The 127,187-nt window shown below is 38.6% G+C and overlaps 6 protein-coding genes and 1 long non-coding RNA gene across 10 annotated transcripts; 3 read left to right on the top strand and 4 right to left on the bottom strand.

Annotated features, from left to right (window-relative positions):
- Nucleotides 1-37,830: 37,830 nt before the first annotated feature.
- Nucleotides 37,831-40,896, top strand: LOC141586444 (uncharacterized). The gene is made up of 4 exons (XM_074407657.1): nucleotides 37,831-38,185; nucleotides 39,244-39,346; nucleotides 40,220-40,381; nucleotides 40,537-40,896. The coding sequence occupies exons 1-4, from the start codon at nucleotides 37,890-37,892 to the stop codon at nucleotides 40,690-40,692; spliced, it is 717 nt and encodes a 238-aa protein (XP_074263758.1). The 5' UTR covers nucleotides 37,831-37,889; the 3' UTR covers nucleotides 40,693-40,896.
- A 971-nt stretch (nucleotides 40,897-41,867) lies between these two features.
- Nucleotides 41,868-46,336, top strand: LOC141586442 (uncharacterized). 3 transcript variants are annotated; one of them, XM_074407656.1, is made up of 9 exons: nucleotides 41,868-41,993; nucleotides 42,103-42,237; nucleotides 43,684-43,764; nucleotides 43,858-43,946; nucleotides 44,086-44,160; nucleotides 44,768-44,829; nucleotides 44,916-45,005; nucleotides 45,239-45,529; nucleotides 45,903-46,336. In XM_074407656.1, exons 2-9 carry the CDS (start codon nucleotides 42,115-42,117, stop codon nucleotides 45,989-45,991), a joined length of 900 nt encoding a protein of 299 aa, XP_074263757.1. In that variant the 5' UTR covers nucleotides 41,868-41,993; nucleotides 42,103-42,114; the 3' UTR covers nucleotides 45,992-46,336. The 3 variants fall into 3 exon arrangements, with proteins under 3 accessions (XP_074263757.1, XP_074263755.1, XP_074263756.1); XM_074407654.1 differs by having other exon boundaries at nucleotides 44,913-45,005; XM_074407655.1 differs by having other exon boundaries at nucleotides 41,901-41,993; nucleotides 42,107-42,237; nucleotides 44,913-45,005.
- A 1,325-nt stretch (nucleotides 46,337-47,661) lies between these two features.
- LOC141586441 (putative 26S proteasome non-ATPase regulatory subunit 3) lies at nucleotides 47,662-53,426 on the top strand. The gene is made up of 9 exons (XM_074407653.1): nucleotides 47,662-47,834; nucleotides 47,956-48,055; nucleotides 48,156-48,346; nucleotides 49,815-49,952; nucleotides 50,571-50,707; nucleotides 50,812-50,866; nucleotides 51,174-51,284; nucleotides 52,135-52,374; nucleotides 52,703-53,426. The coding sequence occupies exons 2-9, from the start codon at nucleotides 47,980-47,982 to the stop codon at nucleotides 53,213-53,215; spliced, it is 1,461 nt and encodes a 486-aa protein (XP_074263754.1). The 5' UTR covers nucleotides 47,662-47,834; nucleotides 47,956-47,979; the 3' UTR covers nucleotides 53,216-53,426.
- Nucleotides 53,427-54,825: 1,399 nt separating this feature from the next.
- On the bottom strand, nucleotides 54,826-56,160 carry LOC141658623 (expansin-A11-like). The gene is made up of 3 exons (XM_074465536.1): nucleotides 55,979-56,160; nucleotides 55,563-55,884; nucleotides 54,826-55,474 (listed from the first exon to the last, which is right to left on the bottom strand). Exons 1-3 carry the CDS (start codon nucleotides 56,118-56,120, stop codon nucleotides 55,165-55,167), a joined length of 774 nt encoding a protein of 257 aa, XP_074321637.1. The 5' UTR covers nucleotides 56,121-56,160; the 3' UTR covers nucleotides 54,826-55,164.
- Nucleotides 56,161-60,239: 4,079 nt separating this feature from the next.
- LOC141658622 (UPF0496 protein At1g20180-like) lies at nucleotides 60,240-62,378 on the bottom strand. Its single transcript, XM_074465535.1, has 2 exons — nucleotides 62,135-62,378; nucleotides 60,240-61,649 (listed from the first exon to the last, which is right to left on the bottom strand). The coding sequence occupies exons 1-2, from the start codon at nucleotides 62,265-62,267 to the stop codon at nucleotides 60,562-60,564; spliced, it is 1,221 nt and encodes a 406-aa protein (XP_074321636.1). The 5' UTR covers nucleotides 62,268-62,378; the 3' UTR covers nucleotides 60,240-60,561.
- A 5,936-nt stretch (nucleotides 62,379-68,314) lies between these two features.
- Nucleotides 68,315-122,036, bottom strand: LOC141586440 (putative cinnamyl alcohol dehydrogenase 6). Of its 2 annotated transcripts, none has more exons than XM_074407652.1 (7): nucleotides 121,823-122,036; nucleotides 121,563-121,676; nucleotides 121,225-121,452; nucleotides 120,858-121,152; nucleotides 120,518-120,671; nucleotides 119,639-119,821; nucleotides 68,315-68,500 (listed from the first exon to the last, which is right to left on the bottom strand). In XM_074407652.1, exons 1-7 carry the CDS (start codon nucleotides 121,915-121,917, stop codon nucleotides 68,409-68,411), a joined length of 1,161 nt encoding a protein of 386 aa, XP_074263753.1. In that variant the 5' UTR covers nucleotides 121,918-122,036; the 3' UTR covers nucleotides 68,315-68,408. The 2 variants fall into 2 exon arrangements, with proteins under 2 accessions (XP_074263753.1, XP_074263752.1); XM_074407651.1 differs by lacking the exons at nucleotides 119,639-119,821; nucleotides 120,518-120,671; nucleotides 120,858-121,152; ... (1 more) ...; nucleotides 121,563-121,676; nucleotides 121,823-122,036 and adding exons at nucleotides 68,601-68,783; nucleotides 69,059-69,212; nucleotides 70,067-70,361; ... (1 more) ...; nucleotides 72,319-72,432; nucleotides 72,757-72,929.
- Nucleotides 113,706-115,988, bottom strand: LOC141586439 (uncharacterized). Its single transcript, XR_012519532.1, has 2 exons — nucleotides 115,541-115,988; nucleotides 113,706-114,071 (listed from the first exon to the last, which is right to left on the bottom strand). It is a non-coding gene; the product is annotated as an uncharacterized LOC141586439 (long non-coding RNA).
- Nucleotides 122,037-127,187: the final 5,151 nt, after the last annotated feature.

Raw genomic sequence — 127,187 nt, 5'->3', positions numbered from 1 at the left:
TGTCAAAAAAAAAAAAAAGAAGAAGAAGAGTTTTAAAATTAGGAAAAGTATTTAAATTACAAAAAAATCCTAAAGAATAAAAGATGAAAGCGCCGCTATTAAGTATTAACAGATAACTCGGTCTTTCATTATTATCATCAACTCTTAATGCTTCATCCTACTCATCAAACATACTCTATCTTCAAAATTACCTGTATTTCAATTTCTTCTAATGTAAATAAATTTTAATATTGATTCACCGAAAATGATAATTATAATCAAAGTTATAATATTTGGCCAAGTTATATGATCATATTTGCACATGACTTTAGGGATTTTAGGAAAAATTCTTTTTTTGATTTATAGGTAATATATGATAATGAGTTTAAAAAGATAGAATTTCGAAAAGATACTCTTCTTGTTTTGGAAAATCTTTTAAAAATCTTTCAAATATGGAAATTATGCTGATTATACGGAAATGGAATACTTAATTTGCAAATGACACGTGGCAGAAGCCATCTGCCGATGACACGTGACAGATGGTTTCTGCTTTAATATAATATATGATATATGATAGGCTTTGTTGGATGTGTTACAATTAAGCTGGGTTGGACATATCAAAATTATTCACTTAACTTTTCTCTAACCTCCTTCTACACAGATTAAATTTAAAATTAAAAAGATCATGACGAAAATAGTTTTGTTTTCATCATCATCATATACTTCTCTAATGCAGCCACATCCGCTGATGTGGCATCATAATTTACAAGCATTATCCTACGTGACAGTTTATGAGCATCAGTTAAAAAAAAAAAAAAAAAAAATTTGCTGGTAATAATTGTCAACGTGATTATTGTGGAAATTCCATATCTTTATATGATTATATGATGGGAAGGGATAATTGGATATTCCATATTCCATATCTTTATATCCTATATTTTTATATTTGTTTCCTAATTTAACTCAAACAAAGCAATTTCCATTGATAATTGATTATAAGTCCAAGTCAACGTGATTTCCCAAACAAAGCAACATGATTTCAAAAAACGATATTTAGGGAAATCAATCATCAATTAATATCCTCCCCAAAATAAAACTAAAATTATAAAATTTGAGAACTGATTGTCCATATTTTAGGGAAGAGAGTGAGTGAATTAAAAAAAGAAAAAAAAAGAAAGATACGGAATGAAATCAATTAATATCCTCCTCAAAATATTGCTAATCAGTTCAACCCTACTACCTAAATCACTATAAAATTCAGTATCAACCCAGACGTTTTCATCTATCACCATCGTTCATCGTTCATAAATTTCAAAAAAAAAGAGAAAAAAATTTACAACTCCGCTATGGCCTTCAACTGCACTCCCGTCGGCATTCATCACTTAAAAGAAGGTATGCTCACCGCAGAAATTGTCGTGCGCGTTTTGCACATATGGGAAAGAAAAAATTTCTACAACAAAGACGAAACTTTGGCGTTAGAGGTGCTATTGTTAGATGCAGAGGTATTACATATTTTAACATTAATTGACACATTTTTCCTGTGAAACAATCATGTACCGTTAAATAACATACCATAATGACTTCTGTATAATTTACAGGACAATCTAATTCAAGCAACTATCCGCAAAAGCATCATTTTCAAATTCAGGAATAGAATCAACTAGGGACATTTATACAAACTGTCAAGATTCACCGTGAATGCAAATAAGGGGGCTGAAATTGCAACTTCTGGGGAAGTTCGCATCTATTTTGCATATCCTACAATTGTTAGAGAAGTGCACAATCTACCCATCCCTCAATATGTATTCAGGTTTGTGGACTTTGGTGATATTCTATCTGAGAGGATATCTGATGAACATTTCATAGGTACTTTATTCAGGTTTGTGCACAATCTACCCATCCCTCAAAATTGCTTGCCAATTTGAACTTCCACCTCGAAGACAAATTGCTTCTATTCTTGAGTTTGTTAATATGCATGAGTTTAGCAGACGTACCTATGCAATGTTCATCAGATATTCTCTCAGATAGAATATCACCAAAGTCCACAATCCTGAATCCATATTGAGGGATGGGTAGATTGTGCACTTTTCTAACAATTGTAGGATATGCAAAATAGATGCGAACTTCCTCAGAAGTTGCAATTTAAGCCCCCTTATTTGCATTCACGGTGAATTTTGACAGTTTGTATAAATGTCCCTAGTTGATTCTATTCCTTAATTTTAAAATAATGCTTTTGCGGATAGTTGTTTGAATTAGATTGTCCTGTAAATTATAATCATTATGGTATGTTATTTAACGGTACATGATTGTTTCACAGGAAAAATATGTCAATTAATGTTAAAACATGTAATACCTCTGCATCTAACAATAGCACCTCTAACGCCAAAGTTTCGTCTTTGTTGTAGAAACTTTTTCTTTCCCATACCAACGCGCACGACAATTTATGCGGTGAGCATACCTTCTTTCAAGTGATGAATGGCGACGGGAGTGCGGTTGAAGGCCATAGCGGAGTTGTAAATTTTTTTCTCTTTTTATTTTTAAAAAATTTATGAACGATGAACGATGGTGCACTACAAAGAAAAGGTTCCATAGCGACGGATAAATCCGTCGCAAATAACGAATTTCCGTCGCAAATATAGTATTTGCGACGGAATTAGCCCGTCGCGCACAATCGTCGCAAAATAAAACTCTGCGACGGAAATTCCGTAGCAAATGAATTCCTGCGACGGATAAAAGCGTCGCAGGAATCCGTCACAAAAGTTGGCCCTGCAACGGAAATTCCGTCGCAATTCACTGTTCATGCAGGCCACGTAGCCTTTAAGATCAATAAGAAAGTCAAGATATGCGACGGAAATTCCGTCGCAATTCACTGTTCATGCAGGCCACGTGGCTGTAAAGTCAACAAGGAAGTCAAGATCTGCGACGGAATTTCCGTCGCAAATCACTGTTCCTTCAGCCACGTGTCCCCTTTAGTCAAGCCAATAGTCAACATCTGCGACGGAAATTCCGTCGCAGGAGAAAAAGTTCCAGCAGGTTTACAGCATTCCCAGCTCCCCCAAATTGCTTAGAAAGCAATGTGGGAAATAAATCTGTATACTTCCCTTAAACTAGAAGGATTATAACGATTTAATAAAGATGATCTAAGGTCATAAAATAAAATACATAAACATAAGTAAAAAGATTTAGAATTAACCTTCGGTCCTAGCAAATATGGCCTAAGAACAATATCAAAATTGATATTCGCCTATTAGTTGCACCCAAGACGATCTGAGATATGCCCTTTGATTATGCTAGAAATCAATCTAAAATTTTCTGTAAAATTTTATTGTCTTTGTGTTCTGTGATGAGAAAAGGAGGCAAGGTCAGAAAAAGTATTAGGTCAGAAATAATTCTCTACCTTTCTTTTTATATAGACCGAAATCCGAAATCAATTAGGAAAGAAATAACCTTCTAATTTTCGGCCAAATAGACCGAAAATAAGGAGTGTATTTTCCTTATTTTGGTCTTTCCAAAAATATATAAAGTGTGTTAAATTGTCATCTAGTGAGGATCGAACCCATGACCTCTTGGCTTATGTACCCTCACTATTACCACTATGACACATTCAACTTGTTGATATTAAAAACAACTGATTATATTTAACTACGAATTAACAGATTAATTCGTCCAAACTAACCTTATATATATTTATTTAAATATAACTTATTATATTTAATTTACGAATTGACAGTTAATTCGTCTCAACTTAATATTATTTAATTTTCATTAAATAATTATCTCATCAACACATTGACTAACTTTTTAGTCATTTTGGGCATCAATATAATTATATTTCTATAACCACATTTCTCAAATACGTCTTATAGGTGTGACCTTTAGGGACCAGTTGATCACCGCCATCTGTATGATAATAACATCAAACTTTCTAGCAAGCCAACCGTTATTAGGTAAACGTTAATCAACTGATTAAATATACGAAGTATACCCTTGTGAACCTGTAAGAGATTTACAAATGTTATCACACTAATTTGTGGAGGACACCAGCTCCAACAAACCCCCACTTGTCCTCACAAGTGTATGTGCGATAACCGATTCTCATATCCTTTAAAATTTCTCCCACTCAATGTAAAACAATTTGCAAATCCGAATTCACAAAGGTCGTATTTTACAAGTGATCGATATCAAGAGTGGTTTTCCCGACTAGAGAGTAACTTAACTGATAAACGAATCAACATTCGAGCATGGCCATGCATTTCGATTACAACTCCTCGAGTGGCCCCGAGAAATAACTATACCGATAAGGGATGGATATTTTCCTCAACTCGAATCTGCAGCGTAAGCACGTATGAAATGACCCGAAAAAATCTACTTAACCCCATTCACGGTGAGACCGTGAGAAAGAAACCAAAGTCACCCAAAGACTGCCTTAATCTCAAGAGACAGTTGATAGTCAAAAGAATCGACTCTAGGTACACAATGGATGTCCTATCCACGACCTGGCACCTAATGTTATAAAACTTTTAGGACTCCGTTACGTTGTCACAAAAAGTTGTCCTACGAGGTATCGTCATAATCTCGTATCTGTGATCGATTAGTCAACCGTTTAAGTTATGGCTCGTTGAACCCACCATCAATCGACTGCACAATATAATAGCCGGAGTTATCAGCTCACATTGGCGATTACGGACCAAAACAAATATAATGTAATTCAGTTCACTTTGTGGCGTTCAATGTTGTCGATAAATCCACATGAAAAACAAAATATTATATATATAAAACGATGAAGTTATAAATAATATATGAAAAAGATAATGTATCAAATCCATAATCAAGTACTACAACTTAGGAACATGTTTAATTCCCATGGAATTAACATGCCCTACATGCTTATCATAATTTAACGGTTTGGTGAGAGGATCTGCGATGTTATCATCCGTCGCAATCTTGTCAATCACTATCTCTTCTTGCTCCACGTAATCACGGATCAGGTGAGCCTTCCGAAGTACATGTCTAGATTTGTTGTTAGACTTTGGCTCCTTAGCCTGAAAGATGGCACCTCTATTGTCACAATAGATGGTGATCGGGTCATTCGAACTAGGAACTACCGAAAGCCCTTGTAAGAATTGACGCACCCATATCGTTTCCTTTGCTTTGCCTCCCGAGCGGCATAGTACTCGGATTCAGTAGTAGAATCTGCTACAACACTCTGTTTGGAACTCTTCCAGCTGACCGCAGCACCATTAAGAGTGAAGACGAAACCGGACTGAGATTTTGAATCATCTCGATCCGTTTGGAAGCTAGCATCTGCGTAACCGGTTGCGCATAGCTTAGTATCGCCTCCATAAGTCAATACCCAATCCTTAGTCCTCCGTAGGTACTTGAGGATATTTTTGACTTGCTATCCGGTGTGTTTCACCGAGTCTTTTGGTACCGACTCGTCATACTCAATGCATATGCCACGTCTGGACGTGTGCATATCATGGCATACATGATCGATCCTATTGCAGAAGCACAAGGAACACGACTCATGCGCTCAATACCTTCAGGCGTCGTGGGTGACTGAGACTTGCTCAACTGCATCCCAGTCGTCATAGGAAGGTTTCCCTTCTTGGAGTTTGTCATGCTGAACCTCTCAAGAACCTTATCCAAATAAGACTCCTGACTAAGTGATAACGTCCGTTGTGATCTATCTCTGTAGATACGGATTCCCAAAATGCGCTGTGCCTCACCCATATCTTTCATCTGGAAATGGTTCTTCAACCATTATTTAACCGAAGAAAGGAGAGGAATGTCATTCCCAATCAAGAGTATGTCATCGACATACAATATCAAAAATACAATCTTGCTCCCACTCGACTTGATATATAAGCATGGTTCCTCGACCGATCAAGTGAAACCATACTCCTTTATCGCTTGGTTGAAACGATGATTCCAACTCCGAGAAGCTTGCTTAAGTCCATAAATGGAACTCTTAAGCTTGCATACTTTCTTAGGATGTTTAGAATCTATGAAACCTTCGGGTTGCACCATGTACAACTCTTCCTCCAAATAACCGTTTAAGAAGGCGGTTTTCACATCCATTTGCCAAATTTCATAATCATGAAATGCGGTAATCGCTAAGATTATCCGAATGGAACGTAGCATGACTACAGGTGCAAAAATCTCATCATAATGCAATCCTTGCACTTGAGTGAAACCTTTTGCCACAAGTCGTGCCTTATAGATATCTGGTTGTGCGTCTACAGAACGCTTTATTTTGTAAAGCCATTTGCACTGTAGAGGTTTTACCTTATTAGGTAAATCAACTAGATCCCATACGTTATTCTCATACATGGAGTCCATCTCGGATTGCGGGGCTTGAGCCATAGCTTTGAGTCGGAATGTGCCATAACACCTTTATAGGTTGCGGGTTCATTACTTTCTAGAAGTAAACGTCATTCTCCTCGACCATACCAATGTATCTGTCCGGAGGATGAGAGTCTCTACCCGACCTCCTAGGTTCCTCGGAATATAAACCGTATCATCGGTTGGAGGTACGCTTCCTCCATCTCATTGCTCGGTTGTTAGTTCTGAATCTCCGAAACGACTCGAAGGTTCTATTACTCGTTTTGTTCTCGAGAAATTCTTTCTCTAAGAACGTCGCACTAGCCGCAACAAAAACTCGATGTTCGGTAGGCGAGTAGAAGTAATGACCAAATGTTACTTTTGGATAACCTATAAAGTATGTCTTGACCGATCGCGGGCCGAGCTTATCCTCGTGTCTCCACTTGACATAAGCCTCCCAGCCCCAAACCCGAATAAAGGACAAGTTAGGTACCGTTCCCTTCCACATTTCATATGGAGTCTTGTCGACAGCTTTAGACGGACTTCGGTTAAGTATAAGAGAAGCTGGCAAAAGAGCATAACCCCATAATGAATCAGGCACTACGGTGTGACTCATCATGGATCGAACCATATCAAGTAAGGTTCGATTTCTCCGTTCGGACACACCATTCAATTGAGGTGTTCCAGGTGGAGTTAACTGCAAAATGATTCCACAGTCTTTCAGGTGTTGATCAAACTTATTTGAAAGATACTCGCCACCCCGATCTGAACGGAGTGCTTTAATCTTTCTACCCAGTTGGTTCTGTACCCTATTCTGGTATTCCTTGAATTTCTCAAAGAACTCACTTTTATGCTTCATTAAGTAGACATATCTGTATCTACTCAAATCGTCCGTGAAAGTGATAAAATATCTATAGCCATCTCTAGCGGTAATTGACATAGGTCCACATACGTCCGTATGTATGAGTCCTAATAGGTCACTAGCGCGCATTCCAACACCTTTGAAGGAAATTCGAGTCATCTTACCAATGAGACATGATTCACACGTGCCCTATGCAAAAAATCCGAATGAGAGAATAGTCCCATTATCGACGAGTTTCTTTACGCGTTTCTTATTTATGTGTCCTATTCGACAATGCCATAGATAGGTTTGATCTTTGTCACCAACTTTTAATTTCTTATTATTCATGTGTAATATTTCCGTGGTTTGATCTAAGATATAAATTCCATTCATGGAAACTGCTTTGCCATAAATCATTTCATTAAAATAGAAAATACAACTATTATCCTTTATTGAAAATGCAAAACCGTCTTTAGCTAGTACGGAAACAGAAATAATGTTCTTAGATAAACTGGGTACATAGTAACAGTTATTTAAAGATAACTCAAAACCACTAGGGAGTTGGATTACATATGTTCCCTTCGAGGCAGCAGCTACTCGTGCTCCATTCCCGACTCGCAGGTCCACATCACCTTTTTCGAGAGGTATGATGTTCTTTAGGCCCTGCAAATAATTACACAGATGAGAATCACAACCAGTATCTAGTACCCAAGTTCCGAAACTTGCATGGTTAATCTCAATCATATGAATATAAGATGACATACCAACAGGAACGACGCGGCCTGCCTTGATGTCCTCACGGTAGACGGAACAGTTCCTCCTCCAATGTCCAGTCTTGTGACAATGGTGGCACTCTATGTCATCGCCCTTGCTCTTTGTCTTGCCCTGTGAGCCACTAGTCTCACCAGGCGCACTCTTATCGTTTCCTGGCTTCTTAAACTTTGGCTTACCTACAGCTAGGTCGCCATGAGCCTTGCCCTTACCTTTACTCTTGTTGTGAATCGTGAGAACATCCTGCTTCATGCTCCCACTCAATTTCATATCCTTCTCGGTCTGTACGAGAAGGGAGTGTAGCTCATGAGGACTCCTTTTCAAGTCATTCATGTAGTAGTTCGCCCTGAAAAGGGCAAAACCATCGTGAAGAGAATGAGCATTCGGGCAATGACAATGCTCTCACTGATTCTACAATTCAGTGACTCCAGTTTCTCGACATTCTCAATCATGTGAAGAATGTGTGGGCTAACCGGTTGGCCCTTCTGGAGTTTCGCATCAAAGAAGCGACAGGTATGCTCATATGTAACTATTCTCGGTGCCTTTGAGAACTTGTTAGTGAGCGTGGTGAAAATCTTGTTTGCACCTTGGGCAATGAAGCGTCTCTGCAAATTGGTTTCCATTGCAAAGATGAGTACGTTCTTTATCGCACCCGCTTCCATAACGAAATCACTATAAGCGAGTGACTCGTTGATTCCTGCATTTGGGCCTGGGTTGACCGGTATTGGCTCGATTAAATACCCGAGCTTACCGTCGGAAAGATGGCGACATTCCGTAGTGCCGCCTCCCGGTCCGCAAAATTGGACCCATCATTCTTCGATCGAGTGGACCGATTCATTTGGTCCATGAACATTTTAAGCCAGGACGAACGATCTAGTGTGGCACTAGGCATTGGGATTGCGTTATTTCCACCATTTGTTGTAACAAAGATTATTGATAATAAGCGTGTTCTACACTGCGAAAGAAGAATAAAATAATAAGCATGCATCGTTTTTATTTTAAGTCTAATGAACTAATGTCATAACGCGAAGACTCAAAAACATTTATACAATTGACCTCCCTCAAGAATTATATAAATGACCCCAAGACTCAATTCTCTGTAAATTGATAAGCTAACCTGTTAGCTAATTCTACCGTTAAAATTCCTGGTCCATAAATTTCTGTAAATTCTATCTTTAGTCCATCATAATCACGAGAAACTCTTCGGACTATGATGTTGAGGTAAACTAAGTCAACACAACTATTTTCCCAACGTAGAAGGGGTCATATTAGGCCTACCGACGAAGAAGGGACTCATAGATGTTTGCCCTTATAAAGATTAAATACGTAAATAAAATTCATTCATTCGATTCATTCAACAAATTAAAAGCATCAACTAAAATAAATTAAACATACATAATACAATACATTAATTATGTTGATTAATTTATCCAAACCACCTATTTAAATTAAATTAAGTGACAATTCCGCAATTTAATCACATTAATTTCATACTTAATCCATATTAAACTTGTAATATGAATTCTATCCGTCAAAATTTTAAACTGCTTTAAAATAACTTGGTATCATTAAATTGTGAACCGATTCACAATAACTAATTGGCCAAAATAAAAAAAAAAAATCCATTTTTTTTAAATTGGTCTCGGCTGGGAAGAAAAAAAAAACAATTGTTTTTATTTATTTATTTATCAGCTGTCACGGTTGATTTTAAAAAAAAAACAGCCCCTTTCCTATTTTAATTCGGTAAATTGGAAAAACAAGGAAAAACTTTCCAAAATTTTTTTTCTCTTTCTTTTTCGGCAAAAAGGCAAATAAAAAAAACTTTCCTATTTTTTTTTCTCCTCTCGGTTTACCAAAAAACAAAATTAAAATAAAGTTTTTTTTTTTTCGGTAAACCCTAAAAAAAAACGGCCTCCTATTTTTTTTTTTCTTTTTGCGGCAATATGCCCTAAAACAAGATTTGATGACTAAATTATTTACCTTTGTTATTAGAACATGATTAGCATATGAAATAATAAACATGATCAATTTATATGCCAAAAACTATATAACAAAAATAATGTTTTTATCATAAACATGACGATTCCATTTAATTTTAACTTAATCTGCATTAAATCAAAAACTACCAATTCTTCATATGATAATTTTAACTGATTATAAACTATAATATGAAAAATAGAATGGAAAAATATCATCAAACAGAAAGAAAAAACGGCACAAAAAAATTTTCGAACCACAAAAAAATCGAAACCCTAATTTTTTTTTTTCGAAAATCCTATTGTTCACATACAAATTTTATGAAAATCATCAAAATTAAAATCGTAGCCTATTGCTCTGATACCACTTGTAGGAAATAAATATGTATACTTCCCTTAAACTAGAAGGATTATAACGATTTAATAAAGATGATCTAAGGTCATAAAATAAAATACATAAACATAAGTAAAAAGATTTAGAATTAACCTTCGGTCCTAGCAAATATGGCCTAAGAACAATATCAAAATTGATATTCGCCTATTAGTTGCACCCAAGACGATCTGAGATATGCCCTTTGATTATGCTAGAAATCAATCTAAAATTTTCTGTAAAATTTTATTGTCTTTGTGTTCTGTGATGAGAAAAGGAGGCAAGGTCAGAAAAAGTATTAGGTCAGAAATAATTATCTACCTTTCTTTTTATATAGACCGAAATCCGAAATCAATTAGGAAAGAAATAACCTTCTAATTTTCGGCCAAATAGACCGAAAATAAGGAGTGTATTTTCCTTATTTTGGTGAATTTGGTCTTTCCAAAAATATATAAAGTGTGTTAAATTGTCATCTAGTGAGGATCGAACCCATGACCTCTTGGCTTATGTACCCTCACTATTACCACTATGACACATTCAACTTGTTGATATTAAATACAACTGATTATATTTAACTACGAATTAACAGATTAATTCGTCCAAACTAACCTTATATATATTTATTTAAATATAACTTATTATATTTAATTTACGAATTGACAGTTAATTCGTCTCAACTTAATATTATTTAATTTTCATTAAATAATTATCTCATCAACACATTGACTAACTTTTTAGTCATTTTGGGCATCAATATAATTATATTTCTATAACGACATTTCTCAAATACGTCTTATAGGTGTGACCTTTAGGGACCAGTTGATCACCGCCATCTGTATGATAATAACATCAAACTTTCTAGCAAGCCAACCGTTATTAGGTAAACGTTAATCAACTGATTAAATATACGAAGTATACCCTTGTGAACCTGTAAGAGATTTACAAATGTTATCACACTAATTTGTGGAGGACACCAGCTCCAACAAACTCCCACTTGGCCTGACAAGTGTATGTGCGATAACCGATTCTCATATCCTTTAAAATTTCTCCCACTCAATGTAAAACAATTTGCAAATCCGAATTCACAAAGGTCGTATTTTACAAGCGATCAGTATCAAGAGTGGTTTTCCCGACTAGAGAGTAACTTAACTGATAAACGAATCAACATTCGAGCATGGCCATGCATTTCAGTTACAACTCCTCGAGTGGCCCTGAGAAATAACTATACCTGATAAGGGATGGATATTTTCCTCAACTCGAATCCTGCAGACGTAAGCACAGTATGAAATGACCTAGAAAAAATCTACTTAACCCCAGTTACGGTAGACCGTGAGAAAGAAACCAAAGTCACCCAAAGACTGCCTTAATCTCAAGAGACAGTTGATAGTCAAAAGAATCGACTCTAGGTACACAATGGATGTCCTATCCACGACCTGGCACCTAATGTTATAAAACTTTTAGGACTCCGTTACGTTGTCACAAAAAGTTGTCCTACGAGGTATCGTCATAATCTCGTATCTGTGATCGATTAGTCAACCGTTTAACTTATGGCTCGTTGAACCCACCATCAATCGACTGCACAATATAATAGCCGGAGTTATCAGCTCACATTGGCGATTACGGACCAAAACAAATATAATGTAATTCAGTTCACTTTGTGGCGTTCAATGTTGTCAGTACAATCCACATGAAAAACAAAATATTATATATATAAAACGATGAAGTTATAAATAATATATGAAAAAGATAATGTATCAAATCCATAATCAAGTACTACAACTTAGGAACATGTTTAATTCCCATGGAATTAACATGCCCTACATGCTTATCATAATTTAACGGTTTGGTGAGAGGATCTGCGATGTTATCATCCGTCGCAATCTTGTCAATCACTATCTCTTTTTGCTCCACGTAATCACGGATCAGGTGAGCCTTCCGAAGTACATGTCTAGATTTGTTGCTAGACTTTGGCTCCTTAGCCTGGAAGATGGCACCTCTATTGTCACAATAGATGGTGATCGGGTCATTCGAACTAGGAACTACCGAAAGCCCTTGTAAGAATTGACGCATCCATATCGCTTCCTTTGCTGCCTCCGAAGCGGCATAGTACTCGGATTCAGTAGTAGAATCTGCTACAACACTCTGTTTGGAACTCTTCCAGCTGACCGCAGCACCATTAAGAGTGAAGACGAACCCGGACTGAGATTTTGAATCATCTCGATCCGTTTGGAAGCTAGCATCTGCGTAACCGGTTGCGCATAGCTTAGTATCGCCTCCATAAGTCAATACCCAATCCTTAGTCCTCCGTAGGTACTTGAGGATATTTTTGACTGCTATCCAGTGTGTTTCACCTGGAGTCTTTTGGTACCGACTCGTCATACTCAATGCATATGCCACCTGGAGTCTTTTGGTACCGAGTCTACATATATCATTAACCTTTCTTTCACATTCTCAACTTCTACTTCAAACATCCAACAATTACACACACTTCATCACATTCTTACACAAGCTAACCAAACAACACATATGACCTTGACATACATCCCCCCATGTGACCGGTTCAAAATTGTAGGGCAAGTTCGCGACTTTAGGACGTCTCCCAAGCCTTTGCATTAGCTCCTACAACTTTTACCCCGGGTTCATTTTAATTGACTCCCTATGTTCATTAGGTTCATTGGTTACAGGTTTCAGGATCGTCGCTCTGATACCATTTGTAACACCCCCATACTCCAAGTGCCTTACCAGGACCACTCAGGTATGAAGACATTACCATCTCGGTTACCCGAGGCAATGATAATCAAATAAACAATGAAGAAACAACGTTTAAATATAAATACTTAGCGAAGAGTTACAATTCTCAAAACCAAACCAAATGTGTAATACATGTCTTCAAACTGACTGTTCTAACTGAAATGTAAATAACTAATAAGCTACAGCGGAAAACTCCTATCATCATGTCGTGGCAATCCCAGCTATCCCAGTACTCATCTCATTACCTGCTCAATATCTGCTCACCATCCCCGAATGGATCACCGCAGGTTTACAAAACAACACCGGGGTCAGTACTAATCACACAATTCAATATATATTAACAATAAGATAAACAGACAGCTTAACTGTCACACACACACAATCACGCCAAATCCAACCATCTCAATCACTGACTGTCCACTGGACCAGCCCTGCCAGTGGGGGACCGCAGCCGTACCGACCAAATCCCCGCTCCACATAGTGAGCGACAACCCTGTCCATTAATGTGCACATCCCTTCTGTGGCGGGTTCCACAGAAGGCGAAACTAGGGCGTGAATCCACTCCCGCAAGTGACCCCACTCAGCCGAGGCCACGCCTCGCGAACCATAGACAACGATCACAACCACAATCACAATACAATTACTATATCAAACAACCAAACACAACACATCAACCAATATCCCATTATGGGACTAATACTGAGTAGGAAATCCTACCCGGTAAGCACACAATCAGACGGTCTCTACTGCTGAGTCAAAAAGCTTCCTCTATGAAACCTCCTCCTATCATACGACATATAAATGCTACCGAATCATATACTATACAAAAATCCCCAAATCCCTTAATTAGGGTTTAACCAAAATAAAGGAAATACAACAAAAAGGGTACATAGATCTTACCCTCGACGCAAGAAACTCAACGGTATAACCAACGACGAGAACTGGCCTCCCAAACTCCGGGGATTGCTAATTATGCGATTAGGATGAAGAACTTGCTTGCTTTCTCTCTTAAACAGTAATTTAGGTTTTGCAAAAGTGATTTAGAATAATGACGACAAAGCTTATATACCTTAATCGCATAATTAACAAAACCCGAGAAAACTCCCCGTAAAACCGGACACTCGATCGAGTACCCAAGGTACTCGATCGAGTACCCCCTTACTCGATCGAGTATCCTAGTTACTCGATCGAGTACCCAACAGGTCAGAAACTTTTCTAAAACGCCACTTACCCTTACTCGACAGAGTAAGGTCTACTCGATAGAGTACCCCAATGTAACACCCCCTCATACCAAGGTACCTTACCAAGGACTACCCTAGCATGAAAGGCTGTTACCATCTCGGTTTCCCGAGGTTAGTATATCAAAGTTACAAATTCCAAACCACATTTATTAAAGTATAAAAGTTAAAGATTACATTATCTCAAACCAACTCAAAATAAACGTACAAGGTCTCAATACAGATGAAATCCAAGACATCTAAACTCATAACAACGGAAGCTAGACTTGACGTGATGACTCCCCATGACTGTCCCATAGCTAAACATCTGCATTACCTGTCACAATCTGCTCACCATCCCCGAATGGATCACCGCAGGTTTTACAAAACAACAACACGGGGTCGATTACTCAATCAATATAAGACAACAACAATACAACCAGTGATCATCGATCTCACACGATGAATCGACTACACACCGAAGTGTGTAGCCCCGCGGATTACCCATCGCAACGGTAATCCTCGCGCGCCAGGGGTGACCGCAGCCCATCCCCACCTAGTCCAGCTCATCAACGAGCGACTAACAATCCCTGTCCCTTAATGTGCACATCCCCTCCCGTGACGGGTTCCACGGAGGGCGAACTAGGGTGTGAAGCCACTCCCGCAAGTGACTCCACCACAATCACACACACAAAGATCATCACGGTGTCACAACACCACAATCGTCACAAAGACAACCACACCAATACCGTCACCACAACACCCAACCTCCGATGATCAGCAGATAACAACAATTATAAAACATATGCAATCTCAATCAATTAACAGTACTGAGTAGGAGAAACCCTACCTTTTCGCAATCCGCTACGCTGCAATCAATCATACAAATGCACAACTAGTAACACATCATCACTACGGCGATTGACACGGAATGAGATGCTAGAACCCACAATCGACAACCTTTGACTTGGAATTGATGAAGATGATTAGAGGATAATGAACGTAGTTTATGTTTTTGGGGAGAAATGATTTTAGAAACTGACGAACGATAATATATAACCTCTAATCATTATAACCAAAATCGCGGAAATAATACCCGTCAGGCCGGATACTCGGTCGAGTAAGGTGTATACTCGGCCGATCCTATCCTCTCTCGTCGAGTATTCACCATACTCGGCCGAGTATTCCTCAATGAACTCAAACAAACTACACTCCAGACACTACTCGGCCGAGTAGGCTCTACTCGGTCGAGTACTTAGCTTATAAAAATCCGTAGTGTTGCAATCTTCCCCCCTTAAAAAGAACTTCGTCCCCGAAGTTCCAACCCAACCTATAAAACATGGACACCTAACACCAGCTCCACTAACCACGCTTACTAGATAACATATCCTCTCGATAATGACTTCATAACATTATCGAAAAACCACAAAATAATGTTTCCAATCTTGTCTCACTTCCATAACACTCAATAGCACTCAATACCAAAACAATCCACAAAAGGAGATCAACCATCAAAACGGAATGTTACATTCTACCACTCTTAAAAGGAACTTCGTCCTCGAAGTTTACTCACACTCATCAACATCATCATCCAGCTGCCAAAACTCTCGAACTCATAAATATCATCATCCACTTTTATCAACACTATCGAAAAAATTCTCACACTCATCGAACTACTACAAGCACAACCATGGACTTTTAACACTATCAACCACTATATGTACAACCACTATATGTACCCATCCATTCCTTATGCTACACCAACACTCTACGTCCAATAATATTACGACATGCACCACCCTCAAACGCTCTTTGCCGCATCCTACTCCTCTTAAGACACATGTTACGTCCTCGTAACTCACTAATACTAGATCCTTAGCTATACCTCTCATTATCTGCATCACCACCACATGTGAAAGATACTCGCCTATAATCTAAACACTTACTATATCCAAGGCTCTCTTACTTAAACAGTTCTCATACCTCAACTCATTCTGCACTCCATCTAACCAATACCACACAATCCTGATCATAACAAATACTCTAACTATTCCACATTACCGCAACACGACATACCTCTCTATATAACTATATAAAACTCTTATCGCCAAAAGCATAATTCACGATCCATACTTGTTACGTACACTCACACTAGATCCTCAAGTTCCTTTCTTTCATTACCGCAAGACTCATACATAACTTAACACGACACTAAATACCCAACACCCTACACTCACTGTCTCAACAAAGGATTATGAACCATCTGCATATATCAGATCATTACTAAACAGTTCTACGAATCACTTGCATATATCAGATCATTACCATGTCTACTAAAGCCTCATCTAGAACAAGATCAAAATTACAGTAAAACCTATCACAACTGTGTCCCATCAACAGAATATCACTATACCATGATAACAACGAAAACATATACAACTCTCTTTCATATCATCCTCTACCCTCATTCCCAAACCGAAACGGTAATAAACATCAACAAACAAAACAACGGTCTTTATGTTCAACCAAAACTCACAAGGAACAGCAGCAAACAAAATAACAATCCATGTTTAACTGGTATGCACTTTCAAAACTCGTATCATAGTCATCTCACCTACTCCACACAACCGGTGACGGCATCGCAACACCGCCACCAACAGCCGCACCGCAGTGCGAAAATACCCGCATCACAAGAGTAAGTACCGTGCCCGGATCACCACCCGAGGCACAACAACCACATCGATAAACATCATGCCCACATATAATTCCCACAAACACTGACTCAGTATAACTCTCCGGACAAGAGACCTTACTCAAAACTGCTTTACTCGACCATAACACAACTTTTTATACGGAATAAACATACAAGAATCTCATGCATATCATCCATACCTTTTCACGGAATATACATGTATCATCAATACACCTACGATTTTAACTATCCATGCCAGATCAATCAAATTATTACCTTTTGGACCTCATTCCATTAGTATACCGTACCCAACATAAATTACAAAACATTCATATAACAACTTTATAATTATCACACCATACCACTTCTTGTGAGGTCAGAACCTCACACAAACATTTACACATATCATAGACCCGTAATCACATCCAACTAGTCAATCCTGATCACGTAAGTTACCACCTGTTAAAAGTTACCTCTCACCCGAGCTTAACTCGTACACCCCTCATAACATATTCTCCCATCCGCATAACCATCACCCCCTGCCAAATGTAACCATACCATTAATACTCAACTACTAACAACCGCCTCATATAACCACATCTTATACTCTCTCACAACCATACATATCTATCTGGTCTCTACAAAATCAACCTCATTAGATCAACTAGCTTCCCTAAAGTAACATCATCCTCAACCACTAGTGACAATACTATGGCACCAACATCCTTCATGTGACTACTCTCTTACTATCACTTCTTAATATCACAATCCGTTTTCTCTCTTTGGTTATCATCCCAAATAACGAACATCTAATCCATCAACAAGATTTACCTCAACACTATTCCCAATTCTATCCTTTATCATATCGTTACCTCACTCTCCACCAAAATCTCAGATCGTGTAACCACTCTACAAGCTCCTTATTCCCTTAATACCTCGAAACTCACGGCTAACACGTCGTCCTGCTCTCCTATATAACCATTAACTCACACCCTCTAGTGGGGATATCGTACATTTCCATAATTTCTTACCTTCATGCTCCTTAACTCCGGTCAACATTCTCCCAACTTACTTCCATCCTTATTTCCCCCTTTTTACTCAATAATACTAATTAATAATTCATCGCCTTCCTCTCTCTACCTAACTCTTTAGTAATTTGTTTATTTCTCCATAGCTCCACAACTCTAATTCCATTAATTCATATAAATATCTTATCATTCTTCTTATCATTTATCATCTCTAATCTTACTTCACACTCACCCTTGTCACCATCAAGTCCACGCACTAACAGTTACTCTTCAATTAGTCGTATCTCCCTTTCGCATCTCTAGAAACCAAAATTCACTTCATACCGTTTGTCCAAAGAATTACACACTAGGCTCACCCCTTGATATTCCAACTTCCCAAACTTAGCCACTATCTACAAATCCACATCGCGACATAACTTCCTTTAAGTTCACTATATACCTCTCTTTCCTATCTTCTTACAACAACCTTCCATTACATATATCCTTAAGCAACTCTATCATAGCTTTCTTCCTCAATAAATCCTTACACATCCAAATATGCCACTATTCGTATCCCTTATCTCAATCTTTCATTCTCATACTTCTTTACACTTACATCACCCTTGCCCATATAGACTTACTTTTATACTACCCAACACACAACTATATCACTCATCATATCTCACAAAACATGCTCTTTACCTCGATTAGCTCATCATTCTTCCCTTTTGTTTTTTCACTATCCTTCACAACCACATTAACACATGTCTTCCTTACCCAACACATGTCCCTCATAAGCCATCATTCTCCATGTCATAACTTCCGGTAACTTACGTATCAAGACCGTCTCACATATAAAAGAATGCGTTAAGACTCAAAACATACATGTGTGTATACCCTACGACTCAAAACAATGTAAAAACATATCCACCGGCTCAAAACAAAAGTAAGAACATAGCCACCGACTCAAAACAAAAGTAAGAACATAGCCATCGACTCAAAGTGGCCGCCCAATGAGGTACTCGGTCGAGTACATAACATACTAGGTCGAGTACAAGGTACTCGGTCGAGTAACTATATTACTCGGTCGAGTTTTCGACTCCAGAAGCAAACTCAATTGTCGCAGAAGGATTACTCGGTCGAGTATTGGGAATACTCGGCCGAGTAGACCTTACTCGGTCGAGTATGAGACTACTCGGCCGAGTTCACGACTCCAGACGCTAAACAGTATTATCACAGAGAGATTACTCGGCCGAATATGGAATACTCGGTCGAGTATAAAAGATACTCGGCCGAGTAGGGACTACTCGGTCGAGTATCAACAGCTTCTCGGCACTGTCCGATTTTTAAGTAAAACAGTCATATCTCACTCGTTACTTGGTCATTTTGGGTGTGTGACCTATCGTTAGAATCGTAAGAGGACAAGCTATCACCTCAACCTAGAATCACAGCAATATCATTTCCAGAACTCGACTTATGACAGTTTTAAGATAACCCTTCCAAAATCGGTTTGTATACTAATCAAAATTACTTATCAAAACAACTTTAACATGCATAAAACAAACAATAACGACTCAAAACTCCAAGAAACCAGTACACAAGTGAACTCTTATCATACTCACATGAAAATTAAACACGACATTCACATATATAGACGCATGACCTTAATCACATGCTTCTACCAACAATCAAGCATTAAAATCATCATGTTCATAAGCACATGTACCACTACCATACTTCATGTTCAACATTGTATTAAACAGGTAACATGATCACATTCTTCATGCTCAATATCAACCAGATATAATTTCACAATTCACTTTTCATATTTTACCATGTTCCAACACTTAACATGCCAACATATTCATGCGCAAAGTTTAACATCAACAATCCTCGATGCATCTTTCAACAACTATTACATTCCACTTCTTGCATTATTTCATCCAACCATGCACAAGATTCAACTATAAATATCAAACTCACATGACTCAAACATACAACAGTTTCCCCCCATGTGACCGGCTTGAGATCGTAAGGGCCTTAATGCGACTTCGGGACGTCTCCCAAGTCTTTGCGGCGACTCTCAAAACAACTCTCCCCGGGTTCATTTTATTTAGACACCCTAAGTTCATTGGGTTCATTTGTTTTAGGTGCCGGAATCGTCGGCTCTGATACCACTTTGTAACACCCCCTCATACCAAGGTACCTTACCAAGGACTACCCTAGCATGAAAGGCTGTTACCATCTCGGTTTCCCGAGGTTAGTATATCAAAGTTACAAATTCCAAACCACATTTATTAAAGTATAAAAGTTAAAGATTACATTATCTCAAACCAACTCAAAATAAACGTACAAGGTCTCAATACAGATGAAATCCAAGACATCTAAACTCATAACAACGGAAGCTAGACTTGACGTGATGACTCCCCATGACTGTCCCATAGCTAAACATCTCATTACACATGTCACAATCCGCTCACCATCCCCGAATGGATCACCGCAGGTTTTACAAAACAACAACACGGGGTCCGTACTACTCAATCAATATAAGACAACAACAATACAACCAAATGATCATCGATCTCACACAATGTAGACTACACACCGAAGTGTGTAGCCCTGCCAGATTACCCATCGCAACGGGTAATCCTCGCCGCCGATGGGTGACCGCACCATCCCCACCTAGTCCAGCTCATCAACGAGCGACTAACAATCCCCGTCCCTTAATGTGCACATCCCCTCCCGTGACGGGTTCCACGGAGGGCGAACTAGGGTGTGAAGCCACTCCCGCAAGTGACTCCACCACAATCACACACACGACATCACAAATGTCACAACACCACAATCGTCACAAAGACAACCACACCAATACCGTCACCACAACACCCAACCTCCGATGATCAGCAGATAACAACAATTATAAAACATATGCAATCTCAATCAATTAACAGTACTGAGTAGGAGAAACCCTACCTTTTCGCAATCCGCTACGCTGCAATCAATCATACAAATGCACAACTAGTAACACATCATCACTACGGCGATTGACACGGAATGAGATGCTAGAACCCACAATCGACAACCTTTGACTTGGAATTGATGAAGATGATTAGAGGATAATGAACGTAGTTTATGTTTTTGGGGAGAAATGATTTTAGAAACTGACGAACGATAATATATAACCTCTAATCATTATAACCAAAATCACGGAAATAATACCCGTCAGGCCGGATACTCGGTCGAGTAAGGTGTATACTCGGCCGAGTATCCTCTACTCGGTCGAGTATTCACCATACTCGGCCGAGTATTCCTCAGCAGAACTCAAACAAACTACACTCCTGACACTACTCGGCCGAGTAGGCTCTACTCGGTCGAGTACTTAGCTTATAAAAATCCGTAGTGTTGCACCCAAGACTTATAAATACGGAATATTACAGTCTTCCCTCCTTAAAAGGAACTTCGTCCCCGAAGTTCAAACCACTACTAAACAAAGGTACTCCCATAACATTCCCGACTCAACAACCAAAACAAAATTCAACATAAAACGTGTTACTAACCCAACTCATCCCGACACACCTACCGACACAACATACAAAAAGGGTATGAAACTCTTAAAAACCGTTCGCGATCATCTCCTACCCCCCTAAAGAAACAAGGTTACGTCCCCGTAACCATACATACCTGATCAAAAAGGAAAGGGTAACGCTCTTTCATAGCCTCCTCTGGCTCCCATGTAGCTTCCTCGGTCTCGTGGTTAGACCAAAGGATCTTGAGCAGAACTGTCTCACCACTCCTAGTCTTTCTAACCTTTCGGTCTAGAATCTGCTTAGGCACCTCAAGATATGATAAGGACTCATCTAGCTCTAAGTTCTCGGCCTCTAATACATGGGACGGATCACTCACATACTTCCGCAGTTGCGATACATGAAAGACATTATGCACTCTCTCTAATGCAGCTGGTAAAGTCAGACGATATGCAACTTCCCCAACTCGCTCTAATATCTCATAAGATCCGATAAAATTCTGACTTAACTTGCCTTTCTTCCCAAATCTCATAACCCCACGCATAGGAGACACTTTCAAAAGAACTTTGTCCCCCACTTGAAACTCTATGTCCCTGCGATGTAGATCTGCATAACTCTTTTGCCTATCCTGAGCTGCTCTCATCCGTTCCCTGATCATCTTAATCTGTTCCACCATCTCATGCACCAACTCTGGTCCTAAAACCACTGCCTCAGCACTATCGTCCCAACAAATTGGACTCCTACATCTCCTCCCATATAAAGCCTCAAACGGTGCCATGCCAATACTAGTGTGATAGCTGTTATTATAAGAAAATTCTATCAAGTCCAACCTCTTTTTCCCGACTACCACCAAAGTCCATCACGCAAGCTCGCAACATATCCTCAAGAGTCTTGATTGTTCTCTCGATCTGTCCATCCGTCGCGGGATGAAATCTTTGTACTCATCTTCAAAGTTGTTCCCAACGATTCCTGCAACTCCTTCCAAAACCTCGATATAAACCTCGCATCTCTGTCAGACACTATGTCCTTAGGGATTCCATGTAACTTAAGCACGTTCTTTCGATAGGCCATAGCCAGTTGTGCCTTAGTCCATGTATCTTTCATTGGAACAAAGTGAGCTGACTTGGTCAGTCGATCCACTATTACCCAAATCATGTCGTTACCTTGTTGACTCTTTGGCAAACCCACAATGAAATCCATGGAAATGGATTCCCACTTCCACTCAGGTACCTCTAAAGACTGAATCTTCCCTTGCGGTCGTCGCTGTTCCCCTTTAACTCTTTGGCATGTCAAACAACGAGACACAAACTCAGCTGTCTCTTTCTTCATCCCAGGCCACCAAAACGTTTTCTTCAAATCCTTGTACAGTTTGTCACCACCCGGATGTACTGAGTATGGTGTACAATGCGCCTCTGTCATGATAGTCTTTTTCAACTCCTCATTATTAGGAACACACCACTTACCATCGAACCTCAAACTACCATCAGTATAAATAGAAAATCGGGACACTGTCCCTTTCTCTACTCCAGCTCTCCACTCCACTATCTTAGGATCCAACGCCTGTTTACCTCGAATGTCATCATAAAACTCAAGATGTACTGTCATATCACCCATGGCGTCTCCTTTCTCGCATCATATGTATCCCAAACCTTGCTACCTCATCTCTCAGCCTCATCAAAGATAGAGCTGTATACAGAGAATGTACACTCTTCCTACTCAAAGCATCAGCAACAACATTGGCTTTCCCTTCATGGTAGATGATTTCCATGTCATAATCGCCAATCAACTCCATCCACCTCCTCTGTCTCATGTTCAACTCCTTTTGAGTGAAAATGTACTTGAGACTCTTGTGATCAGAAAATACCTTAAAGATTGCTCCATAAAGGTAATGTCTCCAAATCTTGAGAGCAAACACCACCGCACCCAACTCCAGATCATGAGTAGGGTAGTTCTCCTCATAAGGCTTCAATTGCCTAGAAGCATAGGCAATCACTTTACCGTTCTGCATCAACACACATCCCAATCCATTCTTTGAGGCATCTGTATAAACCTCAAAGTTCTCGGTCCCTTCAGGCAATGCTAAGACAGGAGCTGTGGTCAAACGCTCCTTTAATGTTTGGAACGCCGTCTCACAACTCTCATCCCAACGAAACCTGTTCTCTTTCCTCATCAACGCTGTCATAGGTCTAGCTATCTTGGAGAAATCTTTCACGAACCGTCTGTAGTATCCATCTAAACCCAAGAAACTCCTAACCTCAGCAACATTCTTCGGTGCTTCCCACTTTGTCACTGCTTCTATCTTCGCCGGATCCACAGCTACCCCATCTTTAGAGATCACATGCCCCAGAAAAGCAACTTTCTCTAACCAGAACTCACACTTGGATAGCTTAGCATACAACTCATGGTCCCTCAAAGTTTGCAACACGATCCTTAGATGCTCCTCATGCTCCTCCCTAGTCTTGGAGTAGATTAAGATATCGTCGATAAACACCACTACGAACTTATCCAAAAACTGTCTAAAGATCCTATTCATCAAATCCATAAACACTGCCGGTGCATTAGACAACCCAAACGGCATCACCACATACTCATAATGACCATACCTTGACGTGAAAGCCGTCTTTGGTATGTCCACCTCTCGAATCTTCACCTGATGGTACCCCGACCTCAAATCAATCTTAGAAAAGACTGATGCGCCACTCAACTGATCAAACAGGTCATCTATCCTTGGCAAAGGATACTTGTTCTTCACGGTCACTCGGTTCAGCTCTCTGTAGTCTATGCACATCCTCAGACTCCCATCTTTCTTCTTTACAAAAAGAACTGGTGCTCCCCACGGCGATACACTAGGTCTAATGTATCCCTTCTCTATCAGATCATCCAACTGCTTTCTAAGCTCCTCCATCTCCTTAGGACCCATGCGGTACGGTGCCTTAGAGATTGGCCCCGTCCCTGGTTTCAACTCTCTTAGTGAAATCTATCTCTCTTCCCGGCGGCAACCCCGGAATCTCCTCTGGAAAAACATCGGCAAACTCTCCCACCACTGGTATCTCCTCAACTGTCGGACTCTCTATCCGGTCATCTCTCACATGGCATAAGATCAAAGGACATCCCTTCCTCAGATAAGACTTCAAGGTAACAGCTGCAATCAACTTAACTTTGGGTTTGACTAGAAACCCACGATAAGACACACTAACGCCCTTAGGACCTCTTAAAGACACTTTCTTTTGATGACAGCCTATCTTAGCTTTATACTTTCCTAACCAATCCATCCCGACTATCATCTCAAAACCGTCAAAAGGAAACTCTAGCAAGTCTACAGGTAGATCAACTTGCCCAACTATCATAGATACATCTCTAAACAACCTCCCACATGATACAGACTCACCCGAAGGTATAAAAACTTGCTCACTAACAGACTCATATACCCTCAAACCCAACCGCTTAACATGTCTCGAAGATACAAACGACTGAGAAGCCCCCGAATCAAACAAAACAAAGGTATGAACACCATTAACAAGAAAAGTACCGGTGATAACGTGAGCATCCTCCTCAGCTGCTTCCTTCTCCATCATGAATAACTTTCCACTGGTCTTCTGTCCACCTCCCTGGACAGTACTGGCTGAGGTGGTCGGCTTAGCACCCGACCCTTGATTGTTGTTGTTGTTCGTCGGTGGTTTCTGATAAGAATTACCGCCGTTGCGGTTGCCTCCACTCTGGTAACTCTGACTTCCCCGGTTTGGCCATGATCCAGCCGGTCTGTTGCTCGCATAGCTCTGCGCAGGTCTCTGGAAAGATCCCGGTGCACTTGTGTACTCATGCCTCTTGTGGCCCACACCACCACAGCTATAGCAGGTCACTCCCCAACTACCACCAACACTTCCACGGCCACGCCCAAAGGAAGCCCCAGCACTAAACCCTGACCTAGAAGAAAACCCCTTAGACTGATTGTGGTTGCCTTTCTTGTGATTAGATTGGCCACCACCCTCGCTCTCAGACTTCCTCTTCTCACCACCTGACCTCTCCTGAGCCATCTCTATTAACCTCTCAGCTCTCCCAGCCCTCTCATAAGCTTCCTTAACATCAGTAAGGACTCCCACGGGTAACTTATCCATAATCTTAGGGGTCAACCCTCTCTCAAACCTCAATGCCAAATTCTCCTCACTCAAACCCATATCCTCAGCATACCTAGACTTATCATTGAACTGCCTATAGTACTCGGCCACGACACATCTCGGCGATCATCTTAAAACCATCAAACTCTTCTCTCAACTTACTCCTCACATGCTCCGGTACGAACTCCTTTCTCACAGCCCTACGAAACTCCTCCCAAGGTATAGCAGGTAAACCTTGGTTTGTATATATCTCCTTAGCACTCACTTTCACCGTATCCCACCACTTGCCACCGCCTCCCTCGGATAGAACGCACTGTTCCACTCTCATCTCATCGGACGATGAACCAAATCTAATATGTTCTCTATCTCTCTAAGCCAACTGTCGAGAAGGTTAGGCTCCCAACTCCCTTATACTCTTTCGGGTTAAACCTCGCTATATAGAGGCTGATTTTAGAATGATCAACCTCCTTCTCCTTATCCTTATCCTTATCTTTCCCCACGCCTTTAAAGCCTCGGTGAGAGCATCCTGATGCTCCAACATCTTAACGATGTCATCTATGTTCATAAGCTCAGCTCTCGCATACAAAGCAGTCTTCTTGGGCGGCATCTTGAAACTATATATAAGAAAGGGTAGATATAAACACACGTACTAAACCTCAAAACACGAAAACACGCTGCCCAGAACCTACTCGATCGAGTTCCCAAACACACTCGATCGAGTAACGGGCTACTCGATCGAGTGCCCCACGTACTCGATCGAGTACCCAAACATCAGACCCCAAACAGACCTTCTGATCTCTAACATACTCGACCGAGTAGCTAGGCTACTCGATCGAGTGACCCCCTACTCGATCGAGTACCCCTAGTTACTCGATCGAGTACCCAAAAACACGATTCTGGACTCAAAATCGTCAAAAACCCACCCGATCGAGTCAGTCCCACTCGATCGAGTCATGCTAACTCATAACCGCTACCCGCATGCTATATCATATGCTAACATGCTAAAAACTTTATAAAACCACATATTATATCATAACTAAGCATATAATGTTACGCATCCTTTCGTACGATCTACGAGATCATTATATCATGCTATTAAATGCCACCTTATAAACATCCAACATGTTATCACTCCAACAACGAGTCTACATATATCATTAACCTTTCTTTCACATTCTCAACTTCTACTTCAAACATCCAACAATTACACACACTTCATCACATTCTTACACAAGCTAACCAAACAACACATATGACCTTGACATACATCCCCCCATGTGACCGGTTCAAAATTGTAGGGCAAGTTCGCGACTTTAGGACGTCTCCCAAGCCTTTGCATTAGCTCCTACAACCTTTACCCCGGGTTCATTTTAATTGACTCCCTATGTTCATTAGGTTCATTGGTTACAGGTTTCAGGATCGTCGCTCTGATACCATTTGTAACACCCCCATACTCCAAGTGCCTTACCAGGACCACTCAGGTATGAAGACATTACCATCTCGGTTACCCGAGGCAATGATAATCAAATAAACAATGAAGAAACAACGTTTAAATATAAATACTTAGCGAAGAGTTACAATTCTCAAAACCAAACCAAATGTGTAATACATGTCCTCAAACTGACTGTTCTAACTGAAATGTAAATAACTAATAAGCTACAGCGGAAGACTCCTATCATCATGTCGTGGCAATCCCAGCTATCCCAAGTACTCATCTCATTACTCGCTCAATATCTCTGCTCACCATCCCCGAATGGATCACCGCAGTTTACAAAACAACACCGGGTCGCACTAATCACACAATTCAATATATATTAACAATAAGATAAACAGACCTTAACCGTCACACACACACAATCACGCCAAATCCAACAATCTCAATCATCGATCGTCCACTGGACCCATTACACGCCGATGGGGGACCGCAGCCGTAGCCACCAAATCCCCGCTCCACATAGTGAGCGACAACCCTGTCCATTAATGTGCACATCCCTTCCGTGGCGGGTTCCACGAAAGGCGAAACTAGGGCGTGAAGCCACTCCCGCAAGTGACCCCACTCGGTAGAGGCCACGCCTCGCGAACCATAGACAACGATCACAACCACAATCACAATACAATTACTATATCAAACAACCAAACACAACACATTAACCAATATCCCATTATGGGACTAATACGAGTAGAAATCCTACCTGTAAGCACACAATCGGACGGTCTCTACTGCTTTGAGTCAAAAGCTTCCTCTATGAAACCTCCTCCTATCATACGACATATAAATGCTACCGAATCATATACTATACAAAAACCCCCAAATCCCTTAATTAGGGTTTAACCAAAATAAAGGAAATACAACAAAAAGGGTACATAGATCTTACCCTCGACGCAAGGAACTCAACGGTATAACCAACGACGAGAACTGACCTCCCAAACTCCGGGGATTGCTAATTATGCGATTAGGATGAAGAACTTGCTTGCTTTCTCTCTTAAACAGTAATTTAGGTTTTGCAAAAGTGATTTAGAATAATGACGACAAAGCTTATATACCTTAATCGCATAATTAACAAAACCCGAGAAAACTCCCCGTAAAACCGGACACTCGATCGAGTACCCAAGGTACTCGATCGAGTACCCCCTTACTCGATCGAGTATCCTAGTTACTCGATCGAGTACCCAACAGGTCAGAAACTTTTCTAAAACGCCACTTACCCTTACTCGACAGAGTAAGGCCTACTCGATAGAGTACCCCAAGACTTATAAATACAGAGTATTACAATTATAGTAACTTACGAAGAGTTGACTGCCTTTTTTGGATAACCATCCTTTTGTGCTATGCTTCTTTGACTTCTCCAACAACTGTAAAGCGGACGGTATTTCTCCTTTCCCATCTTTATCAACCTACAATTTTGATACTTGTTAAATATAATTACTTACTTTAAATAAAGTTAAAGAAAAAAAAAGGTAATAAATTAAAAAAGCAAGTGAAGAAATTACCATTGAGTCCATATATTGCAATGTGTTTTTTCGACCCATTAGGTGAGTACCCAACGCCTTCCCATTCTCGTCACATCCCGACTTACGGTTAGTCGAATTCTGCTCCGATTTTTCCACGAAATTAGGTTCTTCAAGTGGTCTTTTCTTCAATTTACGGTGCAACTCAACACTAATTCAGTCCGGCTTTTTATGCTCTTCCTTATGATAAGCTCGATAAATCATTTGGCGTAAACGGGTCTTCATGGCATCTTCCCAAGCCTTCTTAACCCTTGCCTTGTCGCGAGGATCGTAACTAACACGCCACTGTTTTATAAACGATAAAGTTAGAAAATAAACTTTTAACTAAAGTAAACTACCTTAATAATCCTAAACATCCTAAATTGGATATTAATTAAACTAATTTATTTTAACAATTCTAAACTTAATTAAACTAAGCATCATAAAATTGATTTAAACATCCTAAATTGGCTTTCAACTAAACTAAACTATTCTAATAATACTAAACATCCTAAATTGGCTTTCAACTAAACTAAACTATCCTAATAAATACTAAACATTCTAAATTGGCTTTCAACTAAACTAAACTATCCTAATAATACTAAGCATCCTAAACTAATCATAATTAATCAAAATAATAAAATAAATTAAACAAACCTTATATTAAATTAAGTGAGACAAGGAGATAAGGGGGGAGGAGCACGGCAGGCGGCGGCAAAAAAGAGGAAAGGAGAAAGGAGAAGAAAGGGGAAAGGGGAAAGGGGAAAGAGGAGGAGAGATGTGCGGAGTAGGGTGGTAGTGGGAGTGGTGGTGGTGGAAGCGGTGGTGGTTAAGTGGTTGCCGTCGAAATTTTAGGAGTTTTTGGAAAAGATTTGGGTAAAAATAATTGAGGAGAGATAGGAGGGAGACGGGTGACAAACCCGTGTATAAAAAAAACATGCGACGGAATTTCCGTCGCAACAATAAAATAATAATAAAGCCTGCGACGGAAATTTCGTCGCAACATTAAAATAATATTAAAAAACCAGTGTTGTGAGCTGTATAAGGAGACATTAAAAAAAGCCTGCGACGGAATTTCCATCGCAGGAAAAATAATATTTTATTGTAGCGACGAAATTTCCGTCGCAGAATTTATTATTGCGGCGGAATTTCCGTCGCAGTGTTTCCCGCCAACTCAAAAAAATTGGCGGTCTAGGAGATTTGGCTGCTACGGAATTTTCGTCGCAAGTCCGTCGCAGAATGTGGGATCCGTCGCAAGGTCCGTCGCAGTATTTTATTTGTCACGGACTATGTGTCCGTCGCAATGTCTCCATCGCAATGAAACCTTTTTTTTGTAGTGGTGATAAATGGTAACGTCTGGGTTGATACTGAATTTTATAGTGATATAGGTAGTAGGGTTGAACTCATTAGCAATATTTTGGGGAGGATATTAATTGATTTCATTTGGTATTTTTTTTTTTTTTTTTTTTAATTTCACTCACTCTCTTTTCTAAAATATGGGCAATCAGTTCTCAAATTTTATAATTTTAGTTTTATTTTGGGGAGGATATTAATTGATTTCCCTAAATATCTTTTTTTGAAATCACGTTGCTTTGTTTGGAAAATCACATTGACCTGGACTTATCATCAATTATCAATGGAAATTGTTTTGTTTGAGTTAAATTAGGAAACAAATATAAAAATATACTCCATCCGTACCACATCAAAGGTAATACTTACTATAAACGGACATACCACACCAAAGGTAACATTCCTTATTTGGCCCACAACATTACCAACTTGTCCTTATAACCATTTGATATTTACACAAAATGCCATTATATACCCCACCTAGTCACTACCAACCCACAATTAAACACCCAATTACATATCCCACCTATTTATTCCCTCTTTACCGTTACTTTTTCCATTTTTTCTTAAATACTCTATTTTTCCCTACGTTACCTTTAGTGCGGTATGGAGGGAGTAGGATATAAAGATATGCAATAGGGAATATCCCATTATCCCAGCCCATCATATAATCATATAAAGATATGGATATAAAGATATGGAATTTCCACAATATTCATGTTGACAATTATTATCAACAGGATTTTTTTTTACTGATTCTCATAAACTGCCACGTAGGACAATGCTTGTAAAATATGATGCCACATCAGCGGATGTGGCTACTGCATTAGAGAAGTATATGATAGATTAGTGATCAAGGGTTTAGTAAGTAGACTTTTGGGGTTGAACGTTTAAACAATGGCCTTTGTTGGATGTGTTACAATTAAGCTGGGTTGGACGAATAAAATTATTTGGGTGATACCCCGTCACTATTCGTCATCGAGACATTACTCCGAATTATCGATAATATTTCATGAATTTCCCAAATTGCCCCTTTTACTCAAACATTTCAATTAAACTCTCGACAAATTATTTAATCGGCAAATCGAAACTAATACCTAAGATCAACTTAAAAACAATTGAAAAACCTTTGATGTGATCCACGAATCGAAAAATGTTAAACTAATCGATATAAAATGAATCGTTTTTTTCTAAAATCAAAACAACAAATTACTAGGTGACACAACCTTAAACTAATCGACGTGAAACGTATCGTTTTTTTGTGACCATTTATATAAGCCATGTTTAGGGATCCGTTGACTGACCCGTTGATTTTGGGGAGGCACACCGTAAGGAAGATACTCGACCTAGTAGGAGACACTCGGCTGAGTATCTAGGGTACTCAACCGAGTGCGGCGTACTCGGCCGAGTATGTCCATACTCGACCGAGTACCTCGTCTGACAGCGTGTTGTTATAAAACGCGACGACTGAAACATAATTCATTTCGACGGTTCATTTTATCATTTCTAAAACCTTAACTCTCTCTCTCTCTCTATCTCTCTCTCTCTCTCTCTCTATTTTTCTCTCTCTCATCTCACACTACACATCTTGGGTAGCCTTGGACACTAATTCGGGAAAGGAGACGGTCTAAGCATGAGGTCACCGAGTCGGGTTTGTCGCTGCCACTAGCATCGGTTGTTCTTCAAGGTGAGTTTGCGATTAATTGTCTATTTTGCAGTAGTTCTTGAATAGCTTAGTGATAGGGTACAAATGGTGTTGTAGGATACAATATGGAGTCTTGCTTAAGGTGGTGTGATGGATGCGTTCTGTGGAATTGCGAAAAGGTAGGGTTTTCCTACTAAGTTGACTGTGTACTTGATTTGAGATTGATTGTGATTGATTGTATAACATGTGATACTGTCGTTTTTGTACCAAAAATAAACCTAAATATACTAACGGAAGCTAGTGATAAATAGGGTCGATTCTCCACAAGGAGGCAAGATATCTGGTCCGTCTATTTGAGTCACAATATGGGGGTTTTGATTTTGATTTCTAAACTACTAAAAGATTGAGGGAAAGATAAATTTAGGAAGAGCAATAAAAGCGAGTAAATACGATAAAAGTGATCAATTAAAGAGAATATGCCAGGATTTCGGTTCACCATGGTAGTCTATCGACTCAGTTGCAAATAGCCTAGACAATCTACTCTGAGAAGGAGAAGGGAAAGGTCCTTCCGGTCCACTTTCTATCCTAGATTTCCGCTAACTTAACTTCCGTCCTTATTAGGGTAGTCTACTGTTCATAGCAGGTCTATTTATTCCAATCTTCCGATCCAGGAGTAAAGTTAACCAGATTAATGTAATTTAGAAGCGTGCACTCAACTAAACTGTTGTTATAGTTAAATTGCTATGGCGACAGATTCTCACATGTAAATTATCTAGTCTATTCGCTACATCATCCCCTAATCCTAACATATAAAGAATTAGCTACTCAAGTTATTAAGGGTGTCAACAACAATAATAATAAGTATACTAATGAAAGACATAATGAAATAATAACAAACAAGCATAAATAAAGCTAGGGCAAGAGTAATAAAGGGACAACAAGAATTAAAGCAGACAAGTATTAAGATTAAGAAGAGTAGAAGAATGATTACAATCGATACGAATCTGGCGTAGAGAACAATCCAAAAGCAAAGGAAAAGGTTGAAAGATTAAGCACTAAAGTAATTAAGAGATTCAGAAGTTTAAGTAGTATAAAGTATATGAAAAGATGATTAATGACCTAGTTACGACTTCCTTATATAGGGAAGCGTAATACTTAACAAAATAAAACATCACGGGCTTAGTAAACCCGCATAAGCTAATAAACCTCTCGATCGAGTGGATTCAGACCACTCGATCGAGGTCTTCTCCAGCATTTCCTCTCGATCGAGCAGATAAAGCTCTCGATCGAGCAACTCTCATAATCGAGCAACTCTCATAATCGCCAATTCGATCGAGCAGATAGAATCACTCGATCGAACCCTTGTCTCAGCCAAACCACTCGATCGACCAACAAATCTTCTCGATCGAGTGCTTTTACTCCAAATCAGCCTCTAACTCGTCATTGACAGCTCCCTTGACCTTCCTTCACGCATTCCAATGTACATCTCTTGCTCGAATATTCCCGTCTCCTCATAATGCATGCTAAATAGGACGAAAAGGGCGCGGTTTCACCACTTTCAGGTTCATTTCTGCAAATTAGACAAAACAAACCAAAGTAGCCAATTCGGGGCATTTTGCAATACATAACGATACAAAAAGGCATAGAAATGCGTGCAATAGAAGACTAAAAAGACTATATAAATTGCACGTATCAACATGTTTCATTGGATTGAAATTGGTTGAGATTATATTGTTGATTGGTATTGTTGTTATGAGACCATTTTCGGGAGATGGTTCGAACCCCATGTTCGCCCCTTGTGGCTCCCGTCACAAGGGGAATATGCACATTAATGATTTGGGTTCGCTCGTTGCGATGAGCGGGGATTAGGTGGACAAGGTTGCGGTCCCCTACTGGCGGTGACGGTTACCTGTTGCGATGGGTAACCTGGCAGGGCTACACACTTAGGTGTGTAGTCGGTTACTAGTTACTAATGGAGTTTGGAGGATGGTACTACAATTGGATTGGATTGTATTGGTTGTGTTTGTGATTTCTTATCTTGGTTATGTAGTTGACTGACCCCGTTTATCGTTTTCAAAACTGTGGTGATCTATTTGGGGATGGTGAGCAGTTGGTTTAGCAGGTATTGGATGTTGATGTTGCTTGCGGGATATGGATGGGATCGAGTCATCACACTGTCCAGCTAGCTGCTGCTGTCACTTATGCTTAGTTGTGCTTTTCAGTTGTTTCGGAGTTGTATCCCTTTTGACTATGTTTTGTATAAACAGTAAGAATACATTTAATAAACGTTCTGTTATGGTAATGCCCTTACTTATTGGGGATGATATTGTTAAGACTTCTTGGTAAGTGGGGGTGTTACACAAATGTTGTAACTAATGTTTGTTGTTTAGGTAACTTTTTTGTCGAAAAGTGGTTACATTTATCTGTAAATGGGTCATATATTGCTCATCTAAAAGTTTTAGACGAAAATAACGTTATGAAGGGAGATATTTCAAACCAAAAAATTTAGTTGTCTTTGTGATCAATCCAATTCGAATACAAATTTGGTCCAAATTACGCTTTTATTAGCAACAAGGCCCTTCGAAGCGGTCACACCTGCCACTACAACGATAGCATTAGTAACCGTAGTAGCATGGCCCATTTGAATGACCACTGCCTCATAATTGCCACTTATAAACAAATTTGCCACGCATAAGTGTTTATTTGTTCACAAATTATTAAAAGAGACGGTTTCTTACTAATGTTTAGTGAAAAATCTCTTTTCTAAGAGGTAGTTATCATTTTTATTTATTCTTTTTTTAGATGGTTTTTAGTGCAATTATTAATTGTCTCTCATTAATGTTAGTAAGAGACCATATCTCAGGTCAAAGTAATTAGGCTTAGTTCTTTTGGGCTTAATTTCGACGTATTTAGGCTCCGTTTGGCAAGGCATTTCAGGTACCTGATTTGGTCAAAGTAGCTTATTTGACCAAAATTTCAGGTATCTTATTTTTTTGTACGCGTTTAGCAAGTAGCTTATTTAACCAAATAAGCTACCTGAAATGAAATGCTACCTAGAGTAGCATTTGAGATTTCAGGTACCTGTTTTTATTTAATTTTCCGTTTTTACCCCTTAAATTTATACTCCCTCTTATTCACTATTTTCTTCCCTATTTCCTTAAACGGATTATTCAGGTTTTCTTCCCCTTTCCTTTTTTGGAAATTTTTTACTCTTATTTTATTCATTCCTCTCTTCTATCACCAAACCCCACTCAACTCACAATTTCTTATTTAATTCTTATTTATTCATTCCTCTCTCCTATTACTAAACCCACCCAACTCACAATTCCTTATTTAATTCCTATTTATTCATTCATCTCTCCTATCACTAAACCCACCCAACTCACACACAATTTATATTTTATTCCCCTCCTAAAATCTTGTGCCCACAACAAATGGGAACAAAATGGAGAATAGGAGGGAGTACTATTAAATAATTATCATATCTTTTACGTCATTTTATCAAAATCAGTTATCTTTTCAGTTAGTTTCCCAAACAATTTTTTATATAATCAGCTAACTTATCAGTTCCTATTTTTCAGCTACCTAATCAGTTACCTTTTCAGGTTTCAGCTACCTTTTCAGTTTTCAGTTACCTTTTCAGTTAGTTTTACCAAACAGAACCTTAGCATAAAATTGCGTCATAATAAAATTTAGGGGCTGTTCAACTTTGCTTATGCAAAAAAGATTTTTTTTCCCTTTTAAAATGAGCCTTTTCATGAACTACTACTCAAAAAAAAAATTGTGAGGGTTTGGCCTAATTTTTTAAAAAAATTGTTTTCATTAGTTTAATATGTTTGGCCAAAATTTTTGAACAAATTGTTTTTGGCATGTGATGAATTATCGTGTAAACAAAAGTAGAAGTAGAAGTAAAAACGCCAATTCGCTATTTCTATTTTTAGGGGTTATTATTTCTTAGTCTGTAGTTTTTAGTTTAAAACTAGTTTTAAAATCCCTAGAAAAATAGTGTTTGACGCAACTTCTACTTTTTAAGTTACAAAAACACTTGTAAAGCTTGACCAAACAGCTCTTTAAGTTAAGTTTAATTCAGCTTATCTTATTTTAGCTCTAGTCATCTCAGCAAATTTCAACTTAGTTCAGTTCCATTCAACACACTCCAATTCAGCTCTATTAAACTTAAAAAAACATGGCCTTACTTTTAAAGTTTTCACATAAATTGTTGAAAAAAATAGAATAACGCCATAATGATTTAATGCTGAGAAAAATCCACTAAATACCAGGCTATAAAAAAAATTAGGAACATTATATATTGTCACAAATTTTAGCCTTCAACTGTCTTTTAATTAAAGTTTGTTTCTCAATGGAACGCTTTATTTAATTTCAAACTATGTCAAAATTTACAAATAATTTTATGAAATGATGTTTCATAGGAAGGATTTTAATAACCTACAAGTATAATGGTAAAATATTATTGTTAAATTAAACAAAATTGAAATGATAAAAAATTTTATGACAAATTTTGGTCATTTTTTCTTAACTCTTTGTGAGGACGTTAAGACCGTCTCTTTGTGCGAGACTTTGTAGGAGACTTATGTAACTCAGATTTTTAAGTTCATAAGTCATACGAGTATTTATCTATTTTGAAAGTTATCATATGAAGAGAGACGCTCTTGTCCTAAAATTGCTAAATTAAATCGTCACTAAATTTTCTTCATTTATAAAAATGTTGATTGTTTGAACTTTGTAATTGACCTATTTTTCTTCAATAATAAGAAAACACAATATTTGATCTCATACAAAAAATCAGAAAAATTAAATTAAATTCTGATTCCAAAAAACAGAAACTCCTACTCCATTTTATGGAAATTGGAGAACTTGGTCAAATTATGACGCATGGTTAAACTACATGAATGTCGCTTTTAGGCTTTAGTATGCTTTTCCGTCAACATTCATCCATGTCCATCATCATTCCGTCTTAAATGAGAATTTGTGATCATAATTAGTCATAAGTCTTTAAATCATAAAGTAATCTTTTTTTTTGTATAATTAAAGTCCTAAATCATTATGAAGATTATCCCCTTAATTTTACACGATTTTTTTCCTATTATTTGACATTTTACCTTTTAATATAACCTTAACTATATTTGGAAAACAATTTATAAATTCGTCACAAAAAATAAGTTAAAAAGAGTAATAAACAAAATACTTTTTTAAAGTGTAAATAGGTGTCTTCACCGGTCCACCTTTGATATCACACCGAGTAATCCCTCTATCGCGAGTGCTCTCACAAAGAGATAACTACTAACTTAAAATCCCCTATTTACTAAATGAATATGTGATCTTTATCATTTTTCCGCCAAAATGCATATTCTTAAAAAAAAGGAAACTAATGATAATTATATTCATTCATTAAATAAGGAAACTAACAATTACAATTTAATTCATCTATATATTTTCATTAAAATTAATATTTTCATCAAATTATATTATTTTCACTAAATTTTAAGTTATAATATTTTAATTAAAATAAAATAAAATTGATATAAAATTATAAATTGCTAAATCTTTTAATGATGCTATTATTAGATGATGAGTTAACTCATATTTCATATAAAACCAAAACTAGAAATCTTTTCGTGACAAAAAAATTGAAAAAAAAAAATTGAAACTCATTAGCTTTATGCTATTAAATTTTTTTCATTAAAATACATTTTAACTCATTACTCAATTATCTTAACTAATTTTCAATTATAGCTTTTATTTATCAAAGCAAAATACAATCATAATGTAAACAACTACTCCCTCCGTCCCGATCATTTATTGTCCTTTGGTTTTGGCACAAAGACCAAGGAAAGGGGAGTGAGCCAATTACTAAATGACAAGTGGAATAAATTGAGTGTGAATGATCAAATTACTCATAAAATCCATTCCTAAAATAGAAAGAACAACAAATGATTGAGACACCCCAAAATGGAAAAGGACAACAAATGAGCGGGACAAATGAGCGGGACAGAGGGAGTATAAGATACCACTATTATATATGTACCAAAAAAAAAAGGTACCACTATTATATAAGTAATTTTATAAAAAAATATTAAACTTTAAGTATCGTGCATATAATGAACGGGGTCTAAACTAGTAAAATAATAATTATCTTTTATAAAGAGAAAAATGACTAATATAAAGATCTATAGAATTTAATCATGACCTCATGATTAAGGGATGAAGTTTCCGTCACACAAAACCGAGTGACGACCTATAAATACCCACATGTTCACCACACATCAACTCAATACAAACTGAACTTGGACACATTTGATACCACAAACACTACCAAAAATGAGCAGAAAAATGAACTTGTTCCATCTCCTCGTACCATCTCTTTTGTTATCACTTCTGATAAATCTCCCAACCGACCCGTCAGCAAAATGGGTAGTCCGAGCCCAATCGAGCTCTGCCCAATTTGATGGGTTTGTGTATGGGAAGAAGTCCGAATTCAACCCGGGTAAGATCCTAATTGAAGCATTTTTCGACCCGGTTTGCCCTGATTCAAGAGATGCTTGGCCTCCTTTGAAACAAGCACTAAACCATTATGATTCTCATGTTTCTCTCACTGTTCACCCTTTCCCTCTTCCGTAAGTCAATCCCTTTTTCTTTTGCTTCATTTTTTTCGAGTTATGGATGTCTCAGTCAATTCTTTACGTTTTTCTAATGTGTGGTTTCCTTGAAATGTGACGAAGCCCGATGACGTGATTATTAATGTAGAATCAGTATTGTTATGTTTATTGACTAAGTCTTGGTCTAGTAGTTAAAACGGAAATGCTAGGTTCCCGAGTTTTAAAATCGGGGATATAGCAAATTACCTCCATAACTTATATACTATGTGCAATTCAACCCATTAAATTTCACTTATAGCAAATTATCGATAAGTTTTCAAAATGTGCAATTAAGCCCAAATCAATTTTTTCACCATTTTTTTTAACTAAAATCTGTTATTTTCTATTATAAAAATCATTTTAAATATATCTATTAAAAATTAAATATAATATTTACATATTCAACAAAAAATTTGAACCAAATTTAAGATCAAAAAAAATTTGGACATGTAACTTTCATTGTAACTTCACTAAATTTTTTTGGCATATTATGAATATTTTTTCACTAAAAAAAAAAAAAAAAATATTTAAACATGCTTTCTAATAATTAGGAATATTAGGATTAATATTTGATCAATATTTTTGACTTTTAATAATAGTAAATATATTTAATTTAGTAAATTTCATTAATTTCACTACTAAAAATAAGATATGCGGTAAATTGCACATTAAGAGAAACTTATGGGGCCTATTTGCTACATTTATAAGTTAAGGGGCTTAATTGCACAGAGTATCAAACTTATGAGAGGGTGATTTGTTATATTTCCCGTTTTAAAATATTACTTTTTGTCTCCATTTATTTATTTAGTTTTGTTTTTGTCCTAAAGACTAATGAAATGAAAGATGATATGATTTGATCACTAGTAAAATCGGAATTATGTGTTACTACAATTGATGACTCGGAATGAAAATTGCGCCAAGAATTGCATTGAATGACTTGTCATCTCACAATAAAAAAAGCGCAACCAGTTTTGGTACATTTCTTCAAGAATAACTGTGTATTAGTGAAATGATGCTGTTTGGATTGTGTTTTACAGGTACCATGACAATGCATTTGTTACTTCTCGAGCGCTGCACATTGTTGACGGGTTAAACAGCTCTGCAACCTACCCCTTGTGGGAAACTTTCTTCAAGACTCAGGTCAAATTCATTTCTGTGTATTCTTTCGTCCTTGGGATATTACTAAATCAGCTGGCTAGTTTGAATTTCTTTTGTTGTACGAGTATGTTTTTATTGCATTCGTCAGTTGTCTGATCATTTAGCATGAGCCAGCTCAGATTGATGTGTGCACGAAACGTACATAGTACATACATGTGTAATTGCTTGAAAATGGACTTATGTTTCAGAATTTCTGATGTTCCTTTATCTTTACAACTGTTAGAAAGTAAAAATCTTCTCTTTATCAATGGCAATTGAACCTTGCTTTTGAATTTTAGTGGAATATCACGCATTCGTTTTAAAGCTAAATAAAGTTTAATTGGTAGTTGGTGCAAGGTGTGTAAATTATGATTATGATTGGTTCTACTTTTAACTTCAACCATAAGTTCCATTTGGAAAGTATACTATTCGACTGTACGATATAAAATTAAAGAGATTGATGCTTTGGTAGATTTCAGAAGCCGATAAACTACCAGTCAGTTTTGTTTCATTGATTATTTAATTGTATGTTCCTTTTCGCGACAATACGTAAATGAGTTTCCGCTGTACTGCATGTGTAGATGTTGGCTTGAAAGTTGACAGGCTTAACAAACACAAAGAATTGTACTTCGTACAGTACTTCAACTTTCGCAACCCTTTATGTAACAAAGTGTAAAACCTAAATATATTGGCTTACTGTGTTTTGTTCGATCATTGGCTTGAGATGTACTGCCATCTTGGTTTACAAAGATAATACAGAATGACGATTTTTTGTTGCACGTTGATTATCCTTTCTCCTGGATGCTTGGGTTTTGGGTATAGCCTTAGAGAGTATACTGTATACATTTGTTGTGAGCATTGCTGTTTGGTGTGCAGGAGAAGTTTTACAACTCAGAGACGGCGAACATTAGCAAGTCTGAGGTTGTAGACCGTGTTGCAAAAGTTGCTGCAAAGGTAGCAGGTCAATCCCACTATTCTGCTATCAAATCCGGCTTCAAAGATAGAAACTCTGATCTAAAAACCAGAGTTTCATTCAAGGTTAGATTACAAACTCCAACCTTCATTTCTCTCGTTGAACTGTTTTAGAGCTCTTCAGCTCTTCTCCAATTCGGTTTAGGAAGGAATCTCTTTATGTCAAGCACAACCAGTTTGTAATCCATATACTGATCTCTAACGTTGTTTTGTATACGCAGTATGGCTGCTCAAGAGGGGTCTTTGGAACACCGTTTTTCTATGTGAATGGCTTTTTGTTGCCTGACGGTGGGTCTCCCATTGATTACAATGGATGGAGGAAGATCATTGATCCGTTGATCAAAGCCAGGGGAGGCAGGATTTATCGGCCCATGTAGGACTTGGAATATGTCGAATGCTTGATCTTATGTTTTGCTGCGATATTTCAGCTTCAATAAGTGTATGATACCGATGTCAATACTCGATACCGGTGGATCATAAGTAATGTAATAACACGAAATCAAGTCAAATGACATCGAACCTTAGTAAAATGATGCTTTGTATTTCCGTATTTAATAAGCAAAATAAAATGGACTTCTACATGTTAGATGTATGGTTCGCAGTTTTGCGACCCCTTTGGCTTTGCTGCTTAGTGTGGACATATTACCTCGCGTCTTAGTCCTTACGACCTTACTGTGTACTTCTAAGAGTTAGATGTATGGTTCACAGTTTCGCAACCTCTTTGGCTTTGCTGCTTAGCGTGGACAAATTACCTCGCATCGTCAATACTTTTCACCCCTTTTCCAACTTTGCTCCTGGCTTCAACAACTCATTATATCCCTCTAAATTTCCACTCGTTAATCAAAATCAACACAACCATTATTGTAAAATCAAGTGATAGTTTACCTAAATAACCCTAGTAAAATAAATTCCGCGAACCACTGCTTTCTATAAGTAAGGCCATCAAGGTCTTTTGGCTTAAGCTGATGGTTGGAGTTCTAAGATCAATTTTATACTCTAACACGCCCCCTCACCAAGTGATAGTTTACCTTACTCCTCCAAACAGGCCCAATTGGAAACCTAGGTACCGAAGCACGGACACTCCTCCTAATTCGTAGTTCCGTGTCCAGCGCCGTGTCGGACACCCGGACACTCGACACTCGTCAGACACGTGCCAATACATTTTATAGTTTAGACGAGGAATAAAATGTTTAAAGAGATTGATTAGAAGATGTGTTTGGGTGGGAAATGAAAATTAGTTATCGTCAAGGTCAAATTTGACCTCCACTTATCTAAATTTAATATCAAATACATTACAAAACTAACATCATGCGTTATTTATAACCATCAAATATATATTTTATTAAATTTAAATAGCGTGTCCCGTGTTCTAAATTTTATGAGATGCCATATCAGTATATTAAGTGTCCGTGTCTGTTTTGGTGCTACCTAATCGAGAACACAAAGCCTGAACCCGAGAAAAGCAAGTAAGTAGATAAGATCGGATTGCACCAAAAACTGAAGCAGGTGGTTACAGAATTTTAGGGTAGTTTACAATTACAAAAAGCCCATCTTCTCATTATTATAAAAAATTCAGGACAACAAAAACCGTCTGCAGTTTTCAAGTCTTAGGGCGCAAATTAACAAACCTCACCACAATTTCTACATAGCCGAACGCCACTCTTCCTTCTTCTTCCAGGTTCTTCTTCTTCTTCATCCCCTTTCTCTCAATCGATTTCTGCGTTTTCTGCTTTTATTTATCGATTGATTAAAAACCCTAAAAGTGTTTTTATTTAATTGAATTGAAGATAGATAGATAAATGGAGCAATACGTGAAGGTAGAGAAGCCAAAGGTGGAGACACCGATTGATGAAAACGAGATTAGGATTACTAGTCAAGGTCGTATGCGTAGTTACATCACTTACGCCATGACTCTTCTTCAGGTTTCTTTCTAAACCCTATTAATTTTATTTTTAAATTATTTTTCAATTTTTTGTTTGTTACCTTTGATTATTATTTATGATTGATTTGTTTTGTTTTGTTATATTGCGGAATGTTTGTGAGTTTTGTATTTTCCGGTGTTGAAGAGGTGATTTTCGGAGGGTTAGGGTGTAGGCCGACTAATTTGTGTGGTAATAATTGGATACGTGGTAGCGGGTTTTGGGGTGGTTTGGTAGGTGCGCTGTGTAGGCCAATGTCATTACTATTGGATATGCGTTGTTATGATAGCGACCGCTTTTGGGTGTGGTTTTTGTTTGGGTTATTGTTATGGATTTATGGTATTGCAGTTTGTGAATACCGGCGATTGTGTGTTTTCCTGAGATAATGTGACTTGTAGTGTCCAAGGCCCTTCTGAGAGCGGCTTAGTAGTGTTGTGGTACTGAAATTTGAATTTACCGATTGTGCCTTGATTAGTTTTAGCGCTTTTAAGATAAAGGTATGGAAGTTGTGGTTATTTGGTTTGGAATATAGGAAATTGTTTACTGTTTGATGTTTTGAGCAATTTTTGTGATTTTGTGGTTGGTATGGTAGTGAGGCACCAAGGCTTGGATTACTATGGATTAATTAGGTGCAAATTGTAAATGCAATGGTGAGTTTGGGATGCCTTTGGCTATGAGAATATGGGGAGTTTTAGCCAATGGACCTTGGAGTGAAGGAGCATGTGGCGGAGGTAAAGTAAGATTCAAAATTACGGAAAAAGCTGCTTTTTAAAATGAGGGATGTTAATTTTCTGGGGTTTCCGTGTTATGGGATATGATTATGGTACTGTAGCTGCAATCTGCGTATATAGGGAGTATTGATTGGTAATGTGGTTTTTTGGTTACATCGTTTCCTTGTAACCCATTTCAATAGGGTACAAGCTGTCTCTAGCAGTCCAGAACTTATGGAATGTTATGAGTGTAGGATTTTAAAGTTAGTTCCTTTGTAGATTTGGTATAATAGACTATTTTAATTTTTTTGGAATTCTTGTCTGCATTTTATTTTGTATTATACTCAGGCGCAAGGTGTGTCTTAATATAAATGAAGTAAAAGAAAGGAAAAAGAAGGAAGAATTAGGTTAATCAAGCATTAAAAGCTGCCAGACTTCTTTAGTATCCAACATATAGCTCTATGTGTATTACTGAAATACCTTCCTTATGGCATCTTTGCTTGACTTTTCACTTTGATACGTTGCAAGCAACCTCGTACCACTTTGCAATGTTTGCATCACATCTTCCGCTATATCGATGTGTAATTTCGGACCTCTATGCTTTTGTTTCTGATTTTCTGTAAGTTTTATGATATCCCCAGTGTTGTCCCCTCTCAATTTTTGTTTCCTATCTTGCATACACTGTTATGTGATGCTCTTCTGCTAACATTTCTCTGTTTGTCCTATGTTTCCTGTGCAGGAGAAAAATGCCAATGAAATTGTGTTCAAGGCAATGGGTAGAGCAATCAATAAGACTGTGACAATCGTGGAATTGATTAAGGTACTCTTTGTTTTGGAAATTGTTCTCATAATACTTTGCTCTTTGGATCTTTGAAAGACCTTTCTCATCTTACTTTGGTGTTCACAAATGCAGCGACGAATTGTTGGTCTGCACCAGGTCACATCAATTGGCTCCACTGATATCACTGACACTTGGGAGCCACTTGAAGAAGGTCTTCTTCCGTAAGTTTCCCATAACTACCTTTTTTAGCATAGTGTTTCTTCAATGGTTTTGTTGCCTATGTTGATACGTGATACTGAAATATGCTTCGAAAGGCTGAATGTGTTCTGCAGCTCACTGATGTTTATGCAATTGTTGCAGCCTGGAAACTACTCGGCATGTTTCAATGATCACAATAATCCTCTCAAAGAATGATTTGGATACATCTGCTGTTGGGTGAGTTTGTATCTAAGTGTTTTCATCATCATAATGCTTAGTGGTTGTCTATTACGGAGTATATTGTAGCAATATTGTAATTATGTACACTTCTATGTTAAACTACCCTAGGTACTTGAGTTGTCCACCCATAATTATAGCATATTATATCATATAGAAGCCTTGGTTGCTCTGCTCCTGGAGTTTTGAGTTTGATATGCCTTTTTGCATTTTATTCTGTAGCTGGTTTTATCGTCCTCTGTATTCTATTGTTCTCTTCCCGGGTTTGTTATAGTTAGGGGTAGAAGTGCCAAATTTTGTATTATATGGACATTTCATGGTCTTAATATTTTTATCGAGGATCTTGTTAAGATGACCTTTTTAATCTCTCTCTTGTCCCAATGTTTTTCGTCATACTTGATCTTGAAAACTGGAAAGCTATTATGGAGAAGTTAATAGTTGAGGACTTGTTATTTATCATTTGACGCTCTCTTCTTACTTCCAATGGATATTTGTGTCTTTACATCTAATCAATTTTGGGACATTTTTGATGGATTGATTCATGCTCATAAAAAATGTTGCTTGTAAGGTTGCCTCGTAGTTATTATTTTGTTGCATTATCTTGTAGGTATCAGCCACCATTACCAGCCGATCAAGTGAAACCATCTAATGATTACGACTATGAAGGAGGTATAATATAATATAATTTAAATACTGCCTGACATATTCTTGCATTAGTTACTGACTTGGTGTGCTTTAATATCATTCAACAGCAGAAGGCTCTCCAAATGCTCGAGGTAGGGGTCGTGGTGGTAGAGGACGTGGTGGAAGGGGAAGGGGAAGGGGAAGGGGCCGAGGTCCAACAGGTTTGTATTGCTTTATGCTTATATCTGTCCGGCCCTTTCACTGTCTTCTGGGATGATTAATTTTTGCTTAGAAATTGTTTGTTATTTTTAAATGTTTTGCTTATTCATAGGGCTAAAGAGTTCCCCTGTGGAGTTGTTTCCGATCTTAATTAACAATGAAAGTAGTAGTAGTATTGTACACAATGACTTTGTTATGGAGTAATATTTGCTGACGTAGGACTGTTTGGTTTCAGGAAATGGATTTGCGTCTGTTGAGTACGAGGATGGGGGCTGGCCACAGAACAGGGGTTACCCCCGTGGTAGGGGGCGCGGTAGAGGTCGTAGCTTTCGCGGCCGTGGAAGGGGAGGGTATGGCTACAATGGTCCTATGGATGACAACCAACAATTTGATGGAGGCTACAACCGGGGCCCTCCCGGCCAAGGAGGCCGTGGGAGGGGAGTGTATGGCTACAATGGTCCTATGGATGACAACCAGCCTTTTGATGGAGGCTACAACCGAGACTTTCCCGGCCAAGGTGAGCGTGGTAAGTTTCCTGTGATATATTGCACTCTTTTTTATTTGTGATTTTATTTTGGAAGCCAGGCTCGTGAGAGGTGGTCTCATGCTATTTCAGTGCGAGATCAATCCATTTGACTAAAACACCAACTCGTTTACCCCCTTACGCAGAAAACTGAAATAATATAACCCATCATATGGATTGGTGTCATGATAATCATATCATGAGACCGTTTCATATGAGAATGTGTCAAATGTGACCAAGAAGCGAGGGGCTGCCAAGTAGCAGCATCAGAAGAAAATCAAAGTACCACAAAAATTTCCTGCATTTGTGCACATGAATTGAGCAACATGATCATCTTCATGTTAAAATACTTAATTGTTGTTCTTTCACTTGGTAGGTCGCGGCCGTGGTAGGGGTGGTCGTGGAAGAGGTGGCCGTGGTGGACGCTCAAATGGCCCTGTCCAGGCTATTGCTGGAGATGCTTAGGGATGTTTCCCAACAAAAATATTCGCAGGAGTTCCTGTTTTAAAAAGTTGAAATGCCTGCTCTGTCTCTATGTTTGACATTGGTTTTTGTTGGTTAACTGTATTTTGATTTTGTACCGTATTTATAGACTTAGTTTAGATAAAAGTTTTATTTGTAGCGTTTTAGGTGGTAGTTTGAGTTTGTTTTGGGTATTTGTAATTTTTTTTCATTTACGTGGCGAGCAGTGCATTCTTTTATTATTTATGTTTCACAAGTCTTGATTCTGTAACTTGACTGGCGATGTTTCGCTTTGTGGCTTGATATTTAAGCAAGATCAAAAGCATAAATAATGTTCCGACTAGTTTAGCTTATGTGTGTACTAGTTACTACTACCTCCATCTCAATTAAATTATCCCAAGTTCGATGGTCAATGATTAAAGAGGTAAGAGTACCTATTTTCTTAATCATCCTAAAAAGAAAAGTATGATAATAAAAATGGAATGTAGGGAGTATGAACCAATTTAAACTATTATTTGTATACTTTTGTCCTTGAAATACGGTGTACGTATTTAATTCATTGTAGTACATTGTTTTGCCATTCTACACTCTCATTTTCCTCTCCCACACACATTGCCTTTCACCACCGCCCTTCCCCGCTTCTTCCACTCCTATCTCAGCAGCCGCTCACAACTCCACATTGCCACCTACCCCCACCCATCGGGACGCACTCCCCTACCCCGGCCTCCCTCCATCAGCTCCGCCCCCTTCACCCCCCACCCTTTTCTCCCTATTGAACGATAAATTTCTAAAAATATGGAAAAAAACCATTAACTTGTTCAATAATTTGTCATAACAAATTTAAAAGTTCTCCATATCACAATTTTCAATCATAATCGTATATAGAGTTGACATAAAGGGCCGCGGGCTGGTGGGCGACACGGCTAGGCACGACACGACCCGACCCAGTGAGAAAATCAAGGAAGCACGGGCACGGCACGACAGGGCTTGAGACGGACTCCGACGCAATTTTCTTCAGAAATCCGTGCCTAGGCACGGCACGGCCCAAGCACGGTGGAGCCCGACACGCACAAGGCACGGCGAGCCTGGCCTGGCCCGAAGAATGGCCCATTGATCATCATTTATTAAACAAAAAGTACACTAATATTTAATAAAATATATATTTAAATCATTAATCATCATTTATTAAACAAAAAGTACATTAATATTTAATAAAATATATATTTAAACCATTAGTCATCATTTTATTAAACAAAAAGTACTAAAAATATATCAATTATATAACATTTTTTTTTAAAATAAAAAAAAAATATTAAAGCACATGGGCCGGCCCACGGACAAGGCACGAAAAGCCCATGGGCCAGGCACGGCTCGAGCACGAAAATGACCGTGCCTTGAGCCTGCCGCGACGTAGATTTGGATCAGTGAGCCTGACACGGCCCGACCCGAGAAGCCCAATATCCGTGCCTGGGCCGGACCAATTTTGAAGGAAGGCACGACGGGCCGGCACGCGGACCGGCTCAAAGCACGACCCATTGCCTACTCTAATCGTATAATGGTTAGGAATTGAGTGTAATTGATACTATAATAATTTCTTTAGGTGATACTCCATTTCAAATAAAAATTACTCCGAATTATAAATAAATTAAAAATACGTATGTATGTACTAAGCAAATAAAGTACTTGAAAAAGGAAAAAAAGAGCTTTAGACAATTCCAAGTCCGGGCTTCTTGTAGAGAAAGCAAAGCACAAAAGTACACTACTCGGACGACGACTACTAATAAACTTCAGTAAACAAAAAATCTTCCCCCAATTCTAAACCCTAATTTCCCCAATTTTTCTCCAGGTACACTAATTTCTTTTCCAATCTCCGATTTTTTTCATCAGAATTCATCAAATTTACAGTCTTTATTGATTTTAAATCGTTTTAATTTGCTTCAATTACTCGTGATTTGTTTCTGCAACAGCGCTAAGGAAGAAGACGAGTAACGATGACGCAAGATGTGGAGATGACGCAAGCAGTTCAATCTAATTCTCTCTCATCAGCTGATCCTCCTACTTTCAAGCGTATGATCTTGCTTTGTTCTTCCCCAATTTCTAGGGTTTTTGTCTGATTTTAGATTTTAGATTGTGAAGTTTGTGTTTTTATTGTTTTGATTTGGTTTAGATTTGAAGGAGATTGCGGCATTGTTGGAGACTGGATCGCACAACAAGGAATCTAGGCGAATCGCTCGTGCTATTCGACTCACTTTCACTGTTCGTCACAAACTAACGGCTCATGTGCTGTCGTTGTTCCTTGATCATGCTCTTGTTCAGGGTTCCGATGCGCTTGTAAAGCTTACTGGCTTTCTGCCAAAGGTATACCATTCGCCTTTCCCCGGCTTATTTTGTGATAATTTAGGACTTGAATTATGGGATTTGCTAGGGGGATGTTGCAAAGTTTATAGCTTTTTAGGTTCTCTATTGTTTTAATAATCCGTAGGAAGCGGTGCGCTTTTGCTGGTCAGTAAGAGGGACAATTGGAATTTTTGTTATGTCAACTAGTTAAGTGTGATTTGTATGAGGGGTGATGAGTGATAGCTAGTTAGTTGGTTTTGTTTTTATTACTTTGTGAGTGGATATGTGCGATAATTTTCTGATTAGTCAACAAACTATCCTGCTTCTTTATTTACGAAGGAAGATTCATGTTAGCCGACTCCAATTCATTTTGGGTTCTAGGCTCTGATGTTACATAAAGGACATAGTTGTATAATGTGGTTTGTTAAACATAGAGCTCCTTTGCTTGGATATTGATATTATTAGTTAATTTCTTATAGGTAGTGTAGGAAGTTGGTTTCGGATTTTTGGGGAACCTAGTGTTATGGGTTTGGATTTTGGAAGTAGGATGAGGAATGATGGGTCTCGCTCTGGTGTATTCATGAAAGTGTACATGACTCCTGAGTCATGACTGAACATGTGAGGAACTTTTGTATGGAATAGTTCTGCATTTCCCAAGGAGGTAAACTAGATATATCCGAAAGAAGTTGCATCTATTTGCGGTATTTAATTTGGAAGACAAACACAACGGATAAAATTGGTATTAAGCTGACAAGTGTGGAGTACGAGTCATTGCTTTGCTGTTTCATTATATATAGAGAGCAAAGTTGGCGGCAAAATTGAGGTCTATTACATATATATTCCAAGAAAAGGCTCTGGATTTTATGGTTTTGGTGGTAATGTGAAAGCTTGGGAAGTGGGTTTGTTGGTGCTCCAAGGTTATATCTCACATGGTGCGATGAAAAGCTGTGTAGGTAGGCAGGACAACGTGATTTAATTAAAAGAAAGGAAATTGATATAAACGGTGGCAAATTGTGTATAATTTAGTGAGATAGCTTGAACATAGAGGTACATTTTGCAAGAAGCATTATAGGAAATCTTGTCGGTATTTGCAATTAGATTCATTCTTTATTGCCAATTTTTGTTATTGTAGGCGTGTTGGAGGGTGGGGGTAGAGTCTGGAAATTGGAAGATGTAGGCCAATGCTTAAAGCACAAATGGATATGCGATGTCATTCTCTCGGTTTGTTGTGTTTATTTTATCTTGAGCCCTTCACTGAGGGTGGGAGTGGTGAATGGATGCTAATTATAATATCATGTTTTTTAGAACTATTGGTTGGAAGCCAATTTTTTAAAAAAAAAAATTAAGACCTGATTTTATTTATTGTTCGTTGATAGTTTGATGTCCTGTTTGGCCTCCATTTTTAGTTTCCATATGTACTTGCACTGCTGTTGTTGCTATTTTACCTTAAAACCTTCGAGTGATGACCTTATTTTTCCATTGAGCATAGGGAAGTGATCAGGAAATGGAAGTTGACAGTGCAACGTCTACCATTCAAATGTCAGGGAAGAGCTCTCTGCCGGAGTTGGAGATCTTCTGTTACTTGATAGTGTTGCTGTTTCTGATTGATCAGAAGATGTACAATGAGGTAAATTTTATTTATTTAGTTATTGGGTTCATGAGGTATTCTTATGTTCTTCCGAATTTTCTACAAAGCACCCCTCGTATTTTGAAAATCTGTAGAGTATCTCTATCTTGTTTTCAATTATACGTGGTACCCCTCGATGAGAATTTCTGTTATCTCCGTCTACTCCTCATTTTTCTGTCAGTTCCTCATATGAACACCTTCTTCATCAACTAAACATGTTTAGTTACCCTAGTTACCCAATTAGCACTCCTATTTCTCTACACCTACCATTTTCTTCACAGCAACCCTATGGCGGTCAACTGATTTGGTGGAGGAAGAAAGAATGTGGGTGGTATCGTATTGTAGCGTGGTTTTAACGTAGGGAGGTAGGAGGAAGGAGAAGATGACATTAAGCATGAAACAGGGGTAAATTAGTCACTTGTCTACTCAATTAAAAAAAACTCACGGATAAAATAGCTTTTTACATAGCTTGAGCTCACAGTTGGATTTAATAGTACAATTGGAAAAAACTGGAGGGTAACCCATATAAAAACCTTTTTTTGTTTGTGTTTGGCCCCCAGTTTCTTTTTCTTCCTTATGCTCTGTGATTTTCTCACTTGCTCCTTTTAAAAATTTCAGGCTAAAAATTGTGCATCCGCCAGCATTGCACGTGTGAAGTCAATGAAAAGACGTGTTGCAGATGTTTTGGCTTCGAAATTGTATTCCTATTATTCATTGAGTTATGAGCTTACGGGTGATCTTGCTGAAATTCGTGGGTAAGTTGGTGATTTTCTCAAAGAGAGTATTCTCTTTAGTAGTTTAGTATCACTTCAATGGCTGTTTCCTCTCCTGTCTCTAATGGCGTGCCTAATTTTTTCAGTGAACTCCTTGCCTTGCATCGTCTGGCAACCTTGCACCATGATGAACTTGGTCAGGTGTGTTCTCTTAATGAAAGGATGGGTTGGGGGTTTTTTAGGGGTGAACTGCTAAGCTTTAGAAATCCAAAGCTTTACACTGATCATTTACTTACAAGTTCCAGTTGGTCCACTTTGCATTGAATTTGAACTTGTGTATATTTAATTAAGGCCAACTATAATGCCACTGTCCAAATCTTCTCTGCCAGGGCTTGTGTTAGAGAGTGAATAGGACATCATTACTGTTTCTACCCTTATACGGAGTAAATTCCAGTGCCGTCATTCATAAGGTCCTTGGCGTTATGTTAACCCTTAGTTTATCCTGCAGGAAACACTGTTGAACCTGCTGCTTCGCAATTACTTGCACTACAATTTGTATGATCAGGCCGAGAAGCTGAGATCCAAGGCACCTAGTTTTGGGGCCCATTCCAATCAACAGGTAGACTTTATTGCCTATTATTCTTCTAGCCTCTTACAAATCACCTATGGGCCTTCTTTCTATTGAGCTGAACTTAAGCTATGCAAAGCGCGATCTCTAGCTGTTGTAATGAAAAGAAGATTCTGGTGAAACTAGTATTTGTACTTCGTTCTTATAAGCCGTAGAGTTAAATCTGGAAATGAGGTTCTTCCAACTCTAATGGAGCCTGTATGTCTGGCATTTCTCTTTCTGCATATATTTTCTTTCTATCCATTGGCAGAAGTCGTTGACAGTTATACAATGTGGTCAGTAATAGCTGTAAGTTAATGTTTTTGCATCAATGCTGGGAACAGTCAACTTTCAGTCTCTACGTATGATAGAAATAGCTTTACTAGCATTATCTTGTATTCAAGGCTCTCCTTTCTGTCCGCGGAGTGAAATACAGCATTCTTTGCAAAGAGAAATAGCAATATGGGGTTGGCTTTGGGCTGCTGTAGTTTCCGAACACCCAAGTTAGGCTGAGATACAAGTTGGAGTTTGTTACTTGGTTAAGTTAGAAATGTATGACGCAAGTGCATTTTCAAGTGTCTGTAAAACTTTTTATTGAAAAATCCTCCAAGTTTTCTGATGAAAAATAGCGTGTCCAGATATCATGCATTTATTCATTGCCCATTTGGCCATTTCTGAGTATTGATTGCTTCTCAAGGTAATACGAAGGAGCCTGACTAACATAGTCGGTAGTAATTTTGATATGGATATTGAGTACTCTTTACTTTAAATGCTTGCTTGATTTTCATTTTTTAAGTGTTCTTAAATTGGGTGGCTTTCTGATCTCTGTAATTTGACCTTGTCTTGTAATCTTTGTTCACAGCATTGTCGGTATCTCTTCTATGTTGGAAAGATCCAGACTATTCAGTTGGAATACACAGATGCCAAAGAGAGCTTGCTTCAAGCTGCTAGGAAAGCCCCTGTTTCAGCTTGTGGCTTCAGGATTCAGTGCAACAAATGGGCTGTTATTGTACGATTACTCTTGGGGGAGATTCCTGAGAGGACAATTTTTATGCAGAAAGGCATGGAGAATGCTTTGCGTCCATACTTTGAGCTTACTAACGTAAGTTTTACATGGGTTTGGTTGCTCTTTATGCTCTAACGTATACTGAAGTTTTACTCCTTGATACGCTTCCTGTATGAGAGTGGATCCTATATTCCTATGGACTCTCGTATCCCATCTCATTCTCCTTTTCACACATCAGCTTGAGACAAATTACAAATTCTCAAAAATGAACAACCTTCTTTATTTTAGATATGATGTCTTGGTGGGACACAATGGGACGTAGGATCTCGACAATGGATATTTTCTCTAGAAAATTTCAGTTTCTTTTTTTTTTGAGGATACCTGTCATTTTTAGCTGCTAAATTGAGGTGTTTTTGGTTTTCAGGCTGTCAGGATTGGTGATTTGGGGTTGTTCAAGCAAGTTACAGTGAAATTCTCTTCGACTTTTGAGAAAGACAGGACCCACAATTTGATTGTTCGATTGAGGCACAATGTTATTAGGACCGGGTTAAGAAACATCAGCATTTCATACTCTCGTATCTCTCTTGCTGATGTGGCAAAGAAACTGAGATTGGATACCCCCAATCCCATTGCTGATGCGGAGAGCATTGTGGCCAAGGCGATTCGTGATGGAGCCATTGATGCTGCTTTGGACCATGCAAACGGGTACATGCTATCAAAGGAGACTGGTGATATCTATTCTACGACTGAGCCTCAATCTGCCTTCGATTCCAGAATTGCTTTCTGCCTCAACATGCACAATGAAGCTGTCCGGGCCCTACGGTACCCACCCAACTCCCACAAAGAGAAGGAAAGCGCCGAGAAGAGGAGGGAAAGACAACAACAGGAGCAGGAATTGGCTAAGCACATTGCCGAGGAGGAGGATGACGATTTTTGATTGAACTACCATTTGTGCCTGTTGCTTCTGTTCTTTCTGGGGTTGTTTACTCTTTCAGGTCAACAATTTTCTCCTTAGAACATCGTGAATTCATTATGTACTGATTATGTACTAATGGTTACTTTTCAATTTATTATTGGTTGTAAGTTCTTGTGGATCGTCGTCTTAGTTAATTATATATCTGAATATCCATCAGGAATTTTTTCTTTTTCATGAATGATAGCAGAAATGTCGCTGGTTTAACGACTTTTAATGTTGGATACGTTAAAATTTGATATTTGTATCTTTCGCTTGTCGATATTTGTTATCGGTATTTAAATCTGGAGCTTCTTTGTGGAGTTAAGCCATTAATGGAGCTTGGATTGGCAATTAATCTTAGTGCTTGTGAAATTTATTTGCTGATTGGGATTACCTGTAATTGAGAACTGGTTTGTTTTACACGTGATTGTGAATCGGGATGTTGGTACATATAGTTTGTGGAAGTTGTTGCTGCTGAAGGTTATTCGTCATGAGTCATGACTCAGTTTACTGTACGTAGTAGGGCTGAGCAAAAAATCCGATTATCCAAACTGATCCGATATCCGATCCGAATCCGATCCGAATTTTTGGATATCCGATCTAAAAGTTAAGTTTGGTTTGGATATCTGATCCGAAATCTTTGGTTTTTGTTTGGATATGGATATTAGAATTAAAACATTTGGATATCTGATCTGATCCGAAACTATAGTTTTCAAGTATAATTTCGAGAAAATAAAATATTATTTGATACAACAACTTAATTAATGTTTAAAATATTAGAGAAATATCTAGGTGGTACTTAAATTTTATAGCGAGAACATTGGAATAAAAATACGAAAGAAAATACCATGTAAAACTATGAATATAATCGTGTTTCAAACTTAATTTTAAGGTAAATTCAAAAGTATGGATATCCGATGGATATCCACATCCGATCCGATTATTTTGGATACCCGAACATTGGATATCCGAGACATTTGGTTTGGATATTGGATATCTAACTTCAGGATTTCTAATATGGATATCCGATCCGAACTAGCACTTTGGATCAAATACCCGATCCGTACTCTGCCCTAGTACGTAGTAGCAGATGACAGGATTCCGAACCTGCAACATCTTAGCTTTGTTCTGTTTACTTGTTTTAGTTTATCGTACTGGACCATTCCCTTCTGCATTCTAGTTGACGGTAGTTCTGGCTTGCTGTTTGCTTGTAGTATAGAATTGGAAGGTTTATTGTTATCGTCAGTGGTCTTGCTTAGTTTAACCAAGTGGTTTCTTGTTCGTCTAAATCAATTTTGGGTTTGTGTTTACTCCTTGGTGTTCTGGTGGTGTACTGGTGTTGGTTGTTCCTCGTTGTGGTGTTATGTCCATGGCTTGGAGCGGGTTATCTTCTGATTTTGTTCACGTTTCTTCCCCTTTGCACTGTTTTTCGCTTTTTTTGGGCCTTCAATACAACCCAACATTCAGTCGAAATTGAGTACAAGACACTGTAAGCTACATTCTTGATGTTTAGTGCGTGTTAAACGTCTTTTTTTGCCCTTTCGAGGGAGAAACCTAAAAGAACAGGTTTATGTAATGTTAAAAATATATAATAGCAACAAACTGCGGTTATTTTATTTAATTTTAATACACGAAATTTTTTGCAACCTTAAATATATGTATACATTGTGTAATTAATCAGTAATGTGTTCGAAAATCAATTGCAGTGACCTTGAGTTTTCAGCTTTTGGCCTCCTTAGCTACCATACTTTGAACAGAAAATTGTTGACCCATCCAATTGATCTAAACTTGCTTGTATGAAACATAAATGATAGATTTGGCGGGCTGCTTCGACCCAGAAAAAAAAAATCGAGCTCGCCTCGGCCTATCAAAGGATGCCTTCAAACCAACAAACTCAAGACCTCTTGCTTTCATCTGATTCTTCATATGGTTTATGTGAATTGGACAGGACTAGAGAATGTTTGTCCAAATTGCCAGTTTGACGGAATAACGTCGTTGAAAATCCTGGTTTGTCCATCAGTTGTTGTGATTTTGAATGAAAGAGATTGTCCGTCGAGGTAAGCCAGAGACTGCCAATTAGCACCCCAGTTCCTAGACATAGCCAACCACCCGGTTTTTGACCCTTTGATTGAAGCCGATTGGATTGATCCAGCTGAAGCGACATTGCTAATCGTGACGAGCTCAAAGTAGTCTCTTCCACAGATGGTGAATCTCACCCCTCCATGTTTTTTGCACGGAACCCTGTTACATAATGATCCAAGATTAACGCGACAAGTACATCACAAGATAAAAATGTTGCGGCCTTGCAGGGTTAATTCTGAATGCTAACCTTTGGAAGAGAACAGGGATGATCCCGCCGCTGTAAATGCCAATCTTTTCCCAAGCAGGTTGAGCCATGTCGAAATGCTGAAGAGGTGGGTTACACCAACCTCCGGCATTGCTAGGCAAATCATAGTTTGGAGGACAGAAGTTTGTAGCGGTAATGGTGATCGAGGCTCCCTTCCTACACCACCTTGGATCCGAGTTGTAGTCGCAAATGATCTTGTAGCATTCCCCACACGAAGCACCTTTGTTGAACAATGCAGTGCTCAGAGCTGCAGTCCTAGTCCCATAGCCAGTCGAGTACAAGTTTCCGTACCCACATGCTCCCCCTGCATCGTAACCATATATTCAGCCCTATGTCTCTTCGATTCGTTTAACACAAAAATATCGTACTATCAACAATAGTATGAAAAAATGACATACCCATAGTTCCTGAAGCGTCACTACCGCCGTAGAAAGTGGCATGACCCTTCTGCCAGCCGGAAGCCGTGAAAGCGTGAACCTTATCGACGAAAACGAAACATAATCCTAGAAAGGTAGCTAAGATGAAGGCAGTTTTGTTCATTTTGTTTATAATAGAAAAGTAGGGATTGACAGTTCTGCAGATTACTGAGGAATAAATGTTGTGTAAGGCTTCCTTTTTATATACATGAAGTACTTGGCAATTTGTAACTACCTCACATGGAATCAAATAAAGGTGGAAAAAATTAATATAAAAAATAGAAAAATAATTTTTTTTAGTAATATAAAGTTGGAATTATCTCTGAAAATATGACTTCATTTCAATTATTTGCACGTTCTGTTTTCAACATTTTCCACATATTTCATCACATATTCACAACCCACATGGATTTCCGAGCAGAAAAGCCGCAAATAAAATCGAAATATTACACAACAAATTGTTGCTTTCTGTAGCATGTAGATTTGTTGAAGGATGGGGCTTTAAGGAAATCATACATTCGAATCGTAAATAACAAATTGTTGTTTAAGACGGTTATATCTGTCTCAGACTTAAAACATGTCAACTAGAAGATGAAATAAAGGCAGAAAATGCCTAGGGACTAGCAAAAAACTTACCCATATATACTTTAACTGGTTTTAAATTTAAGATGGATATATCCGTTTTAAAGAGAGCACTATAAATAGTTAGCGGAATGAAACATCACATCACATGGGTAGTAATTTTGACATTATATGATATTGTGATACTGTGATATGTTCCGTGTAACTATCATGTGCCTAATGCACATGGCCGGTGCTTGATCTCTGGCCGGTGCTTGATCTCTTGCGATTGAATAAGTGAGTAATACGAAGGACTTTACCGTCTTCAATGATATGCATTTGATTAGAGGTAAAAGAAGCAAGAGAGAAGAGGAAAGTCGTTAATGAATACATGAACTGTCAAGTGAAGCTTCCTATGTCGAGATTAAGTGATAAGATGAACACGGTATATATCACCGTCATGCAAAACAAGGAATACACAGTTTTCTTATGTTGTTGATCCGCTTCCTTAATTAATACTGTATTATTTCTCATAATTATAATTATAGCACCGTCATCGTGAGACAAGCTTTCCCATTACAGTTCATGGACTCATGAGGTTAAATATTCGGTTTTAATAAGGAGATGTTGCAATTAGCACATTTGACATGGTTGGTTGAATTGCCATTTTTTTTTTTTTTTTTGGGCAGCCGAACAGAAAGATTCTTAGGGCAATCTCAAAGCCCGTCTAGCTAGGCCATGAGCTCTTCCATTAAGGTTCCTACGCACATAACTAAAACATAGACAGTAAAACACAGATGTAAGATTATTAATATCCTCAAGAATTCCTCGAACTTGATGATGCTTGCAATCCTTTCCTGCCCATTGAGTCAGGAGCTGAAGACAATCAGAAGAGATTTCCAAATGGAGAATTGCTTTTTGTAATTAGTTAAAAATTAAAATTAAAGCTAACATCAACTAAGCCATTTTAACCAAATAAAGCAAATTAAAGAATAGTTTCCTTTAATTAATTACACGTCAATAAGTCATACAACATTGTAAATAAAATTCCGTAATAAAATTGTCGGAATAGACATCTAGAAAATCGAGCAAAATCATCTTTCTTGCACAAAAAATCTCTCTGGTCATGAATGTCATTAGCTCATTGCTAATGACTTAATTTACTAGAATAGTTGACATCTACTACGTATACCCTTTAGTTATAAATAATAAATTTTTACTTTTTATACTATAACCTTCCAGGAAATAAAGTTTACGAGTTTTAACACAATTTAGAAGTGAATTACTTTAAACTAACCTGGCCTGATAAGTCATATGCTTAGATATTAACAGATAATAGTTGATAAAGTCGTGAGATGTCTAACTTAATTATAACCTGAGTTCGATCCTTTTAACTCTTTTTACCCCTACAAAATTACATGATTACTTAACTTTCTCATTTGTATTAACGTTCATTTAAATCATTGAGTTGAATCTCATGATGCATGTTGTTAGGTGACTTAGGCCATTGAGGGCTGATTTTAATTGCAAGTTACGTTCTTATTATTGATTAAGTTCTGAAATCATATACGAGAAATTAAGCCGTAAAACTAGGATGATTTTGGTAGCTGCCTTTAATTTGCCAATAATAATATTTTTAAAAAAATTGTTTGTTTATTTCTGGTACGGTATGGTGTACAATTTTGAGAATGGTCCGAGATCAGAAGGCATTTATGAGCATGATGATAGGCTAGATAATTCAAATGGCGGCCTTCAAGTGTGACATGAGTCACATCACTCACATGACCTTCACTTGTTTGTACTCCTAGGTTCCGATTATTTGTTTAAGAGATATTTTAATTAGGATAAATAAATAATTCACAATATTTTTAGTTAGAATATTAATTAGAGGGAAATGAATTGTGAAATGAACACATTTATTTTCCTTTTTATAAGCAAAATTAAGAACTTTCTACCAATAAATATCAGTTGGAGCAATGGTATAGCTAGAAAAAATTGGTTTAATGGACCGTAAATGTTAAATTCACGAATCATCGTTATAAAATTTAGCAGGATCTAACATAGCCATTTTTGTAGAAAAGTTTACATATTCATATATACTCCATATACAATAAAATAACTGTAAATTTGTTGGGTTGATCTTGAGACCTGGCCCACATCCATTAGAACCCCTTGGCCACTTGTTCAAGACCCATAGTATGTTTCTAATTGCATTTTTTTGTCAATAAAGATGAAGTCTAGTGGTTAAAACTTAGTGAAATTTCTTAGGATCTTAGCTTTAAGTCTCGCTAAGAGCAGGTCCGTTCCTGAGTTTCTCGGAGCCCTGGGCAAAAGTGAAGATTGGGGGCCCTAAAAAATACAATGTATAATATTTTTTTTTTTTAAAGAAACATACTTATCAATTCTATTAATAATACGTTATACATGCTAGATTTGTGGTGAAGATTAAGGGGCAATGGGAAAGGGAATCTTTTTTCTTTTATGGTGGTCGAATTCGGCCACAACCCCTTAGGATAGTGTCCATAATTTGGAGTGGGTTTAATGCAATTCCCTAGTGTAGCGAAAGAGGCATTGTATGTGGGTTGTGGGTGGAGCCATGCCGGGTTTGAGGTGGGTTACTTTGTTTTCGCCCAAATATAAGACTTTCCTAAGGGGTTGTGGCCGAATTTTAGCGGTGATTAAAGGGTTGGTGGTCAATTTTAGTAGTGAGATGTTGCAATTGACTGAGAGGTTGATGGCCTATAATTTTGGTGGTGTTTTGATCGAAGGAATTGTGACAATAATATTACTAGTAGGTTTGCTGCAATTCTTGAGGTTCCAGAAGGTGGAGTAAGGGTGGTGGCTGCTGTTATCAGAAAAAGGACTTGCTCTTGAGGCGTCAAAAACTTTTATCAAGAGCACAAGGCTCTAATAACATATTAAAAAAACTATCTTAACTAAAACTTTAAGGTTATGACTTATGATTGAGGCTAATTCAATGGTCATATATTCATATACCTTAACACAACTTTGAAATTAAGATTCCGTTGTTTGGGAATTAGAAGATGTGATTCTAATTTCTAATTAAAGAAGAAAAGATTCGGGAATTTGGGTATTGGAAAAAAAAAAGAGGGGAGAGGAAGAGTCATGGTGAGAAATTAGAAAACCGTTCTTTGTTTTTGCTAAATTAGATTATTTTTTTCTTTTCCTACCATTATTATTTTAAAAGTTAGAAGAATGATCCATTTTCTAGCTTGGGCCCTAGGCCACCGCCCTTCCGGACTACTATCAGAACTGGCCTGGCTAAGAGTAATCTTGTAGAAGTATTATGGATTTATGGCTTAAGGCTATGTCTTCTAAACTTCGAGTCTGTCACCTGGTAAAAAGGGTGGTTGACCTGTTACACATGATTTTCAAACTATCATTAATATTCAGGAATTTATCCAGTGCGCATCAAAAATAGTTGTTGTGAGTTCTCTCGTCATCCAAAAAAAATGAAATGACACGAGATTTTCTCCCGATGGACTACTAGACTAGTAAATAGTCTCTCATTACGTCCTTGTGATTAATTGTTTTGGGCTTGGCCCAATGACTATTTTTGGCCCAATTCTTATGGAGAAGCCATAGTTGATATTTCTGCATCCCCTACCAAATACAATGGAATAAATCAAAGACACCCTGAAATGACCCAACAATAATAATATGCTCGAAAATTTTATTATTACATACCAAAAAGGTAAAATTTCTTCAATCATACGTTCACAAAATTTTATTACATACCAAAAAAAGATAAAAATTCTTTGTTCAATTTACCATATACAATAGCATAAACCAACAAATAAAACAAGCTCACTAATTAACGAATATATCCTGCCTTATTCCTATTTACCCTAATAATCCTTAATTCACACCTCAAAATGATTTTTTCGGTGAGAAAATCATTAATTTAAACCAAAAATCTAAACTGATGGTCGAAACCTACTTACTCGCAATATTTTCAATTTCAATGTACTTCCAACAATAATCTAAGGGCCCAAAATCTCTTGAACAACCATTCTTCTAGACCTATTAATTGTTAAAAAGCATAAGTAAACATTTTGCTCAAGCTCTTCTAACTGTTCAACAAACCCATCATCATGCATTTCAAGCTCCCTCATGGCTTCCTTGACCACTTCTTGACTCGAACTATTTCTTACACACATATCCACCACCGCCCTTCTATGCTCAACCTCGTCATGTAATCGAGCCACAAGTCGTCCCATGGTGTCGAAATCATTGCTTAAAATGTAAGCTCCCTTTGCTGTTATATCCATTTGACTTCCTAGCCTTTCTAGATGGCTCTGCTTGAGCTTTTCGCAATCCACCTTCTTTAACACGCCGCCTGAAAAGGGTAGTAAAATACCCGGTACCCCTAGTAATCCTACTACACTATGCAATGCTAGGGCTAATAAGGTAACTGCCAAGGCGGTATAAGCAATTATGAAGCCATAGCCTGCAAGCTTCTTGTAAAGTTTGACGAATTTTTCTTTACGCTTTAGCCTTTTACGTCTTAAGGTCAATTTCCGTAGTAAATTTGCATGGCCGCGGTGGATACTATGGAAATCTACCTTTCCATTGACAGTAAAAGACAGAGGATTACTCTGCCTTATTAAGGAAGTTAACTCTTGTATCGCCGAATTACTCAAATAATAATGCCCTTGTTTGTTGATTTGTTCTTGACTTGATTGCCTTATGACCCGTTTCATGATCCGGTTATTGGACCGTGTTTTATGGATCCCTCTAAGAAGCAATTCACATACATTGTAAGCATCTAGGGTTACATCAAAGTAGTCTTTGAGAAGGCTTTGAAGCTTGGATGATTTTATCGACTCTAGTACGACTCCTTGTGGTGGCTCTAGAAGGCAATCGGATAGATGGTTGTATAGCGGACGTGACGAAGAAGATCTTTTGTGAGTTTGTGTAGTTGATGATGATGGTGATTCTGTAAGCTCAACTTGAGTTTTGCTCCATATTTCTACGTATGAATTTGTTCTAAATACTTCCTTGTACTCCTCATTTACGTTTAGCTTCTTTCGTTTTCCTTCCTCTTCCTTATCTTTCTTCCTTGATATTCCTATAAATGGAAAGTCATAATCCAAGTTGAGTTACTACATTGTAGAGGTAAGATCATATATATAGTAAACTCTACCGACTCTATAAAATGAAACTTAACCGAATCTCAACCCCAAATTATATCACAACAAAATCAAGTACTCCTAGCTAGTATGACATAAATTGACGAATAACACAACGAGAGATTGAAATCAGTCGCCAAATTGACGACCACCCTTTTCTAAATTTCCGTACAATAATTGAAGTTGGCGACTGGAAATAAAATCTTTCAGTCGCCAAATTGGACATAATGCTAAATTTATCAATATAATATGACATGTATATATAGATATACTCTCTTGTCTCAATCATTTATTTACCTTTTAAATAAATGATTAGGACAGAGGAAGAACAACCGCAGAAAACCTATTTCTTCATCATATTAGATAGAAAAATAACATGAAGCTAAGAACTATAATCATGAAAATAAAATATAAAAATGCTCACCTTTTTTCAAGAAAGATGGAGATTTAAACAATTTGGACCAAAACTTAGAGCACCCTCTTGAGGAATGAATATCATTATTATTATTATTATTATTAATCTCCATATTAGATAAAAAATATCTGGTCTCATGCATGAATAATTTATGAAATTAGGTTAATAAATGATTTAATAGTGAGTGATTATTATTATTACTAGTAAACTTAGTAGTGAAGGTTAATAATGCAAGGAGTTGAGAGATTTTAGAGAGAATTATATTATGAGGAAGACAACAAGAAATTAATTAAACTCGTCTATTAGCAAATAAATGTGAGATTATATATAGAAAAACAAATAAAGATGACCGACTTAATTTGTGAAGTGCAAGTTCGATAAAAGTTGTTATGTAATATGGCTTTGGTAACACGATAACGTATTACTCCTATGCAATTACGTGTTTTCTTACCTCTATATTTTTGGCACATTATTTGGAACCACCTCCTCATTCTGTTAATATTTTTTTTGGTGTAAGCATTTTATTTCAACAAGCAAATAAGGAGATTATATCTAATAATGCAAGTATGTTAATTTAGTGACGGATCTTAAAGTAAACTGTAAACAGTAGACCGAGATTTAAACTACTAACCCTGTGTATGATTATCTAAGCTCAACCATTGAGTCAAGGGGGTCCGGATTACAATTTTACACTGAAATATGAACAGCCAGCGAAGACCGGGGCCCCCTTCTGACATAACTAAGATCCTCCACTGTGTTAATTACTAAGTAATGAGGAGTATTACAGTATTACAAACAGAGTAATTGATTAATTATTTGTGATATAAGTCATCAAAATGAAATTGGTAGTACATTCTATCCGTTTCAATCATTTATTTATTATTGATGAAAATGGTATCACGAGTAAAAATAAAGGTAGAAATCGTATTAGCTAAATGATCCAATGGATACGCATATATTTATTATGAAAATTGGTACGTACTAAATTAAAGAATTTCATTTTAATTTACAATGTACTCCGTAACAAAGTTCATTATATATAATTGGAGTTCTTTATTTGCAATTTTGGATACCTATTATTGCGCTTTCGTTTTACAATATAACAAAGTTCATTGTAATTGGACCTTTTTATTTGGATCGCTATTACTATTTTGGGCATAATAATGAAATTAAAAAGAATGGTATCCATCAAAATATACTAAATAAACCATCCAATTTATTTGTTGATATTGCATATTTGCATGGACCAATCCATAGACCATTCATCAAACTCTCGTCTACGCTATTGCATTCTTTGAATCAGTTAAATAGAATTGTTGAGATGTAAGTTCTAGGAAAGAGCTTAATTTGGAACCAAAATTTCTTTGAACATTGATAATAATCAAAATGTCAAGTTCTATAATTGTTGTGGTCCTTTGCTTGCGAAAAAAATACTCTTTACAACTCAATTAATTGTTTATTTTTGATTAAAATACTCCACATAAATAATAAAAAACAGATAAAAAATAAATGGGGCATAATTGCATATCTAGGTATCATATACTAATTGAGAAGGTTAGTTAGTTGTCATAATTTACTTTGAAAATGAATAAATAGTAGTATAAGACCTTTTATATTAATACCATTTTAGATTGTACAAAATATAAAACATCATACTCCGTACAAATTAGTATAAGAGTACAAAAGTTGACTGGTATAAGAGGTAATCGTTCACATCTATTCATTCAACAAGTGGTCAATGTTCGATTCCCGACTCTTGCGAATTGAATGAAAAAGTCAAATTTAAAAGGATCTACCATTAGGTTGCCTTCAGTACATATTTCTTTTCAACACTAAAAAAAAAAACAAATTAGTATAAGAGTACTAAGACCTCTTATATTAATACCATTATTAAGAGACTAGCTCAACTAAAATTTGTGATAATTCAACCATTTATTGACAAAAATATCTTGCACTTTTTTAGATAATTTCTTTGATTTTTATGGTCCACTTAGTTTTCTTGTCCGCGTTATTGTGATGACATTAGCTAATTGTTTTTCTAAGAAAAAAAAACTGTTAAAGTGAAACAAATGGATAAAATCAGAGTATGAAAAAAACAATGACGATTGATGGACGAGTGAGGACCAGTTACTTAAAGTCTCCGTCATCTTATCGGTCACTCAAGTAATGGTGCAACGTCTAAATCCAGCTATTCTTTGGATTTTAATACTAACTTCCAAATACAATTCCTACTTGTTTGGGAGCAAGTCGTCATTTTGTTAGCTTTGTTCTTGGCATTGACATCATTACATCTTGTAAATGGGATAATCAAGTCGAGTTCGGATTTTTCAGTTAAGGTTGAGTTATTTTAGATTTATAAAACTCGGATTAGATTGGGTTTCGAGTGTTTGGTCATTGTGTTAGCTTTGTTCTTGGGCTCTTGGCATGACATCGTTACATCACTTACATCTCGTAAATGAGATAGCCATTATGACGCGGATTACGAATGTCAAGATCAACCGAGATTATGACAGGGATATGAATCTTGAGTGGGGGAAAGATAATTGATGGATAAATTAGGGCGGAGCCTCGGACCAGACCAAAAATAAATTTTTTGTGGTCCGAAAACGGGACCTAAACTTTTGGTCTTGAACCGGATCAAACTCGAAATATCGGTCTGATGCGGTCTTAGACCGAAACACCGGAATGTACCTAAAACTATTTTTTTCACTATTTCATACTATATGATAAATGATAAATACATTTAAATTCCGTTAAATCAATTGCATTGAATAATTAGACGACGATTTTTTTTTATGAAAATAATTGTTAATATTAATTTATAATGTCTTTGGAAGATAAAATGATCATTCATTTATAACTTATTAATGATGAAGTCTTTAAAAGCCTAAAATTAGGCCCGGACTTAAATTAATCAGTCTTAGACCGGACCAGATCGAAGACCGAAACTTTAAAAAATGTGGACTCAATACCCGATCTAAAAAAATTCGGTTCGATTTCGATCAAGACCAAATGCTTCGATCCATTTTTTCGCTCGACTTAAAGCTGCTCACCTTTAAGAAAAATAATATAAAACAACTTAAGAGTTCATACTTTTAACTGAAAAAATTAAGAGATATATATATATGTGCGCATAAAATCTTGTAAGAGGCCAAAAAAATGGGTATGGGACTCAAGTCTCATATGTGATTCATACCCATACGGCCATACCTGAGGTTTTATAAATAGAAAATATCCGACCCATATTCATACAGGTCCAAAATAAGAAGACTATACCGACCCATTAGGATAAGATTCAAAGAATCTAGATAGGGTTCTGAATCCACCACCGTTCCTACCTACATGTGAAAATATTTGGCTATGTTGCTCGGACTCTTTAATATTACCTTTGCGTACTCGTGTCAGACATTGGACACTCGTACATGGGTAGGACAATCCGACACTTCATTTTAGACCAAGAACATGATTTTTTTTTTTTTTTCACAAAACAGCCAAATTCAATACTCAAACACGCACCCGTATCGAATACTTCTAGGGGGTGTTTGACCTTGCTTACATACAAGAGTTTTTGCTTTTTAAAATGAGTTTTTTTTATAAGTTACCTCTTAGAAAAATTGTGAGTGTTTGGCCGAAATGTTAGAAAAACTGTTTATGATTTTGATATGGTATTGATTGTTGTTAATTTTATAACTTTTTAAAAGTACATTTAAACTCCTTAAATAGGGTGTTTGACCTAGTTTTTGATTTTACATAAGCACTTATTAAGTTAGGCCAAACACCCCCTAATCAAGTCCAAGCAACATACCTAGATATTTATTTGGGTAGAAATGTAGAATGGCTATAAAAGAAAATTAAATAGGATTCAATTTGTTCAAATGGAAGGTTAATAGGTTCTAAGGCCGCTCAAGTGATAGGTGAAAGTCTCTTTCTAACGTACGAAATTGATCTTAGATCATTATTTCTACCGCATCCTCTCGATCGTCACCACCAAGTAGATATACATGATGATGATGTCTTACTTTTGTATATAACATAAGTGATGTCTTTGCTAAATTACTTTCTAAAACCTTGTATATATAATCTTTTAGCCGTCTTCAATGAAATTTTGTGATATTTCAACATTTTCTTAACATTATTTTCATCTTTCACTCGTATGTGATGTACACTCAACAAGCTAATATTACAGGAGAGACTATTTTAGATTTGAAATTTGTCTACAAAAACGTTATAAATCAATCACAAATTCTTGTTTGTGACGGCACATATCCGTCATTCTTGAGTGACGGATACCATTTTACCTCACAAAGTACCCACTTTTTCTCTCGCTGCAACACTATTCATGTGGCTCCCTTTCTTCACTAACCCATTTTGTTACCATTTTAACTCACAAAATATCCGCCACAAATGATAACCCGTCACAAGGGAGACCAATTGTAAATCAATATCGAGCTAAAAAATCTCTTTATTACCAAATCATGATTCATTAAAATAATGAAGCAACGACTTTAAAAAATTACAATACTAAGTAAATAATGAAATAGATGTTGCATCCTACCTAAAATTTTTTTTTCTGTCCTCAAATGAGCCATAAAGACAGTACAATATCGAAAATGAGGAGATTCAAACTTGTAACTTGCCCACTAAATCTCCTTCTTAACCTAAGTTAAGATATTCAATACTCGACTATAATCGTAGATCCGTACTATAGAAGTTTTAATTTAATATTGCATGGAAGTGGTACCTCTGATTTATGTTACAACACCATCTAAGATATTTATCATAGTACTTACTACATAATCTTAGTTTAGGATAATGATATTAATGATGACATGGATATAAGAGGAAACAATCAAAAAGATGTCATCCTACCCAAATTATTTTGGCTTATTCAACAATTGATTGCTTGACGCCCCAATCTAACTATCCACTTTTCAGCATACCACTTGTTCATTGCTTTCACTTCTCCAATATTTCTATTTTTAGTATCTACACCTCCCAATTAATTTGCAAGACGTTATGTTCTTAATCTTTGACTAACTGGATTAGGACAATATAATTAGGATAAAATGTTAACCGTGTTTGTGATATTTACTAGATATTTAGAGCTCGTTTGGCGGTAACCACTCACGATTTGCGAAGTAGCTTTTTTTGCAAAAAAAAAAAAAATCAGTCTTATTTTTTTAGTATGTTTGGCAACTACCTTATTTGACTAAAAAGGTCGCGAAATGAAATCTTCACGAAGATTTCGTTTGAAAATCAAATGACGATTCATTTTTATCTACCTATTTTGCCCCCGAATTTTAATGACCTCAATTAAAAAAACCTCATATGACTTTCTCAAAAATAACACACAGCCGTTCACCAAGTTCTTCAAAACGCAAAAGTAGAGCGTCTGATTGCCCCGTCACCGACTCACCGTAAACGCTTCAACTTTCTTCTACGGTTAGAAGTATCTTCGTTTGTTTCTTTTTCATTAATTTAGCTTGAATTGATTGAATTGGCTCCATTAATTATCTAGTTATGAATAGGAACCCCAATGGAAATTATAGTTGGGTTATCTAGTTAATTTGGGGTGAAACTTAATTATTATTTTGTGTGTATGAGTTTAATAGAGAACTAATTTTATATCCATAAAATTCATTTTCGATGATATATTGTTTGAATTATTTTTTTTTTACCTAATCGTGATATATTAATTAGTGTTCTCATTCGCTTTGAAACATGTTAAAGACTTATGCAAATATATTGAAAAAACTCCATTATGACTTTATTACTAACAACGTCAACGACAATAACACAAGGATAATAGTAAAAACATAACGATAAAGCAATAATCAACCATGTCCTTTACGTCATTTTGTCAAATATCATTACTATTTCAATTACTTTCCAAACAGTTTTAACAAAAATCATTACCTTATCAATCTTAATTTTCGATTCCTTTTTCATTACCTTTTCGGTTTCGTCCTTTTTTTCGGTTTCAAATTTTATCGGTTTCATTCCTTTTCATTAGTTTTTGCCAAAAAAATTTTAGAAGGGCATTAACTTTAGGTAAATTGAAAAGGAAATAAAAACAACATAATTGGAATGGAAGAAATATTAACATTTACGTTAACGTGAAAATAAAATAGAGCTCTCATCAGTATTTTAATACATAAATCATTGATCATTGGGCAAAAAACAACACAAGAAAATGAAATAATCTCTTAAACTCGTATTACGGTACATTAAAATGAGGCGTTCATCAAAGAAAAATATTTAAAATTAAATAGTTTTCAAATTCTTATTGTTGTTGAGTCGTCCCATTTCCATTTCCATTTCCATTTCCATTTCCATTTTCATTATCAAATCCATTTCCATTCTCATTTTTATTACCTACAATAAAAAAATCAATATCAAATTATCAATATAATTAACTTGTAGATCAACAATGGTAGCATCCCAAAAGAAGAAGTTCAAAGGCTAGAAGACTTGCCAGCAATATCAATGACAAAGCGATATCGGACATCATTTTTAGAAAGACGGTCCAAAGCCTCGTTTATTTGGTCGGGTGTAACAAGTTCTATGTCACAAGTTATGTTGTATTTCCCACATACGTCCATCATTTCCTGTGTCTCTTTCATTCCACCCGTCATGCTCCCTTTTACCACTCTTTTTCCTGTTACAAAAAATATTTACATCCCAATTGGTTAGATAATAGCTTCCATGATCCGTTCGGTTTGATCCAGAACCGGATTAAAATAAAGTATGGCCCGATCTGCTCCAGACCAGATCGCGTGGTCGGGTCTGATCTTTGGTCCGGACCATTGGATGAACAAACACCCTTAGTTTTCTGGTTAGTAACTTACTAACTTATGCATAGTGATTGAAATACGGTGAAAATAAGTGGAACTTTAGTTACGGTAGCACAAGTAGTTAGAGAAAGAATGGTACCGAAAATGAGAGGGAAAGAGGGTAGGGCCATGGGCTTGTCAGGAGCCCCAACAATAACAAGAACTCCATTTACTTTCAACAGCTCTAAAGTTGGCCCAAGAGAGTGATAAGCTGATACTGTGTCCAATATGAAATCTAGGCTTCTTCTTTTCGCCTATTTACAAATTAAGATGCAAAAAAGTGTCAAATATTCCTCGAAAAATAAAATAAAAAAAATAAATCACAAAATCGACGGCACATATCCGTCTATGGCATATATCCGTCTATAGCAAGACTAGCTGAATATAAATATAGAGATATCGGAAGATAAACGAGATAACATTATCTGATGGCAACTATTTTCATTACTCTTTTACAACAATGTACTGTAAAATCTCTATACTATGGGTCCAACGTCTTAATCTTGTTAGTTGGCTGTCTAATGTTCCATAAATTGAGTCACTTATTATAAAAATAACTGCTCAGTACTGGCACAATATCGACAGGGCCGGCCCTAAGGGGTAATTAGGGGGGCAAATTACAAGGGCCCATGTCTAGAAGGGGTCTATGAGGGTTAAATTAGGAGTCTGTTAAATTGGGTATAGCTCGAGGTCTTTATCAAATAAATTTTATCACATGTAATTATCAAAACGAGAGAAGTAGTCTAGTGGTTATTTATCTTACCAATTGGTAGGAGATCTTGTGTTCTATTTTTCATGGCTACATTCTATTTTTTTGTTTTCTGGAATTTAATTTGTAAGAACTACTCATCTAATATAACTATATATATCTCTAAAATTTGAAAGAATTTTGACCCGTCTTTAAAATTTGGGGAAAAAACTCTGTAGTGCTCTTCTAAAAGTTTGTGTTGTTTCGTTTATCAAATTGTAGTTAAGATGAAAGTATTATGAACATGTCTTATACTGCTCTTATGACTCATTTGACACCATAATAAACGATATCAAGATTAAGGTGCACTGATATGTATATCAAGCATTTAATTTATGGGGGAAAAGAAGTGAATTAAACCTTCATTTGAGAGGCATCAGTGCTGATGACAAAATCATCAGCACCAAGACGTTGTTTAGCCTCAACCTCCTTAGAAGGAGAGGTACTAATGATGGTGACATGGTGACCAAATGCCTTGGCAAGCTTAACCGCGACATGGCCCAGACCACCTAGCCCAACTATCCCAACTTTCTTTGGACTCGTTGATTCCTCAAGCAAGTTGTTGTCCTTCATTGGGCTGTACACTGTTATCCCGGCACATAACAGTGGTGCTGCTGCATCCATTGGTAAACTTTCCGGCACACTTACCACATACCTGTTATACATCGTAATTAAACCTATCAAACGGGTTTTGTCACTTACTAATAGAACAATACAATATCATGTTAATTCAACCGTTCGACTTTTCAGATATGTCTCAGAAAGTGTGATTTTATTTATCAATACTACGTTTTAACATTTTTTTTTGCAGCATTTACTTTAAAACATTGTGGACATAGGACTCACATGATTAACAACAAAAAATAGAGATTGAAAATGATGTATCAAAATTTTGGAAAACATGCCCCCACATTTGTATCCATATTTTAGAACATAATCCACATGCCGGAAAATTCAATTATCTAGTGCTACATTATATCAAAACTAGAACGATTGGGTAGAGAATGGGTTTATGTAGGATTTGAGAGTAAAGTCGTTACTCCAAATAACGACTTTGCTATGTACACAGAATTAAACACAGATTAGTGTGAGAAATTCTGACATAGATAAAGTTGATGTACCAAATAGCGGTTTTACTTTTAGCGTATAATTCAGTGAAATTATTGAAGTAAAAATAGCCAGTTGTAAAAAGTAAAGCCGTTACTTCAAGTAGCAACTTTAATTGCCTCTGTCAGCAGATTTTTTCTTACTAGTCTGTGTTGTTTTGTGTATACAAAGCGAATTAGCGACTTCACTCCTTATCCTACATACAAGAATTTTTTTCCAAAATAGGCTTCCATTACAAAGAAATTAACGAAATGGGGCACATATGAAAGTATTTATCCAAAATGGGTCCACATAGGATAGGTATGCACGAACCTGTGTCACGGAATAAGTCGCTTAGCGACGGAGCGACTTGAGGTTAAGTCGCTCTCCCCCTTAGCGACCTTAGTGATTTGTTAATAAGTAGAAAAATATATGAAAAAAAATGAGTTTGGATGAAGTCGCTCAGCCCCAAGGCGACTTCATATTAAATATAGTTGGCTTGCAAAAATAAATATAAAAGTTGTACTTGCAAGGAATTGAACACACAATCTCGGCCCTATTATCATCATACATTAACCACCAAGCCATATTAACACTTGTAAACTAAATACACAATTAAATTGTAAGGCTATTATACCATACATCGAGTATTAAATGCGTTTAATAAGTTGCACAGATATTGTACTAATTACTACTATTTAAACGCTAATTGTATACATAGAAATTAGTTTAGCCTGGTGGTTAATGTACAAGGCTAAATAGCGTTCAGCACCGGTTCGATTCCCCTCTTCTACATAATTGACCTATTTTTTTGCAAAACTGAAATAGTCGCTGTCCAGCTAAGCGACTTTGTCCCAAGTCGCTCCCCCTTAATATTAGCTCTGTTTACATGTAACCTAAGATAAGGTCGCTTGGGGAGAGAGCGGCTAGAATCCGAACCTAGCTTCGGTGATGACGTGGACCCATTTTGGGTAATAAGTTTGAAACTTACACCATTTTGTTAATTTCTTTGATTTTTTGCCCCATTTTAGAAAAAAATTCTACATACAAGGACCTATTCCTTACACGTTACAACTAGTTTCACCCCATCTCCATTTCCAAATTCTTTATCATTAATCCTTGCTTTACCAATTCATCCCTACAATTAAATACACTCCTCCGATCCATCTTAACCATTTGTTTATCTTTGATTAATAATGAAATACGTACCTTTGATCCGCAACGAGCATGTTAGAGTAACCACCGTAAGTAATACTACCATCCCAGAAAATACCATTGTAGGTAAACTGAATTTTATCGCAGTAATTTTCCTGATCATCCTTGCAAAATTCACAATCTAAGCATGACGCTGCCAAACATCCAACACCTACTCTGTCCCCTTCCTTTAATTTTGTCACATTTTTTCCGACTTTCGTTATTATCCCCGTTATCTCGTGCCTGTTTTTACAGTCGATAATGTGCAACTTCAAATTTTCGCGAAACCATAAAAGAAATTTTTAAAATTAATTAGAAATTTTAAAACTTACCCTGGAACAACAGGGTACATAGTGATACCCCAGTCATTTTTAACATGATGAAGATCAGTATGGCACATTCCACAAAACAATACTTTGATCGTCACGTCGTTTTCGCCATTTTCTCTGATCATGAAATGGTAGCTAGGTTAGTTATTATATTAGCGGAATCACAAATTCTCATTTCAGACCGAGAGGGTGTTAAGTAAGACTAGTGTCATGTCAACTTAGAGTCGTATGAGATAATATCTTAACCTATTAGGAGCTTAGGGTTTAGGCCATTAAATTACGATGGCTAGGTAAACTAGTGTGTGGATTTGAGTGAGCTTGAGTTAGTAACTTAGTACTATATACTCCGTATATGGGATCTTATGTCCTAATAAAATCCCATACGGTTACTAATTAATTCAAAGTATTTCGGAAACTATAAGCGAAATTATATACGAGTACCTTCGTTTAAAGATATACGGAGTGATCTTTCCGGATGTATCGTGAGCTGCCCATCCCGACACTATTTGTGTATGGTTCGGAGTTGTTTGAGTCATGTTTGTATTGTTGAGTTGTAATACAATGTTTAAAGTTTCACTTCGAATTTATAAGCAATGAAAATGAAGACGTTGGGTAAAATATAATTTGTAAATTTCATGAAAATTAAAGGTAGGAGTAGTTGGTCGTTATAAATATGTGTTTTGTTGTTGAAAGCAATTTATTTGGTTACATAGGCCCATCATCTGGAGCCATAAAAAATGAGAGATCAATTAATGTTTACACCCAATAATAATAATAATGTGAGATGAATCGAACCTTATTACTTTCTCAACTACTTATCACTGTCGTCTTGGTGTGAACTAATGTACTCTTACTCAACTCTTGCATTTTTAGCTCCCTAATTTAGTTAGTTACTTAGTCTCCCAAAAAACCGTCTCATATAATCTCAATTAAACATGTTGATTTATTTATCAAGTTAAATTAAAGTTGATTGATGTGTCGAGATAGAATTAGGCACGCGGGCTGTTGGGTCGACACATCCCATGGTCCATTGTAGCACGACATAGATTGGAACGGCCCGGCACAACACGCCATTGGCCATGCGTGGGCTGAAGTTTGAGAAAAAAAATATCATACCTAGCCCAAGCAGGATATATAAGGCCCACTTGGACACAACACACCTAGGCACGCTCAAAATACGAGAAAATAAGGCTAATGTGGAGGATTTGCATGAGCACACCCAAGTACAACACGACACACTATGGCTCGTCGACTGTGCCTAGGTCGCCATTTCCATTTAACCAGCACGACACAACACCCACCTTCCCGTGCCTAGGCCGTGTCATTTTCTTACCTAGCATGGCAGGCCGGCACGAGGCACGACTCGGCAATACCCACTTTCATCTCTGTTGATGAGGACCGGTAAGACAACTCACCTTTTAATCAAGGATCATGGTTTGAACATTTTACGCGAATGGAAAAGTCAAACTTGAGATAGTTACCCATCCATCGCCTTCCATTTCAACGTCGTGCCCAGCCTCCCATTTTGGCCCGGCCCAGACAGGGTCGGTCATGCTTTCGGGCTGTGACGTGCCAGCACGCTTGTCCCCCCTCCCCCACCGTGGTCCGCGCAATGTCTGTTCGAGCCGTGCTTGGCCCGTGAGCCAGCCGGTTATTAATAATTTTTTTAAAAAAATATGTTTCGATTTATAAATAGTTAACTAGTTTTGGAGCCCGTGAAAATCACAGGATCGTTAATAATTTATTGTTTTAGGTATTTAATCTGTGCATAGTTTATATGGAGTACTCCCTCCATCTCGAATCTTGATTATTTGTTCAACTTTAATTTAAACCGCTCACCAAAAAGAGAAAAAGGTAACAAATGAATTTGACGGATTTAATAATATTACAAAAAAAATAAAATTTTTGAGTTACATTAAACCTTATAAAGTTTACGACAAAACTCTAATTTAAACCGCTCACGAAAAAGAGAAAAGGGTAAACAAACTCAAAAACTTTATTTAAACCGCTCACGAAATAGAGAATTTTTTTTTTTTAGATTTTTTTGTGGGCATCCGACCGTTATATCTAACCATATTTCCTTAACTTGACTTCGTTGCTAGTCTTAAAATCAAATTATAATGTGGATATTTCTTTTGATAAGGCGATCAACAATTTACGGTGATAAAATTCACCTTGATCAATATCTTATTATTGTTAAAATAAAAACTAAATTTAAATTTCCAACTTATAATATAACAAAAAGTTAAAATCAAGTAAAAATGAGCAATGGCTTCCCAATCTACAAAGTAAAAATCATGTTAAAATTCACTGTACTATTTTGCTTCAATTGAGGTCTTGTTTTAGTTTTTTTTTTTTTTTTTTTTTTTGTATACCGTTTGACCCATTCTTCAAAGGAGAATGATCTATTTTCCTATCCACATATGTGAAATCTTATTACTATTGGTATTTTCATTTACTTTATTTGACTTTTTACAGACAAAGACCAACTAATATTATTCCAATAAAATTAAATATCATCTAATATGAAATAAGAAAGTCGACATTTTTCCCTTGGACTCAAACACTCTCTAGTTTGCTTTATCGAGTATATTGTAAAACCATCATCTTTTTCATTATTGCACGGAAAGACGTAATATTCATAACTAATATACAATATTGAATAAAAGAACTAAACTTGTATCCGACTCAGCAAGCTAAGTGTGACGGATCAGTCATAAATATATATGGATCGCTTACATGTTTTTCGGTCCAAAAGAATACAATAATTTTTTGTATGAGACGGTCTTATTGTGTAAACACATAACTCGTTTATTAGCAACAAATGAATAACTTTATTTACAAAATGGACCGTCTTACGTGTGATACCGTCTTATTCTATAATTTGTGAAAAGAATAAGAAAATACAATCACTAAAAGTCTAATACATGTGCCCAAAAATAACTAAAAGACCGTGAAAAGGAAAATTGAAGAATAAAATCATACTTTCCCTAACAAAAAAAAAAGAATAAAATGGTACTCGTGCTATCTAACAATGTGGCATTGATCAACAAATCACTTGCTTGATCTCCATCCGCCTTTGCATTCCTATAATTATAAACCTATTAAGAAAATAACAATAACAACAACATTAACAACAAACTAAGAAAATTAATCATATAGAATAATACGAACAATAATAAGCATCAAATAAAAATAAAGTTTTATAGAGTGATATGTAAATGAGAGGTGGTGATTGTTGAGACCCATGAGTGATTGAGTATGAAGATAAAAATGAATCAATGTTGCTATTTATAACCGGCAAACAAACAACTAAGTTATTGTTATTAGGTCAAGTGAGGAGGGGAAAGGGTGAGGGGGTTTAAAGAATTTATAAAAGTAATGACTCCTTTATTGTAGAGTATTCATGTATTTCTTAAATATTATAATTATTATAACAATTAAATTGTAGAGATAAATTGCAGATTTGCGTTTTTTTTACTACTTTTGTTTTGTTTATGATAGATTACTACATATGCTTTGAGTCTTTTGGATTTACCTTTATCTTCAGTTACAACTTACAAGTGCATAATTGCTTAGTCTCTTGGCCTTTCACCTGCTTCAATTTAAAGTGCTACAAAGTTTCAATTGATTGTAATCAGCGTAAAAGATAAGAGATAGACTTAGGGCTTTGATTTGTGTTCAGGTGCTGACGTGGACTTTTAAGAGTGTAAGGTGACATTTTGTAATCCGATGTGGCATTGTCTACGTGGCTTTTAATTGCCATTTTAGCTTAGCCTTTTAATAAGGTTTTATAGATATAAGTAATGATTTAAATAAATGTATGTCTAATTAATGTATTTAATAAGTAAAGTTAAAATATGTATTACCAGAAGCTTGTTGATACGGAGTTCTTTTGCCTTTTCCAGTCCGGTTAATTAGGCGAGCATTTCTGCCCTCATAAATAAACAATACCCACACGAAAAAGAATAAGCTGAAAGAGTAAATTATCAATTACATCCACACTTAATCCTGTAGACACCTCGTTTCTGCACCCCTCGCAAACCACCCAGTGATGATTGGGCCGCATGTTTGATTCGCGGAACGATTAGTGACAGTTCGTAAGATTATCGTCAAGTGATTGCTCAAATATAAATGTCAACCTCTTAGTTGTCATCTACGTGCCGATACGGTCGTTTTGGCAGTAATTAGAGTACATTCGGAGTCCGGGTCAAAAACCGTCTCCATTTTCCTCGATAGTTTGTTAAATCCAGAGTCGAATGTTCTGGAATGTTCCGGATATTTCTATTCCATATTCATCAAATTTTATCTTTTGGCAAATAATATCCCGTAATATTTAAAAGATAATCGAATAAATCAGTCCTACCATAACTTAAACGCGGAGATTCTTTCTTGGCGGGAGGAAACCTCACGGGAATAGACGCAACAGTCTTGCGCCTCTTCCAAGAGACGCGATGGGCTGCTGCGCCTCTTCCCAAGCCCTTCTTTGCATGATTTACGTATCTTTTTTATATCTTTCCGAGATTCACTTCCAAAGAGTCTCCGAAACCCTATTCCTTCACGTGATTAGTATAAATAGGAGCCTTCGTTCCTCATATTTCTCACGCGAGTGTCCGCCCTTCTCTTCTCCCTTTGCATTCTAGACTTCGTTCTTACTAATTGGCGCCTACGTGCTTGGACTTCCGACCACGTAAGCTCGGATCTTTCCGGGTACCAACCTCTCCGTTGCATGACCGACCAATTTGACCACTACACTCAATCAATCTAATTAATCAATGTTTTTTTAATCGTTTTCCTCTTACGAGGCACTCTTTCCTTGCATTCGCGTCGAGCATCACTAATCGATCTTCTTAGTTCTTCTCGTTCCGTCAACATGTAAGTCTGAGGGTGTATAATTCCTTTTGTTTATTGCATTTAATTATTGTATAACAATTGTAAGGTTTATGTCGAAAGCACCTCATTAAAACCGATTTCTAAAAACCGTCTTTAAAACCTGTTTTGCGGATTTCCAGTAGACAGACGGTCGAGAAAAGACGCAGCAATCTGCTGCGCCTCTTCAAAGGAGCGCAGCACTGCTGCGCCTCTTTGTGAGGCTGCCGCGATTCTGCTTCTTTTCTTCTTCCTCCGTCTTCTCGCAATTCGTATCAAATTTATTTGTTTTGTTTGTTAAATCTGTTAATTCTCCGTCATAAAATCATAATAATTAGCATGTATATTGTATCATATATTTCATCATTCATTCACATGTTTAATTCATCTAATCCGACTTAAATCCCAAGTAATTCATATTTGCGGGTTTTCGTCACTAATATTCAATTCGAGTTCTAGGGATTCAATTCGTTCATATTGAGTTTAAGGGATTCATTGTTGATATATTTTAAATCTTTTAGTTGTTAATTCATCGTCAATTCCTCATGTTTAGTTAATTATTCGCTTGTTTAGTTCGTTCATTAACATCGACCCTTCACATGTTTAATCTGTCTTTGTCTCCGTTTCATCCATGTTTCTTGTTTTATGACTCAATCATATGTTAAATAATCTGTAAATCACTTTCATCCGAATAAATAATTAAATCAATCCATTAAATTCACCAATTAACGTTAACAATTGCGATTCCGGCTTCACGATCGAGTTCGTCCTTGGAAAGAGCGCAAAGAATCTGCTGCGCTCTTCCAAAGGGCGCGTTATGTCTGCTTTTGTTCCAGGACGACTTCGTCCCCGAACTCCTTTTACGCCTTGACCTAGATTAATTAGTTTACGTATCAATTAACTAATATTCGTAATATCGCTAATTCCTGTTCGTTAATTTGTTATTTTATTCTTTTGTTCCTTTTTATCAAATCATCCGTTTTAAAGGTATTTTCGACATAAACCGCCTAATCCGTTGTAATTAATGTAATTTCCATTATTGTAATTTATTTTATTTATTTCATTGTTTTGTATGCTTCCACATGTAATTGAACATTAAATCCTATTTCGACCCTAATTGTTTGCTAATTAATTGTTAACCGACTTAGCTAATTTCACATGTTAGGATTAATCTATTGGATGTTGCATTGCATGCATATAGCCGACGATATATCAAGTACGAATAACTTCCCTAATCATTAGTAGAGGCCGCTATCGAGGCGGGCGGGATTAGGTGTTCGATCAAAAGAGCTTCCTAATACGTACCCTCACCCCTTACTCCAGATCTCCGTGAGCACCCGTGTTCATTGGCATCCGCGAGAGTCATTCTAGACATAGAATGCTAAGGGTAACGATTGCTTAGTGTTCATGTCACTACTTTGTGTCTTGACATGACACGAGGTATTCGAACGGTTCCAATTTCCCACAAAAATTGGTGGCGACTCCATACAAAATGCAAACGCTTGTTTTCGAGCCCCTTCACTCCCAAGCGCCCCCGTGGGCGGCCCGCTGTCCACAGTTTGGCGACTCCGCTGGGGATTATACACTTACGTGTAGCTAGGGTGAAACTTGAACAAGGTTAGGGAATAAATTTGTGCAAGACAATTGTCGGTTTTCATAACTCGGTCTTCCTAGACCGTTTAATTCGGCCTTCCTAGGCCCAAGCCAACCTATTCGACCAATCGTCCCGTCTAAACGGTCCTAATTCTTATTTGGGCCTAAGGATGGATAGCGGTTGACGTCATCCATACCATGGTGCTTACTCTTGTTTGTATCAAGGGCCTTCACTACTTGAGGAAATGGACTAGGAATCGGCCTTACTCTTGTTTGGCACGAGCCTCTCCACAGACTTCGGGTTTGATGGTTCGGTATGGCAACCCACCCTTTAAACCAAAACCCTTCTAAAAGCACTCAGCATCCCGTTATAATGCTTGTATAAATGTGTAAAACTCTACATGATCACCATCTCTAAACAAAACTATGACAAATTTTCAAAAATCAAAACCCAATTTCAAATCAAGAATTTCGAAATAAAGGCCTTCAATTAGCGCAAAATCCGGTCAAAACTCTGTCCGTTTGTCGTGTCAAAATTCGGGCCACAAGCCCATTTCAAAACCTCACTTCGAGTCCACTCCTACAACTACACTACAGTTGGCTAGGACACACATTTTCAAAGACCTTGTCTTTCTTCAAAACTCACTCAACACAAGTGGCACACACCCACTTCACGAGTCAAAACTTTTCCTCTTTTAGCAAGTGTGATAGAATGGTCGATTGTGTTTTGATTCGTCGCCGATCTCTTACTCAGTTTTCAAGATGCCTAGGTCAAGTGATGATACGAACCTCCAGCAAATTCAAGAAAGTAATGATCGAATCCTAGCCACGCTAGCCCAAATGCAAGTTACCCAAAACCAAACCTATGACCGCCTCGAGCTCATCGAAGGCCGTATCTTTGACGTAGAAGGAAGGTTGCCTCCCATTAAAGGTGAAGTACTACAATTTTCCGATGACGAGTCTAAGGATGAGAATCCTCTCATGGGGACGACCGCAGCTGAGAAAAGGCTCCAATACCTAGAGGAGCAATTGATGTACCTTAAAGGAGATGACATTTACAGGGAGAACAATCGTAAGTATGAAGCCGTCAATTCCAAATTGCCCACTAACTTTAGCATGACGGATATCCCTAAGTTCAAGGGACACGAGAACCCTTTGAACCACATCCGTGCCTTCAAGTATTACATGTCTATCAAAGGCATCAAACCCGAGATGTTCTTAAGGATCTTTCCTTCATCTCTCGACACCATCCCAAAGCAATGGTTCTACACTTTAGATCACAAAAAGGTCGCTACTTGGGAGGACGCCGCGATCGAATTCTCAAAACAATACGCGGATAATGCCGAGATCCAAGTCAATATGCGCACTCTAGAGGTTCTTACCCAGAATGACAAAGAAGGATTCACCGACTTTCTAAGTAGGTGGAGGAAGACTAGTACTCAACTAGTAGAACGCCCGGATGAGGCCACTCTTGTGGAGAAATTCGTGGACAATCTCAAGCCCATATATGCCAACCATTTGAGATATCAAAACATCAAGACTTTCAAAGACTTAACCGTGTTAGGGACACGAATTGAAGATGACATCCGCAAAGGACTCTTGTCCAAAACGGTAGGTCGAGGATATCAAGGGTCCACAAGTCGTTCATACGGCTCTACTAGCAAGACCGACGAAGTTAACCTTCTCGAACCATCCAAGAAAACTAGCCCACCAAGGAAGTTCACAAACCTTGGGGATACATACTCCAATGCTCTAAAAAGGCTAGTGAAGCAAGGCAAACTCCAACCCATTGGACCTACTCCCGAGCCCGAAAGGAAGTCCAAATTCTGGGACGAAAATTCCTACTGTGAATACCATAGGGGTAAGGGGCACGACACCGAAAAATGCTACAAGTTGAAACACGTGCTTCAAGATATGATCGAAGATGGTCGACTTCCAATTCCACCAGGAGGTAAGCCTAATAACACTCAGAATCCTCTTGGAGTTCTAGTGATTACAAGTGATGAATCTACCTTAGATTGCTCACATCTCATTTCTCCCGCCGAGGATGAAATTCATGCAATTGAGAAAGAAAGACTCTACTCTACCATCTCCCCTACCATTTCCGACTTCATCGCCTGGGCAAGGAGTGTAGATAGACAAGTGTGGGAATTAGAAAGCATGGTAATGATCTTGCGCGATCCCAATGCAACACCTAAAGAACGCGTACCATTGATCTTCTCTCAAAATGCTACTATGCAAGAAGTCATCACCACGGTCGATAAACTAGTCGATCAAATCATACAATTAGAAAGTGACATCATGAGGATGAGGAACTAGCCGCGATCAATGGAGTTTGGGCCGATGACGATGAAGACGAATATCTCATTGAAAACTCTTTAGTCAAAGAAATAGTCCAAAATGGCGAAGACCAAGATGTGGATCACCTAACTCGCTCGGGTCGTCCATACCAAAGCACTACTCAAAACGGTCCCACCAATGTCATCACACCAAATGACAACGAAGATGACCCCACTGATCATTTTCTCAAGCAATTACAAAAAACCAAGGCTGATCTTTCGGTCCGCAACTAGTGGCAAGCTCATTTCCACACCGCCAAGCTTTACTGCAAGCTTTGGCCAAATTGAATGTGGCACATAACTCTACTCCCGAAGATGTAGTCAACTTGGTCTTCCAAGAATCCCGAAACTAAGTAACCATGTTACTTTCTCGGATGAAGACTTGCCACCTTTTGGCGCCAATCACAACCTTGCTCTATACATCACCGTCATCTGTCTAAAGAAGAATGTGCCAATGACCTTGGTAGATGATGGCTCCGCGGTCAACGTCATACCCCTCAAAACGGCACACAAACTAGGCATGAGAGAGTCGGAATGGACTCCTACAAATCAAGGTGTACGTGCATATGACGGTACACGACGAAAAGTGGTAGGACTTGCTAACCTAACCATAGCAACGGGACCAATCGAACGAAAGGTTAACTTCCAAATAGTGGACATCGAAGCTTCATTCAACATACTTACGGAAGGCCTTGGATTCATGCTTCTAAAGCGAGAACATCCACCCTTCATCAAAAGATCAAGATCCCACTAAATGGCAAAGTTGTGACAATCACTTCGTCACCCATTAAGGCCATAATCGAGAAGCAATCAAATAATCAAGTCCTTGCAGATCCCATATACGAACTTGGGGGCTTCCAAAGTGTAAATGTCATAGAAAGTGAGTTGGCACCCTTATACTATAATCCCTACTCCAACTTGGTGGTCAACCACATACTCAAAAACCAGGATACTTCCCTGGAATGCCTTTGAACCCGGGGTTCGGAAAAACACCTTCGCGCCATACAAGAAAGGCAACTCATCGAGAATACCACTTGGACTAGGGTACAAACCCACAACAGAAGAAGTTCTCGAAATGCTCGCCCAAGTCCAAAACCGCAAGTATGTAGGAGTCCAAATGAGGCCATATCTTCCTACCCTCAATGGATACTTCGTTCAAGAAGGAAGTTCGGAACTCTTTCATGGATTTCCCGAACCTTGGCATTACCTCGAGAAGAAGTTAGCCGGAATCGAGATCTTTCACGATTGCTACTTCATCCCTCCGAAAAGCGGTTCCTACCGTCAAAACCCGTCAAGCACCTTGCTTAGACGAACAGGCTGTTAGCCTCCTGTTTGGAGAGGACCGATTTGTTAGGGCCGCGTAGGATGAGATCATTACTACGATACTTCAAGACGATCGCTTCAACCCCACCGCATTGATCACGAAATCGACACCAAGCGGCGAGAAAGGGTGGAGAAAATCAATCAAATGGACCAACGATCAAGGAAGACTCTTCAAGCTCACCACTGGAGAAGGAGAGATGTTCAAAGAAGAACCGGAAGACGACGAATTCGAATCGAGTCGGAGTCGGAGTCGAGTCGAGTCTAGAGAAGTCATTAGAGAGTCTACTCTGTCGTCATCCCCACTCCCCTCGTTTCTCTAGCTTATTTTCGAGTAGTCACGTAGTTCGGGAAATGCCCCACCATTCGTCCCTTTGCCACCACTATCCTTGGATCAGTTGGCTTCTTTGTTTCAACTTTACTCAAATCTTAATATGAATAAATCGGGTTACTCGCTTACTCTTTGCGTTACCTTGAGTGCAATTCTGTTTATGATGATACTGAGGATGACCAAGACCCAGACTTGACCGAAATACCTCCCTACGTAGCCAAAGAAATACTGCAGGAAGGGGAAGGGGGACCTGTAATTGAGGACACCGAACCCATCAATGTTGGAACCGAACTAGAACCCAAAGAACTTAGGATAGGGACTACCTTGAGCTCAACCGAAAGAACCGATTTCATAGACCTCCTAAATGAATTCAAAGACGTTTTCGCTTGGTCCTACAAAGACATGCCAGGGATCGACAGGGATATCGCCGAACATAGGATTCCGATTAAGCCAGGTTTTCAAACCTGTGAAACGAAGCTTCGACGAATGAGAACAGTGGGCTCGAAGATTAAGGAAGAAGTTGACAAACAATTCAAAGCCGGGTTCATCAAAGTTTCCGAGTATTCTGACTGGGTAGCTAACATAGTACCCGTGCCCAAAAAGGATGGGAGAATCCGAGTTTGTGTTGACTTTAGGGATTTGAACAAAGCAAGCCCAAAAGACGACTTCCCTCTACCTCACATCGACATATTGGTAGACAATACTGCAGACCATGCATTACTATCCTTCATGGATGGATATGCGGGTTACAACCAAATCAAAATGGCCATGGAAGACATGCATAAGACCGCGTTCGTCACCCAATAGGGAACCTATTGCTATACAGTAATGCCGTTCGGATTGATCAACGCCGGAGCTACATACCAACGCACCGCGACTACACTTCTACATGACATGATGCATAAAGAAGTCGAGGTATATGTAGACGACATGATTGTCAAATCCAAGGAAAGAGAGGGACATATTGCGAACCTTCGCAAGTTCTTCGCAAGGCTACGGAAGTACAATATGAGACTCAACCCTCAAAAATGCACATTCGGGGTGACATCTGGCAAACTCCTAGGGTACGTCGTTAGCCAACGAGGCATAGAAATAGATCCTTCCAAAATCAAAGCTCTGATCGAAATGCCACAACCTCAAACAGAAAAAGAAGTCAGAGGATTCCTGGGAAAAGTGCAATACATAAGTCGATTCATATCGAAACTTACGATGATTTGCGAGCCTATCTTCAAGAAACTCAAGAAAACAGACCACACCATGTGGGACGACGACTGTCAAAAGGCATTCGACAGAATCAAGGAGATATTGGCTAAACCACCAGTGCTCATGTCACCACAACGAGATCAACCTCTTGGTTTATATCTCACAGTAACTGAAACTGCCATGGGTGCTATGCTAGCTCAAACTGTAGGAAGTGAAGAAAGAGCTATTTACTATCTAAGTAAGAAGTTCTTGGAATACGAGTGCAAATATTCACAACTCGAAAAGACATGCCTCGCTCTTGTGTGGGCAACAAAGAAGCTACGTCATTACATGCTTAGCTACTCTGTCAAGATATTCTCCAAAATGGATCCAGTCAAATACCTCTTCGAGAAACCCGTTCTCAACGGACGTCTGGCGAGATGGACCATGATGCTCTCCGAATTTGACCTCAAATACGTGCCACCGAAAGTAATAAAGGGTCGCGCCGTCGCCGAATTCTTCGCAGAAAATCCCATCAACGACGCACAAACCATAGATACTTGGTCATTTCCCGACGAGGATATACTTCAAACTGATGTAGACTCTTGGGATCTATACTTTGATGGAGCATCAAACCTAAGAGGATTTGGGATAGGAGTGTTGCTCATTTCTCCTGAAGGTGAGCATACACCGATTCTTTGTCAAACTCGACTTCGAGGTGACAAACAACGCTATGCGAGTATGAAGCTTGTCTCATTGGACTACAAGCGGCGGTAAGCTTAGGTATCAAAAACCTACGAGTGCATGGGGATTCGTCATTGATCATCAACCAAGTTACGGGATCTGGAAAATCCGAAGTGAAAGCCTTGCACCCTATCGTGCCAAGATAGACCAAGTGGCTCAATTCTTTGATCATGTAACCTACTTACACCTACCTCGAGAGGAAAATCAATTTGCAGACGCTCTTGCGAAACTTGCATCTTTGATAAATATGCCAGATTACATGATGGAAATGCCTTTGTGTATCGAACGACGGTCGGAGCCAGCGTATGTCCATCAAATTACCGATGAAGAAGAAATCGCACAAGAACCTTGGTTCCAAGCAATCCTAAACTTCAAGCTTAACGGTACCTATCCACCAGAAATGGACAAAAGGGGACAACGAGCTATACGCCTACTAGCTTCCCAATACATCCTGATGCAAGGAGAATTGTACAAAAGAACACCTCTTGGTGTAGTCCTACGTTGCCTTGATCATTCACAGGCACGAAAAGTAATGGAAGAAGTCCACGACGGAGAATGCGGTCCTCACATGAGCGGGCCTATGATGGCAAAGAAAATCACACGTCTAGGGTACTATTGGACCACAATGGAATCCGATTGCATCAAATATGTGAGGCATTGCCACAATCTCAAATCTTCGGGAACGTACAACACGTCCCTCCTTCGTTGCTCTATACAATGACATCTCCTTGGCCATTCTCCGCATGGGGAATTGATATAATTGGGAAAATAACCCCAAAGGAACAGAGGTCACTGTTTCATCCTAGTAGCGATTGACTACTTCACCAAGTGGGTAGAAGCGGCTTCCTACACCGCTCTTACGACTAAAAATGTGGCAAAGTTCATACAAAACAACATCATCTCATCGATATGGTTGCCCGCATGAGATCATTAGCGATAATGGGTCCCACTTCCAAGCCGAAACCGAACAATTGCTAGCCAAGTACAAGATCAAGCATCATCACTCCTCGCCCTATCGACCACAGACTAACGGCGCGGTAGAGGCGGCTAACAAAAATGTCGTCACGATCCTCAAGAAAATGACTGACAATTATAGAGATTGGCCAATCAAAATACCCTTCGCTTTGTGGGGGTATCGTACATCAGTCAGGACGCCCACTGGGGCTACTCCTTTCTATTTGACCTACGGCATGGAAGCCGTACAACCAGTTGAGCTAGAAATACCATCCTTGCGTATTCTACTAGAAAGTCAAATCCGGGCCCGATTGGAAAAGGGATAGATACGAAGAACTCATCCTCTTGGATGAACGTAGGCTACGTGCCTTACATAATGTCCAAACATATCAAGCACGCATCAAACGAGCTTTCAACAAAAGAGTTAGGCCAAGAAACATCAAAGAAGGAGATTTAGTTCTCAAATCGGTTAGAGCTCTTTTACCTGTCGACCCGAGAGGGAAATTCAAACCTAATTGGGCCGGACCATATCTAGTCAAATCCATACTCCCAGGGGGTGCGGTTAGAATCACAGACCTGGATGGAAATGAGTTTTCAAACCCCACAAATCTCGACCAACTGAAACGATACTATGCCTAGGGTAGAACAGAAACGCGCCTCGCGTAAACCCACGTGTCGCTCTTGTGGCATTAAATAAACGGCCCCTGGCCTATTTGAATGTCACTATGCTCTTGCATCTTGGCAAACTTATCATCCTCATGTCATCAAACAAACTAAATTCGCACCTCCAGAGTAAGCAAAGCTCATGCTTGTTTTCTATGTTCGTTACAAGCTCTTGCTTCGAACAATTATTCTTTTACATTTACTCGAACTACGCGCAAGGGTTTGATTTCGCTTTCTTTAAGTGAATACGTAGGCAATCCTTCACCGGATTCAACCCGCCATTATATATAAAATAAATGTAAATAGAAGGACATTTGCGTCGCATCTGAAATTCGACAAGAATAATTAAAGAAAATGCCAACGGTTTCATAACCATTTAACCTTTTTTATTTATCCATCCATTTTCTAATAATAATAGTACGACAAATAATAAAAATAGATAGGCTAGGATTCTAAAAATCCCTCCTTTTTATTACAACAATAATAATAATAATCAAATAATAATAACTAAGACTTGGGCTATTCCTCCATCTTTCCCTTGCCCTTGTCGTTCTTGTCATATTTCTTGTCACGACCTCGAGCCGGGCGCTCTTGCACCACTTCAGACCTAATCACCAATGGTCTTTCTCGAGGCCTGACTCTCCCGTTCTTGTCAACCACCATCTCTGCGGCAGGAGTAGTCTTTGATTTCTTCGAAGGATGAATGACTTGAAAGCCGGCTTCTTCTTCTCCTTCGGTCAGATGTTTCTCTTTCTCTTTCTCTCCCTCGCGCACCTTGTAATCAACGGGCTCGCGCTTCCTCGATCTTCGCGCTCTTCCGAAGTTGCAGCCTTCCTCCACCTCAGATAAGAGTCCGACACCCACAAGGCATTGGCGGAGAAGCTCAGGAACCACATGTTTCTCTGGGCCCATTTCATAGCCCACTCTCTTCGGCTCTCGGTAGTCAACGCCATAGCGATCATGGGACGGTGTCAAGCCTAGGGATCATCTGCTTCAACCCAACTTGCCTCATCAATCTCTCAGGGAAGATGCACACCATAAACTCCAATCCAGGGATGCGCACGGACCTAGTGGGATCTAAAGAAGACACCCCAGTGACAGACTTGAGGTGCCACCACGGTACAACCCACCTGATCAAAGGGCCGTCATCAGTCTTTAGCTTGTTCTTCCAATAGTCGCAGACCCGGGTGAAGTCCACCATGTACAGCCGTGTCCTCATCGAAATCATACGGGCATGATAGGAAAGTGCATGAACAGGGGGCTCGAGCAATCGGAGACGTTCCATAAGCCAAACCTACCAAGACAGGCATTAGACACCAAAAAAAAAAAAAAAAAAAAAAAAAAAAAAAAAAAAAAAAAAAAGAAGAGAAAAAAAAGAAGGTGTCTTTTTTACCCGTAGGATAACGGGACTTCCCAAGAACGGCAGATCGCGGTTGGATTTCCTATTATCCAAACCCAAAATGATCTCCCCTAAGCACGATACAGTGGGCTCTGCGCGCGACTCCATTTGCTCAATAAGGCTCAAAAGGCGAGGATCACCTCTCAAGTCCTCATCAACATGTCCCTGAAAGACATACACATGCAACAAACAGAAGCCAAATGCTCTCCTTCTAGCAACATAAGAGACAGTAGGGTCGGCCCTGTTGATGAATCGGTCTATAAAATCCAACATCCGCACGCCTTTCGGGGTAACAAGACGATCCACCTCGAGTCTGGTAAGTCCAAGCAAATCTCTAAACTTGCTCTTATACCCTTGAGCAGTAGAAGGGATGGCAGGTAAATGTTCGGGGTCCCACCCGCCAATAGCAGCAATTTCCTCCGGAAAAGGACAAATATCACCTCCTGGAAAGGCGAATACATGATAATTTGGATCCCAATAATCAAGGCAAGCATCTAAGAACGGTTTCACTACCTTGATGAGTTTCAAACTCAATAAAGACCCAAGATTATAAGCACCCATGTCGTGCTTTTCCGTGTTCGAAAACTCATTAGTCCATTCCTTCAAGCGAACCTCCAAAGTATTCATGATGATAATTTTCTCTTGAAAATTTATTTTAGGAGTTTTATGAGAAGCGACGAAGAAAAGACGGAAGAATTATATGATTCAAAGCTTCGGCGACGCTTCTATTTATAATAATTTGCTGTTTCCAAAATCCGTCAGAACAAACCCTGCTTGGGAACAGGCGCGGCGCCTGCTGCGCCTCTTCAAAGGGACGCAGCTCATGCTGCGCCTCTTCCCCATGCTCACTAATGTGATTTCCGCGTTTGGATCTTTCCTAATTCTATAACACGCGTGATTTCCTATTCCTATGGGATTTTATTTTGGTAAACTACGGAAGTTTACCATGTTTTGGAATTTCCTAATTTCGCGGGCACGCATTTCGAGGCGACATTGACATTTTCGCCATTTTATCACATTTGTGTATTTAATCGTCCATTTAATTCTTTTTATTATTCAAACATTTATATATTTATTTCATTTTCTTAATTTCTTTTTCTACATTTTCTAACTTATAAATTTCTATTTTTCTTTTTTTTTTTTAGGGTAACCCTCCCTACCGTCCATCATTTCCTGTCATTTCCGGCAAAATTTTTGCATTTTTGCGTTTCTTTTGAGTCTCATTGTGCGCTAATTAAAGGCCTTATGTGTATATAAAATGTATGAATCGCGTGATTTTCCATGTAAATTTCGGCAACGTAACGGCATAAACCGTTATCTACCAAAACCTGTTCAAGAACTAACCTGCAGGTACAAACAAACAACCCAGCAGCAAAGGCACTCAGGCCATCATATATACAACAAAAAGCAAATATACAAGCAAACTGGGGGCTCGCGCCCCGAACAAGTACAAATGTACAAGCAAACTGGGGGCTTGCGCCCCGACCAAATCAAAAATCCAAGAAAGCTGGGGGCTCGCGCCCCGAACCAAGTCCAAAAATGTTTCAAAATCAAAATGTACAAATCTACAAAACTACACAAGCTACTGCTGGACACCCTCCAACTCAGCAACTCTCGCCATCAGAGCGGCGATCTCGGCATCCCGAAACTCGAGCTCCCTCGACAGGCGAGCCGTCTCCTCCCGAGCCACAGGCCAACTCTCGTCCCGACTCATTGTCACCCCCCGCAAACAAAGAACGAATTGGCTCATGTCAATCAACTCAATTGGAAAACCAAAAAAAAAAAAAAAAAAAAAAAAAAAAAGAAGATCGAAAAATGGGTATAAAGATTCATACCTGACGACCTCGACCGCCGACGAGTGCCTCAATGGCCGTAGCTCGTAGCCGGTTGGCCACCCTCCATAGTGCCACGAACCGAGATGGCGCGACCTGCATTTCAAAAGGAAACTCTCAGCAAATTAAACAAATTCAGTCAAACGTGTTCTTACACGAAAACCATGCAAAATGGGAGCTCACCCTCCGAATCAGATGCTGCCAGTCATCTAGGCCAGCATCCGTCACAGCTACGTCAAAATCACGCAGCTCGGAGATCGTCGTCCTCCCAGTAGCGTCAGTGTACTCGAGAGTCTCGGGGTACTCTGGGGGCTCGATGCCCGCCGCCTCGACCTCCTACAAAGACAAAACAACTCTCGTTAATCGATGATCCTTCGTCGTAATTTTCAAAATCAAATCAACAAGAAAACAAAGGATACTCACCACTACCGGCCAATAGGCCAACCTCCCGTAAAGGAACGCTGAGTAATCCTCCTCAGGGAGAAGAAGGTCGTCGCCACCGACACCGGCCAAGTCCGCCTCCTCTCGGCCTCGGAGGGCTCCCCGACATCGTCCTAGGAGGATCGACGGGAACCGTCAACGCACCCCGAAAGCACTGACGAGCTAACCGCTCGCCCAGATACCATACAGGACCCATCGACGTCCACAACAGCAGCCGACTCGAGCTCCTAGGACGAAGGGTCTCAGCAACAAAGGGAGGCGCTCCAGCGTACTCCGCCCAAGGTCGGGGCACCCACTGTGACAATATGAAGGCAAAGGTCATTCCTATGATCAATTGAAAACAAAATATGAGAAGATGTGAATGAATACAAATGGGATACTCACGCTGCTCGGTGAAGAAGGCGTTCACATCCCGCCGGTAGACGTTGTGAGAAGAACGCTTGCTCTTCGTCCGGCACATGACCCAATCCCTCACCACGGGATAGGCCCTCTCCAACGGCTCCGTCCTCTTGGGCGCGAGGCCCGGAAAGTAGGAGTACACCCACGCCTGTAAAGCAAAATGGTCAATGACGATCTTTGATAAAAGAAAGGAATTTACGTTGATCTAAAGGAAGGTTCATACCTCCAACAGTAGTCCAGGTCCGACAGCGCCAGGAGAAGTCCCCTTCTCCATCAGCTCTGGGCGAACCATGGCCCTCATAAAGCGGATGAGGACCGCAAAACCAGCAGTGACCCAGTCCCAACGCCCTAAGGAACTCAGGTCAGAAAGAAAGGGGAGAAGCTTCGTCGACAGCCTCTCACCCTTGTCTCCGAGGTAAATCGAAGACAAGAACCACCAAAGCCACGAGCGAGCCCTCTGCTCGGCAGTACAAGGAGGAGGGGCCGTCTCCCTCCCATCGATCACCATCGATGCCGGGGTCTTCCCCGCAAAGTAATCTCGAACATAGGTACTGGGTACCAAACCCGGCACCGCAACAGCCTTCGGCGACAAGTTCCAGCCGATCAACCTCCTCGCCTCGGCCGAGTCCGCCCTCATGCCGCCTCTCGGCCACACCATCTCCTCGATCCCGCACGGGACCGAAATCATGCCGTAGTCCTCCAAGGTGACTCCCACCTCACCAAAAGGCAGGTGAAATGTGGAAGTCGTATCCCAGAATCGATCCAAGAAAGCGCGGACCAGGCTAAGGTTGGCCCGCAACTTCCTCTTCACGATATCCCTCCAAACCTGAACCAGAGGACCAAACGCTCCGCGCTCGATCATGGCCCTCTCCTCCTCCGACAGCCGCTCGTAATGCTCCATCGCCGTCGTATACCCCGAGAACGACCGGATGTTCCCGGCCTCCTATCATGATTTGAAACAAAGCTATCTTTAGTTTTGGAATAAGTTTGGAAGAGATTTGAACAAAAATGGAAAAGGATAGGTAATGAGTTAGGGAATTCCTATTTACCAAGCTCTTCACCGTCCTGTAGGACAAGTGACCCTCTGCAGCCCATACAAGGTGCCTACTCTCCCAGGTCTCAGCCCACGCAGGAGCACCTCTCAGCTGGCGACCCCCTCATCCAAGGTGGGCCCGTCTCGGAATCTCCTCCTCGTCGGCAGCCTCCTCCTCGGGGACCTCCTCTGCAGCAGCCATCACCGCGGCGGTGAAGGCCTGCTCTAAAGCTTCCTCAACAACAGCGGCGTCTACGTCCATAGGATCTCTCCCGGAAGTAGAAGCATCGTCACCTGCAACGATTAAAGTAAATTTAGGCCGCGTCACATGACGACAAGCCTTTGTTAAGTAGTTTTCGAGCCTTCAAGGCCCAGAAATCGCCCCTTTCCGGCCATCCTTGGCCATATTCCCACCAATTCGATCACTCATGTGATGAATAGGGTCAAGTCAAGTCAAGTCAAAGCCTAGTTCCGAGTTCGGGTCGAAAATTCGGCAGCATTTCGCTATAATGGCGATTATGCCCTAAAAGGTGTCCTGCAAAAGTTGTCACAAACCAAACTTCCGAGATGACAGGAAGCTTACCCATCATCCAAGGGTCCCTACTATCAAATTTCATCACAAATGGGCAATCCTAAGGCCATTTTCGAAGCAATTTTCGATCTAGCTGTGAAACCGTCTCAAAATTCGCTCAAGGGCTCAAAACTTGATGAAAATTCGAAGTAAATACATGGTTATGTTCCTAACATTGCCTACTACTCGTTTCTAGTATCAATTTGGCATGAAAAATTCATTTGGGGGAAAAGCCCCAAATTTTCGATCAATTGGGTCGAAAACCCTAATGTTCGCGGCTCAAAATTCGACAAATGAGAAAGATTAATGCAAGATTAAAGCACATACCTCGATTAGTCATATTTTAAGCAAGCTTTTGAATCCAACCTTGATAGAAATGGTGAAGATTTGGGAGAGAAATTGAAGGATTTGTGTTTCGAAATAATGAAATAAAACCTTTCTGATTTCGCGTTTTTACGCGAATTGCTTTGAATTGGGAAACAGGACGCGGCGAAAGCTGCGCCTCTTCCAAGAGACGCAGCTCTTGCTGCGCCTCTTCCTTTGTTTCCCTCCTGATGGATTTTCAAAAATCCGTTATGAGTTCGTTACTCGTGGGCCCATCTTTGGTGCGCCTCTTCCTCGATAACATTTTATCACTTTGGTCCGTTTCGACGATTTCCTTTCGTTCCGGCCCGCTTCACAGTTTGCCCGAATTTTATCCAGTGCGACAATATTTCGCAGTATTGTCCGAATTCATCCCGCGCAGCAGTATTTCGCAGTATTGCTCAACCATTTTGTTTGGCGCAGTAGTATTTTGCAGTACTGCTCACTCGAGACTTTCTTTCATGACGATTCAGATGTTCCTAGTCGTCAAATCATTTTATCCGGCGCAGTAGTATTTTGCAGTACTGCTCATTCGAAATTTCCCCTACGACGATCAAGATGTTCCTCGTCGTCGATATGTCCCCAACAAAAGTTCGCTTGAGACCGACGCAAGCAGATTCAACTTCCAAATTTCGCCAGAATTCGCTTGAGACCGACGCAAGCGGATCCCCAGCAGTTTCTACTGACGTCCTGCTGCTTTCAATATCTCTTATTCCCCGCGAAGTTCGATTAAGTCTCAGGTATGGTCTCTTCTTATGGCTGGCGAGCCTCCTTACGTAGTCTAATGGACTTTAAACGACCCTCCCCGATAGTCGACAGACTCTAAAATGTTCCCGACGACAGGTCCTTGGCTCAGACCCCTTGAGCCGCCTCGCGTCGCCATAGTCGTCAGGTTGTAATCTTCGATTGACCAGATGGCTATACTTTGACTTTCGCCTTGTCCAAGCCTCGGTCAAAGTGGGGGCTCAGAGACACCTCGTTTACTTCACCCCTCGCAAACCACCCGATGATGATTGGGCCGCATGTTTGATTCGCGGAACGATTAGTGACAGTTCGTAAGATTATCGTCAAGTGATTGCTCAAATATAAATGTCAACCTCTTAGTTGTCATCTACGTGCCGATACGGTCGTTTTGGCAGTAATTAGAGTACATTCGGAGTCCGGGTCAAAAACCGTCTCCATTTTCTCGATAGTTGTTAAATCCCGAGTCAGAATGTTCCGGAATGTTCCGGATATTTCTATTCCATATTCATCAAATTTTATCTTTTGGCAAATAATATCCCGTAATATTTAAAAGATAATCGAATAAATCCGTCCTACCATAACTTAAACGCGAGATTCTTTCTTCACGGAGGAAACCTTAAGGAATAGACGCGGCCCAGTCTTTGCGCCTCTTCCAAGAGACGCGATGGGCTGCTGCGCGCCTCTTCCCAGCCCTTCTTTGCATGATTTACGTATCTTTTTTATATCTTTCCGAGATTCACTTCCAAAGAGTCTCCGAAACCCTATTCCTTCACGTGATTAGTATAAATAGGAGCCTTCGTTCCTCATATTTCTCACGCGAGTGTCCGCCCTTCTCTTCTCCCTTTGCATTCTAGACTTCGTTCTTACTAATTGGCGCCTACGTGCTTGGACTTCCGACCACGTAAGCTCGGATCTTTCCGGGTACCAGCCTCTCCGTTGCATGACCGACCAATTTGACCACTACACTCAATCAATCTAATTAATCAATCTGTTTTAATCGTTTTCCTCTTACGAGGGCACTCTTTCCTTGCATTCGCGTCGAGCATCACTAATCGATCTTCTTAGTTCTTCTCGTTCCGTCAACATGTAAGTCTGAGGGTGTATAATTCCTTTTGTTTATTGCATTTAATTATTGTATAACAATTGTAAGGTTTATGTCGAAAGCACCTCATTAAAACCGATTTCTAAAAACCGTCTTTAAAACCTGTTTTGCGGATTTCCAGTAGACAGACGGTCGAGAAAAGACGCAGCAACTGCTGCGCCTCTTCAAAGGAGCGCAGCACCTGCTGCGCCTCTTTGTGAGGCTGCCGCAGTTCCTGCTTCTTTTCTTCTTCCTCCGTCTTCTGCAATTCGTATCAAATTTATTTGTTTTGTTTGTTCGTCTGTTAATTCTCCGTCATAAAATCATAATAATTAGCATGTATATTGTATCATATATTTCATCATTCATTCACATGTTTAATTCATCTAATCCGACTTAAATCCCAAGTAATTCATATTTGCGGGTTTTCGTCACTAATATTCAATTCGAGTTCTAGGGATTCAATTCGTTCATATTGAGTTTCTGGGATTCATTGTTGATATATTTTCGTCTGTTTAGTTGTTAATTCATCGTCAATTCCTCATGTTTAGTTAATTATTCGCTTGTTTAGTTCGTTCATTAACATCGACCCTTCACATGTTTAATCTGTCTTTGTCTCCGTTTCATCCATGTTTTACTGTTTTATGACTCAATCATATGTTAAATAATCTGTAAATCACTTTCATCCGAATAAATAATTAAATCAATCCATTAAATTCACCAATTAACGTTAACAATTGCAGTTCCGGCTTCACAGTCAGAGTTCGTCCTTGGAACAGACGCAAAAGAATCGCCGCGCCTCTTCAAAGGGCGCGATGTCTCTGCTGCGCTGTTCCAGGACGACTTACTGTCCCCCGAACTCCTTTTACTGCCTTGACCTAGATTAATTAGTTTACGTATCAATTAACTAATATTCGTAATATCGCTAATTCCTGTTCGTTAATTTGTTATTTTATTCTTTTGTTCCTTTTTATCAAATCATCCGTTTTAAAGGTATTTTCGACATAAACCGCCTAATCCGTTGTAATTAATGTAATTTCCATTATTGTAATTTATTTTATTTATTTCATTGTTTTGTATGCTTCCACATGTAATTGAACATTAAATCCTATTTCGACCCTAATTGTTTGCTAATTAATTGTTAACCGACTTAGCTAATTTCACATGTTAGGATTAATCTATTGGATGTTGCATTGCATGCATATAGCCGACGATATATCAAGTACGAATAACTTCCCTAATCATTAGTAGAGGCCGCTATCGAGGCGGGCGGGATTAGGTGTTCGATCAAAAGAGCTTCCTAATACGTACCCTCACCCCTTACTCCAGATCTCCGTGAGCACCCGTGTTCATTGGCATCCGCGAGAGTCATTCTAGACATAGAATGCTAAGGGTAACGATTGCTTAGTGTTCATGTCACTACTTTGTGTCTTGACATGACACGAGGTATTCGAACGGTTCCAATTTCCCACAAAAATTGGTGGCGACTCCATACAAAATGCAAACGCTTGTTTTCGAGCCCCTTCACTCCCAAGCGCCCCCGTGGGCGGCCCGCTGTCCACAAATCCACTCTTTTATATTTACTCACACGTCAAATTTTTTTAATATTTTACACCCAAAATAATTGTCCAGTTTACATTTTGCACCCAATATCGGATTCTGGACATATTTCCGTCAATTTTCAATTTTTTTCGGCAAAACAATAATTTCATGACTATTTTACCCTTCCCTCTTCTATTATTAAACATAGTTATTTGCCCTTCTTTTTCCTCATACATTCATTCCCTCTTCTCTCATTTTCATCAAATTTATTTGAAGAACTCATCCTCAAGGTAAGTGTATCCCCATTGTTTTTGAAGTCATTTCCTACAATATATCCACAACAAGGGAGAATTTCAAAGATGGAAAAACCTAATTTAAGGCACAAATATGCAAAACTCAGAAATTTCAAATACAAAACCCAGGAAATAAGTAGCAGAAATCAAACAATAAACTACAAACAAATTAAAAGAATAAATAGAAGGACAACTTACATAAATTACTAAAGTGATAGTGGTGATGGATTAACAATCTCTCAATGATTAAGATATTACGACGGAAATTTGGGGGAATTTTTAGGGGGGGATTTTTTGGGGGAAATTTTGGGATAAATTAGGTTAAACAAGTGAAAAGAGGGGAAGTAAATGAAGAATCAAAAGCCAAACGGAGAATTATAATCTCGGGGGCAAATTCGTCATTTCATGAAAATTTTCACTTGAAAATGCCATTAGGTGCAAAATATAACCTCAACTATTAATTTGGATGTAATTTAAAAAAAAAAAAATTGACGTGGAAGTAAATGTAAAAAAGTGGATTAAGCGTGGGTGTAATTGTTATTTACTCTAGGCTGAAATGAATTTACCGGTCTCATCTCTAATAATTACTCTGCATCCCGCTGGTCCCGAATTACCCTTTGCCGCGCCATCGATATTTAGAATATGCCATTGGGGAGGTGGCTGCCATCTTATATAAATTTCTTTGTGGCTTGTCCCAGCGAGGATATAGAATAAATTGCGAGAATTTATCGAATACCGTCTTAGATGTCTCGAATTGCTGAAGTAAAAGTTGGATAGGAAAAATAGGATTGTCGTCCCCCCTCCCGATAATAATCCACCAACGCCAAATCCATCAACGTCTAATTGCAAATTTCGTCGACCACTCGGATAAACCCAAGCAAGACAAACTATTGCTTACATTTTCAGAGATCCAATCATAAGACATGTTGATTGCTTTCACTTTGCCAATATTTCTATGTGCTCAACTTTTTTTACTAATTGTTAACAGTGTTTAACTTGAGATAAACTAAAAAGGAAATAAAAACAACATAACAAAAATAGAAGAAATATAATTTTACATTTCATCACCTCATCCCTTTTCTTTTATCTTTACTGTTTTTACGTAAAAATTCAAACCTAAAAAACTAATCTCTAAAAAACCTAGAAAATTTCACGTTCTTTCAAAGATCAATTTGATGGATTTCGAAACTCAATTTGGGAGATTTGCTAATGGGATGACAAGCGATGGTCAGGAAGGTGGGCCTGATGTCCATCAAAATATTTATAACCATCAACCCCACCAAAATGCAGAGTTCAATCCTATGAATCCCTTGCATGCAAACTTATGGCGTTATCCTCGTAGGGGGGGGGGGGGCTGATGAATATTGATCCTGGGTCTTTGGGTCAATCTAGGAAGTATTGGGATAAGTGTATTTTGGGGTTTCTAGTTGATTACCGTTTGTTTGAGGCTGCTTTGGTAAATGATGTCATTAGAAAGAAATGGAAGACGAAGGGTCGGGTCAAAGCTCATAAGATGGGGGATATCTATGTCCTTCACTGTGATGAGGAGGATGACAAAGAGGGTTTGTTAAGGAGAAGCACCGCTACTATTGATGGAGCTGTGATGGTGTTTGCTCGGTGGTACCCGGATACTGTCCCACGCACTGCACGCTTTCCTTATGCTGAACTTAAGGTACGTGTGTGCGGGCTGCCGTTCGAGTATTTAACCATGCATGTAGCTCAGTTGGCTGGTAAGCTTCTTAGTCACCATTTTCAAGTGGAACCTTTTGATCCGGTACCTTCTAATGACTATTTGAGGTTGAAAGTGTGTGTGAAGTTGAATGAACCGCTGATGTCGGGGTTTTTTATGGCTATGGAGGGAGGGTACTTGTTGTGGATCCAGTTTAGGTATGAAGAGATCTTTAAATAATGTGTAAAGTGTGGGAAGGTAGGACACCGGGGGGCTCAGTGTAGAGAGAGTCTTATGACCATTGTTTCGGGTATTAATGGGATGCTTGATAGGTCTATGGAGAAAGGGTTTGTTGTTTTTCATTCTCGCAGTAATCATACTATGTTCAACTTGGACCTTAGGGCTACCCCATCAACCACTCATTTTATTTCTTCGCGTGTTCGGTTAGTGAGTGAGGGGGACAATAGAGTGCGTCAGAGAGAGGAACCAGAAAGATTTGTGGATTTTGAGTTGGGTCTGACCCCAGGGGGTAGGGTTTACCCTGGGATGAGCTTTGCTGTTACTGATCAGCCTTTTGCTGGTCCGGTTGTTTTTCAAGTGGGTAATGGTAACGTGGGGGTGGTTGCTGCTGGGACACAAACTGCTCAAGGTGCTTTTGGGGGAGTGAATGCTGGGGGTGATGCTGTTATGGAAGATGTTCAGGTTCAGTCTATGAATATGGTGGGTGTGGATGGGTCTGGTCCCTAGGCTTCTCATATGCAGGTTAAGCAGGGAAAAGTACCAAGGGGTGTAGGGGGAGATATTGGGCAGTCCAGTGGAATGGCAGGTCAAGGAGTGACTGGTTTGGGGGGCTGGTTATCTGGGAATGACAATGTGTGACACCCCCATACTCCAAGTGCCTTACCAGGACCACTCAGGTATAAAGATGTCACCATCTCGGTTTCCCGAGGCAATGATAATCAAAAGACAATAAAGAAACAACATTTAAAAGTATAAAGTTTAGTGATTACAACCCAAAACCAACTGAAAAAATGCGGGTTACATGTTCTCAAACCAAAAGTCTAACAACTAATCAAAATGTCTGACAACTACTCAAAACTACAGCGGAAGACTCTATCATCTCGTGGTGACACATCCCAGATAGCCCATATGTCTCGACTCATACCTGCTCAACAACTGCTCACCATCCCTGAATGGATCACCACAGTTTTTCAAAACAAAGACGGGGTCATTACTAATCACACAATCATATATAATTACAATAAGACAGAAACCAACACATCTCAATCGTCACATAACCCAAACTCCATAATCAACTCCTCATCACTGACTACTCACTAAAGTGTGTAGTCCTGCCAGAGTACCAATCGCAACAGATTACTCCACACCGCCAGTGGGGGACCGCAACCGTTCCCACCTAAGCCCCGCTCATACCATAGAGCGATAAACCCAAATCCATTAATGTGCACATCCCTTCTGTGGCGGGTTCCACAGAAGGCGAATAATGGGTGTGAAGTCACTCCCGCAAGTGACTCCACTCAGCCAGGGACGCACCCCGAAGAACACAGACGGATACAATCACAACAATCAACAACAACCAAATCCAACAACCGTCACAATATAAATATGATACTTTACAACAATCACAATCAACAACAAACCACATTATGTGACTAATACTGAGTAGGGAAAATCCTACCTGGAATGCAACACACGCAGACGATCTCAACAGCTGTATCAAAATGCCTCTTCTACGAATCCTTCTCCTAACACATAATTACATAATCACTAACCATACAAAAACTAACACAAACCCCCAATCCCTCAAATTAGGGTTTAAACAAACTTAACTAATTACTATAAAATTGGTACGTAGATCTTACCCTTGACGCAAGGATCACAAGGATGTAAAGAACGATGAAATCCGACCTCTCAAGCTTCGGGATTTGTCAATAACACGGATGAATCCGAAGAACGTAACTTAAATCTCTTTGTGATTAGGTTTGTAAAAGTGTATTATGAAGATGACGGAAAAATTTATATACTAATCCGTGTTATTAACAAAACCCGACAAAACATTACCCGTAAACCGAGCTACTCGACTGAGTAACATACATACTCAATCGAGTGCCACTTACTCGATCGAGTGCCCAGGCTACTCGATCGAGTACCCTATAGGCAGACTACTGTTTCTTAAATCAAAACACTCTTACTCGACAAAGTAAGGCCCACTCGATAGAGTACCCAGAGACTCATAAAACCGTAGTATTACAGTCTTCCCTCCTTAAAAAGAACTTTGTCCCCGAAGTTCAAACCACAACAAAGAAAGACATACTACCATACTCCCGACACAACAACCAAAACAAAACTCAACATAAAACATGCTACCAACCAAACTCAACCCGACTCAAACCACTACTAATTATACCGACACAACACAAAAAAGTGCAAAAACTCTTCGCGATCTTCTCCTACCCCCCCGAAAAGAAACAAGGTTACGTCCCCGTAACCATACATACCTGATAAAAAAGGAAAGGGTAACGATCTCTCATGGCCTCCTCTGCCTCCCATGTAACTTCCTCAACCTCATGATTAGACCAAAGGATCTTAAGCAAGACTGTCTCACCAGTCCTGGTCTTCCTAACTTTCCGGTCAAGAATCTGCTTAGGCACCTCAAGATAAGACAAAGACTCATCTAGCTCTATGCTCTCTGCCTCTAACACATGTGACGGATCACTCACATACTTGCGCAGCTGAGATACATGAAACACGTTATGTACCCTATCCAAAGAAGACGGTAAAGCCAAACGATAAGCAACCTCTCCAACCCGGTCTAGGATCTCATATGGTCCTATGAACTTCTGACTTAGCTTGCCTTTCTTCCCAAATCTCATAACCCAACGCATAGGAGACACTTTCAGAAGAACCTTGTCCCCAACCTGAAACTCTATGTCCCGGCGATGTAGATCTGCATAACTCTTTTGCCTATCCCGAGCTGCTCTCATCCTCTCTCCGATCATCTTAATCTGCTCAACCATCTCATGTACCATCTCTGGTCCTAAAACCACTGCCTCAGCACTGTCGTCCCAAGAAATCGGACTCCTACATCTCCTCCCATATAAGGCCTCAAATGGCGCCATGCCAATACTAGTGTGATAGCTGTTGTTGTAAGAAAACTCAATCAAATCTAACCTCCGTTCCCAGCTACCACCAAAATCCATCACACAAGCTCGTAACATATCCTCAAGAGTCTTGATTGTTCTCTCTGTCTGACCATCTGTTGCAGGATGAAATGCTGTACTCATCTTTAATGTCGTTCCCAAAGATTCCTGCAACTCTTTCCAAAACTTTGAGATAAACCTCGCATCTCTGTCAGATACTATGTCTTTAGGCACCCCATGTAACCTCAACACATGCTTCCGGTAAGCCATAGCTAATTGTGCCTTAGTCCATGTATCTTTCATTGGCACAAAATAAGCTGACTTGGTCAGTCGATCTACTATAACCCATATCATATTGTTACCCGGCTGACTCTTTGGTAAACCCACGATAAAATCCATAGAAATGGATTCCCACTTCCACTCAAGTACCTCAAGAGACCGAATCTTACCTTGTGATCGTCGCTGTTCCCCTTTAACTCTCTGACATGTCAAACAACGGGCCACGAACTCAGCTATTTCTTTCTTCATCCCAGGCCACCAGAAAGTCTTCTTTAAGTCCTTATATAGCTTGTCACCACCTGGATGTACCGAATATGGTGTACAATGTGCCTCTGTCATGATTGTCTTTTTCAGCTCCTCATCATTAGGGACACCACCTCCCATCAAACCTCAAACTACCGTCTGTATGAATAGAGAATCTAGACACTGTCCCTTTCTCTACTCCAGCTCTCCACTTTACCATCTTAGGATCCAACACCTGTTTACCTCGAAGGTCATCATAAAGACCAGGCTGCACTGTCAAATCTCCCATGACATCCCCTCTCTGCATCATGTGTATCCCAAACTTCCAAACCTCATCTCTCAATCTCATCAAGGATATGGCTGTGCATAAGGAATGTACACTCTTCCTGCTCAAAGCATCTGCAACTACATTGACTTTCCCTTCATGGTAGATAATATCCATGTCATAATCCCTAATCAACTCCATCCACCTGCCGTGTCTCATGTTCAACTCCTTTTGAGTGAAGATGTACTTGAGACTCTTGTAATCTGAAAATACCTTAAAGGTCGCCCCATAAAGGTAATGTCTCCAAATCTTGAGAGCAAACACCACTGCACCCAACTCTAGATCGCGCGTAGGATAATTCTCCTCATAAGGCTTCAATTGCCTAGAAGTATAGGCAATGACTTTATCGTTCTGCATCAACACACATCCCAACCCATTCTTTGAGGCATCTGTATAAACCTCAAAGTTTTCACTCCCTTCAGGCAATGCTAAGATTGAAGCTGTGGTCAAACGCTCCTTTAATGTTTGGAACGCCGTCTCACAACTCTCATCCCAACGAAACCTGTTCTCTTTCCTCATCAAAGCTGACATAGGTCTAGCAATCTTGGAGAAATCCTTCACGAACCGTCTGTAATATCCAGCTAAACCCAAGAAACTCCGGATCTCAGCTACATTCTTTGGTGCTTCCCACTTGATAACTGCCTCAATCTTTGCCGGATCCACAGCTACCTCATCCTTAGAGATCACATGCCCCAGAAAAGCAACTTTATCTAACCAGAACTCACACTTGGACAACTTAGCATATAACTCATGCTCCCTCAAGGTCTGCAACACAATCATCAGATGCTCCTCATGTTCCTCCTTAGTCTTGGAGTAGACTAAGATGTCATCGATGAAAACCACCACAAACTTGTCCAGAAACTGACTGAAGACTCTGTTCATCAAATCCATAAACACATCTGGTGCATTAGATAACCCAAAAGGCATCACCACATACTCATAATGGCCATACCTCGACGTGAAAACTGTCTTTGGTATGTCCACCTCTCTAATCTTCACTTGATGGTACCCCGACCTCAAATCGATCTTGGAAAAGACTGATGCACCACTCAACTGATCAAACAGGTCATCTATCCTTGGCAAAGGATACTTGTTCTTCACCGTCACTCGGTTCAGCTCCCTGTAATCTATGCACAACCTCAAACTCCCATCTTTCTTTTTCACGAAAAGGACCGGTGCTCCCCACGGTGATACACTAGGTCTAATGTATCCCTTCTCTATCAGATCATCTAACTGCTTCCTGAGCTCCTGCAACTCCTTAGGACCCATCCGGTATGGTGCCTTAGAGATTGGCCCCGTCCCCAGTTTCATTTCAACACTGAAATCTATCTCCCCCTTCGGCGGCAACCCCGGAATCTCCTCTGGAAAGACATCTGAAAACTCTCCCACAACTGGTATCTAATCAACTGTCGAACTCTCTATCCGGTCATCTCTCACATGGCACAAGATCAACGGGCACCCCTTTCTCAGATAGGACTTCAAGGTCACAGCTGCAATCAACTTAACTTTGGGTTTGACAACAAACCCATGATAAGACACACTAATGCCCTTAGGACCTCTCAAAGACACTTTCTTTTGATGACAGTCTATCTTAGCTTTGTACTTTCCTAACCAATCCATCCCGACTATCATCTCAAAACCGTCTAAAGGAAACTCTAGCAAGTCTACAGGTAGATCAACTTGCCCAACTATCATATATACATCCCTAAACAACCTCCCACATGTTACAGACTCTCCCGAAGGTATAAAAACTCTCTCACTTACAGACTCATACTCTCTCAAACCCAACTGTTTAACATGACTCGAAGATACAAACGACTGAGACGCCCCCGAATCAAACAAAACAAAGGTGTAAACACCATTAACAAGAAAAGTACCAGTGATAACATGTGCGTCGTCCTCAGCTGCTTGTTTCTCCATCATAAACAGATTTCCACTGGTCTTCTGCCCACCTCCTTGGACAGTACTGGCAGAGGTAGTCGGCTTAGCACCCGACCCCTGGTTGTTGTTGGTGTTTGTAGCTGGCTTCTGATAAGAATTACCGCCATTGCGGTTACCTCCCCCGTTGTTGCTCTGACCTCCCCAGTTGTTCCATGACCCAGCTGGTCTATTGCTCGCAAAACTCTGTGCCGGCCCCTGAGAAAAGCTCCCCTGTCCCGGCCTCTGGTAACCCCCGCTCACCGCACTGGTGCACTCATGTCTCTTGTGGCCTACACCGCCACAGTTAAAGCAGGTCATACCCCAACTACCACCACTAATACCACGGCCACGCCCGTATGAAGCCCCAGCACTAAACCCTAAACCAGAAGAATATGCTCTAGCCTGAGTGTGGTTGCCCTTCTTGTAGTTAGATTGGCCACCACCCTCGCTCTCAGCCTTTCTTTTCTCAGAACCTCTCTTTCGGGTCATCTCTATCAGCCTCTCAGCTCTCCCAGCCCTCTCATAAGCTTCCTTGACATCTGTAAGGATCCCCACGGGTAACTTCTCCATTATCTTGGGGGGTCAACCCCTTCTAAAACCTCACAGCTAGGTTCTCATCACTCAATCCCATATCCTCAGCATACCTAGCCTTCTCATTAAACTGTTTGTAATACTCAGCCACAGACATCTCAGAGGTCATCTTGAACCCATCAAACTCCTCCCTCAGCTTACTCCTCACATGCTCCGGCACGAACTCCCTCTTCATAGCTTTCCTAAACTCTTCCCAAGGAATAGCAGGCAGCCCCTGCTTCTCATACATACCTCTTGCACTCACTTTACCTTATCCCACCACTCTCCTGCTGCCTCCCTCAAGTAGAACGCAGCTTGTTCTATCCTCATCTCATCCGGACAATGTACCAAATCCATAATATTCTCCATCTCACGATGCCAATTGTCGAGAAGAATTGGCTCCCCGGTTCCCTTATACTCCTTCGGGTTAAACCTAGCTATGCAGAGACTGATCTTAGAATGATCAACCTCCTTATCCTTCCCCACTCTCTTTAGCGCTTACGTAAGAGCATCTTGATGCTCCAACATCTTAACTATGTTATCAACGTTCATGCTCTCAGCTCTCGCATACAAGACGGTTTTCTTTGGCGGCATCTTGAAACTATATAAGAAAAGGTAGATATAAACATACATACCATAACCTAAAACACGAAAACAGCCTGCCCGGACCCCACTCGATCGAGTGCCAAAACCTACTCGATCGAGTTGAGGCTACTCGATCGAGTGCCCAACATACTCGATCGAGTGCCCCGACACCAGACCCCAAACAGACCTTCTGATCTCTAACATACTCGACCGAGCTGACAAGCCACTCGATCGAGTGCCCCCTACCCGATCGAGTGCCCCTATGTACTCGATCGAGTACCCAAAAACACGGTTCTGACCATAAAAACATCAAACTATCCACTCGATCGAGTTAGGCCCACTCGATCGAGCACCTCACCTACTCGATCGAGTGCCCCCCACTCGATTGAGTCATGCTGACTCGTATACGCTACTCTCATGTTATCTCACTTACCCCAACATAATACGCAATCTTTATAATCTTGGCATTATAATTATAACTACGCATGCAAATCTACAAAATTTCTCATATAATCATTAAAGCAATCTACTTCATATTATCGAAATGCCACATTATAAACACCCAACATGCTTCTTCATTCAATTCACATATAAAACATATCTTTTCAACCTTTAACCATACTTTCAATCCTCCACTCCCAACATCCAACAGTTCACAACACATACCGTTATGTACACATTTGAACCAAAAGACAACACATACGACCTTGACACATACCCCCCATGTGACTGGTTTAAAATTCCAGGGCGAGTTCGCGACTTTATGACGTCTCCCAAGCCTTTGCATTAGCTCCTACAACTTTTACCCCGGGTTCATTTTAATTGACTCCCTATGTTCATTAGATTCATTAGTTACAGGTTTCAGGATCGTCTCTCTGATACCACTTTGTGACACCCCCATACTCCAAGTGCCTTACCAGGACCACTCAGGTATAAAGATGTCACCCTCTCGGTTTCCCGAGGCAAAGATAATCAAAAGACAATAAAGAAACAACATTTAAAAGTATAAAGTTTAGTGATTACAACCCAAAACCAACTGATAAAATACGAGTTACATGTTCTCAAACCAAAAGTCTAACAACTAATCAAAATGTCTGACAACTACTCAAAACTACAGCGGAAGACTCTATCATCTTGTGGTGACACATCCTAGTTAGCCCATATGTCTCGACTCATACCTGCTCAACAACTGCTCACCATCCCCGAATGGATCACCACAGTTTTTCAAAACAAAGACGGGGCCAGTACTAATTACACAATCATATATAATTACAATAAGACAGAAACCAACACATATCAATCGTCACATAACCCAAACTCCATAATCAACTCCTCATCACTGACTACACACTAAAGTGTGTAGTCATGCCAGAGTACCCATCGCAACAGGTTACTCCACACCGCCAGTGGGGGACCGCAACCATTCCCACCTAAGCCTCGCTCATACCATAGAGCGATAAACCTAAATCCATTAATGTGCACATCCCTTCTGTGGCGGGTTCCACAGAAGGCGAATAATGGGCGTGAAGCCACTCCCGCAAGTGACTCCACTCAGACAGGGACGCACCCCGAAGAACACAGACAGATACAATCACAACAATCAACAACAACCAAATTCAACAACCGTCACAATATGAATATGATACTTTAAAATAATCACAATCAACAACAAACCACATTATGTGACTAATAATGAGTAGGGAAAACCCTACTTGGAATGCAACACACGCAGACGATCTCAACAGCTATATGAAAATGCCTCTTCTACGAATCCCTCTCCTAACACATAATCACATAATCACTAACCATACAAAAACTAACACAACCCCCAATCCCCCAAATTAGGGTTTAAACAAACTTAACTGATTACTATAAAATTGGTACGTAGATCTTACCCTCGACGCAAGGATCACAAGGATGTAAAGAACGATGAAATCCGACCTCTCAAGCTCCGGGATTTGTCAATAACACGGATGAATGCGAAGAACGTAACTTAAATCTTTTTTCAATGTGATTAGGTTTGTAAAAGTGTATTACGAAGATGACAGAAAGATTTATATACTAATCCGTGTTATTAACAAAACCCGACAAAACATTACCCGTAAACCGAGCTACTCGATCGAGTAACTGACGTACTCGATCGAGTGCCACTTACGCGATCGAGTGCCCAGGCTATTCGATCGATTAACTGACGTACTCGATCGAGTGCCACTTACTCGATCGAGTGCCCAGGCTACTCGATCGAGTACCCTACAGCCAGACTACTGTTTCTTAAATCAAAACACCCTTACTCGACAGAGTAAGGCCCACTCGATAGAGTACCCAGAGACTCATAAAACCGTAATATTACACAATGGATCTCAGGCGGTAAATGCTGAAGCTATGGGTAATGGTGATAATCCTAATTCTAATACTGGGAACAACAACAACAATAACTCTGAGAATTTTCTTAGTGTGGGTGAAGAGTTTGAGAATCAGGGGGAACCTGTGGGACAACCTAGTTTCTTGCATCAGGTTCAAGCAGCTGATCCTTATTTGCTTTATACTGGTGCTGGTGGGTCTGGGGGGGTCCTGGATCGTGATGTCAGAATTCAAGAAGCGATTCTTAATAGGGTTGAAGCTGATGTGAACTGGGCTAGGTTAGAGGATGATCACCGTGGCTATAATCAAACGTTTGATTTATCTCCTATGGGTTTACCTGTGGTCTACCATTATCCTGATGATGGTCATGTTCAACATGGGGTGGGAGAAGAAGGGTCTGCTGATATGGATCTGGGTACACCTACTGAAAATATGGAAGCTTCTTCTGAGGATGATGTGGTTGAAGTTATTAATATTAGTGATGATTCTGAGGGTGAACCAGTTCCACCGTGCTCTTGGGTCATTAATTTGGCTGTGTTGGGCCCAGAATCTGAAGACTCTTCTGACTTCCACCATAGTGCAGCTATTATTCTGATCTCCACGTCTAAGGATACTACTGAAGTTAGTCATGCTTTGTAGATTAACAGGGATGGGTGTGAGGAGGTAGGGAAGGGGAAGGGTGTTGTTGAGGGAGTGGCTGTAGGTGTTGGGTCCTCTTTGTCATCTACTGCTATAGCTAGGGTGGGTGTGAAGTTGGAAGCTGGTATGGCTGCTGCTATGCAGAGGATTGAGGAGCGATTGATCTTTGTTTCTATGATAAAGGATAAGGCTCTTAAGGGTAAGCAGGTTGTGGATGGGCTGCCTGTTCATGATGGGGCATTCTTTTTTAAGTCTTGTACTGGTCCTTATGCTACTTTGATTGCAAACATGGATGAGGGTATTGGTCCTAAAACTGGTTTATTTGATGGCTTTATGGGGTTGGCTGACTTGTATCACAAGTCTGAGTTTTTGGAAGTGAATAGGGATGCTGTTTTACGTGCCAAGAAAAGAAAATGTTGTACTGAGGTTCGGTGGGTTTGGTTCCTGATGCTGCCATGGTCACTATTGAGCATGCTAAGGAGTATCTTACCCATCTGGCTAAGAAATCGTGTGTGGGCTTGGGTATTTAGAAGGATCAAGGTGTTGGTGTTGGGGTTGGTTTTCATGTGAATGTTGATGGGCTGGATTTGTAAGAGTCCTCTGATTCTTCTGTTAATTTTGGAGCTGCTGATGATGATGTTGAGGGCTTTACGGAGGTTGGGCCTGCACAACCTCCTATTTCACCATGATTGGATTGGCTTGGAATTGTAGGGGCCTAAATAATACGCTCTCCCCTACAATTCCTAAACTAAGAGCGTTATTAGGGAATAAATATTATGATTTTGTTTTTATTATGGAATCGAAATGTAATGTTAGTTCTATTAGCCCTATTTTTCGACCTTTTGGTTTTAATAAGTGTATGGGGATTGATGCGGTTGGTTCATTCGGTGGTTTATGGGTAGGATGGCGTAATGAGGCTAGGATGAGCCATGTCTTTTCTTGTATGAATTTTGTAATCCTCCTTGTCGAGAAATTTAATGGACGTTTGTGGTATTTGGTTTTGTTCTATGGTGCTCCTAAGACTTCTATGCGAGCTTCCGTGTTGAAGGATTTGGAGTCTTACTTAGCTACTCTCTCGTACCCGTTGTAAATTCTTGGTGATTTCAATCAAGTAGAATGTTCGGATGATAAGTGGAGTACCGCTACTTCCTCGATTAATGGCGTAATGGTTTTTAATGAGTGACGTGTGCGGAATGATTTAGTTGATATCCCGTTCAAGGGGCCTCGCTTTACTTGGTGCAATAGTCGTAGAGGATATCAACGTGTGTATGAACGATTGGATAAGGCGATGGGTTCTAATGATTGGTTGTCTCTTTTTCCAAATACTGGTTTACGTCATTACCCGATTCAGATCTCTGATCACGCACCAATTGAGCTTGATCTTAATCTTGTGAGTAACACAAACAAGAAGCCGTATAAAATTGATGCTTGGGCTCTTGACCACGCGCGTGTGCGACAACGCGTTAAATCTTGGACACTTGATAAAAAACTTTCATGGAGACAAAAGTGGGATGATTTTGATGATAGACTGGAAAAGGGTATTGAACTTGCTATTCGTGAAGGAAAGGAGGACGAGCACATTAAAGTGGATAAAGAAGTACGGGAATTTGCCATTGCAGCTGCTCACTTTTGGAAACAAAGGGCTAAGTTGCGGTGGGCTGTGGATGGTGATACTTGTACTAGATATTTCTTCAATTGGGTAAAAGGTAGAGGGGGGAGGAACTTTATTCATGGGATAAAAAATAATGATGGCTCTTGGTCTTATGACCCGGGAGAGGTAACCATGGCGTTTCAACATTACTTTAGGAACTTGTATGGAGTTAATGAGATGGAGGTGGAGCTTAATGTTGATGATGAGATTTTTAGGGTGCGGTTTTCAACATTACTTTAGGAACTTGTATTTTCGAGGATGATGTGGATTGGCTACGTAGGTCGTTCTCTGCAAAGGAAGTGAGGGGTGCGGTTTTCCAGATGGGGGCTTTAAAATCCCCAGGGCCAGATGGGATTCCAGTCGTGTTCTTCCAAAAGTGTTGGGGTCTCATAAAGAAGGACTTTACAAAGGCTATTTTGTCCATTTTAAACTCTGGGCGGATCCTAACGGAAGGTAATCGGACTTTTATTGCACTAGTGCCGAAATGTGGAAACCCGGAAGTGGTTCAAGACTATAGGCCAATTATCCTCTGAATGTTTTCATGAGAATTGTCTCTAAATGTATTGCGAACCGGCTTGCTAAGATTATGGGGTCTTTGGTTGGAGAGTTTCAAAATGCTTTTGTACCAGGAAGACTTATCAGCGATGATATTCTTTTGGCTCATGAGCTCATCCATAACATCAACTCCCATAAACGGGGTAGACATGGTAAATTTGCGTTCAAGGCGGATATGAGTAAAGCTTATGATAGGGTCCGATGGCCTTTTTTTGAGGCCACCCTATGTAAGTTTGGGTTCCCAGAAAGCATTATTTGACTTATTATGAGCTGTGTGACCTCAGTGTCGTATGAAGTTTTATTTAATGGGTCTCCTCTTCCGCCTTTCAAGCCGAAGTGTGGGCTTCGTCAGGGGGATCCGTTGTCTCCATACTTGTTTATTTTATGTATGGAGGTTCTTTCCGGGAAGATTATTCAGGCGCAGGCGCAAGGCTTACTACAAGGGATTAGACTGTGTCGTGAGGTACCGCCTCTAACGCATCTTTTCTTTGCGGATGATGCGGTTTTCTTTCTTCAATCTAGTGGACAGTCTGTGCATGGGCTGAAGGCCATTCTGAAGGCCTATTGTAAAGCTTCGGGACAAATGATTAATGATTCAAAATTAGGAATTTTATTTAGTCCAAGTACTACTTTGGCTCAGGCAAAGGTTTGTCTGCAAGTTCTCAATATTAGAAATAATAAGGGCTTTGGAAAGTACTTGGGCCTGCCCACGGATTTTATTGGGTCGAAGCGCAAGTTGTTTAAAGGTCTCATTGATATGGTGACCAAGCGTATCTCTTCTTGGAATGTGATTTTTCTGTCTCCAGCTGGAAGGCTTACCTTTATTACGTCCGTCCTATCAAATATTTCAAATTTCTATCTATCGGTGATTAAAATACCGGTAAGTGTGACTCTTAAGATTAAATCTTTATTGTCACATTTTTGGTGGGCTAGATGTAGGGTGGGTAAGAATGTCCATTGGTGTAGTAGGAATTTTTTAAGCTTGCCAAAGAGTGCGGGTGGTCTTGGGCTGCGTAATATTGAATGTTTAAACCAAGCCATGCTAGCCAAACATGCTTGGCGAATTGTGTCGGATGATAAAACTGCTTTCTGTAAGATTTTTCGGGCTAAGATGTTTGGGGATTGTGGGTTGATGCATGAGTTGGTTTGTTCGCGGAAGAGTAATATGTCGTGGGGTGAGCGGAGTCTTCGATATGAGTTTGCGCTCCTTTCTCAACATATTGCGTGGAAACCAGGGGTGGATTCTAATCTTAATGTTTGGACGACGAAGTGGGTGAAGGAAGAGGTGCCTGACCCAAGTAATGCGGCAATGTCGCCGGTTAATGCGGGTTACATGGATCTGAAAGTACGTGATCTACGATTGGACGATGGAAGGTGGAATGCGGGTCTTATTCGGTACTTATTTGAGAAGGATGTAGCTGATAATATCTTAGCTATCCCACCCTGCGATTCCACAATCTACGATAACATCTACTTGAAGTATACTTCTTGTGGCAAATATTCAGTCAAGAGTGGTTATGGGTTGACTTTTAGTTCCTTCATGGACCTTCATGGGACTATGAAGGATAGATCTCAGATAAGTACAAAGGGTATTGCTTTCTGTAGGAGGAAACTTTGGAAGCTACCGGGACCAGCGACTTGGAGGGTTCTTATGTGGAGAATTTTGACTGATTCGTTGTCCTTGGGGTGTGGGTTTTCTAGAAGAAGTATTCCTGTGGATTCGCATTTTTCAAGCTTTGTAATCTGTCTGATGGAATTATTGAAACTAGGGAGCATCTTTTCCGTGACTGCAGCATTGCACAGCGTATCTGGGCATGTGGTGATCTGGGCATTCGTACTTTTGGTTGCTCATCCATTGAGATTGGCGACTGGATTATCAATTGGGTGAATTTGTTGGAAAAAATGGATAATGCGACGGAGAACATCGTTAAGTTCATGGCTACGTTGTGGTGTTTGTGGGCTGTTCGTAGTGGAATTTTGTTTAAAGGTGAGCCATTTAATCCCCATTGGTTTATCTCATTGTGGTCTTATAATGTGGATACGGCTCTGAGGGTTTTGGATGAAGATGTGGGGACCCGACAAATGGTAAAGAATGATGAAAGTAGCCTGGTTTCACAAGGTTTTAGGGATGGCCAACCTCTTTACGTGGTGGGAGGGGAACATACTTTGTGCGCTACTATGAAGGTTATGGTAGATGCAGGTTGGAAGACTCCAAGGAATGCGGCTATTAGTTGGGTGGTTTATGGTCATTTGGGTGAGACGGTGTGTTCAAGGGGGGTTAAGGTACGAGCGGAGTCCGCACTTCAAGCTGAGGCTTTGGGTCTTCGGGAGGTTCTACGGATGGCCACGGGAATGGGCTACCTTCATCTGGAAATCATGACCGATTGTCTGCAAGTAATTCATCAATTAGCGGGAGTGGAGATGGAACATCATCTTACGAAGGGGCTCCTTGATAATATGCGGTTAATGTTTCCGTTTTTTCATTGTTTACGCTTTTCTTATATTCCTAGGAGTTCTAATGTGGTGGCTCATGATCTTGCTAAAAGTGTCATGACCACCTAGTTGTTTTTGTTTTTTTATGTTAAAACCCTTTATTTACTTCTGCCAAAAAAAAAGAATAATTTTACATTAATGTGAAAATAAAACTCTCAATTGATACATTTTGCCACATAAATCATTAATCATCGGGCAAAAGCCAACACATGAAAACTGAAATTGATCTCTTGAGCTCGTATTAAAATGGGTCGTTCATCAGAGAAAAATATTTAAAATAAAATAATTTTTGATTTCTTATTATTGTTGAATCGTTCCATTTCCATTCTCACATCCATTTTCGTTCTTATTTTTATTACCTGCAATAAATAAAAATCAATAGAGTAACTTGTAAATCAACAATTGTGGCATACATAAAAAAAACTAAAATGAAATATTGTTTTAAAGCTAAATGAAGTTAGTACGTATTATTTATACGTCGTAATAAAGAAATTTATCATTAGATACATGGACATATAATTGAGTGTGATTAAGTGTTCAATACCGTGACAATATAAATAGTCATATTTAGAGATTTGAATATTTGATAAATATTAGATTTGAATATCAGATAATATACAATTGTCTTTTATCAGAATTATATTTAAGGTATTTGACGTGTTAATTAGACCCGTTGAATGTATGTAAATTACAACATTTTATGTAAATTGTGATATTTTAACTTATATTTTAACATAAGTACTTAAAATAGGAATAAGAGATAGAAATAGGAATTGAATTGAGGAGAGATGATAATTAAATAAAATAAAAAATATAAAGGGACCCACATGTGAAAACTCATCAACCAATGAGAAATATTTAAAAAAACTCAACTTTTATACTATGTAGATAGAAAAACGGTGAAAATAATTTGATATAAATAACAATTTATCATTATTTTTTATTCAATGAATTATTCTCTTTTAAAAAAGTTACTCCGTATTTGTCATCGAACAATATCTTGCTAACCTAACAATCTAAGAGTACCCTTTAGATCAAATTAAGTACTCCCTTCTATTCTTTACTAGTTGTTGCGTCGCGCCCTCCCGGGCGCGGAGCCCCAATTCGGTGAATCTTTTATACAAGACTAACAAGAATCCTGTTGAGGTACCGTGCGTTGGCGTATAAAATCAAATGTTAATTACTTTGCCAATTTGGCATCAAAACAGGTTATCTGCCTTAGTTATCCTTTGTGTACCTTCAAAGGTCTCATGTAAGGCAAAGGTTTTATATTGAAAACTGATAGTGAGCCATAGGAATATGTCCCTCACTACGAAAATTTACATATCTTGACATAAAAGGTTCAAGTCTTGTAATAGAAAAACAAATCAGTAAAGCGGTTAAAACTACCTCTAGAATCACGTGTTCTCTAAGATACATTCCCATTTAAAAATAGGCTTCTTCGAAGATGCAATGCGAATAGCTACCTTCATCTCCTCGATCTTCTCCTGTTGATTTGAGTTATAGTCCTTCAAGTTTAGGGATGCATCCCCACTCCTTAAGTGACTCAGTATTCGAACCGCCCAAAATGTCCGCCTCGTCCGGTTCTAGTATTGGGCCTGATTCTATAAACCTAAGCATGATAAAAAAAATGGTCACATACAATACGTAAGCACCTCGACTTACACGTACATTTGAGGGATAAAAGGATAGTTTACTTGTCATCCAAACTGACCCTAAGTATCGTTTCCCAACAAGCTTCGGAGCTAGAAGGTCAACAAAAATCGGATCACCCTCTGTGACGAAGAAAGCTTTCAAATTCAGTGGAAAGGTATGAGTTTCTCAAATGAACAGTCGACCACAGACAAAATCATATACGCTTTTACCTTGCGGAAAAACTTAGAAAGATATACACCACTCAATTTTAGTGAATTCTCTCAGACCTTGCTTTTTTATGTCGAGGATGTAGCGGTCTCTGAACAAACAATTTTAGTAACCAAAGAGACCTATTTTTGGTGTACTTAGGCGTAAAATAATCAAATGACAATAGCAACAACTCTATACAAGGATGGAGGAGAAACACAAAGAAAAGTTCTACACCTTTTCTTTAAGGCGTTCTTCTTTGGCCTTGAAGTCTCTGTTAGTTTCATATTGTAGAACAATTTGACAATAACAAGGGCAACTAAGCTCATGATAGGTGTAGAACAAAGAAACCTTCACAATAAGCTCATCTTAAAATCTGCTCAATCAGCATAACAAGTGTTTTATAATTTGCTAAATTACCTTGTCATTTCGCACCTTGATAAACTAAACCTAAAACCGATTACGATACTTGAAGAGACAAGTTAATATAAGGTCATTTATATTACTCCCTCTGTCCCGATCATTTGTTTACCATTTACATTTTTGGGTGCCTCAATTATTTGTTTACCTATCTATATTAGGCATGTTTTTAATGGGTTATTTGATCATCTAATTTCAATATTATCCACTTGTCATCCAATAACACTACCCTTAAACAGCCCCCTCCCCTCTCCTTGGCATTTGTGCCAAAAGTAAAGGGAAACAAATGACCAGAACGGCTGGAGTATTAGCTAACCACACCCCCATTTCTAAAGATGAGCCTTGAGAGCAAGTCCATAAATGTTGCAAATTCTGAAAGTTTATGATAAACAACACAACATGGATAATAATCTAACTGATATGAAATTCCAAGTTGATATTTCGACCCATTGCTCCCTTAAGAGTGTCAAAAAACATTTGTCGCACTCTCAGTACCAAACCTGACAACGGTCTTCTCGGCATGTCAATATTGCTATTCTACCACTAATAGTAAATCAGTTCAAATTCATGTGAGCACGGTGGTGCTGTCTACGGTCTACCCATACACCTCACACATCACTTCAAGAGTTTGAGGTCAATTAATATTCAAAACGATTAGAGGCTTCCTCCAAAAACATTAGTTTCCACGATAAAGGCATGTAGAAGCAGATCAATATTAATCATGCAACAAGAACAAATGCCTTAGGTAAAGACAAAGAGTTAATCGGCCTGGATCATAAAACAGATAAAGTAATAAGAAATCCAATGTCAAAGACAAACCTGGAACATATGATGCATTTCAAGCGACAACCAATTCCTTGCCCCTTGAACTTTTTCTGGTAACTGATATTTTCAACTAAAAGCACCATGCACTTGAAAAACCATTCATCGGCATTTTGTTTAAATTTTTCAGGGTTTTCAGGCGTGTCATTCAAAGGTTTAATCTTAAGTACTGTTCGGTCTGCATCAAGATCTTGTAAACGACGATCACCATCTTTCATACTTCCTGAGTCCTTAATGGCACGTTTCTGCTGCATATTTATGTTAGGCCCAGAATTCAAAACAACAGGATCCGGTGCAGTAGATGGCTAAGCCACTGGTTTGTGCACTGTCTTGAGCTTCTTTTTTAATTCAGTTCCTTTAGCATTGCCATAGGTTTCTACAGAAGACGGAGTATTGATAACATGAAGAGATGTTTTAGATCTCTTAGCCTCTTTTGGCCAAGGTAGTTGGGGAGCGCATGGACAAGAAACAGGTTGAGGAAACGTAAGTTCAATGCTTTGGTATGTTTGTGGAGAGGATGAAATTGTGGGTCAAAGGACAAGAGCAAGGCTGAGAAGCAGGAAGAAAACAAAGGTAAATGCTTTGGTATGTACCTCGCATAATTACGATTGTCTATGACTGAGCTTCAAGCATCTTCGTCTGTCTATGACTGCTTCCGACATCAAAGGGGCCAGTTGCAGTCGCCTTCAAAACAGGGATCCAAACATCAGTAGCAAGCGCATTAGTAGGAAGCTTGAACAATAGTAAAAAGCGAATGAAAACTAAAATGAAATTTCAAAATTTGAGAGAGATAAATGTATTTATGAAGTTTATTGGAACTGAAAAAGGGAATGAGAGTGAGGAAATGGAAATTGGTAAAGTTAAATGAGAGGGGGAGATCACTCCTCATATACTAAGAAAATGAAAAGATCAAAGAGCCATAACAAACCTGCAATGGAACATGGAGATCGCGCGACGGAGTAGGACAATTGTTTCTGCGTATATAAACTGTTATTAAAACGGCAAAGATGAATAAGATTTACAATGAAGATATCTACCAAAAGAAAAGTTGAGAAAATAAGAGAACATAGAGTATACGCCAATCACCCAAACATACATATGTGCAAGCAGAATACCTGCAATCCCCCAAAACCAAACGATAGCCGCATTTCTCAACACCTAAAATCTCGAAAAACACACCTCAATTAAAATGCAAATCAAAACAGCAAATGAACTTACTACCAATGAAAGGCTCAAACAGCAGAATACCTTTATACAAGCAACATGAACAATTAGAAATTGTTGTACATAGCTGTAACCTGAACTGAAGGCTGATTTTCCTAAGCATTACAAACAACTAAAACAACACCTCCCAAAAAGTCAGTTATGAGCAGCGGTAAAATCAAACAGATCTTTACCTATTAAATAAAATCAATCTAAAATGAAAAATAAGCTTATAACCTCGTAGAGAAACATACAAGCAGAACAGACATTGAAACCCTCACCAATTAAATTTTAGGCAATTTAATTCCTACCCCAAGAAATTAAAAAATAATAAACAATAAGAACAGACTGAAAGCTGCAATGTAAGAACCAAATATAAGATCCTCACATTGGTGTACGCCCCAAAAAACACTCAAAATGGTAGTGATTCTAAAAAACAACATAAGGGAAGCCTAAAAGAAATACACTGATATCAAACAAACCCCTATAATTCAACATGACACCCACCTAATATATGAGCGAAAAACCCAGATAACGATGATCAAATTAAAAGTGCTTAACAGAAGAACCCAGAAAACAAAGCCGACAATAATGAATAGCGAGAAGCAGAAAGACGATGTAACCTTAAAGCATTGTCAACGGCAATCAGCAGAAGTTTGTCCCGTCGTTGTCTACTAACCATCAGCACGGTCATTGTCATCACGCCACCGTCTTTGTTGTGTGATATTGAAGGGGAAAGAGGGGAAATTTGTTACCTGATAAAGCAACGAAATCAAAACCCATAAAATTAAATAGACACAACTCACATCTCCACCAACATATATGAGGAACTGATATAAAGCAACAAAACCCAAACCCATTAAATAAAATAGCAAGACCCGCTTCTCTACCATCATATTTCCCGATTTCTGGTAATTGAATCGGTCAACACAAGAATTGACGGAGCACCCAATTGAGAATGGAGTACATATAAGAGTGTGCAAGAGCACCTACCAAATTATGATGAGAGAAAAGCAGAAAACTATTTTGCACTCACGAGCGAGTAGCGACCGTCAACAATTACTACACCCTAAGATCATTAAAAATATCACCATTAAACATAGAAGAGAGCAAAATTAGCAAACTAAAACCCAGTAAATTAAATAAAATAGTTAAAACACACATCTCTCAACATACATGAGGAATTGATAACTGAACTGACCAATTTATGATTGAATATACCAACACAGAAAACGAGAGGGAGGCTAAAGGGCGTAACTAAGTAACAAGCTTACAAATGACGGAACATCTTTAAGGAAAGCCAGCATCAGAAATGCCAAACCGGAAACGAGAATCTACAAATATCAGCAACAATAACCATAACACTAATTAAACCCACAATGAACAACAAAATAATGAGATATTCAGAAATACCAAAATTACAAAATCCACATAAACAAAAGCAATACATGGCTACTAAATCGCTAACCTTTGAGGAGAACTTAACGAATCTACAGCTCCAAGCTCGTGCCCACAACTCCAGCCCCACAATATAACCATCTCAGAAATCTACGAACAAATTAATAAACAATAAGAAAAGGAAATCGATAATGAAAATAACAAAAAACCCAGAAAACAAAGAGTAAAATTATCAACCTCGAAACAAAAAATCCCAACCCGCGAAATCTAGGGTTGAAGTTATATCAATCAAGTGCCGGGAAATCTATGGGCATATAAAAATATAGTGAGTATTCTGAACAGAAGGTATGTGTCACACAGAACCATCAACATCATCTTAATACCTTAACAACAATAACAATGAAATCAAATTGAAACAAACAACAAAAATGAGATTAAGAGTAAATACCTTTGAGAAGATGTGAGATGCTAGGTTTTGTTGAGAGATTTGTGAGGAGTGAAAATCGAGAGACGATGAGAATGAGTGGAGTGGAATGACTGAAAGAATAGGTTAGAGTGTGGCTGTGACTAAAAGAAAAATGGAGGGACAAGATCTTAAGGAGGAATCCAACGGTGTAGGAGGACATTGCCTAACTACTATTCATTGCTACAGTTGACTGAGGTTTGCTCTTTTTAAGAAGTAAGGATTAGGTTTGGTGCCCGGTCTCGCCTGAACAATCTCTATTTACCTCAAATTTTAATTTCTAAGAAATAAAATTACGTTAGACTAGCTTAACTCGTATGTTTACCATTTATATAACTTGTTACACCGACCAATTCCATCCCCTTTTATTTTTTCAAACTCGTATTTAAATAAAGAATTTTTTTAAAATCGAATTGTTAGCTAATTTTTCATACATTCTCCGTTGTTCCTATTGTTATTTACATTCTCCGTTGTTCCTATTGTTAAAATCGAATTGTTGTGACTACTATTACTTTCACTACTCCCGCCGTCATTATTGTTTCTTTCACAACTCCTGCATTTAATAATGTTAATTTCACTACACCCGTTGTTACTATTACTTTCACTACTCCGATTTTTTATTATTGTTACTTTTATTAGTCACATGACTGATTACTATCATATTTCCTACATGCAATGTCCCTGCAATTATTTTATCAAATTTATTTATTAAATCAGTTGATTATCTAATTTTATAGAATATAGTATCTTTGAAATTTAATTTTTAAATCAATTGATTATCGAATTTTATGAAATATACAGATTATGGAATAATATTGCATCTTTTGAAACAATCCTGATTTATTTTGATTTATTTCACTTTACATAGTTTACAAAACATAACCTACTTGGCTACTTATATTATATTTGTCTATGCTAAACATCTTTGTATATCTAATAAACTATATAATATAATGAAACTGGAGTATTTTTTTTTTTTTTGAGTCGAAGGATAAATATGAATGAGCAAGTTCATTCGCTAGAAGACTCGCCAGCAATATCAATGACAAATCGATAGCGAACATCATTTTTAGAAAGACGGTTCAAAGCGTCGTTAATTTGGTCGGGTGTAACAAGTTCTATGTCACAAGTTATGTTGTATTTCCCGCATACGTCCATCATTTCCTGCGTTTCTTTCATTCCACCCGCCACGCTCCCTTTTACCATTCTTTTTCCTGTGAAAAATAAAAATGTTTATATTCCAATTGGTCAGTAGTTAGTGTTGAGGTTTTTGGTACAAATAATATAAAAGTGTAAAGACATAATATTTTGTTATGGACTTAACCACACCCCAACCTTGTATTATTATTCAAACACAAACAATAATACAATTGCAATCCTCTAACACTTAGCTAATAGCTAAGATTTCAATTTATGCTTAACTTGGGATATTAAGCACAACACTACACTTATCCAACACGACTAGTGATAACCTTTACATACAAGGTCCAAGTCCTAACTCCAACATAGTCATATTAAGAGTTTTAATGTCTTATTAATTTAACTCCTAACATTTATACTTAGTAACATATAGTATTACTTAAGAATAACATTAGTAACCTATCTACAAACTAGTAACCATTAAAGACTCTAAATACTATATTCAAAACCTTGACTTTAACTTATGCCTTGGAATCTTGGATTAATGTTGGGATTACTTTCCCAACAGTTAGTGACGATTCGCGTCACCCTATCTAGAAAGGAACATGAATACACGATCGAGATAAATTCAGTTTTTACAATGTTTCATTCAAGTTGAATCGATATCAATTGAGAAGAAGTCTCAGCATAGTAATTGAAATAGAGATACGGTGAAAAATAAGTCGAACTTAGTTATAATAACACAAATTGTTTGAGAAAGAAGTATGTACCGAAAATCAGAGGGAAAGAGGGCAAAGCCAAGGGTTTGTCAGGTGCCCCAACAATGGAAAGAACTCCATTTACTTTCAACAGCTCTAAAGTTGGCCCAAGAGAGTGATAAGCCGATACCGTGTCCAGTATGAAATCTAGGCTCCTTAGTTTCGCCTATTTACATATTAAGACATAAAGAAGAGTTTGAATGAGAAAATAATATAAGTCTTGAGATATCAGCAAGAAAAATGAGATAACATTATCTGATGGTACTTTATTTCATTACCATCTCTATAAGTATTGTACTGCTTTTACGACTCATTTGACACGATAAAAAACAATAACAAGATTAAGGTGCACCTTCATTTGGGAGGCATCCGTGCTGATAACAAAATCATCAGCGCCAAGACGTTGTTTAGCCTCAACCTCCTTAGAAGGAGAGGTACTAATGACGGTGACATGGTGACCAAATGCCTTGGCAAGCTTAACCGCGACATGGCCTAGACCGCCTAGCCCAACTATCCCTACTTTCTTTGGACTCGTTGATTCCTCAAGCAAGTTGTTGTCCTTCATTGGGCTGTACACTGTTATCCCGGCACATAACAGTGGTGCTGCTGCATCCATTGGTAAATTCTCCGGTACACGTACAACGTACCTATTATACATTATCTTAATTAACCTTAGATAAGGTACTAGTCGTATTAGTACGTACATTCATGATACATACCTATGATCAGCGACGAGTATGTTAGAGTAACCACCGTAAGTAATACTACCATCCCAGAAAATACCATTGCAAGTACACTGAAGTTGATCACAGTAATTTTCCTGATCATCTTTGCAAAATTCGCAATCTAAGCATGACGCCGCCAAATATCCAACACCTACTCTGTCCCCTTCTTTTAATTTTGTCACATTTTGTCCAACTTTTGTTATTAACCCCGTTATCTCGTGCCTGTTTTACAGTCGATAATGCTCAACTTTAAATTTTCGCCAATTTTTAGAGGTAATAATTAGAAATTTAATTTATTCGATCAGTAAGCCAAAAAAGTTGAGAGAACTTACCCTGGAACAACAGGGTACATAGTGATACCCCAATCATTTCTAATCTGATGTAGATCAGTATGGCACATTCCACAAAACAATACTTTGATCGTCACGTCGTTAACTCCATTTTCTCTGATCATAAAAATGGCGAATTAGCTTAAATAATTTTACTATCATTGATGAAGACGGGAACGTACAAATTTACTTAGCGACTTTATCTATACAATATGGTGCGAAACAGAACTACGTGATTTAGAGTATTTACGAGTATTACGTACCTTCTTTTAAAGACGTATGGAGTGATCTTTCCGGTTGTATCATGAGCTGCCCATCCCGGCACTATTTGTGTATGCTTCGGAGTTGTTTGAGTCATGTTCTAAAAAAAATATATGCCAATATTTGGGATTTTGTGGTGCTCAGAATCGGATTGTTAGGTGGTAATGCCAATGTTTAAAGTTTTCCTTCGAATTTATAAGCAACCAAAATACGATTTTATTGTAAATTTCATGAAAATTAAAGGTAGGAGCAGTTGAACGTTAGAAACATGTGTTCTGGTGTTGAAAGCAATTTATTTGGTTACATAGGCCTGTTCAGTTTAGTTCAACTCCTTACAGCTGAAAAGAACAAGGGTCTTAATCTCCTAAAAAACGGTCTCATATAATCCTAATTTTATCATGTTGATTTATTTATCAATAAGTACCATAGCCAAAGTTTAAGTTGGTTGGTGTGAATGACTAGTAAAAACTCTTATCTCTTAATCAAGGGTTCTGATTCAATTCCTGACTTAGGCGAATGAAAAGGCCAAACTTACCTAAGAGTGTTTGTTCATTACAATGTCTTCACTACTCCAAAAGAGATTGCTCTTGTTGTAGTCTGTCTATAGAGGATACTTTTAGTGGACACCAAAAAGCCAAAACTGGTAATGTATTGGTTCAACTTTATGTATTTGTCATTTGTTTCTTTTTTTTCGGAGGTTAAAAGCGGATAATTCAACTTTAGCAACGTCAAATGTCAAATATTTAAAAAGGAAAATGAGTTAGAGACACCCGATGTCACTAGATTTCGGTAACACCCATGGCATTTTGGTAAATTTACCATCAAATTTCAATATCTTTTCATATTTTTCAAATTCAAATTATTTAATTAAAAAAGGGTATTGTTGGAAATTCATTATTTAGGTTTGGAAAATTCAAAGGCCGACAACAAAGAAATCAAAAGATATCTAATTTCTGGTTTGCAATTTTCATTAATTAGGGTATGTCAACAATGTTGTCAGGATCGGGATTCTACTTTGGATCGATGGGGAGGGTAGGATCGAATCGGTAGAATCGGATCGTAGAATCGCAAGATTCTACAAACTCACTAAATATAATTTTTTATTTGGTAAAAACATATAATTGAAAATCAACACACTTATTTATTTTTACTTATTCATAAAATATTGGTAATTAATGATTTTAGTATCATTGTATGAACAACTTACACGAAATTTGGGTTTTACGGTGTCATTATATAAAAATATATATTAATTTTTTTATTATGGAATCGGATCGTAGGATCGTAAAATCGTAGGATCGTATTATGATCTCATCTCTAGAAATTTTCAAATTAATAGGATCGTAAGATTCTACAACTATGATAGAATCGTAGGATCCAGGATCGGTCAAGCATTTTTGGATCGTAAAATCGTAGAATCGTTGGATCGAATCGCGATTCTGACAACAATGGGGTATGATCTTGCATGCTGTTAATGTGGATGAACATAAATTGCGGTGTCATCAATATTTTGGTTTTTGTGGCTGTGGTAGATGACCATTGCGCTCACAAGGGAGGAATTAATCACAAAATTAATTGTTCATCCAATTAAGCAAACACGCTTTAGATCGTTAGCTGCTAGGTATGCAAAATATTAAAGGTACAATCTTATAAGCATTAGTTCATTGTTTACCACCTATAATAATCACCATAATCATATGTTTTCTTTCATCATCATCATGGTTCATGGCCGATGATTTAATGGGCATTGAGGTTTGATACTCTAAATCATTTATGGGATTCCCTCATAAATTTGTTTGGTTCAACTTAAAATTGTATAAGGAAGGAATGAAGTTTGATACCAAGGGAGAAAGTTTGGTATGGGATTCTAGGGGGTCGGAATGGAGTTAGAATCTATTGGGTATCTAACTCCATTCCAATAAACTCCAACCAGACATTGGAAATTTGGAATTGAGCAAATCCATTCCAAGAGAGCCAACCAAACACCCCCTAGAGAATTAAAGGATTTTTCCCTTCATTTCAAACCTTATGACATTTTTACCCTAGTGATTTTGGCGGTAAAACCAAAATGCTTAGCTTTATATCCATTACTTTTTGGAAAATGAGATAGTGACACCCGGTGTTACTCAATTTGTGTAACACCCATGGCATTATCGTAATTTACTTCATATTTACGGGTTTTTTAAAAGTTTTAAAATCTGAAATTTATTAATATACAAAAGGGTATTACTGGAAATTTATATCAAGCTAGATTTACATAACAGAATACTAAAAATAAGGAGCCTAATTAAATTGGATTTTATATTTATATTAATTTCCTCTAGATCTATTTGGCGTCATCAATGGCGCTGTACTCCATACTTGGAAAATCAATTTGCAAAACAAAATTGACATATGGTGCACTAATTTAAATATGAATGTCAGTGGGTGAACTATGAATGGGTATGACATCTCGCAGTATGAATATGGCGCGGTTCTTCTTACATTACTAGTTCATTATTTGCTTAAATTGCAGTCATTAGCAATTGCATGAAGTTCTCATAATCTATCAACTAAGCTGTAAATTATATTAATCACATCCGTCGAATTTCATTAATCGTGACTCGTGAATCATAATTATAGCTGCATAATCATGTACTTTGTATGATATAGTGACGGGTCTGATAAGTGATGAAGATGGAGAAGAGTTTGTTATGATATGTAATTATATAGATTAATTTTAATTAGTATATTTGATTAATATAATAAAAGATTATGAATTACGCTTTTACCCTACGATGTTGGCGCAAAAACGAAAACTTTACTATTTTTAATATTTTTTTTTTATTTTTTTAAATAGGGTGTTACCGAAATTTGGTAACACCCGGTGTCGCCCTAGCACTCCTCAGCTTTTTAAATTTGTAATTAGGGCATTACTCAAACTTAGTAACACCTGGTGTCGCCCTAGCACTCCTCATTTAAAAAGTTATGGTCTACTCCAAACTATATCAATCAATACTATATATATAATCCGGAAACCAAGTAATTTCAATGTAATTAAATAAATCTACACAAATTAGTTATATTATTTAGTTTTAATCAATAGTGATGTGTGATAGACCTGACCAAGGGACTTCAATGTAAATATTATATAGTTTTTGTTAAAGTATAAATTTAGAGAACACCAGAATATGGTGATTTTCATTCAAATAAACATGTCTCACTTATAGTATTAATTAGTATAAAGATGTTAATTATTTAACATACACAAATATAATATAAGTATGTTATATTTTGGAAACTATTAAAAGGTAAATAAATCAAGCTATATTTACAAAAATTTATAATATTGCATAATTATTTCGATTTAATTTAATGCAAATATGTAAACCTCTTAAAATTGCATGTCTAAATAGTAAGAGGGCGTTTGATATGGGGTTATAGGAAAGGGTAAGGGATAAAAAGTTCTTTATACCCTTTGTTTGTGTTTGTTTTGACATAACAATCATACCCTTTCTCCTCTTCATTACTCCAAACCACTCTACTCTCATTCACCTACCCCCCAAGGTTATCAATTCCCTTTCCCTACCAAAACCCATCACTACCACTACCAACTATCAGTCTATCACCATCACTGCCTACCGTAACCTCCATAACATCCTGCGCCGCCGACCACGTCGTCCTCCTCCATGACATCCCGTCGACGGCATCTCCCTGGTTGTAGCCTTATTCACCACCCTAAAACCACCAGCAACGACAGTGCAACACCCTTATACGTTACCCCCGTAATCTCCAACTCACAACACACAAAAAAAAAAAAAAATCTCGTCGGAAATCTAATAAATAAAATTCAATTACTTAGTCGATTCAATTACAAGCATCAAATCAAATCAGAATTTGATGAAATACAAATGGACTAACATGAGAACCGTTCTTAAGGCATCAAACACAGGAGAGAACATTCAAAAGAAATAATCGTTGGCGGTGATTGAATCCTGCAATGGTCGTCGTTTAAGGATTGAAAACGACTCTGGTCAGGGCAGAGGGGAACGTCGGCGACGACATATCAGGTGGTCACCGGAGACGGCGTATCTGGTGGTCACCTGCGTCGGTAGAACACGGGGTGGGTTTTATGGTGGCAGTCGTTTTAGTGACGGAGAGGAATGTTTAATTTATTACGAGTATCATTTTATTATTGCATTTCCCTTTCCCGAACCAAATGTTCCCTAAAAGTAATTCTGTTAGTTGTGAAAAGAATTGTAGCTATAGTAACATTGGATATAGTAATATGATAGTAATCATTCATTTGAATAGTCAAAGTAATGATATTAGCAGCGAGCAGGAGTAGTGAAAGTAATAGAAGTAACAACGGGATCAATGAAAGTAACTGTAGTAATAACGGATGTAGTAAAATTATATGAATAATTAGTTATTCAATCGATTTAAGTAAAATATTAAAAGCGGGAGCAGTTAATTTGTTTCATAATTTATTTCATCATTATTTTAAAATATATCATAGAAAAATATATTAATGATAAATTTATGAGTTATGCAACTTTAAAGTAGTTTTATTTAATTGAAAATAAATTTTGATGCTAAATAAAGGTAGCCCGGGTTTGAATTTGTCTTATGTCAACAGACTCAACACAACTTAAGCTACTAGTTTTATTTAATTGAAAATAAATTTTGATGCTAAATAAAGGTAGCCCGGGTTTGAATTTGTCTTATGTCAACAGACTCAACACAACTTAAGCTACTAGTTTTATTTAATTGAAAATAAATCTTAATGCTAAATAAGACAACACAACTTGGGGGTATTTGGCACACAGTAGATTGATGAAATTTTAGCATATTCGAGAATTTTAGTATGTTTGACTCAACAATCTACTAAATTACGTGTTTGGTAAATGACATATTGAAACAGTAGAATGAGCTTCAATCTATTGTTTCCCAATATGCTGCTCCACCCAGCATATTCACTTTAGTAGATTGTAAAAAATGAATATATCTATAATTTACACATGCATACAACAATCTATTAATCTAAACCCGCTGATTACCAAACACGTCTACTAAATTGCTAATTGTAATACACTAGTCAAACATATCAATCAAATCTGTCATTTGTAATCTACTTCACCAATCTATTTCTGCTAATTATAATTTGTTGAGTACCAAACAAGGCCTTAAGCTAGTTGATAATAGAGAGTATAGGATTTATCATGCTATCATTCGCCAAGTCAATCAATTTGATCCTCCTTTTTCTTGCGTGGTTCCGCAAATCTCCTCACATTCTAGCTTGTAATTCTTTCTCGATTTGTTTGTTCAATCGATATCTTTTGTGTTCTTCTTCTCAAATTTTTGTTCGCAGTTTCTCCAGAAAAAATA

The sequence above is a fragment of the Silene latifolia genome, chromosome 6 (genome assembly GCF_048544455.1).
Source record: "Silene latifolia isolate original U9 population chromosome 6, ASM4854445v1, whole genome shotgun sequence".
NCBI classification, from domain to species: Eukaryota; Viridiplantae; Streptophyta; class Magnoliopsida; order Caryophyllales; family Caryophyllaceae; genus Silene; species Silene latifolia.
The sequence above is the reverse complement of the archived record's forward strand: the minus strand, read 5'-3'. Positions and strand labels throughout refer to the sequence as shown.

What these genes read in the sequence shown, in the direction of transcription:
- LOC141658622 (XM_074465535.1), bottom strand. Translation starts at nt 62,267, where the DNA reads ATGCATGAGACCAGATATTTTTTATCTAATATGGAGATTAATAATAAT. An exon ending in TCCATCTTTCTTGAAAAAAG is followed by an intron (nt 61,650 to 62,134) that starts GTGAGCATTTTT and finishes TTCCATTTATAG; the next exon opens with GAATATCAAGGAAGAAAGAT.
- LOC141658623 (XM_074465536.1), bottom strand. Translation starts at nt 56,120, where the DNA reads ATGAACAAAACTGCCTTCATCTTAGCTACCTTTCTAGGATTATGTTTC. An exon ending in TGACGCTTCAGGAACTATGG is followed by an intron (nt 55,885 to 55,978) that starts GTATGTCATTTT and finishes GTTACGATGCAG; the next exon opens with GGGGAGCATGTGGGTACGGA. An exon ending in ATCCCTGTTCTCTTCCAAAG is followed by an intron (nt 55,475 to 55,562) that starts GTTAGCATTCAG and finishes ATTATGTAACAG; the next exon opens with GGTTCCGTGCAAAAAACATG.
- LOC141586440 (XM_074407652.1), bottom strand. Translation starts at nt 121,917, where the DNA reads ATGACTCAAACAACTCCGAAGCATACACAAATAGTGCCGGGATGGGCA. An exon ending in ATACTCGTCGCTGATCATAG is followed by an intron (nt 121,153 to 121,224) that starts GTATGTATCATG and finishes AATGTATAATAG; the next exon opens with GTACGTTGTACGTGTACCGG. An exon ending in CGGATGCCTCCCAAATGAAG is followed by an intron (nt 120,672 to 120,857) that starts GTGCACCTTAAT and finishes ATATGTAAATAG; the next exon opens with GCGAAACTAAGGAGCCTAGA.
- LOC141586444 (XM_074407657.1), top strand. Translation starts at nt 37,890, where the DNA reads ATGAGCAGAAAAATGAACTTGTTCCATCTCCTCGTACCATCTCTTTTG. An exon ending in GTTCACCCTTTCCCTCTTCC is followed by an intron (nt 38,186 to 39,243) that starts GTAAGTCAATCC and finishes TGTGTTTTACAG; the next exon opens with GTACCATGACAATGCATTTG. An exon ending in AAACCAGAGTTTCATTCAAG is followed by an intron (nt 40,382 to 40,536) that starts GTTAGATTACAA and finishes TTGTATACGCAG; the next exon opens with TATGGCTGCTCAAGAGGGGT.
- LOC141586441 (XM_074407653.1), top strand. Translation starts at nt 47,980, where the DNA reads ATGACGCAAGATGTGGAGATGACGCAAGCAGTTCAATCTAATTCTCTC. An exon ending in TGATCCTCCTACTTTCAAGC is followed by an intron (nt 48,056 to 48,155) that starts GTATGATCTTGC and finishes GATTTGGTTTAG; the next exon opens with ATTTGAAGGAGATTGCGGCA. An exon ending in ATCAGAAGATGTACAATGAG is followed by an intron (nt 49,953 to 50,570) that starts GTAAATTTTATT and finishes TAAAAATTTCAG; the next exon opens with GCTAAAAATTGTGCATCCGC.
- LOC141586442 (XM_074407654.1), top strand. Translation starts at nt 42,115, where the DNA reads ATGGAGCAATACGTGAAGGTAGAGAAGCCAAAGGTGGAGACACCGATT. An exon ending in CAATCGTGGAATTGATTAAG is followed by an intron (nt 43,765 to 43,857) that starts GTACTCTTTGTT and finishes TCACAAATGCAG; the next exon opens with CGACGAATTGTTGGTCTGCA. An exon ending in AAGGGGCCGAGGTCCAACAG is followed by an intron (nt 45,006 to 45,238) that starts GTTTGTATTGCT and finishes GTTTGGTTTCAG; the next exon opens with GAAATGGATTTGCGTCTGTT.